We start from the raw sequence: 144,179 nt of genomic DNA, 5'->3' as shown, positions 1-144,179 counted from the left end.
CTGCCGTGCAGCAGGACCCAGGACGGAGCCCGGGGTGGGGAGGCCGCCCTCGAGGGCCCCGGCCGGAGCTCCTGAACCCAGGGAGGCTCCCCGGCCACAACGGAACCCCGTCCTGGGCCTTTGGCAGTGCCGTAGGCCGGGGGACGGGGGACGGGGCCCAGGGCCGGAGCCCATGACCCGGGGCCTGGAGGGGGGACTGGACCCAGCAGGGGGCTCCCAGGCCCATAGGCACAGGGGGAACCTCCCGGGCCCGCCGGACCCCGTCCCGGGCACCCTGCCATGCGGCAGGACCCAGGACGGAGCCCGGGGTGGGAAGGCTGCCCTCCCCGGGGCCCTCAGGGGCCCGGCCGGAGCTCCTGAACCCAGCCAAGCAAGGGGACCCCGTCCCGGGCCTTTGGCAGTGCCGCAGGCCGGAGGACGGGGCCATGTGGCATGACCCAGGACGGAGCCTGCGGGAACTCGTTTGGGCACCCTGCCATGCGGCAGGGTCCGAGGACGGAGCCTGGGGTGGGGAGGCCACCCTCCCAGGGGCCCCTGGACCCAGCCCAGCAAGGGGAGGCCTGCCGGATCTCAACCAGGGCAGCCTGTCACACGGCAGGCCCCGGGACAGACCCAGGGCTGGGGCTGCATCCTGGCCTGTCCAGCTGCCGGCTGAGGACTGCTAGGCCGAGAGGGTTCCCAGAGTACCCTAGTAATCCAGAGGAAGGCTACCCCCCTTTCTGGTAACCCGCGCGCTCCCACTGATGGAGGGGACCCTAGGCGCAGAGGACTGCCTGGGACCCATGGAGCCCATCCCGGGCACTTTGCCATGCCGCTGGCCGCAGGAGGGAGCCCCGGACGCCTGGGAGGATGTTGCCCGGGCATAGCCCATCTGGTCCCCGGCAAAGAACCGCCAGCCCCAGAGGAGGTGTTCTGGCATACCCTGCCCCTACTAATCCAGAGGAAGGCTACCCCCTTTCTTGTAACCCGCACGCACCGCGAGGCTCAGGGGACCCTAGACGCGAACATGCCCGACCTCCTGGAGCCCTGGCTGGGATCCGGGAGGCAAATGAGCCCTCATCGGGACTTCCAGGCCGGCCCGGCCATCTGGTCACCCCATTGGAAAGCATTGCGTGTGACCAGATGGCCGAGGGGAGAGGTGCAACCAGATGGCTGGGACCGAAAGGACTCCCATCTGTCCAACCCCGAGCTTTCGCGCTAGGGTTTCCGCCTGCCCATGCCGGGCTCAGGGGCTCCGCTTCCCGGGGGCTCGGGGACCCCGGCTGGGACTCAAGCCCGGAGAAGGAACACCGGAGCTCTCGGGCCCGGACGTCCGAGGGATGACTGCCCGGGAACTATGAAGCCCTTCCCGGGTACTTTGCCACGCCGTGGGCCGGAGGAGGGAGCCCCGGACGCCTAGGGAGGTGTTGCCCGGGCATAGCCTGAGAACGGCCATCCCCGGGAGGTGCGTCCCGGCATACCCTGCCCCTACTAATCCGGAGAAAGGCTACCCCCCTGTCTTGTAACCCACGCGCACCGCGAGGCTCAGGGGTCCCTAGACGCGAATGTGTCCGATCTCCTGGAGCCCTGGCTGGGATCCGGGAGGCAAATGAGCCCTCATCGGGAATTCCAGGCCGGCCCGGCCATCTGGTCGCCCCATTGGAAAGCATTGCATGCGACCAGATGGCCGAGGGGAGAGGTGCGACCGGATGGCCGGGACCGAAAGGACTCCCATTTGTCCAACCCCGAGCCTTTGCGCTAGGGTTCCCACCTGCCCACGCAGGGCTCGGGAGCTCCGCTTCCCAGGGGCTCGGGGACCCCGGCTGGGACTCAAGCCCGGGGAAGGACCATCGGAACTCTCGGGGCCCAGACGCCCGGAAGATGACTGCCCGGGAACCATGGAGCCCTTCCCGGGTACTTTACCACGCCGCGGGCCGGAAGAGGGAGCCCCGAACTCCTAGGGAGGTGTTGCCCGGGCACAGCCCATCTGGTCCCCGCTTGAGAACGGCCATCCCCGGGAGGGGCTTCCCGGCATAGCCTGCCCCTAGTAATCAGGAGGAAGGCCACCCCCCTTTCTTGTAACCCGCGCCCACCGCGAGGCTCAGGGGACCCTAGGCGCGAACGTGCTCGACCTCCTGGAGCCCTGGGTGGGATCCGGGAGGCAAATGAGCCCTCATCGGGACTTCCAGGCCGGCCATCTGGTCGCCCTCATCCAGATGAACCCCTGCTTGCATTTCACCTCTCAAAACGGTGTTTGGCTTTTTCTTTCGAGATTGAAATGGTTTAAGGGCAAGTGTCTGCACCAACAAGACGCCTTCCTCTGGAACCTTCTACCACTGCATATTTGTGACGAAGCCAACATCAGATTCTCCCACGAACAACTGTATGCTCGAGTCTTCTACTAAGCATTTACGTCTTATTAACCTTAATTGGGCATTCGTTCCTACCCTCCCTCAGCTTGCCATTCTTGCACAATGTAGCTGTCTCACATGATCGCCTTACAATAAAAGCAAACTGAATAAATGCAACTGTTAGTCCATATATACGGGATCACAAGTCCTCTACCTTGCACTTGGCTGCCTTCTTGTCACAACCGGAATTAAATTTAACATTTTGGGGCAGATTTACAAGCCCCTTGTGCCTCATTTACGCCGCCGTTGCGTCACTTTTGTGACGCAGCGGCGGCGCAAATCCTGCGCCATGGTGCGGGGTACTTACAACGTGACGCATCTGGGAGATGCGTCACGTTGTAAAGCCCTGCACCACATGTAGGCGTTCCTCCTAAAAGTGGCTGAGTGAAATCTACAAGAATTCACTCAGTCACTTTTAGGCCCATGCTGCGTCAAAATCCTGCGCCTGCCTGAAGCAGGCGTAAGGATTGACGCAGCATTAGCAAGATAGGGCCCCCCAGAGCATTGCTGGAGCTGCGTCGCGCTTGCGACGCAACTCCAGCAATGCGCCACTTTTACGGCACAGATGCGTCACGCATCTGTGCCGTTTTTGCCCCATGGTCCGCCGCATTGTAAATGCGGCGCATCCCTGGTGGCGGAGCTGTGGCGCACAAAAACTGGCGCATCCCTGCTGATATGCAGGGATGCGCCAGGTATTGTAAATATGCCCCATTGTGTCGAGGACTCATAGCTCTCAAAGTTCTGCACATCCACCCCTGCATCTCTTCTTTGGGAATGTACTCATGTTTTCATTATGGAATGAAGATACTGATTAATGTCTTTTTATTAGAGTGGCCCAGCCCACAATGTATGTTACATCCCGTAATTTCATAGCAGCGACCTCTAAAATCTGGTGAAGAAGCAGCTTTTAAAAAAGGAGTCTATCAGGGTGTGGCACTTATCAGCACAATCAGGTGGTGGAGTCCATACAATCATTTTAAAATGATTAGACTCACTTAGACTATCGAGTAGAGACCTGAGTGTACCAGTAGTCACTTTTTCTCTGGGCAAGGAGGCCATTGGATCATTCACTTTCTTCCTGAAAACTGGATGCTGGCTTGACTGCTGTACTCTCTCTAAATCATGGTCCAAGGCAGATTCTGTGCTTCTCCAGGACCCTGCCACTCAATGCAGTGTCAACCAATAATACCCTCATCTGAATTCAAGAGACTCCCCTTCCCTTTAGACTAAGGGGCAGATTTACAAACCCCTTGTGCTTCTTTTACGCCGCCGTTGCGTCACTATTGTAACGCACCGCCGGCGCAAAACCAGCGCCATGCTGCGGGGTATTTACAACGTGACGCATCTGGGAGATGCGTCACGTTGTTAAGCCCTGCGTCAGAAGTAGGCGTTCCTGTGCAGGGGGGGAGTTCCATTGCTCCAGCGCTGAATGCCACAAATCCCCTTGCTACAGACCAGACCACATTTCATTCACTCGTTCACTGGTGGGGCCCATAACACCAATCATTCATTCTACTTTCAGATCAATGGTCCTCAAGAGAGGGGAGTCCTTTCTTTATTCCATGCGCTGGAAATGGGAGGAGGATTTTACCAATCACCTGATGAGTAATAACAAGTTTGCCTATACCTCCCTACCTCACCAGGATCTCAATATATTATAACCTAGCAGTTCCTCCCATACTATTGGCCATGGATCAGCCAGTTGCTGGGAATAGCAGCACTTATTTCTTCTAAACAATATACATTGAAATACTTCAAATAATAACCCGACACAGTTCTTTAAATGCAATAATATGTTTATCTAATTAAAGCATAAGAAAATCATATAGCATTCAATATTTTAGTTCGCATATTTACCTAATCTGGCTAAATAGCATCCTCAATGTCAAATTCAGATCTTTCGTCTCTATGCCCATAAATCAAAGAATCAGTTCGTAAGTTAATTGGGCATCAGATCAGTCCATCAGAGTCTCTGGTAAGCAGCTGTCCAGAAGTGTCACCGTCCCTCCGTCAGCATAACGTCGGGCAATCTGGTAAAGTGATCATGACATCCTTCTCCACCGTGTCGGACAGGCAGGCATCAAGGGACCCGCCTGGGAATGGATCAAGTCCTTCCTCTCGGGCCGAGCTCAAACAGTCCATCTAGGCCCCTTTACCGCCACCCAGGTCCCCACCACCTGTGGAGTCCCCCAGGGCTCCTCTCTGTCTCCATTATTGTTTAATTTATATCTGCGCCCACTTATCCATTCACTGAGCTCTTGGAATTGCACTGTCCTCAATTATGCTGACGACATGCAAATCATTTTTCCATTAGATTCCCAGGATGCTGCATCTAACTTTCAGGGAGCAATGCTGCATATCCAACAATGGATGATCTCCAATCAGCTCAAATTAAACCCTGAGAAGACGGAACTCCTCCTGCCTGGTACCAGCCCTCTATACTGGGGCCCTCACTTCTGGCCTAAGGAGCTTGGCATTCCACCTAAACCTTTGAATTCGGTAAAAAGCTTGGGCGTTACCATCGACACTGATCTCTCTCTTAAAACTCATGTTGGTACCACCATTTCTGCCAGCATGTTTCAGCTACGCAAAATTCGCAAGATTTCCCACTTATTCTCCCACGAATCCCTGGTGCAAATTGTCATCTCCCTCGTCCTCTCCCGCCTGGATTTTTCTAATTCAATCTACTGGGGGCTACCCAAGTCCCTCCTCCATCGTCTCCAGCTGGTGCAGAACCAGGCAGCTAGACTTATCTGCAAAACTCCCAAATGGCAATCCGCCAGGCCTCTCCTGGCCAAGCTGCAGTGGTTGCCTATCGAACAGCGAGCTGCTTTTAAAATTGGCTGCCTGGTATACAAGGCCCGGCAGTCCAAGGGCCCTGCCTTTTTAGAATCCCTTCTGAACCCTCATTGTCCGGTTCGTAACCTCCGCTCTGCCCATCTTCATCTTCTCACCACGCCGACGGCCAAACTAAAAAAACTGGGCGGCTGTAGATTCAGCTACTTGGCACCCAAATTATGGAACTCCCTCCCTCTTCACATTAAAACTTCTGGTACCCTACTAAGCTTCCGAAAGAGCCTAAAAACATGGCTCTTCTCAAAACTCATGTAAACTATGACTCCCACCTCCAATCTCAATCATAGCGCCAGGAAACCTTTGGTGTCAGTGCGCTCTATAAATATAGCATAAAGGATGGAAGCGGTAGCGGTAATGTCCTACTCTCTCTAGTCTACTTTTATAATAAAATGTTATCAACAAATGTTTCAATACATGTTTTAGAACAATTTTGATTGGTTGAACCAGGATCATTCTTCCTGATTCCCATGCATTAAATGTTGCATTAGATGCAGCTTCTCAATTTATGAATAAATTAGCAACAGTTTCTAGTCCATTCAGGGCATGTTGATTCCCATGCGGGGTTATGTCCTTAGTGTCATCAATTATAACAGTTCATAGTTTAAGAAAGTCCTTTGTTTGATGCTTGGCACTCCTCCCAGGATATCCTTCACGGGTACAGTCTGCCTAGGGTCAGGACGAGGTTATTGTTGCTCATCTTTTAGCGCAGGCGCACTTCACTCAGTGACTTCTATGTCTTGTCGGGGCGTCAAAATAGGGATGGCAGCCATTTTGTGGCCGCTCCAGAAAGGTCAACTTAAGCAAGGAAACATAAAACGTAATTAATACATGGAAATGACTATCAAAATGTTATTCCCTCACTAAACCCTTTATGTGTGTGTATTTATCTAGCAAATGCAACACGCATTGCAGTTTATACTCACAATTTAAAGCACGATTCACAAATCACATCACAAAAGCAACATATAACATGCAAATTCTAAATATCTGACATTAGTATGCATACGAAATTAGTTTACGTATCAATCAAGCCATGCAAATGCGATTCCCACGTGTATTTTATAATTAGTAATGTTGATTAATCAAACCCACAGCAAACAATTAATACTATTAATGTTAATCAATTATTCATGTTAATTCAAAATGATGAAATGGAGGAGGTATACAATTCTTAGGGAAAATCTCGCTCCAGCAATCCCCCCTTTGGTGATTTTATCACCACAAAACACCCAAATTTAGTACCCTTTTACGGAAACTTGAAATGACTTCTTACTCATAGCTCAAAATTCAGTTTCTTCATATTCATCTCTTTTTACCTTCTTATACATTTTGTCTTTCCACTCATCTAAGGCTATTTCTTTAAAATCATTTTCTGGATCTTTTCCTTTTCTCTTAAGTGTATCTCTTTTTATTTTATTATTTGTTTTCTTTTTCCTGCAACACATACACCCTAATCTTATCACTAATACTGCAACTATCACACATGTTAATGGAAACAGAATTATACCTATAACAGTACTACCTATTTTAGCTAAGAAATTTTTAATAGCAGCCATTTTCTTTCCCATTCTTGTCTATACATCTTCAACCTCCAGTGGTACAAGTTCATCGTGCAATTCAGTAATATTTTTAATGTAAACTTTTAGATCTTTACTTTCATCTGGAATGTAAGTGCAACAATGTTGAACTTTCAGCATTCCACAGACTCCACCCTCTTTTGCCAAAAGAATGTCAAGGGCAAGTCGATTTTGCATCACCATAGCACGCATGGCAACCATTTCAGTATTAACCAATAAGAATCCATGAGCAGTGCTTGTTGACAAGCGATCCACTACTGTAGATAATCTCCTAATTTTATTTGCATTCAAAGTTATTCCCACTGCCGGTATCAATGCACAAAAGATGTCACCCACAATTTCTGCCCAAGATTCTCTCTTTCTTCGCACTAAATGACTATTTAAACAATTTACACCCCTTTCCCTGTCCATGTGAAAGATTTTTGGAAATACCAGGCCTACATAACATGTGCCATACCAATGGTCTGGCAAACGATAATATGCCCTGTTCCCACAGATAAAAAATATTCCAGGAAATACTGGATCTCTTCCACCTTTGAATCCCCATCCACCCATGATTCGGTATGTATCATGGCACTCACTGTTACCTACAAACAAGTTATCATATGCAGTTTGATTACTTCTTATACAAAGTTTTCCTTTCTGAGGCCTATCTAAAGCTATTGTTGGTGTTGACTCTCCTTTTGTCAGGTGTTTCTCCATTTCTATGTCCCAAGCTGTTTTCTCAACCTTTCCTTCTGATGCCTTTTTATGCATCTTATGCCTTCTTTCCTCAACCATATTCAAAAATTTATTTTCTTCTTTCTGCAAACTGCATGTCAAATTATATTTAAACACAGCTTCTAATGTTAGTTCACTAGTCTCTAAGAAAAATTCACCTAAAACCTTTGCAGGTCTTACCTTATTCAACTTATTATTAGCAGGCACTAATGCAAAAATGTTATCTACATCAGAAAAATAATACTCTAATTTCCCAATCTCATAAAACAAACTAGCTATTACACTACATGTTATTCCATAAGTAGCTGGAAGGTGATGATAAGTCACTCCCTCTGCCACAGAAGCAGGTAACTGCATGCAGACGTAGCAGTCCCTTACATCCATAGTCTTTACATATTCATACAATAATTTTGAAAATACATTATTAGAGAAATCGTTAATAGACCTATCTTTATGCAAGTGAATGTTTGTTGCTACAGTCGGTACTCCCTTTGAAATTTTACCTATGTTAGTTTTGTTTTGACCATTTCCTTCTATTGTATCAATTGTGACTTTAAATGATATTACAAGAGCTAGGATGCTCCATAAAAGCATTAATAATCCTGTACAACAGCAACATGTTTTACACCATCTTTTCATGAATGTACATCTACTTTTACTACCATCTGTGTTAGCCATTTTACTAAATAGACCGTATCTTTTGACTTAGCCTCTTCTACTTTGTGACCAGTTTCTACCCTAAAGCTTCTAAGCTTCTACTTGGTTCTACTATTTTTCTACTTTTTCTCTTTTATTATCGTTCTCCACATCAATAGCTTCTTTGATTATTCAGTTTGGCATCTCATCATCCTTTGCCTCCTTCTCCCAATCAGGATACAGAATCTCCTGAATCTCCGCTTCTTCTTCTCCAATGTCGGACAAGAGAACTCTCAGGATTTCTGATTCTTCTTCTTCTTTAACCACTTTCAGTAAAGCCTCCTCTGGATTTCCTTGACTATCTGCCTCTTGGGATTCTTCAGGCAGGGCCACATACGTCCATTCCGGCGACTAATACTTCTGGTTAGGTTTTCTTGTTCTTCCGGATTCGTTTGTTACAACTGTTTCTATTTCCTTTGATTTTTCCTGACTCGTGACTTCATTCACCTGTTCAGCTCTTGGTGATTTTGCTCGAGACAGTCGATATCTTAGGATTTTTACTTTGTTCGGCCAAACTTCTGGTTTTACAGTTTTTCTCAATTTACTTTCTTTGACATTCTTTTCTTCTCTCCAAGCTCTCTTTCTCCGAACTCGACCTTCAGTTATTTCGTTCTCACTCTCTTCTGATTCTGTCCCAACTTGCTTTTCCTTTTCACCAGTTTCTTTATCCACCACTTGTTCTGGTTTCCCTACTTCTTTCCCTCCGAGGATCTCCGGCACGCAATCTTCCTGCTGACTACTTGTCCCTTCACCTAACTGAATGTTGCAATTCCCTACACCTCCTCGGGGGTCTTCCGCAATCTGTCCCTCTCTCTCTGTAACTGTCCCTTCTTCATTCAAATCTATTAGTTCAGGTGGAATTTCTCTTAAAATTTCATCTGGGATCTGTTCCCTTTGACTTTCTTTTACTGCGCCTTCTTTCTTTTTAGGTTCTTTACTGGGACCTTTCTTTCTCTGCTCGTCTTCAGAATCTGAGCTGTCAGAAATATGCAATCTTATTCTCAGAGAGACACTTCTGGGGACCAGAATCTGCTTTGGTTTGTTTTCCCCCCTTTCAGGATCTTCACCTGTTTTTGGTTCTTCGTGATCTGATTCAGTACTTGACTCTGATTCATCATAGTACTCTTTCTCCTTGAAATCCACCGGATTTGGTATTCCAAGGTATGGCTGGCATGGATCCAGTTTTTCAGTCCAGCACACTTCACAGCTGTCGTCGTGGTCAGAATAACTTGTCTTGGTTTTTCCCACCCTGGGAACCAAACAGTTTCTTCTCCTGTGGACCTTTATCCTCACCCAATCTCCTGGGCTTAGATCATGGGCTTGCTTATTTTCAAGGGTGGTGGCATCCGCTCCAACCTGATGAAACACAGAATGAACTGCGTCAGCAAGGCCTTTACAGTACTCCAACACCATGTCATCAGAAATCGTCATCAGTTTGTTGACTGGTATGTAAGCATGCCTCATCGCACGTTCCATGATTATTTCATGAGGACTTAGCCCTGTACTTCTATCTGGGGTTGCACGTATGGTCATCAAAACTAGAGGCAAGACATCAGGCCATTTCATTCCTGTGGCTAAACACATATTCCCAATTCTGTTCTTGATTGTACCATTCATTTGCTCAACCACACCAGAAGCCTCTGGTCGGTAGGCACAGTGCAGTTTCTGTTGTACATTTAATGCTTCACTGACCAATTTCACAATCTCATTATAGAAATGCCCTCCTCTGTCTGATTCAAGGGTCACTGGGAACCCGAACCTGGGGATGAATTCCCTCAAAAGCAGCTTTGCTACTGTCAAGCCATCATTTCTCCGTGTCGGGTATGCTTCTACCCACCTGGAGAATAGGCAGACTATGACCAGAACGTACCTCAATCTGTTACATGTTGGCATCTCAATGAAATCTATTTGCATTCTGGTAAAAGGCCCTCCTTCTTGGCCTATAGTTCCCAGGCTCACCACTGTCTTTCTCCCAGGATTGTACTGCTGACAAATTAAACATCTCTGACATAGGCTCTCTGATATGATTCTGAATTTTGGGTTGTACCAGGTCTGCTTAAATGACCTGATCATAGCATCTCTCCCTATGTGTCCCTGGCCATGATACATCCGTGCCATGGTAGACAACATGCTATCAGGCATAACTGGTCTTCCATCTCGATAGACCCACACATGATCCTTTTCCCTTGGTGCACATCCTGCTTTTACCCACTGCCTTGTTTCCTCATCTCCTGCTTCCTCCTGCATTTGTCTCACTTCTTCCCATGTCCCTACAACGTTAGTAAACATTAAGGAATAGGAAGTCATTTCTTTCTCCTTTGCCCGATTGACTGAATAATGATTTCTGGCACAGTACTGTACCATGTCATTGGCATAACGATTGCCGACAGTAACATAATCCTCCCCTTGGTTATGGGCAGCACATTTCACCACAGCCAATTGTTTAGGCAGCTGTATCGCCTCAATCAACTTTCCAACCACTTCAGCATTCTTTATAGGAGTTCCACTTGAGGTCAGGAAACCTCTTTGCAGCCATAACTGGCCAAAATCGTGGACAACTCTAAAGCCATACTGGCTGTCAGTTATCACAGTCACTTTCACACCTTTCCCAATTTTGCATGCTCGAGTCAGAGCCACTAACTCTGCTACTTGGGCAGATTTTACTCCTTTCAGATAGGATGCTTCCATCACTGTTGAAACCGTACACACTGCATATGCTGCACTCAACACTCTTCTTCTGTTCTCAAACATGACCCATCAACAAACATTACATAATCATTTTCTGCTAAAGGTACACCTTTTATGTCTGGTCGTGGTTTCGTACAATACTCAAGCACATCCAAACAATCATGATCTGCTTCATCTCTCACTTCCACATTCTCACCATCAGGTAACAACGTTGCTGGATTCACATTCACACATCTTGCAAGGCTCACATTCGTTGCACCTAATATGACTTTCTCATACTTAGTCAGCCGACTATGTGTCATATACTGAGTACGATTCCTTGTTAAAAGAATCGCCACATCATGAGGTACAAACACTTTCAAAGGATATCCCATCACGATTCCTTCACTCTGTTCCAAACTTCGACATGTTGCAGCCACTGCTTTCAGACATCCAGGTAAGCCTACAGCTACTGGGTCAAGCATCGATGAGTAATATGCAATCGGTCTCCTCAATCTTCCATGCTTCTGGATTAACACAGAAAGTGCACATCCATTTCTTTCACTGCAATATAACTCAAATTCTTTTTTTTAATCAGGCATACCCAATGCTGGGGCTTCACACAATCCATCTTTCAATCGTTTGAATGCTGCCAATTCTTCCTTGTTCAATTCAAGGGGATCTTTTACATCACTCGTTGTTAGCCGTACCAGAGGTTTTGAAATCAGTGAAAAGTTGCTGATCCACTGGCGGCAGTACCCTACCATTCCCAGAAACATTCTTACTTCTCTTTGAGTCATGGGGGCTCTCATTCCTTTTATGATTCTGATTCTGTCTATTGTTATTTTCCTCAATCCTTTTTCAATGTTATGTCCCAAATACTGTACCTCTTTCTTACAATACTGCAGTTTGGCTGGGGACACTTTTAGTCCTCCATCTGCCATGTGATTTAATAAGGCTATAGTGTCTACTTCACAAGCTTCACGAGTTTTCGACGCCACAAGGTGGTCGTCGATGTACTGCACTAGTAATGAAATCTCGGGCATTTGCAGACTCTCCAATGACTTTTTCAACAATTGATTAAATATTGAGGGGCTTTCTGTATACCCCTGTGGGATTTGGCAACATGCCAAAATACGGTCTCCAAACCGAAATGCAAAAATTTGCTGACTGTCGTGATGCAATGGAATGGAAAAGAACGCATGGCACAAATCAATTACTGTGTACCATTCTGCATCATGGGGAATCTGATACAAAATCACTGATGGATTTGGCACAATGGGACAGCATGGTACAACGATTTTGTTTACCTTTCTCAGGTCTTGCACCATTCTGAATTTCCCATTTGGCTTTTTCAGGCCCATTATGGGTGAATTACATGGACTGCTCAATATTTCTTTCAGAATTCCTTGCTTGATCATTTTTTCAATTATTGGAGTTACTCCTTCAATTATTGTAGGTGTCAATCTATACTGAGGAATGTTTGGATAACTAACTCCATCTTTGACAGTAATTTTTACTGGGTCCACGTTTCTCATTAGCCCTACATCTTCTCCGGTAAAATCCCAAACCTCTGCTTTTACAGACAGTTTCAATTCTCTGGGCAGTTCATCTGGATTAAATATTGCATATGTTACAATAGTTTCACATTCTCTGTTAGCTATGGTCATTTTGTACAATACAGCCTTATCTGGTGTTTCAAAAGCTATTCCATCTGGAGTACAAAATATAGTGCAGTTCATCTTGCACAGCAGGTCCCTACCTAGCAAGTTCACAGGACTGGTGTCACACACCACAAATCGGTGCATGTCAGAAAATTTCCCTATACTAACCTTTACGGGTTCTGTAAGGTACGTTTTTAACTGTTGGTTGGATACACCAACTACTTGGATTGTTTCATCCGAAAGAGGAAGATTCTTAACATCTGCTGATCTAACGGCAGATCGAGTAGCGCCAGTGTCCACTAGGAAAATAATGTTATCATCATTAATCTTCCCATCTACAAATGGTCCTGTCTGGTCTACTTCTAGAGTTGCACCAAGTACGCACTCTTCTTCCTCCCTTCGGCACCGTCAATAATCCATTTCTGAATCACTCTCATCATGTTGCAGCCAGTACTGCGAAACAGTGCGAGCGCGTGATGGTTTATTTACCTGTTCTTCATTGTAGAATCCCGATTCTTTACTATACTTCTGTGAGTTTCTGTTCTGTGGAAAAGGTGGTTTTGGCACCTGGTTCTGGGAAGTAACCACCTGCTGCTGTTGCTGCAGTTGACCACCCACCTCTTTCCGCACCTGTGGATTTAACGATCAATTTTCAATATTAGTATTTGGAGGGTTCTTACACTCGGATTTCCAATGCCCTAACTTACCGCAATTGTGACATGGGAATTTCTTTTTGGCTTCCTCTATATTACCTTTCCCTTTCCCTGTACCAAATCGGGGTCTTACTCCTGGACTGTTCGCTTGTTCTACCAATTGAGCTTCCTGTCGTTCGGCTACCTTTACCTGTGCCCACATTGGCTTTTCTTTCAGCTTTCGTTGTTTTGCCTCAATCTCATCACTGAAATATTTTGCATGTCTCAAAACTTCATCTATTTTCTTATTTTGCCAATCAACTGTATGCTGCTTTATCATATCACCAATGTCTGGGCATAAACCATATACAAACCTGTATACGAAATGGCTCAAGTCTTTATCACTCAGGTTCTCATCTCCACTGAACTGTTTAAAAGCCTGAATTAGTCTCTCATAATATGCATGTACTGACTCCTTGCTTTCTTGTTGGGTCCTGTCATTTTTTACCCAATCAGTCTCTTTAGGGGTTACCTTATTTTTCAGAAATGCCATAACCTGCTCATATTTCTTCATTACCTCTGGATCGGGAGCTCCTGTCTTAGGATCCCTGGGATACTCTTGAGTGGGCCAATTTATCATCAGCTTGCACCCCGTCCACAAATCTGCTGGTACTATTATATCAAATAGACTATTCAAATCTATCCATAATACCTTTGCCAATTTTACAAACCTGTCTACCTGCCGGTACCACTCGACGGGCTTTTCACGTAGTCGAGGGAAATCATTTGTGAAAGACAAAATGTCCTGTCTTGTCCATGGTGTGAGAAGTTGGCCTGATATGTAGTGCTCACTATTCTAGTGATCACTGTGTATCATTCCAAACGACCCTTATTGATGATTGGTTGTAAGTCAACCTTATAGACCAGCTATCCTAGTAGCGTGGACAAGAGCAGTCTTCAGGCTAAACTCTAGAGGGCGTGTTAAGCCAGCTGTTTACCATCACATATACCCCTTGAACGCCAAGTGAAAGGACACCACACAAGTTGTTATGAAAATAAAGGATATTTATTTATAACAAGACTACCCTTGCTCTTTATGAGTCAGGGAGCTAAGCACAATACAAAACTCTTAGGAAAATACTTCTGGTTGCACAATTTACACAAATGCCCGAAGGGCACGAAACCATTTACACTGCAAGTGGAATGGGAGAGGTTAGAAAGTTTAAAGTTACTGATTCAGGAGGAATCCGATCAGTGGGACTAAACGAAAAAGGAACTGGACACTTGTAGAGTGAACCTACGAAGGAGCACCGAGATGCTCGAGTTACCTAGCCCAGAGGCTGCGGCTGCGTGGGGTTCAGCAAGATGTCGGAAGTCCTCGTTGTAGTCTCAGGAGCCTGAAAGAAGAAGTTGCTGGCAGGCGACCAGTGTCGATGTTCAGCGAGATCCAAGCCTGGATCGGTGATGAAGGAAACCTGAAAGCAGAGGGGACTCAGTTCTCAACCGCTAGCCAGCGATCGTGTGGGTACCAGGAAGGTACCGGATGAAGTCACCTCGACCAGGTGAGTGGATGACGTCGGACTCGGCTGTTCCTCGGACCAGGAGGCGCGGCGGCGACCAGGATGGAGGGCGAGCTGTCCCACGAAGGTGTCTGCTGTCGATGATGCTGGGCCCAGGAGTGGGGCAGCAGGTCTTGGCAGTGGCAAACCCACGCGGTGGAGTCAAGATGGCGTCTGGAGTGGACCAGGAGGGTCCGAGGTACTCCTCTGTTGAAGGGGAGCAAGAGCCAGTCTGGAGCAACCAGACCAGTGATGAAAGACTGTCGTGGTGCGTCGTGAAGAGGGCCACAAGCCGGTCGGCGAGTGGTCAGACAACGCGGTGAGCAGCAAGGAGCAGAAGGGCCCCCGCGCAGATCTCGAAGATGCTGGGGAGGCAGACTTCGGTGCTGGAGCCGCTCAGGGTTAGAGCAGTCTTCAGGCTAAACTCTAGAGGGCGTGTTAAGCCAGCTGTTTACCATCACATATACCCCTTGAACGCCAAGTGAAAGGACACCACACAAGTTGTTATGAAAATAAAGGATATTTATTTATAACAAGACTACCCTGGCTCTTTATGAGTCAGGGAGCTAAGCACAATATAAAACTCTTAGGAAAATACTTCTGGTTGCACAATTTACACAAATGCCTGAAGGGCACGAAACCATTTACACTGCAAGTGGAATGGGAGAGGTTAGAAAGTTTAAAGTTACTGATTCCGGAGGAATCCGATCAGTGGGACTAAACGAAAAAGGAACTGGACACTTGTAGAGTGAACCTACGATGGAGCACCGAGATGCTCGAGTTACCTAGCCCAGAGGCTGCGGCTGCGTGGGGTTCAGCAAGATGTCGGGAGTCCTCGTTGTAGTCTCAGGAGCCTGAAAGAAGAAGTTGCTGGCAGGCGACCAGTGTCGATGTTCAGCGAGATCCAAGCCTGGATCGGTGATGAAGGAAACCTGAAAGCAGAGGGGACTCAGTTCTCAACCGCTAGCCAGCGATCGTGTGGGTACCAGGAAGGTACCGGATGAAGTCACCTCGACCAGGTGAGTGGATGACGTCGGACTCGGCTGTTCCTCGGACCAGGAGGCGCGGCGGCGACCAGGATGGAGGGCGAGCTGTCCCACGAAGGTGTCTGCTGTCGATGATGCTGGGCCCAGGAGTGGGGCAGCAGGTCTTGGCAGTGGCAAACCCACGCGGTGGAGTCAAGATGGCGTCTGGAGTGGACCAGGAGGGTCCGAGGTACTCCTCTGTTGAAGGGGAGCAAGAGCCAGTCTGGAGCAACCAGACCAGTGATGAAAGACTGTCGTGGTGCGTCGTGAAGAGGGCCACAAGCCGGTCGGCGAGTGGTCAGACAACGCGGTGAGCAGCAAGGAGCAGAAGGGCCCCCACGCAGATCTCGTGGATGCTGGGGAGGCAGACTTCGGTGCTGGAGCCGCTCAGGGTTAGGGCTTCTCAAACCCTAGGTGCACTCACTCGAGGGTCCCTCGGTGGGCGTGCTAGATAAGCGTCGTGCAGGTTCTGAAGATGGCCGGTCCCGCAGGTCTCGTCACACCTACGAATCTCAGCTGGGCTGACGATGTAGGTAGAGGTCAGAGATGGCAGGGAACCCGGGTCTCGTCGAGCTGGGCAGTCTTGATCCATGGGAGAGACGTACAGCAAACCGCAAGCGCTTAGGTGGTGCCTGCTGGTGCAGGGTGGCTACTCCTTAGCCACAAGGGAGAGTCTTCAGAAATAGTCAAGAGTTCCTTTCGTGGAAAGTAGTTCAAGATTCAGAATTATCCAATTTGGGAAGGGGACTCGCTCCTACCTTTATTCTAGGAAAAGGGGCTGGCCCGTGACTAGGTCCTACCTATGGGTGGGGCCAGGAGGGGGGTGGTTACACCCCTATCCTTTGTCCGGCTTCGCCCCAGCTCAGGGGCAGGGTTGCCCCCGAAACTGGTTTGAGCCGGGCTATGCACAGTGAGCACCGGGGTGCCACTTGCAATCACCTTCCTTTCAGCCCTGCCTACCTGAGATACACAAACCCTGTCTGGGATGGTGCTAACACCACCCTCGACAGGAAACCCTTTGTCCAAGCTCCCCTCGCTGGAAGGTCTCCCAGCAGCAGGAGGTCAGACTTGTGTCTGGTGGCAGCATCCATTTTGTGATGCTGAGGCTTGAGTCAACTTTAACCGGGGTTCAAGGTTACTTCCATGTCGTGCCCCTCTAAAAGGGGGGAATGCTAACCCCGTCGCCAGAATTGGCGAGGGGTTCGTATTCCAATTCGTATGACACCTTACTCGACATGTGTGGGTGAAGCGATGCCAGAGTTAGCAAGTAACTGCGAGGATTATAATGCATTTTAAGGTAGTTGGCACGCGTCACCATGGAACGGCTATTAGGACTTGGTTCCGCAAGCCGTCGACGGGCTCAGCTCGCGCCAGAGCACCATCCCACATGATTCCCCACACTCTGCCTTCAGGATTGATAAGGCCTGCCATAGGAGTGACTGATAGGAATCCATGTGTCCATTTTAGGGTTAGGTATAGGAATACTACACCTACAGCAACGGGTGATTACACCACCTTGCCCCAGCTGTCGTGCAGCCAGTTGTGTCAGATTTGGGCGGCCATCCAGGGGTGGCATAATACATGCTGCAGCCCCTGGTAGGCCCTGGGTACACCGATGCCCTGGATACCTGTGGTATGCTGATACAGGGACTGATAAGGCGGCTCAGTTCCAATTAGTGGATGCACCTAATGTACATGTGTGTTAATTTCGAGAGAGAACAGCTAGGCTGTGGGTCTGATTGGCAGGCCCACAGCCAGGGAAAGTCGTAAACCAATGAAGCAAAAAGCAAAAAATCTGGGTGATCATAGGATTGCAGACCCTACTCTCCTACATGACCCCCCCCCCAAACTTTGGGACAATAAGCTAACCTTGACCAGGTGAGTCTTCTTGCTCTAAGTGGAAATTCCTGGAGAGCCCATCTGCATTGCCATGATCAGTGCCAGGTCTATGCTCCACTGTGAAGTCCATCCCCTGTAGGGAAATGGACCACCTAAGTAGTTTGGGGTTTTCACCCTTCATTTGATTTAGCCACAAGAGGGGCTTATGGTCGGTCTGAATCTTGAAGTGAGTGCCAAACAAGTATGGCCTCAACTTCTTCAGGGCCCAAACCACAGCAAAGGCCTCCCTCTCAATAGCTGACCAATTCTTCTCTCTGGGGGTCAGCCTCCTGCTAATAAAAGCTATGGGCTGGTCATGACCATCAAAATTCAGCTGAGATAGAACAGCTCCCACACCCAACTCCGAAGCGTCTGTTTGGACAATGAATGTTTTGGAGTATTCTGGACTCTTTAGGATAGGCGCTGTGCACATGGCCTGCTTTAGGTCATCGAATGCCTTTTGACAGCTTGCTGTCCACTGAACTTTTTTTGGCATCTTTTTACTTGTCAGATCGTTTAGCGGGGTCACAATGGATCCATAATTTCTGACAAATTTCCGGTAATAACCAGTCAGGCCCAAGAAAGCTCGAACCTGAGTCTGGGTGGTTGGAGGAGCCCAGTCCTGGATGGCCTGTATTTTGCTCTCCAATGGCTGAACCTGGCCTCCACCTACAAGGTGGCCCAGGTATACAACCTGTGTCTGCCCTATCTGGCACTTAGTGGCCTTGATAGTGAGGCCTGCCTTTTGCAGGGCCTCTAACACTTTCCTCAGGTGGACCAGGTGATCCTCCCAGGTGGAGCTAAAGACAGCGATATCGTCCAGATACGCCGCACAGAAGTCGTCCAACCCAGTGAGAACTCGATTCACCAGCCTTTGGAAGGTGGCAGGTGCATTTTTCAAACCAAAGGGCATTACCACGAACTGATAATGCCCACCCGGGGTAGAAAATGCTGTTTTGGGCTTGGCCTCCTCAGCTAACCTGATTTGCCAATACCCAGCTGTCAGGTCAAATGTACTTAAGTAGTTGGCCGAAGCCAACCGGTCTATAAGTTCATCTGCTCTTGGTATCGGGTGGGCGTCAGTCTTAGTGACTGCATTGAGGCCTCTGTAGTCCACGCAAAACCTCATCTCTTTCTTACTGCCCTGGGTGTGAGGTTTTGGCACGAGAACTACTGGACTAGCCCAGGGGCTGTCCGAGGGCTCAATGACTCCCAGCTCCAACATTTTCTGCACCTCTGTCTTGATGCAGTCTCTGACATGATCAGGCTGTCGATAGATTTTACTCTTTACGGGCAGACTGTCCCCAGTGTCGACCTCATGGGTACACCAATTGGTCTGACTGGGTGTCAGAGAGAACATATGTCGAAAGGATTGAAGAACCTGTTTACAATCCTGTTGTTGATGTCCAGAGAGGCTGCCACAAAAGACAACACCATCTACTGACCCATCGTCAGGGTTCTGAGAGAGCAGGTCCGGGAGAGGGTCACTCTCCTCCTCCTGTCCCTCATCTGTGGCCATGAGCAAGCCCATGCCCTCCCTGTCGACATATGCCTTGAGCCTGTTTACATGGAGCACCCGGTGGGGGCTCTGGGGAGTTCCCAGGTCTACCAAGTAGGTGACCTCTCCCTTTTGCTCAATGATTGTGTGGGGCCCAGACCATTTGTCTTTGAGTGCTGCTGGGGCCACTGGCTCCAGCACCCACACCTTCTGTCCAGGCTGATACATAGTCAGGACAGCCTTTTGGTCGTGCCAAGCTTTTTGTAATTCCTGGCTCGCCTCAAGGTTTTTAGATGCCTTTTCCATGTACTCAGCCATCCGCGAGCGGAGACCGAGCACATAGTCCACAATGTTTGATGCCGGCTTTTTGAGAGGTCTCTCCCATCCTTCCTTTACCAAACAAAGGGGTCCCCTTACAGGATGTCCGAACAGAAGTTCAAAAGGGCTGTAGCCAACCCCCTTCTGCGGGACCTCTCTGTAGGCGAACAAGAGGCAGGGTATCAGGACATCCCATCTCCGCCGAAGCTTTTCAGGTAGTCCATGAATCATCCCTTTTAGGGTCCTGTTGAATCTCTCAACAAGCCCATTGCATTGTGGGTGATAGGGTGTGGTGAATTTGTAGTTGACACCACACTCCTTCCACATAGCAGTCAGATATCCCGACATGAAGTTTGCACCTCTGTCAGAGACAACCTCCTTAGGGAAGCCCACTCTGGAGAACACTCCAACTAGGGCTCGTGCCACAACAGGTGCTGTAGTGGTCCTAAGGGGAATAGCTTCAGGATACCTGGTGGCGTGGTCCACCACCACCAGTATAAACTTGTGCCCTGATGCTGTCTGGGGTTCCATTGGTCCGACAATGTCGATCCCCACCCGTTCAAAGGGTACCCCCACCACCGGCAGTGGTATGAGGGGGGCCTTTGTCGTGCCACCTGACTTACCACTGGCTTGGCAAGTGACACAGGAGCGACAAAACTCCTTCGTATCTTCGGACATGTGGGGCCAGTGAAAGTGTGGAACAATTCTGTCCCAAGTCTTATTCTGGCCTAAGTGACCTGCAAGGGGAATCTCGTGGGCCAAGGTAAGAAGGAAACCTCTCAGAGACAAGGGGACGACCAGCCTCCTGGTCGCGCCAGGCTTGGGGTCTCTTGCCTCGGAGTACAGGAGTCCATCGTCCCAGTACACTTTGTGGGTACCTGTGGCATTCCCTGCAGCCTCAGCAGCAGCCTGCTGTCTGAGGGGTTCAAGTCAGGGGCAGTCGAACTGTGCCTTTCCCATGTCTTCCCTAGAGGGTCCCCCTGAGCCCAGAAACTCAACCTGACCAGGTTCAAGCTCTTTTGGCTCAGTTTCCCTTAGTTCTTTAAGGTCAGCCTCCTCAGAGACTTGATCCACGACCTTGGGCAAGGGGGAAGGCGAGGCATTACCCTTACTGCTCCTTTTCTTGGATGGTGTCTGGTCCGTTCTTCCAGGATCCAGCACCTGTTCAGTGGGGCATCTTTTGGCCTGTGACCTGGTCACAGCAAGGACATGTGCTGGCAAGCCTAACATTTCCATGTGAGTCCTCTGCTCCACTTCTGACCATTGTGACGTTTCCAAATCATTGCCCAACAGACATTCTACGGGGAGGTCTGAACTAACCACAACTTTCTTCGGGCCACTTACCCCTCCCCAGGAGAAATCAACAACTGCCATACTGTGATTGGTAGTGACATTGCTGGCATTGGTCACTAGGTAATCGGTACCTAGCATGATCTGTCCAGGGTCCACAAAGTTAGGCGTCACCATGGTGACACTGGCACAAGTGTCCCTGTAGGCCTGAGCCACTTTTCCATTGATCAAAGGCGTCTGCCTGTATTTGCCCAAAGTATTGGGACTGGCATCAGGGGACATATCCATATCCCCTGTACAGACAAGGACGGCCTGAGTGAGCGTGCCAACTAAGTCGTCACTCCCCTCAGTTCTCAAGGTTAACCCAACTAATGCCTTGGGAGGTGCACTACCACTGCTGACTGTACTAGGGGGTGCAGGTGCCTTAGGGGCTGCAGTGGCAGGAGTTTGCCCTCCTTTCTTGGTGCACTCACTAAACCAGTGAGTCTTACTTTTACAGTATTGGCACCACCTTTTTGACTGGCCTTCTGGAGTCTTCTTTTTCTGCTGTGAAGCCTGACCCCCACCCTCTTTGGTTTGTTGGGGGCCTGTCGAAGACTTCTGGTCATTTTGTTCGTTCTTGTTACTACCCTTTTGGTCTGCTTTCTTCTGACCACCCTGGTTCTGAGTCTGGTTCTGCTTGACCCTTGTTCTGACCCATCTGTCTGCCTTCTTTCCCAATTCTTGGGGAGAGGTCAGCTCCGAGTCGACAAGGTGCTGATGCAACAATTGGTTCTGACAGTTGTTTAAAATCTGTTCTCTCATGATAAGATTGTACAATCCTGTGTAATCAGTAACCTTGCTACCCAGCAACCAGCCCTCCAAAGCCTTAGTGGCACAATCGACAAAGTCAGTCCAATCCTGAGACTGAATTTTCTGGGTGTCCCTGAACAGCACCCGGTACTGCTCGGTGGTTAAGCCGAACCCATCAATCAGTGTATTCTTCAGGACTTGGCAGTTGTTAGCATCCTCAGCTCTCATAGTGAGGAGCTTGTCTCGTCCTTTACCTTCAAAGGAGAGCCACAGTATAGCTGCCCACTGACTTGGGGGGACGCACTGGACAGTGCAAGCCCTCTCCAAAGCAGTTATCCACTTGTGGATGTCGTCCCCTTGTTTAAAGGGGGCACTATTTTACTCAGGTGTCTAGTATCTATACCCCTGTCTTTCTCTCTAATGAGAATGCTGCCACCAGTGGGATCTAACCCACTCAATTTCTGCTCTCGGGCCAAGGCAAGTCTTTCTTTGGCGAGGGCAAGTTCTTCCCGCTCGATCCTCAGATTGACTTCCCTCATCTTCGCTTCGTGCTCCCTTCTCTGAGGGGACGTCATTCCTCTCTGAGAAGATGCCTGAGAAACATGTGTTCGAACAGATCTGTTAGAGCTTCTCGAGAGAGACCTAGCTCGTCCGTTCCCAAGGTTACGCCTGCTTGAGCGTGGGCCCGGGGCTCCCCCAGTTCCATTCTCATGCCTGCTTAAGTTGGTCCTTGTGAGCCTACTGACTACTACGGGACCTCCGTCTGCCTCGTCTCCTGCTAACTCTTCTTCCTCTTCCTCCTCACCATGGAGGTCGAGGTCAGGGTCACCAAGGGTTCCCTCTAAGGGAGGCTTGTTCCCATCAGCATTAGGGGGGCCTGTGTTAGAGGACCTCCTAGCATCGTAAGTCTCTAAGAGACCTATCAGAAATGTGATGGTAGGGTTAGAACCCTGGTTTAGCTTCCTGGAGGCACACAGCTGTCTCATCTCCGTGAAGCTAAGAGCTGCATATCGTGACATGACCTGTGGAGGGTCAATGACCACTAAGGGAGTCTCTGCAGACTCTCCGTGGACCGACATGCTTTCTAGTGAGGTGTAAGTGATGCACCTACCTACACTATGTGTTTACCTACTGATCCCTTGCTAAGAGTTGTAGTCAGGGTGTGCTAAGCCCTGTTACACTACAACAGCTGGTTCAGTAGAACTCAGAGTATTCTAAGTTAAGTTATATGTACCTGGGTACTTATGTGATCTTTCAACTTGATGTTCTTAGGATACGTGTGTGGTAAAACAACAGCAAGCTCAAATCCCAACCACTGCTCACCAATGTGAGAAGTTGGCCTGATATGTAGTGCTCACTATTCTAGTGATCACTGTGTATCATTCCAAACGACCCTTATTGATGATTGGTTGTAAGTCAACCTTATAGACCAGCTATCCTAGTAGCGTGGACAAGAGCAGTCTTCAGGCTAAACTCTAGAGGGCGTGTTAAGCCAGCTGTTTACCATCACATATACCCCTTGAACGCCAAGTGAAAGGACACCACACAAGTTGTTATGAAAATAAAGGATATTTATTTATAACAAGACTACCCTTGCTCTTTATGAGTCAGGGAGCTAAGCACAATACAAAACTCTTAGGAAAATACTTCTGGTTGCACAATTTACACAAATGCCCGAAGGGCACGAAACCATTTACACTGCAAGTGGAATGGGAGAGGTTAGAAAGTTTAAAGTTACTGATTCAGGAGGAATCCGATCAGTGGGACTAAACGAAAAAGGAACTGGACACTTGTAGAGTGAACCTACGAAGGAGCACCGAGATGCTCGAGTTACCTAGCCCAGAGGCTGCGGCTGCGTGGGGTTCAGCAAGATGTCGGAAGTCCTCGTTGTAGTCTCAGGAGCCTGAAAGAAGAAGTTGCTGGCAGGCGACCAGTGTCGATGTTCAGCGAGATCCAAGCCTGGATCGGTGATGAAGGAAACCTGAAAGCAGAGGGGACTCAGTTCTCAACCGCTAGCCAGCGATCGTGTGGGTACCAGGAAGGTACCGGATGAAGTCACCTCGACCAGGTGAGTGGATGACGTCGGACTCGGCTGTTCCTCGGACCAGGAGGCGCGGCGGCGACCAGGATGGAGGGCGAGCTGTCCCACGAAGGTGTCTGCTGTCGATGATGCTGGGCCCAGGAGTGGGGCAGCAGGTCTTGGCAGTGGCAAACCCACGCGGTGGAGTCAAGATGGCGTCTGGAGTGGACCAGGAGGGTCCGAGGTACTCCTCTGTTGAAGGGGAGCAAGAGCCAGTCTGGAGCAACCAGACCAGTGATGAAAGACTGTCGTGGTGCGTCGTGAAGAGGGCCACAAGCCGGTCGGCGAGTGGTCAGACAACGCGGTGAGCAGCAAGGAGCAGAAGGGCCCCCGCGCAGATCTCGTGGATGCTGGGGAGGCAGACTTCGGTGCTGGAGCCGCTCAGGGTTAGGGCTTCTCAAACCCTAGGTGCACTCACTCGAGGGTCCCTCGGTGGGCGTGCTAGATAAGCGTCGTGCAGGTTCTGAAGATGGCCGGTCCCGCAGGTCTCGTCACACCTACGAATCTCAGCTGGGCTGACGATGTAGGTAGAGGTCAGAGATGGCAGGGAACCCGGGTCTCGTCGAGCTGGGCAGTCTTGATCCGTGGGAGAGACGTACAGCAAACCGCAAGCGCTTAGGTGGTGCCTGCTGGTGCAGGGTGGCTACTCCTTAGCCACAAGGGAGAGTCTTCAGAAATAGTCAAGAGTTCCTTTCGTGGAAAGTAGTTAAAGATTCAGAATTATCCAATTTGGGAAGGGGACTCGCTCCTACCTTTATTCTAGGAAAAGGGGCTGGCCCGTGACTAGGTCCTACCTATGGGTGGGGCCAGGAGGGGGGTGGTTACACCCCTATTCTTTGTCCGGCTTCGCCCCAGATCTGGGGCAGGGTTGCCCCCGAAACTGGTTTGAGCCGGGCTATGCACAGTGAGCACCGGGGTGCCACTTGCAATCACCTTCCTTTCAGCCCTGCCTACCTGAGATACACAAACCCTGTCTGGGATGGTGCTAACACCACCCTCGACAGGAAACCCTTTGTCCAAGCTCCCCTCGCTGGAAGGTCTCCCAGCAGCAGGAGGTCAGACTTGTGTCTGGTGGCAGCATCCATTTTGTGATGCTGAGGCTTGAGTCAACTTTAACCGGGGTTCAAGGTTACTTCCATGTCGTGCCCCTCTAAAAGGGGGGAATGCTAACCCCGTCGCCAGAATTGGCGAGGGGTTCGTATTCCAATTCATATGACACCTTACTCGACATGTGTGGGTGATGCGATGCTAGAGTTAGCAAGTAACCGCGAGGATTATAATGCATTTTAAGGTAGTTGGCACGCGTCACCATGGAACGGCTATTAGGACTTGGTTCCGCAAGCCGTCGACGGGCTCAGCTCGCGCCAAAGCACCATCCCACATGATTCCCCGCACTCTGCCTTCAGGATTGATAAGGCCTGCCATAGGAGTGACTGATAGGAATCCATGTGTCCATTTTAGGGTTAGGTATAGGAATACTACACCTACAGCAACGGGTGATTACACCACCTTGCCCCAGCTGTCGTGCAGCCAGTTGTGTCAGATTTGGGCGGCCATCCAGGGGTGGCATAATACATGCTGCAGCCCCTGGTAGGCCCTGGGTACACCGATGCCCTGGATACCTGTGGTATGCTGATACAGGGACTGATAAGGCGGCCCAGTTCCAATTAGTGGATGCACCTAATGTACATGTGTGTTCATTTCGAGAGGGAACAGCTAGGCTGTGGGTCTGATTGGCAGGCCCACAGCCAGGGAAAGTCGTAAACCAATGAAGCAAAAAGCAAAAAAATCTGGGTGATCATAGGATTGCAGACCCTACTCTCCTACACATGGAACATGGACATAACCTCCCCCTGGAATCTCTCTCATGGGGTATTCTGTCGTTACCTTTTCTTTCTCTCTAATAGGAAATGCTAAAACTGTCCTTTCTGTGATATTATCACGTCTTTTTCACCACTTGCTTCTCCATCTGTCAACATCTCCCCATTTTCTCAACAAACCAATTATGTCCTTAATTTGACTTATCCTACCTGTGGTATTCATGTTCTCTATATCCTTCTCAGTGAAATCAACTCGATAGGATTTTTGCAGTGCTTTTACTTTGTCAAAATCTATTCCCATCTCATTTGCAATTTCCTCTAATCTTTCATGCAGGTTTTTCGCTCTCCAGGTTGCACTTTTCCTCATCCTGGTAATTTTTCAATTTTTCAGTAGGGATGGTTCCTACTATTAATTCTTCCAATACCATTCGTAAATTTGCCACATCTATTGACTGGGATTCTTGATCCTTTTTCTGTAACGCTCTGATCCATTCGTTTAACTCATCTACGGAAGGTCCCACTGGATTGTTTACATTATTTTGTTCTGGGGCATTTTGTGGTTCTAATAATGTTTCCATTGTCATTCTGCTCTTTTCAGCGTAAATCTGATTTACAAATGGATTAGCTGAAACATTCGGTTCAAACATATTCATTGTCGGTCCCCACGGATTGTCAATTTGACTCCGTTCATTATTCTCAATTGTATTTTGGCTTCTGTATGGCACTGTCAAACAATGTTCAGTATCTTTTTGTTTCTCAAATATGGGCATTACTGGACCTATCGTTACTGGAACGGTTACAGCTTCTAGATTCTTGGTCAATTCTCTTATTTTCTCAGTTAATTCTAGGGTAGTTTTGGCCAGTTCTACTGAATTCTCATCATTTACCCTACTTCCTGTCTGTTTTTCTATCTCTCTTGCAGAGTTACTTTTCCCTAGTTCTGGTGACATGGTCTCTGTTATAATTATTCGTAATGTTTCTCTCATTGGGGCACTTGGTGTCAATGCCTCTGGTTCTGATCGATACGGTGGTGGGTTTTTGTAAAACACTTCATCAAGAACATCATCTTCTGATTTATTCATTTCATACCCACTCGAATCCGTATTCCGCCTTTTCTCAGTGCATTTTCTCCCTTCATTCTCTCCTATCATTCTCACGGGATACATACCATCAGTCATACTTGCATTCCGCCACCTTTTCATCCTGTCGTCATGTGTCTCATGTCCGTATGATCTACCAAACATATATCGATATCCCCTACCACTTCTCTGTTTTTCTCGTTCATGCATTTCGTCTTCCCATTCCGTCAATGCCTCAAACTGCGTCGGTCTAGGTCTTGGTTCTAAGTTCATCATCTTGTCTCGGAGGTTTCTCAAGACAGCCAAATTAAAGGAACCATGTTCTGGAAACGCCAGGACTCCATCGTCCTTGGTGTATTTTACCCAATTATCTAACCAAATACAAGTATGATACCCATATTTCGCAATCATTGTAGATGCGGGGTTTTTCGGTGGAGGAAGTAACTGTCCTTCCCTAGTCTCAACTACTTTATCTTTCTTGAACCATCTTTTAATTTTCCCAAACCACGATTTCTTCTTTTCCGGTGGTTGGTAAAACATTTTCTCGTTTTCCGTGTCCTGTTTAGTCCTCTTACAATGGTACCGCTATTCTGTCCACTCACAGCAAGACTCTTACTTACGCACCTATCAGAGGTGTCTACGTCACTATCACAATCCTCCAGTCTCAGCGCGACTCACACTAACATACCAATCAGGGAGCGTTTACGTCACTCTGTATTCTTCCACTCCTAGCGCGGCTTTACACTAATGCACCAATCCGGAGCGTTTTACACGTCTAACCTCGCTCTGCTCTGCTCTCGTCTACCCCTCCTTTACAAGACCGCTCCGTGAACTCTTATTGTAACTTTTTACGATTCGATTAATAACAACACTAAAACATCTCCATTGTCTGCTTCGCTAACCAAAGAACAGCAAAAAAAACTTTTCTCACAAGAATTCCGTCTGTCCCGAGAGCAGCGCTTACCTCTGCCCTACTACGGAATCGTTACTTCCGTTGATAAAGTAGCACATCCCTCTACTTCACCCTTCTAGCAAGCATTAGCTAATTGTTTCTCTGGTATTTTAGAAATAACCTAGAGTTTCGCAATCAACCCGAATGCTCATTCATACATGAAAATGTAGTACATACGCACAGAATCCTGTCTTTCCCGAGAACAGCGAACAGTCTGTCCTACTACAGAATTATGACACTCGTTAACAAAGCAGCGCTTCCCTCTACTTTGTCCTTCTAACAAGCTCAGAGAACACCTACTACCTTTTCAGTGATAAGCGTTATCGTTATGCCAATTGGTTTCCTGATACTTAAAGACCAAAATTTCAAAGGTAACCTTCGCTATCATACACACTTCTCTCACACAGAAAATGTCTCTATTGGCAAAGCACGACGATGTCACCGAATCGAACCCAGACAATGCGCCGTGCAACTTCACTTGTCACACGTTTTCCCGGTGTGCCTACAGGGCTATAACGATCCCGTCTTTCCCAAGAGCAGCATCCCTCTGCTCTACTACGGAACTGTTAAACTTCCGACTTCCTACATCCCAGAAGCCGTGCAAACAACATATAACTCAACGCGACTCAACATAGAGTGTTAGTACATAAATCAATACCAATCAATAATCAATAAGCTATTTACAAGCAATCGTCGCTAAACCCAAAACAATAGCTGACCATCATTCTGCTACCAAGAAAACTGCTCCAGCGCTGAATGCCACAAATCCCCTCGCTACAGACCAGACCACATTTCATTCACTCGTTCACTGGTGGGGCCCATAACACCAATCATTCATTCTACTTTCAGATCAATGGTCCTTGAGAGAGGGGAGTCCTTTCTTTATTCCATGCGCTGGAAATGGGAGGAGGATTTTACCAATCACCTGATGAGTAATAACAAGTTTGCCTATACCTCCCTACCTCACCAGGATCTCAATACATTATAACCTAGTAGTTCCTCCCATACTATTGGCCATGGATCAGCCAGTTGCTGGGAATAGCAACACTTATTTCTTCTAGACAATATCCATTGAAATACTTCAAATAATAACCCGACACAGTTCTTTAAATGCAATAATATGTTTATCTAATTAAAGCATAAGGAAATCATATAGCATTCAATATTTTAATTCGCATATTTACCTAATCTGGCTAAATGGCGTCCTCAATGTCAAATTCAGATCTTTCGTCTCTATGCCCATAAATCAAAGAATCAGTTCGTAAGTTAATTGGGCATCAGATCAGTCCATCAGAGTCTCTGGTAAGCAGCTGTCCAGAAGTGTCACCGTCCTCTCCGTCAGCATAACGTCGGGCAATCTGGTAAAGTGATGGTGTGCAAAGGATGGGAGCGGTAGTGGTAATGTCCTACTCTCTCTAGTCTACTTTTATAATAAAATTTTATCAACAAATGTTTCAATACGTGTTTTAGAACAATTTTGATTGGTTGAACCAGGATCATTCTTCCTGATTCCCATGCATTAAATGTTGCATTAGGTGCAGCTTCTCAATTTATGAATAAATTAGCAACAGTTTCTAGTCCATTCAGGGCATGTTGATTCCCATGCGGGGTTGTGTCCTTAGTGTTATCAATTATAACAGTTCATAGTTTAAGAAAGTCCTTTGTTTGATGCTTGGCACTCCTCCCAGGATGTCCTTCACGAGTACAGTCTGCCTAGGGTCAGGACGAGGTTATTGTTGCTCATCTTTTAGCGCAGGCGCACTTCACTCAGTGACTTCTATGTCTTGTCGGGGCGTCAAAATAGGGATGGCAGCCATTTTGTGGCCGCTCCAGAAAGGTCAACTTAAGCAAGGAAACATAAAACGTAATTAATACATGGAAATGACTATCAAAATGTTATTCCCTCACTAAACCCTTTATGTGTGTGTATTTATCTAGCAAATGCAACACGCATTGCAGTTTATACTCACAATTTAAAGCACGATTCACAAATCACATCACAAAAGCAACATATAACATGCAAATTCTAAATATCTGACATCAGTATGCGTACGAAATTAGTTTACGTATCAATCAAGCCATGCAAATGCGATTCCCACGTGTATTTTATAATTAGTAATGTTGATTAATCAAACCCACAGCAAACAATTAATACTATTAATGTTAATCAATTATTCATGTTAATTCAAAATGATGAAATGGAGGAGGTATACAATTCTTAGGGAAAACCTCGCTCCAGCACCGTCGCAGGAACGCCTCTTAAAAGTGGCTGAGTGAAATCTACAAGATTTCACTCAGTCACTTTTGAGCCCAAGCTGCGTCAAAACCCTGCGCCTGCTTGAAGCAGGTGTAAGGATTGACGCAGCATTGTGGAGATAGGGCACCCCAGAGCCTTGCTGGAGCTGCGTCGCGCTTGCGACGCAACTCCAGCAATGCGCTGCCTTTACGGCACAGATGCATCACGCATCTGTCTGTTTTTTGCCCCATGGTGCGCTGCATTGTAAATGCGGTGCATCCATGGTGGCGGAGCCGTGACGCACAATTACTGGCGCATCCCTGCTGATATGCAGGGATGCGTCAGTTATTGTAAATCTGCCCCTGTGTGGATAGAGCCACCTAAGGTAATGATTCTTCTACACATCCTCCAAGCTGCGCCTGTCCAATAAGGTGCCTGTATGGACATGATGGACGGCTGTGGCCGAGTCACCCTGCACAAAGGACACACCAGCGAACACAAGATATTTACAAAACATATCAAAAGTTTTATTAAATAGTAACTTAATACATTTATATCCTCTTAAATAAAACATTATTTAAAATACAGCACATTATCTTTGTAAAACTATTTGTAATTTAATATATAAAAACAAACCGACAAAAATAAGTTTCCTTTTCAAGGGTTGGCACAAAATGAATTTCCCATCAAGAGAACTTTTTACTCTATATATAAAAGGCCAAATGTTAAAAAAATTATTTAAGGGCACAAGACCAGCTTGTGCATATACAATACTAAGTGAGTCATGCGTGTGCAAAAAATGCCTGGGGAGGGGACAGGTCAGGAGAACTGGGTGGGGCGGAACATATACGGAGAATGATTGTGGGTGAAATGGTTGGGTAACCCAGAGGGTGAGTGATATGATGAACGGATGGTGGAAAGAAAGTGGGAGACTGGGTGGGTCGGTGGTCGGATATGAGGAGGAATGGGATAATGCATGAATGGTTGGATGGCTCCGGGTGGATAAATAGATGAATGGACAAAATAAATGTGGGGCTAGATGACAGAAGAGTTTGTTGATGGGCTCAGTGAAGACCTCTTGAGTGGAAGGCCCAGTGGATGAACATCTGGGTGGATTGTGATAGACGACACGAAGAGCGAGTAAATTAAAGGTTGGCTGGATGAAAGGGGTGAGGAATGGGTTGTTAGGTGGCGATGCATGGAAGATGGTATTTGAGGGAAGTAACAGAATACCAATAATGGTGAAACTGTTGTGTTGAGTGTGGTGTGAAGCTGGCTGGAGACTCAGGCATGGGTTAGTCAAGTGCTGGAGAGATTAAGTTAAAGGTTAGTCATTCTTGGAAGCACGAAACATTCCTCTACAACAAGGGGACCTCCTTGGGCATTCTTATGAAATATTCTGATAAAACTTGGCACTCCAATATATCTGCAAGTCGTGATGCAGCATTCACATCGCTCTCCCACTAATGCAGAGAAAGAAGGGACCATTAGAGTTAATGGGGCGACTCTGTGTCCCTCAGAACCTGGGTATCAGTGATATAGAAAACAGTTGGGACGTCTCACCTTTGAACTGAAGCAAATTTACTAATAGCATTGACAGTCCTCAGCAACATGATGAACTCTTCCTACAGTGCTAAGAGGAACTAACACTTATTTTCCTGCAGCAAGTGCTTTAAAGACTGGACTAGTTTTGAGATTCCTAAGGTTAGCACTCGTCCTATGCTGAAAAACCAGAAACACTAAAATGTGATATAAATAATACTGTAGCACAGAGTTATTCTTGCAGATCATACGGTAGTATGAATTCTTGTAAAAAGTACAGCAAATTCAAGTTATTCTTGCACAACGTTGTGTATAGGCAGCTCCTCCTGGAGCTGCAGTTTGAACATTAGTGGTCCCAGGACGGCTCGTACATATTTTCCTTTAGAAGGCGGCGTCATGAAGGGGCTTCACGTGAACACCACTAAAACACACGATACCACTGATCCAGGTGAGATGGGGGAACCACTGTGGTTCTGTCCCTTCTGAAGGGGAAGAAGGCACAGAAACCATGAACTCATATTGGGAGGAAACCATGATAGTACCAACACATCTTGGAAGCTAGGCCATGGCAGCACTGACATTTCTGTGGAGGAACCCACAGTACCATTGACTGTTTTGCAAGAGGGGCCCACAGTGCCACTGACCATTCTGATAGAGAGGACCCACGGTACGACTGACTTTATGATAGACAGGACCCACGGTACCACTGATACTTCTGAGATGACCAATGATACCACTGCCCCTTCTGATGGATAGTACACACGGTAACACCAACCCTTATGACAGAGAGGATCTACTGTACCACTGGCCCATCTGAAGGAGAAGATCCATGGTACTGATGGCAATTACAGCACATCTGTAAAAACGTTTTTTGTCAATAGGTGGACACTGAGGTTTGTGGGGGCCCGAGTCATCTTCTCCATCTGAAAAGAGAGTGTTGGTGGAGAGAATATTCAGCAAAATAGGGCTCTGCCTGTGTGTGTGTCACATCTCAACTAGACCAGTGCTAAGGGGAGTGGTGTAAGGAAACTTGAGGGGGCCTGCATGCAAAATACATGGAGGGGGCCCCATGAACCGGACCCAGTCAGGAGCTATCAGGCCAGGAGCCTTCCTCTCATGCACAGTGCCGGAGGAGCCCCCTGGAGCTCTGGGCCCCCACACTTCGGGGGCTGCGGGGGGTAATGTTACACCACTGGTTAGGGGTGATCAGGGATTGGGAGGGGTCTCTCTTACCGGGCACCCTCCCCCGGCGAAACATTGTATTTTACAGCGCCCTCTTCAAAGACAAGACCATGAAAGTGTATTCTACAGCCCTAGAATGAAGTCTTGATTTCAGGAAGATCCTGGTGGAGAAGGGTCATTACTGCCAGTGTGACTTTCTCAAGGTCAAGGGGACTTCCTTTGTCTGCTCTGCTTGGCAAGAAGAGCAGCCATTAGTTGATGGTACCCCTGGTCCCGTGCTGTAAGCTCCTACCTCCTCCCCTTCCCTGAAATCATTTTTGCTTTTTTCATTTCATTTTTTAGTCATGCAATTGTGTTTTCCCGAATTTTCCATTTCCTGCACTAGCCGCCATCCTATGTGACTAAAACAGCCTGCCCAGTAAGATCTTTCTAGCTCTGCTTTCTTTTTTTGCACATTCCTTGCTGTAGTTTCCACTCTGTGCGTACATCTCAAAAAAGTGCAATATATTTCACCCACTATCTTCGGCCCCCATGCATCCAGTCACCAATCCTCTGAAAATCAATGTCAACAGGATAACCCACCAGGGGCGTGTACACACAGTGAAGCCTGTGGGCCTCGACTTCTGTGGGACATTTTCAACCAATGATCCTAAGTACCCCAAAACCGTACAACGTACGCAGTCAATGTACTGGAAATCATGTCCCAGGATGTTCAGACACGTGCAGCCACCCTGTGGTCAGTGATCGCCCAGTACAGTCCCTGAGTTCTCCATATCAGTTCAACAGATACAGCTGTGTGGCCCGTGATTTCCCAGAATAGTGCAACATACGCAGCCTGTCTGCAGCTGTCGATTAAGGAGGACGGTTGGTCACGCACACGTTTTACCAGAGTGCTCCACTGCGGGCACGCGCCATGTAGTGGGCCCGCGCCTTGTAGTGTGACAGGCAGATGGCTAAAACAGGACCGACTTGGCAGCTACAGCAAGCTCTGGAATTCTAGGGCATCCTGGGCAAGTCTCTCCTCGCTGAAACACCAGGGTGACATTTTTTCACCGGTTGAGGAGATATAAATAGCAAACAGTTCAGATGGCGCTGCACTGCGCCTGGGGAACAGGAAGACCTTGGGCCCAGAAGCCCACAGTCCTAGGGAGCAGATCAGTGGCCAGACAGTCATTTGAAGGGATGCTTCTGAAGAGGACCAGTCAGGCCTGGGACTGGGGCAGAGTGGTCTCTCCCATGGAAACGAGGCGAGGCTCCTGCCCTCGATCTGGCTGTCAGCTCCCACTTGTGGTGGTTCGCCCAAAGACACACATTCCGTTTCTGCCCGTTGGCACTTCCCAAAATGTGTATGGGGTTGGGAGGGTGTCAACGCCATGGCAGGTTGGTCTCAAAGGGTCCTTCCCACTCAGTTTCCTCAAGGTGCCGGTTCTCATCTGGAAGGAGTGGTTGCCATTGCGACCCTCATTCTTCTAAACACGAGCCTTAGTTGGCAGCTACAAGAAAGGGATGATACAGCAGGTTAGAGCACTTTCTACATGACTAGGCACTTCGTATATCAACACAAACACCACAACACACACATGTATAGTGTGTGTACACAAACATGTGAAGCAAAGAAGCGGAAAGTCCTTGCAATCAAGGTCTGTGGCTGCGGTCAGCCCTAACAACTCTTTGCTCTGTTTCCAACTCATTCTATTATGTTCTTCGTGTTTGCTCTAGGTTCTGACACTGAACTGTGCTCTAGCTCATTATGCTGGTTCTGGCCTTTTGTGCTGCCCTGCTGAAATGGGTTTTAGGTTGTTGTGCTGCGGGAGAGGGGCAAAGCGAGTCCTAAGATAGAAATGGGTAGAGATGCTGGAGGGCTCTGATATCCAGGGGACAGACACAGAAGCTGAAGACGTCCTCTGATGTCCAGGGATGGATACAGGAGGCAGTGGTGTTCTCTGGTGTCCAGGGGGTGAGGGCCGGACGGGAGGAGTTGGAGGCCTCCAATACCCTTCTGGACCAGACTCAGGAGGTAATGGAAGGATTGCATAACTGGGGCAGACGCTGGATCTTTAGTGGCTTGGGTGTTGCCACTGGATTCATTCTCAATCACAGACTCGCTCGTTCCCTCCCCCTCCACTACCACTAATAGACTGGCTCATTCAGAAGCTCACAACTTACCTCCTTACTCCTCCATCCCCAGCCGGAACATCTCTGGCATGTTCAAAGGCCTAAGGGGAGGAAAGGAATACAGGCATTCAGTCCGCAGTTTACCCCAAGCAGAGAAGATGCACTGAATCAAAAGGTCCCTGCCCGACAGTGATTCGCGCCCAGGAGCTCATGAAAGTGGCGCAACTCCAACATAGATCTGCCCCTTAGTTTCCACCTCGACTCCCATGCTCATATTTCATTTTGACTCCGTGTCTCTGTCTCCTCCTGATCAGCTTCTCTTTCCCTTCCGCTTTCCCCTCTCTTTTCCAGACTGCTTCTTCACTCCTGGTCCTTTATTTGACCTTCTAGTCCTCTTTCTTGATTTCGCCTTGCTGCATACATGTCCCCCTCCACACCTCTGTCTCCAGCCAGCCTGTACTTCCATTTACCCTCCTTGCTTCACTTTCCTTCCAGTTTCATCATTGCCTCCTGGCCTCCTTCTCCCCCGCCATACCTCTGTTTCTTTTTCTCTTCTCTCCTCCTCTGTCTCCACCGTCCCGATCTCTCCATTCCTCCACCCACCTCTCGCTCTCATGCTCCCCCGTGGCTGCCATGGTCTGTTCCCCTTTCTGACTTTGTGCCTGTTTGCCTCTATCTGCCTCTGTAATTATCTCCCCCTCAAGGTCTCGGCCGCAACCTCCAGCTCTCCACTCAATCTGCTGCTGTCCCATTTTCATTCCTCTCCCTTTCCACCTCTCATCTTTCATCCTTCCCTTGGTGTCTAGCACTTCAGATCGCTGTTGCTCAACTAACTCCACAGCCCCTCGGGGTCCACTTCTATAGTTTTCCTTGCTAGCTCCATCTTCTCTTTCATCTGCCTCCTTCTAATCCTCAACTTCCACCCAGCCTTCATCGTCCCCCCCTGTCTGCACTACTCTTCATCTCTGTCTTCATCTCGTCTTTTCTGTCCTCCATTAGCTCCATTCCCACGCGTGTTGCCTACATCTCTGTCTATTCCACCTAGTTATCTCCAGGTACCAGCTCCCTACGCAATCTCGCAAACATAAACACTATATATAAGTAAATGTTCTCACCTCTCCTCCTGATGCTCTGTTCTGAAGGTCGTTCTCTGTAGCTCTCGCCTTAAAATCTGTTTGGGAAAGAACAAAATATTATATTTTGTGCCACTCAAGTCTTAAAAGTCCCCAGCAGATGCTGCACCCCCACAAGAAGTGCAGTATTTATGACAATATACATTAATGCAGAAAATCAGGAACAGATCCATAGACCTACTACACAAAAAGCAATAAAAAAACAAATGCTTCTAAAAACTAGCAATCCACGGTGGCTAGTCACAGAAATCTTAACATTATATGGAAAACCAACTGGTGCAATTTTACATTAATGGGGAAACGGTAAAGCTGAAGTCAGTACTGAAGGATAGAACCCAGACACACGGAAATACGAAACAAGCATTTACAATGCAATAAGTCTCGCAATGACATTATTTTGATCTACTGACACTGTAAATGGCAATGCCTTCAAAAAAATTAAAAGGCATTGATATTTACAATACCAAAAGCAACACCTATTGCATTGCATAGTGCGTTGTCCGTGAAGACGGCGCAGAGCTTATTAAAGTAAAAAAAAAAAAAGAGTGTGTTGGGGGCAGAGAGAGAAGAAGACTTAAAGCACAAGTTACTGCTTGTGTAACGATATATCTGTAAGAGACATTAGGTAGTGATAGATTCCTAACCTTAGAATATCCCCAGGCGTCAGACTGGATCCGGAAAGTTTTTTTGTTAGCAGTACCCCTGCGCGTTAGTAGGTGGCGTTGTGCGGCTCCGCGTCCGTAGCTGGCGTCGTATGCGCCGAGATGACGTCACGGAGACTACTTAAGCGCCACCCATGCACGCTGACGTCAGTTCTGTACACGACTTTCTGCGCCAGGAATGCAGAGCCATGCAAGAAACTGACCACTGGTGCCGTGAAACTAGGGCCCTGAAAGGGGATGACCTTAACCCTAGAAATCTGTTCACAGAACGGGCAGGTTGGGTGGGGCGGTAAGGAATCTATCCCTAACTAATGTCCCTTACAGATATATCGTTACACAAGTAGTAACTTGTGCATCTGAAAGAGACACATTAGTGATAGATTCCTTACCTTAGAATAGATACCCCAGCAATACCAACCTCGGTAGTGGGTCTGCGAATAGATTACACCATAAAGTCACGGAGAACAGAACGGCCAACAAAGCCGTCTCTCCGGACTTGACTGTCAAGGCAGTAATGCTTAGTAAACGTGTGCAGCGAGGCCCACGTAGCTGCCTGACAAATATCCTGCAAGGGAACGCCGCATCCCAAGGCAGTAGTGGCTGCCGTTGCCCTAGTAGAATGGGCACGCAGCCCCACAGGATCCTCCTTCTTAGCCAACGAGTAACATGCTTTGATGCACAGAATGACCCACCGAGAGATGGTTTGTTTGTGAACAGCCCGACCTTTTTCGGCGCCCACGTAGCCAACAAAGAGCTGGCCATCCACCCGGAACTGCTGTGTGCGCTTCAGATAGAACAAGAGCGCACGTTTCGGGTCCAGACGGTAGAGCCTCTCTTCCTCTTTTGAAGGATGAGGAGGCGGAAAGAAGGTGGGCAAGGTAATGGTCTGCTCGATATGGAAGAAGTGACAACCTTTGGCAAAAAAGAAGGACCAGTTCGTAAAACCACCTTGTCCGGATGAACAGAAAGGAAAGGAGGTTTAGAAGAATGAGCCTGGAGCTCACTCACTCTTCTGGCAGAGGTGATAGCTACCAGGAAAGCTGTCTTGAGAGTGAGAAGACGTAAAGGACAGTTATGAAGGGGCTCAAAGGGAGCATACATCAGATAGGTCAAGACAAGATTTAAGTTCCATTGAGGCATTACGAAAGGCACGGGGGGAATGTGTGCGTAATGCCTTTCAGGAAACTGTTAACAACCGGGGACTTAAAGAGAGAAGGCTGATCTGGAAGCCTCAGAAAGGCAGAGATGGCTGAAAGATAACCTTTGACAGTGCCCAGAGCAGAGCACTGCCGGGCCAAGGATAGTAGGAACCGAAGGACCTCAGAAAGAGGGGCAGAAAGGGGATCCACAGACTTTGTTGTGCACCACGCCAAAAACGTGTTCCACCGGCAGGCGTACACCGTCTTAGTGGATGGATGCCTGGCTGCCAGAATGACATCACAGACTTCGGGAGGAAGATCGAAAGCTGTCAACTGTCGCCGCTCAATCTCCACGCATGGAGGTGGAGGCTGGACAGGTTCGGGTGGAGGACCGTCCCCTGCTGCTGCGACAGAAGATCCACTCGAAGAGGCAGATGTATCGGGGGATCGTTTGTCATGCTGAGTAGCTCGGGATACCAGTATCTTCGTGCCCAATCCGGAGCCACAAGGATGACTTGGGCCCGGTCGCGCCGAATCTTCTTCAGCACTCTGGGCAGAAGTGGTATAGGCGGGATGGCGTACAACACACGGCAACTCCACTCGCGACGAAAGGTGTCGCCGAGCGAGTGCCGCCTTGGAAATTTCATCGCGCAAAACTGAGGACATTGCATGTTCTCTTCGGTGGCGAATAGATCTAACCAAGGCTCTCCCCACTGTAGAAAGAGACCTTGCGCCACGTCCGAGTGCAGACGCCATTCGTGATCCATCAAGCACCGGCGGCTGAGTTTGTCTGCCCTGGCGTTCAGAAAACCAGCCAGGTGTTGAACCACCAAGGTAATGCCTTGATGATCCAGCCATGTCCAGAGGCGCAGAGCCTCCTGACATAGCGTCCACGACCCCACCCCGCCCTGTTTGTTGTAATACCACATGGCGGTGGTGTTGTCGTGAAAACCTGCACCACACTTCCCTGGACAGAGGGAAGGAATGCCTTCAGTGCAAGTTGGATCACCCGCAGCTTCAAAAGGTTGATCTCCGCCTCTCCCAAGTGGCCTCCCCATCCTAGGAGGGATGCATCCGTCACCACTGTGTGCTCGGGTTGGGGAAGGGAGAGGGATCTGCCATTGTCCCAATCGCGATTCATGAGCCACCACTGCAATTGTTGTGCAGTGCCCTCCGAGATCTGGACATGATCGAACAGGTTGCCCTGTTGCTGCGCTCACTGGAACTTCAGGTCCCACTGCAGAGCCCGCATATACCATCTGGCATGTTGCACCAGCAGGATGCAAGAGGCCATCAGGCCCAGGAGCTGGATGGTCATCCTGACTGAAACCCGGGATAGAGGCTGAAAGATCGGAATCATAGCCTGAATATCCCGGACTCGCTGCTCGGGAGGATAAACCAGAAACCGCATCGAATCCAGAACCGCTCCTATGAAGGGGAGCTGCTGAGAGGGACTCAGGTGCGACTTCGGCATGGTGATGGAGAACCCCAGCAAATGCAGGAGGTCGGCCGTAGTCGGAAGGCGGGAGACGAGTGCCTAGGGCGAGCCCGCCTTTAACAACCAGTCGTCGAGGTAGGGGAAGACTGACACCCCTGACCTGCGCAGATGAGCTGCGACCACCGCCATCACTTTCGTGAACACCTGAGGGGCGCTGGTAAGGCCGAAGGGGAGCACAGCAAATTGAAAATGCTCGTGGCCTACTGTGAACCGCAGGTAACGCCGGTGGCCCGGCAGGATGGGGATGTAAAAATATGCGTCCTGCAAGTCCAATGATACCATCCAGCCTCCAGGGTCGAGGGCAGCCAAGACCTGAGCCAGAGTTAGCATTTTGAACTTCTCCTTCCGGAGGAAGCGGTTGACGTTCCGGAGGTCCAAGATGGGATGCAGACCCCCTTTGTCCTTCTTGGGGACCAGAAAGTAGTGGGAATAACAACCACTCGCTACTTCCGGCCCCGGAATGCACTCGATGGCCCCCTTGGCCAAGAGGGTCGTAACTTCCTGCTGGAGAGTCGCCAAGTGCTCCCCCGACATGCAGTGGTACTGAGGTGGCATGGCTGGAGGGGTGGACTGAAAGGGAAGGGAGTAACCCTTGCGGATGATCTGCAGCACCCACGTGTCTGATGTGATAGCGTGCTAGTGTGGGAGGTGATGGCGGATCCTGCCACCCACTGGTGTGGGGTGCTCCACAAAGCTCAGAATAGGAAGGTTTGGAGGCAGAAGCAGCAGGGGGTGGAGGTGGACTGACCCCCACGCTGATTCCCAGACCTGCCCCTGCGGAAGCCGCGGCCGCGCTGTGGTTGACTCTGCACAGGCTTCCTGAAGGAACGTACCTGGGCGCCCCTGCCGTTGCCACGAAAGGAACGAAAACCAGGAGTGGCTGGGCTTTTCGTTGAAAGACCTAAGGACTTTGCCGTAGCCCTCGAGTCCTTAAAACGCTCCAGCGCACGGTCTGCCTTAGCGCCAAACAGGCGGGTGCCTTCAAGGGGCATGTCTATGGGCGAGCTTTGTACATCTGGTGAGAAACCGGTAGACCTCAACCAGGCATGGCGACGAAGCGCCACAGTCGTAGAAATGGCTCTACCTAGGGAGTCCGCGGTGTCCAAACCACACCGAATGGCGAACCTAGCCACATCCTTACTCTCGGCAACAGCTTGAGACAGCACAGCCTGGGCCTCCTCAGGACACTGAGGCAACACCTGTGCAACGGCATCCCACACCGCGTAGGAACAAACGGCGCCGGGAACGGTGCTGGACGGGGCCGAACCGGCGCCGTGTCCCAGGTAGGGACAAAAGTGTTTGAGAACCGGGGCAGGGGTGAGACAAATGGTACCCACTGCGGCACCGGAGACAAAGCCGAGGGCGGCGCTGGGGCCGGAGCCGGCAGCATGGGACCTTGTGGCGCCATGGCCGGAGCCAGTGGCGCAGACGGCCTGACAGGATCCTGACACGGACCGCGGGGCCCGAGGGCACGCCGGCGGAAGCCCGAGGCCTAAACAGGCGGTCCAAGGTGGCAAGAAAATCTTGCACCTGAGCGGGAGTCGCCGACGGACCCGGGTAAGGTGGGTAGGCCGCGGGACTCCCGGGCTCCAAAGGAGCTGCAGGGGCAGAACCCCTGTCCCCCTCGTCCGCATCCGGAGATCAATGGGGGGACATCGGAGAGTGACAACGCTTCTTCGACTTCTTTTTGTGTCGTCTCTTACCCGAATCCGAGGGTGAAGACTTGGAGCCCGAGAAGCGTTGATGGTGGCCCCGCTAGCGTTTCCTGGAAAGGCCCCTGGACCATGAACGGCGCGGAGGGGAGTGCCGGACTTCAAACAGCTTCCAGCGCCGCTCCCGCAAGGCCTTCGTGGCCATGGCCAAACAGTCCATGCAGGCCCGGGAGTCGTGGTCGGTCTCCAGGCAGTAGAGACAGACGTCATGGAGGTCCGCCACTGACATATTGCGACTGCAGGCCTCACAAGACTTAAAACCAAGAATCCCTACGTGCACCAGTGTAGACAACTGACAGGAGACAAAAGTCTCAAAAAGATAGTCAAAAAGTGACTGAGGTACATGATCTGCGCTTACTAGCGCGGAAAAAGGAAGAACTAACATCAGCACGCATGGGTGGCGCCTAAGTAGTCTCCGTGACGTCATCTCGGCACATACGACGCCAGCGACGGACGCGGAGCCGCACGACACCACCTACTGACGCGCAGGGGTACTGCTAACGAAAAAACTTTCCGGATCCAGTCTGAAGCCTGGGGATATTCTAAGGTAAGGAATCTATCATTAACGTGTCTCTTTCAGATAAGAGTGCCACAAATCGGCATACACAGAGGTTAGTTTATACTATGTAAGAATAACCCCAGCCATGTCTATATACAAACATCGAGATGAGCTGTGCCGCCGCACGTTCACAGACATAGAAAGGAATAAAGCTCACTAACAACCCTACTTTAGGATGAGCAGCGCTATAAGATAAATAAATGTGAGAGAGGGGCTAAGTCGAGATGCGGGCACATCTGGTGGGTGGTAGTGAGAGAATCCAAGAAGAAGATCGGGGGGGGGCAACAAAGCCTGTTGCGCTGCCCCCCATGGAAGTTGCTACACAATCTGTAGCTCAAAGGGTGGCGGGATGGCACCCCTGCCGTGCCACTGGTGTTACCGCTTCACATCCATAAACCTAAAAGGCTATGCACAAGCCTTATCTAACATTTCCGAGCGATCACGTGTTGCGATGACGAGAGCATATGAACATTGGAAATGTAAAGAATGTAGGTCAATCCGATCCCCAGGAGAATGTGGGGAATCAGCATTTCTTAACCCCCTCCATCGGCGCTCACTCTCTGCCTCCCCGGGCCATGATATGATGATCTTTAAAAGAGAGATTTAATTTCACGTTATTCGCTTATTAGAAAGACATTACCGCGTTCGCGGGCTGTCCCGTGGTGGTGATGTCACTATAACGCATGGGGCACACCACGCAATGCAACTTAGCGGGGGTTCATGGCAGGATTCAGGAGCTCTTGACTGACTAGGGACAGTAGCCTGTTACTCTGGGGACTGCGGGAGGAAACACGGTCCTGTTTCTAGCCACCTCGACCGATAGATAACACGTACAGCCTCCATCCCAACAGAGGTGCAGAGATGTTTGAGCTGTACCCTCGCCCCGGCTGCCTTCAGACCCGGTGCAGGGTCCGGCCCCATGCCGTCCCGGCCTGCTGTGGCCGGTGGTGAGGGAAAGCTGGCACAGACATCGGCCCTGTTGCAAGCGTGGGAAGGGTCTCAGCCTTGAAGTGCGTGGGTGGATTGTTAGTGTAGCAAGAACACTTTCAGAAGTAAACAAACACACATGGAAGTGTTCAGAGGCACAGGACAACAGAGTCTTGCTGTGAACCCCCTGCCTCTCCTCTATAGCTGTCACAATTGGGAGGAACTAAAAAACAAAGTTACCGCCACACAAGAAAGTCGGAAAACTACAATAGAACTAGAATTAGTGTTTCTTTTTGTAAATCTGCAGTAATCGGTGTTTGGATGCGCACCTGTCATACTCATATACAGCTCCACATATATACAATGCGAGAGGTCTGCGATGATATGAGGTACAGTGCCCACGAGAGTCGCTGGAGAGCCCCCTAGGCGTCCGTGCCTGCTCATCTCACTGCGAGACCCAGAACTCTGGTAAAAACTGCAGCACTCACCAGCCACAGAAAGGACCCTACAGCGAAGATACTGCATGCCCTGGTTTACCAGAACTCTCCTGTCATACAATCGAAATTACCAGTGCCTATCTTACCAGCCACCTCAACTTTCTGGGTATAGAATCATATCCTCAAGCTATCTCTGCAGCAAATCAAATGTTCCCAGTAAAGCGCTTTGTAGCTCCTCGAAGTTACGTCAGCGCTACATCAAAATGAGAAGAGTGCCCAAACTCGCAAAATATCTATGTGATAGCAATGGCTAGCTGTCTATTTGGTGCCAAGTCTTGAAGGTCATTCGTCCGTGAGTATTATTACTTTGCATGCTGGGATTTGTAGTGCTGCGTTTCCCGGCATAACTGAGTGCCCGCAGTTTATCAACCACTGCATGCAACATGTTGGTGGCTAAAATGCCAAGTCCAGTGGCAGGTGTTGTACATGGGGGCGGGTGGGGGGCGCAGGCACACCGCTGTCACCCCACAGGCCCGGTCCCGGTGTATAGTAAGTGCTAAAATTGTACAATGTGTATTTGACTGAAACGGTTTGTTGTTCAGGAAGGCCCTTCTGATTCCTCATGGCTGCAGTCCGTAAGCGCTGATGACTTCAAGTCGCCCCGTCCTAAGTGACACAGCTTCAGTATCTCTTGGAGCGGATCTCCGCGCTTCGAGGCGCTCAGCGGCAGTTTCGATCTGCGGCAGCAGAGCAAGCGTCTGACTCTCGTTGCCTGTGCACACTGCTCGTCTCGTACCGCAACCTGCATTCCCTGGGTGCCGGGAGTACGGGACCCCCGTCGGATAGGAGCAGTTTGTGGTTTCTAAGCAGTCATCGGCTCGGATCGTTTTGAAGGCAGAATTCCGGCTCGATCTGGTGCACGGGCAGTTGCAGTGAGTGTGAGTGTAACAGTGGGAGGAGGGAGGTTTTAGTGGAGGAGCTCTGCGCCCTGGGCTGAGAGGATTAGGGCCCTGCTGGGGAGAGAGGGTTCTGATTGTGTGCATAGTGCTTCCATAGGCTGAGTTCGGCCAGTTTTAAGATCTAGCACGCAGCAGGGCCACCCCTGCAGCTGAATAAAGATGCGAAGGGGGAAGTTATCAGGCACAACAGAAAGCAGCGTTGGCTTGTTTTAAAAATACTGTGCGCTTTTTCTTAATATTATTTTCATAACGCAATAGCCATTTGCATTATTAATTTTATACTCCACGAGATCACTTAAACACCGGTTCTAAATTTCCAATTTATTGTTTTATTCGTTTTAAACGCATAAATCAATTAAATGGATCAATCCATAAATAGCAAGATAAAAAAAAAAGTTATAACACAATAAAAATAAGCATAATTTTAATCAGAAAGACTGGTAATCAAGTCCATAGAAAACGTGCATTGAAGAATTTCAGTACACAAGCACTTTACATCTTCTTTAATTTCAGTCCAATCTGCCAGGCACAATTAAAGAACTTCAGGGCTGCAAAGGAACGGTAAGGTATTCCAGTACCATCATAACACAAGCGCTCGCCATTGCAGGAAGGCAGCCACTTGTTTATATTTGCATTGCGCTTTTACTCTCACTTTAAGTTAAAGCGCGATGCAAAAATAAACACGGGACTGAGTGAAAACAGATGGCCCCCATAAAGATAAGAAATTGCTTCGTGACAGCCGCAAAGCAGACGATCCTGTCTGGATGGGCCGGACGAAAAGGGGAAAGGGCGTCAACAAAAAATCCTCATTTTCAATGGCAGGCCACCGTTTAGCATAAACGGTGACGCCAGCCAATGAAAAAGAGGGGCGGGGCTTCAAGTTCCCTTCAGAAATCTACTCTCTCACTATAGGTCTCGCCGAGCAAGCAGCGCATGCGCTGCAACGCTAGGCAAGACCTAATAAACAACTGGGCAATGAACTGAGATCTGCAAATATAGCAATCATGGAGAAACAGGATGCAGCCTTTGGTACCCGGGCACATAGATCTGCACTGCACTGTTCTGTAGAGGGTTCTGGATAGACAATGAAAAGCCCAGTATTGGCAGGAGCACATTTAGGGGCATATTAACAAGCCAGGCGATACAATTATCGCCGCTTTAGCGGCAGAAAACTGCCACTAAAACGGCGATAATGGGCTTGATAATATGCTCTATGGAATTCCAATTGAAACCCATGTTAAATGTGAAGGACATCTAACATGGGCTTCAATTGGAATTGAAGCCCATTATCGCTTTAGCGGCAGTTTTCTGCCGCTAAAGTGGCGATAATTTTATCGCCTGGCTTGTTAATATGCCCCTTAGTCGGGGTGGCTTTGGACCTCTGAGTGGAAAATCAAAACATTCTATGACTCTAATGGCCACATCCGGCGTCTGCACGCACTGGCTCATCTACTTCCAGGTTGTGACGTAGCAGTGGTCAAGAGCACCTGGGAGGCACCTGGGTTAACACTCATGCCAGGAGCAGTGTGCACCTTTGTTCAGATCCTCAGTTTGCTACCAGTGAACCAGGCTCACTAACTTGTCCTCTCCCACCCACCCAGACCATTTATGTAAATTCCTTTGTGAGTTTTGATTCAGTTCATCATTTTGAGTTCCTGATGGAGGTTTTACATGGGCTAGAGGTGGTGTTGTGATATCTCCTTTTGTGTTATTTGTTGGTAGTATTGCTCCCTCAGAAGCTATTTATGAAGAAGAACAATGATCTATTCCTAATTTTCCATTGATGTTGGTGGGGTGTTTGTCACAGGGCAAGTGACTCTAAACTGTTGTGTCAGGTGTTTGTCACTGGGCAGGTGACTGATGTGGTCCTTGGAGTAGGAGCGGTTAGTCAGCATCAGTGTGTTCTGTTTTAGTGGTGGGTCATGGGGGCCACTGAAAGGATGATTTAGGGTGGTTTTGGGCAGTTGACACAATTTTGTACACCGGGATGGTGCAATCCAGTGTGATGTTTAGTTGTTGTGTTATGCTGCTATCACTACTGTTGCCAGAAATGGGTTTCTCCAACTCATGGTTTCTGTGTTTTCTGTGTGGAAAGTAAAAATGAAACTCAGAACTACCCTATAAAATTGAAGCAGTGTGGTCTTTGAGTTTGGCGGGGACAAGGAACTCTGCAAATAGGCATGCCTTTAACCACTAAAGTTTCAGCCTACAGGGCCAGGACACAATGACTCCAATAACCTGTGGGGAGGAGACACACACAGTCTATCAATCATGTGGAAACCAGGCGCATCAAGAGCCATCAGTAAAATAAGCCCAGGCCCACCACACCTTCCAACAGCCTGTAAATTAGCAGATAGAAACGAGATTCACTTGAAGCCATTGGTATAATGAATATTACAATGTGAAATCTAGCATGCGTGGGGAAATGGCATACTCCAGAGCCAGCACCATCAAGTTGCCAAGCATCCATATCCCAACAGGTTTTGAAAGCCAATGTGTGCCATTTAGAAGTGGTAACTGGGTAACTCCCAATCCAGCACTATATGATGCATAGATACACAGAACCTAACGACCTGTAAAGAACCCGCAAACACTGTCTTAACATGCATGTGGAATCCAGATACACATTAGCTAGCACATCAGAAGCCAAGAAACAGATCCCAGCGACCTGCAAATACCAGACATAGATCATTTGAAATGCAGGTAAAAATCAGGGTGGGACTGGAAACCAAAACCGGCCCTGGCAAAGTGCTCAGCTGGCCTCCCCGGGGGATGGGGGTGTTGCCGAGCTCTTTGCCAGGGCCGGTTTTCGGCCGATTTTATTACAGGGCTAATCTTGCAGCTATGCTGCAAAAAATGGCCCTATAACAAAAACGGCCCCCAGGGGCCCAAAAGCGGCCCCCACCCATGCGGCCCACCTGGGGATTTCCCGGTGCCCGCTACGGCCAGTCCGGCCCTGGTAAAAATCGGATACTTCCAAAGCGAACACAACCTGCAAGAAGCAGATATGTATAGCAGACCAATCACTGGCAAAGCCTTTGAAGCCACTAAAACAGGGGGCTGAGAAGCACACCAAAACTCTGCAGAGAAAAGCGATGAGTGTTATATTTGACAATCCACGAGTGTAAGGATCATTGCGAGTTGAGATCTTCCAGCTCGCAGTGTGGGGGCACAGTGGTTTTTCCCAGTCACTAGGGTGGGGATTTTCACTTTCACAGCCGCAGCCACTTGGGCGAGGCTTATTTTGGTGTATCAGATTTGCAACCCTAGAGGTAATGGTTGCTGGGGTGTATCAAAGCCACTGGGTTGTGGTTGGTTATACTGTTTCACTTGTCCAAGAGAGAACATGCTGCTAAATTATTTCCCGGCTTTTGCTTTCCTGCCAAAAGTTTCTGCAGTGGTAGTATATAACTTTTCAAATTAGAAACATCTTAATATGAAAAACCTGCATTAACAGGAGAGGCCCTTCTTAAACTCCTCCCAAGACATCCTTCTCTTCATAAAAGACATGTTTCACATCTGAAGTGGACAAGCCTCAGCTCACAGGAGCACATGTTATTGTTAATTGTTATTGTTAATTGGAATTTCTAAAGCACATAATCACCTACTGGTCTCTAAGCTCTATGAGAGAGAGCCCAACGTCGGCACATCAGCATGAGTGTGCATCCAATTTGGCCTAGTACGTGCCCCAGGCTTCAGTAAAAAGGAGTGTTTTTAGTTTCTTCCTGAATGGGAGGAGGACTGGTTCTTTCCGAAGGTCTGGCGGCAGCTTGTTCCAAAGTTGAGGAATGGTTGTAGAGAAGGCTCTGCCCCCTTTGGAGGTGAGGTTGAAGCGGGGGCAGATCAGCAGACCCGCATCCGAAGACCAAAGGGAGCGCCCTGGTATGTAGTTTATCAGGCGTTCCTTAATATATGCTCGGGCCAGACCGTGGATGGCTTTGTGGGCAATATATAGGCCCTTGAACCTGGTTCTCTGTTTGATCGGGAGCCAGTGGAGATTGGCCGTCATCCAATTGACTGTGTACTTCAGAATATTCTGCATCCGTACATGGGCCATGGGAGAGTTGTCGATATGGATGATGATTTGAGTGTCGTCCGCATAGTTAAAGACTTGACACTCCATATCGGTTAAGGCGGCCACCAGGGGCTGGAGATAGGCATTGAAAAGAAGGGGGGACAGCGCCGAACCTTGAGGGACGCCGCACGTTATTTCACCCAGATCTGACACCTGGTCGGCCAGTTGGATCCTTTGAGATCGGCCTGATAGAAAGGACGCAAGCCATTGGAATGCTAGCCCCTGGATACCTAGCCCCCTAATCCGCGACAGGAGTTGGTCATGGCTGACCGTGTCGAATGCTGCGGACAGGTTTAGCAGGACCAGGGCGCATGACTTTTTGTTATTGGTCATCAGTCTGAGTTCATCCAGCACTGTCAACATTACCAGTTCAGTGCTGTGGTGAGCCCTGAATCCTGCCTGTTTCGTTTGGAAAAGCTGGTTTCTCTCTATGTGATGAGATAGGGTTTTCAGCACATGTTGTTCCAGTACCTTTGCCAAGAAAGGGAGCTGGGAAATTGGCCTAAAGTTTTTAAGATTCGTTATGGTTTTTTCAACAGGGGTATGACTCTAGCTTCTTTGAAGTTGGTTGGGACATGGCCGATTTCCAGAGATCGATTTAGCAGGTTGAGGATCTCACTCTCCACCCAAGGGAGTACAATTCGGAACACCCTAGGGGGACAGGGATCCACAGGTGACCCTGATTTGATGCGGCCCATTAGGAGGCTCAGGGATTCCTGGTTTAGCTTAGGGAAGGTGGAGAGGGGTTTATCGTAGGCAGGCAGTGTGGGGATGGTCACTGGAGTAAGGTGGACGGCTGGGGTGTGGTGGATGACCGACAGGAGGTCATTAACTTTGTGCAGAAAGTAGGATTGGAACTTGTTGCAGTCATCGAGGCAACCCGGGGGTTTCTGTGCATGTGACTGTCTCAGCTCCATTAGGATCCGGAAGGTTTCCTTTTGTTTGTTGTCGGCGGCCAGGATCCTAGATTCGTAATATTCCACCTTCCTGGTTAGAACGACTTTTTTGTAGGTTGCAAACATGGCTTTGTATTCATGTTTCAACTCACATCAAAAGGCGCTTTACCTCATGTGAATATGCCTTGCCTAGTCACTCGCCAGATGACATGGTGCCACATACCTAACAAGAGGACGTGCCTTGACTCACAAATTTCCCATTAATTTCAAGCTCATCACCCGACTACCAATCCTGACTAATCTGTATGAAGACATAGCCCAGTAACAACCAGCAGATAAGGTTCTGTTGGAGAGCAGCCAGCCAAAGACATCCTGAGACTCCTGCGGGTAGGTGACTGGAGCATATGGAGGTCTGACTTAGTCAGCAGGCTTTAACGAGGTGGACCACAGGAAACTCCTGGAGAAAAGGGACGGATAACTTGACTTCCAAGGGCCAGGTCAAACTTGGCTTGCATCTTTTTTGGAAGGGCATACACAACAAAAATGTCTGGAATCTGGTTTTAATCCCAACTCCTGAAACGCGGGGTACCACAAGGTTGGGCAGTGTTGATTATGCTCTACAATGATAAATGAGATCAGTGGCATTGGGCATCTGTTGGTGTTATTTGCTCCAGCTCCCATTCCCTGTCCAAGTGTACAAAGACTGGCTCTCAGATGAATGGAGATTGCATAGAGCTATAGAGAGCAGGCGGGCACCCTTAGTGGTGCATGACTGCCTTCTGGACATTATATAAAGGGCGAAAGTAGTCTTCGGCTGAATTGGGATAAGCGATAGATCCTGCATCTGGGCGTAGATGTCCCAGCAGCAGCACCGATCACATGTCCAGCCTTTTTAGAGTAAACTTCATGGGCAGCACCAGCACTGAAACATCCATGGGTATTTTAGGCTAGCCAAAATATCTTGCCATTCTTGGATGCCAAACACAAGGAAATTCTCCCACAAGAGATCATACCGTCCAGATTGTACTACACCAAGTCCATATACATAGGCTTACTGTTAGAACCGGCGGTCTCTAGTTGGCAGAGGTATACACTTCTGACAAATAGGGACCTACCAACTCTAGTCAGGGCAAGGGGATTACACACTCAGATAACCCCTGCTACCCCCTTGGTAGCTTGGCAGAGCAGACAGGCTTATCTCAGAGGCAATGTGTTAAGCATTTATGACCACATACAGTGATAAAGTGAATACACTACGAATGGACACAACACAGGAGTTATTATAAAAATAGTATTTTTATATAAGGCTTAGCACAAGACCAAATAACGACAAAAATATACCACAATCTTAATAAATACTCTTTGGAAGGAAAAATAATAGTTCAGGTAAAGTTTCTTCTTAGGAAATAGTTCTTTAGCAACAAAAGTAAGTATTCTTCTGAAACACAGTTCTTGGCAACAATGTGACCCCCACAGGAGTCACACGACGTCGAGTTTACGATATTCCCAAGGTTCGGCGTCGACCGCGAGGAGCGCTACGTCGAGCCTGGAGTTGCAACAGAACCCCCAAACACAGTACCTTTGGAAATGAAGAAAACGATGATCCACGGCGTCGAGATGTCGGCATCGGTCGTGCCTCGGATTCGGGTCGATCCGCAGCGGCGTCGAGGGATGTCGGGCCGGAGCAGCGCTCACGGCGTCGAGAAGGGCGTCGAGTCGATGCGATCAGCAGCGGCGTCGAGACGGGGTCGCTTAGAGCTGGAGCCGATACTCACTACTCAGCGGCGTCGATACCGGCGTCAAGACGGGGTCACTTGGAACTGGAGCCGATACTCACTACTCCTGGCGTTGCTGCTGGTGTCGATCGGGCCCGGCGGCCGGCGTCGAAGGCTCGGAACACTGGAGCCGTTACTCACGATGTCGAGCTGGATTCGGCGGCGTCGGCGGCGTCGAGACTGCAGATTTTCCCCTGTGTAATGGAAATAACACTTTCCAGCAACCAGCAATTCAGTAGAGGGTGAAGTCCTTTGGCCCTGGGACTCACCAAGTTCCTCTCTCCTTGTTCCTTGGCAAAAATAAAGAAGCAGCTTCAGGTTCCCCCCAGCAAACAGCACACTGGCAGAAGGGGGAGGCAAGTCCTAAGATCAGCAGGCTTCTTGTCCTTGGTAGAGGTTTCCTTGTCAGAAGTGATCTGAGTTCTTGGTTCAGGGGTCCTTCTCTTATACCCCTTTTCTGCTTTGTTCCCTTTGTCCAAGCAGGGATATTCCCCCCATCCTGGGCTTGTTGTGGGTGTTGCCAGGCAGAGGCACCTGGCCTATTCACTGAGCAGGGCAGAGTCCTCAGCCGCCCAGCAGGAGGCGGAGCCGGTATTGTCACTGGCAGGAGCAGGGCTATCAGTCGCCCGGCAGGAGGTGGAGCCAGCATTGTGTCAGGCAGGGCAGGCTACTCTTCCCTCACTCTAAGTGTAAATGCCTCATTCACCCCACACTGACTCATTCAGACCTCTGGAGCCACCCAGCCCCTGACACACACACCAAACCAGCAGAGACCGGTGGATAGTTGGACAAGAAAATAGCCACTTTCTAAAAGGGCTATTTTCAAACACAGAATTTAAAAACCATCCATCCTAAAGGGTGTGTTATTAAATTCTGAGTTCAGGGATACTAAACTCGATCTGCTACCATGCTCCCTGAGTCAGTTAGATTATAATGGAGTTAATAATCAGTCTGCCCAGTCTGGCCTATTGGAGGCAGGTAGCCCTTCAATAGTAAAAAACGAAAATGGCTGTAATTCACTATTAGGTCATGCCACACACATCAGGGCATGACCTACCTTTTACCCACAATGCACCCAGCCCTAGGGCCTACCATAGAGGTGTCTGAAATGTGGCAAAGTGAAGGTTTTAGAGACTGGCAAGTAGGTTTCCTTGCCAAGTCGACATGGCAGTCAGGGACTGCACACAGGCTCTGCGATGGCAGGCCTGAGACACATTTTACACGCTGCTTCTGTGGGTGGCACAACCAGTGCTGCAAGCCCACCAGTAGCAGTTAACTTACACGCCCTTGGCACACGCAGTGCACTAGACTAGGGTCTGAACAGTAAGTCAACCAAGCCAATCATGGTAACACCAATCAATGTAACAATTTAACATAGGGAGCACTTGCACTGTGGCACTGATCAGCAGTGGCACAGTGCCCAAAGCAATAATCCAGCAAAAACATCGTAAACAGAGGAGGCAAACAGAAAAGAAATGGAGGAGAGACTCATGCCAATGATGCCAGGTCTAACACGTGTCCCCTCCAGCTGAAATGTGGGGAGAACTACCCTTCACTCAGGGAGTCCTCATCACTAAGGCGGAAAAATCTGGACAGACCATCAGCATTGGCGTGATCTGTACCAGGGCGGTGTTCCACCGTAAAGTCCATCCCCTGTAGGGAAATGGACCACCTCAACAGCTTTGGGTTCTCACCCCTCATCTGCATTAACCATCTGAGGGGCCTGTGGTCTGTCTGAACCCGGAAGTGAGTTCCAAACAGGTAGGGTCTTAGCTTCTTCAGCGCCCAGACCACAGCAAATGCCTCACGCTCTATCGCACTCCACCTTTGTTCCCTGGGAAGTAACCTCCGGCTGATGAAGGCTACAGGTAAGTCTCAGCCCTCCTCATTCATCTGTGCTAGAACAGCCCCCACACCATGCTCTGAAGCGTCTGTCTGGACAATGAACTCTTTTGAAAAGTCGGGTGCCTGGAGGACCGGTGCTGTACACATTGCAGTTTTCAGGGTGTCAAAGGCTTTCTGACAGGCGTCAGTCCAGATCACAAGTCTTGGCTGCTTCCTGGAAGTCAGCGAGGTCAAGGGGTGCACAATGTTGCCATACCCCTTGACAAACCTCCTGTAGTAACCCGTGAGACCCAAGAAGGCTCTCACCTGAGTCTGGGTTTTGGGCGGTTCCCAAGCCAGGATGGTATCTATCTTGGGTTGCAGGGGGGCCACCTTGCCGCTCCCTACCTGGTGCCCCAAGTACACCACTGAACCCTGCCCAATCTGGCACTTACTGGCCTTGATTGTGAGGCCTGCTCTGCGCAGGGCCAACAACACTTCCTGGAGGTGGCGCAAGTGTTCCTCCCAGCTGGCGCTGAACACTGCTATATCGTCCAGGTAGGCGGCGCTGAAATCTTCCAGCCCGGCCAATACCTGGTTAACCAACCTCTGGAATGTGGCAGGGGCATTCTTCATTCCAAAGGGCATCACCCGGAACTGGTAGTGCCCATCTGGTGTGGAGAATTCAGACCTCTCTTTTGCCCCATCAGTCAAGGCGATCTGCCAGTACCCAGACGTTAGATCAAACGTACTAAGGTACCGGGCAGCCCCCAACCGATCGATGAGCTCATCAGCTCTGGGGATGGGGTGCGCGTCAGTCTTGGTGACCGAATTGAGTCCTCGGTAATCCACACAGAACCGAAGTTCCGGTGAAGCACCAGGCGCTGCAGCCTTTGGGACCAAGACCACTGGGCTGGCCCAAGGACTGCTAGAGGACTCAACCACCCCTAAGGCAAACATCTTGGAGACCTCCTCCTTGATATATGCTCTGACCTTTTCAGTCACCCTGTAGGCCTTGTGCCTCACAGGAGTGCTGTCCCCAGTGTCCACATCATGGACACACCACTGAGTGACACCAGGGATTAAGGAAAACAGATCAGGGAATTGTACCAACAGATGGCGACAATCTTGCTGCTGCTCAGGGGTCAGTGTGTCAGAGAGGACAACACCATCCACCGACCCATCTTTCTCTTTGGCACACAGGAGGTCAGGAAGAGGCTCACTCTCCTCCTCCATCCCAGCATCTGTGGCCAGGAGCATGCCCACTTCGGACCTTTCTAAGTGGGGCTTTAACCGGTTGACATGCAGGACCCTTAAGGGGTTCCTGGGAGACTTCAAGTCCACCAAGTAGGTGACATCGCTCTTTTTCTCCACAACCTCAAATGGTCCAGTCCACCTGTCCTTGAGCGCACAAGGTTCCACAGGGGCCATGACCCAAACTTTCTGACCAGGTTGAAGCTCAACCAGAGTGGCATTCTGATCGTACCACCGCTTCATCTCTTCCTGGCTGGCCTCCAGATTTGCCTGAGCAAGATCTCTGAAGCGCCGAGTCTGGTTCCTAAAGGCCAGCATGTAACTGTATACATCCTGGGGAGGTTTCCTGGGAGATTGCTCCCAGCCATCTTTGACCAGACTCAAAGGTCCTCTTACCGGGTGTCCATACAAAAGCTCAAAGGGACTGAACCCCAGAGACTTTTGTGGCACCTCACGGTAAGCAAACAGCAGGCATGGTAAGAGGACGTCCCATTTACGCCTCATTGGTTCTTCAAGACCCATAATCATGCCTTTTAGGGTCCGGTTGAATCTCTCAACCAGCCCATTACCTTGAGGGTGGTAAGGAGTGGTAAACTTGTAGGTTACCCCACACTCCTTCCACAGAGACTTCATATAATTCGAAATGAAGTTGGTGCCCCGGTCTGACACCACCTCTCTGGGGAACCCCATGCGGGAGAAAACACCCATCAGTGCCCGTCCCACCACGGGGGCCGTCACTGTGCGGAGAGGGATGGCTTCCGGGTACCGGGTGGCATGGTCCACCAAGACCAGGATAAACCTGTTGCCCATGGCTGTCTTGGGGTCCAGTGGCCCCCCAATGTCAATCCCCACTCGCTCAAAGGGGGTACTGATGACGGGAAAAGGTTGGAGGGGAGCCTTCTGCTTCCGCCCACTTTTCCCACTTGCCTGGCAAGTTTGACAGGTCCTACAATGGATATCTGAATCCTTTCTCATCTGGGGCCAATAAAAATGGGTGACAAGCCTGTCATAGGTCTTGTCCTGCCCCAGATGTCCAGCTAACGGAACGTCATGAGCCAACCCCAGTAGGAAGGCTCTGAAGCGCTGGGGTACCACCAGCACACGGGCTGACCCAGGCTCAGCAGCCTTAGGCTCGCTATACAGGAGGTCGTTCTCCCAGAAGATCCAATGTGATCCTGACTGATCACCTGTCGTTTGGGCTGAGGCCAGCTGCCTCATACCCACAAGAGAAGGGCACACTTTCTGTTCAGCACAAAATTCCTCCCTGGAGGGACCACCATCCTGCTGCCAATGGGTCAGCTCGGGCAGGTCTCCCAGTTCGGCCACTTGTTCTCCTGTCGGTTCCAGGGTATCCCCCTCAGGGTCTGCTCCCTCCTGGACCGCGGGAACGGTGGGGGACGGTTTTCCACGCCCCCTGCCTCTTCTCTTCACGGTTGGGACCTGGGCCATACTTTCAGGCTCCAGGGCCCCATCAACACCCTTACTGACTGACATGGACCGGGTGGTCGCACACACCCACTCAGGCAGACCCAACATTTCCAGATGCGATTTTCTCTCCACCTTAGCCCAAGGGGAGTCCTCCAAATCATTGCCCAGGAGACAATCAACAGGCATGGCGGGCCTCACAGCAACCTGAAGAGTACCTGAGACCCCCCCCACTCAAAAGGAACTTGAGCTACCTCACACTTACTCTGTGAGTTGTCAGCAGCTACAACGGGGTAGAATGCATGAGGGACCACCTGCTCTCTGGACACCAAGTGACACTTGACAGCTGTCACACTTGCTCCGGTGTCTCTGAGAGCTTCCACCCTATGGCCATTAATGGTCACCCACTGCCTATATTTTTTAGTGTTATTAGGCAGAGGGGTTGGAGGGACCATTTCCACGTCTCCTAAAGAGACCAGGGACATTTCTGCGGGACCCCACCCACCGGGGGCACCCATCTCATTCCCTCCCAGGGCTACATTCGTCACCTGACGAGGGGGTGCACGTGGTGGTGCATTGGAATCCTTCATGGGACACTGGAGATCATAATAACGGTGTCCCACCTGCTTACAAACATAGCAGGTCATGGGGCCCCTTGGAACAGGTTTACCTGTCGGGGCCTCTGGCTTCTTTACAGGGGGAGGCTGGGAACCCTTCCCTTGGTTCCCTTGGGGATTACTTTGGGGCCCTTTCTGAAACACCCTCTGTTTACCACTGTCTCCCCCACTCTTCTGCTGGGGACCCTGCCCACCTTTGGCTGAGTCTCCCACTGGACCCTTGTGGACCCTGGTACTGACCCAGCGGTCCGCCTCCTCAGCAAGTTTTCTAGGGTTAGATATCTTGCTATCAACAAGGTGCTGGCGTAGCTCTGGAAAACAGTTATTAGACAAGTGCTCCCACGCAAACAAATCATAAAGAGCATCATAACTATCAACCTTGCTACCCTTTACCCAACCATCCATGGCTCTGCAAAAAAAAGACACATATTCAACCCACGTAGTACCAGGCAACTTCTTACATTCTCTAAAGGTTTGTCGGTACTTTTCTGGAGTTAAGCCATATCTCAGCATTAAAGCATCTTTCATATGAGTATAACACATCCTATCCTCAGCAGGCATGCTCAACAAGGTATCTCTCCCTTCATTTGTAAAGCGGCTCCACAACCCCGTTCCCCAATCTTTCTCAGGAACCCGGTGGGCCAACAATGCTAACTCATATGCTTTAAACCATTGGCTAATATCCTCATTTTTACTGTAATCTTTGATCACATCTTTGGGAAAATAAAACCTACTTTCTGCAGGCACAGATGGAGCGCTGCCACCAGAGGGATTCAACTCTAAACTCTTTGTTTTAAGCTCCATCTCCCTCAACATTTTCTCACGTTCAAACGCTAACTTCTCTCTCTCAAAATCTAACCTTTTGCTCTCCATTTCAGCTTCTCTCAGGCTTTTCGCTTTTTCTAATTCCAACTGCCCTCCTAATTTAAATTTTGCCATTTCTAACTTGTGCCCCCTCTCCCTCTCCCTGTCTTCTAACTCTTCAGGGGAAAGGCTCCTAGAGGAAGCACTACTGCCGGGAGATGACACTGGCCCATCTGTGGGCTATTCCGCTTCCTCTTCCTCCTCCTCTTCCTCTTCCGGTACCACCACCGAATCAGAGGGATTTCTGGCCTCTAACCAGGCCTTCAGCGCTTTGATGAAGTCGCCTCTCACTTTGAGACCTGTGGTAGGAACTTTAAACTGCTTGCAAAATCCTTTTAGATCCTTTAGCTTGTAAGAATCTATCTTCTCCTTATCAAATTCCCCCACAACAATCTTAGCAGGTGTAGCAGCTCCGGCATCCTCCATGGTCAAAACTGGCAGTGTTTAAGAAAATATAAGCTCCAGGAAAGCGGAGAACAAAAATAGAATATCCTACCAAAACAGATTGTGGCTGCGTTATGGTCTGCTTTCACTATGTAGCGCACACTAATCACTGCACATGAGTCATAAATGCAAAGTTCAATCCTCACCGCTGACCACCAATGTTAGAACCGGCGGTCTCTAGTTGGCAGAGGTATACACTTCTGACAAATAGGGACCTACCAACTCTAGTCAGGGCAAGGGGATTACACACTCAGATAACCCCTGCTACCCCCTTGGTAGCTTGGCAGAGCAGACAGGCTTATCTCAGAGGCAGTGTGTTAAGCATTTATGACCACATACAGTAATAAAGTGAATACACTACGAATGGACACAACACAGGAGTTATTATAAAAATAGTATTTTTATATAAGGCTTAGCACAAGACCAAATAACGACAAAAATATACCACAATCTTAATAAATACTCTTTGGAAGGAAAAATAATAGTTCAGGTAAAGTTTCTTCTTAGGAAATAGTTCTTTAGCAACAAAAGTAAGTATTCTTCTGAAACACAGCTCTTGGCAACAATGTGGCCCCCACAGGAGTCACACGACGTCGAGTTTACGATATTCCCAAGGTTCGGTTTAGACCGCGAGGAGCGCTACGTCGAGCCTGGAGTTGCAACAGAACCCCCAAACACAGTACCTTTGGAAATGAAGAAAACGATGATCCACGGCGTCGAGATGTCGGCGTCGAGGTCGGCGTCGGTCGTGCCTCGGATTCGGGTCGATCCGCAGCAGCGTCGAGGGATGTCGGGCCGGAGCAGCGCTCACGGTGTCGAGAAGGGCGTCGAGTCGATGCGATCAGCAGCGGCGTCGAGACGGGGTCGCTTAGAGCTGGAACCGATACTCACTACTCAGCGGCGTCGATACCAGCGTCAAGACGCGGTCACTTGGAGCTGGAGCCGATACTCACTACTCCTGGCGTTGCTACTGGCGTCGATCGGGCCCGGCGGCAGGCGTCGAAGGCTCGGAACACTGGAGCCGTTACTCACGATGTCGAGCTGGATTCGGCGGCATCGGCGGCGTCGAGACTGCAGATTTTCCCCTGTGTACTGGAAATAACACTTTCCAGCAACCAGCAATTCAGTAGAGGGTGAAGTCCTTTGGCCCTGGGACTTCAACAGGAGGCTGGCACTCTTCCAGCCCTTGGAGATTTTCTAGCAAGCTTTTGAGAGTACACACCAAGTTCCTCTCTCCTTGTTCCTTGGCAAAAATAAAGAAGCAGCTTCAGGTTCCCCCCAGCAAACAGCACACTGGCAGAAGGGGGAGGCAAGTCCTAAGATCAGCAGGCTTCTTGTCCTTGGTAGAGGTTTCCTTGTCAGAAGTGATCTGAGTTCTTGGTTCAGGGGTCCTTCTCTTATACCCCTTTTCTGCTTTGTTCCCTTTGTCCAAGCAGGGATATTCCCCCCATCCTGGGCTTGTTGTGGGTGTTGCCAGGCAGAGGCACCTGGCCTATTCACTGAGCAGGGCAGGGTCCTCAGCCGCCCAGCAGGAGGCGGAGCCGGTATTGTCACTGGCAGGAGCAGGGCTATCAGTCGCCCGGCAGGAGGTGGAGCCAGCATTGTGTCAGGCAGGGCAGGCTACTCTTCCCTCACTCTAAGTGTAAATGCCTCCTTCACCCCACACTGACTCATTCAGACCTCTGGAGCCACCCAACCCCTGACACACACACCAAACCAGCAGAGACCGGTGGATAGTTGGACAAGAAAATAGCCACTTTCTAAAAGGGCTATTTTCAAACACAGAATTTAAAAACCATCCATCCTAAAGGGTGTGTTATTAAATTCTGAGTTCGATCTGCTACCATGCTCCCTGAGTCAGTTAGATTATAATGGAGTTAATAATCAGTCTGCCCAGTCTGGCCTATTGGAGGCAGGTAGCCCTTCAATAGTGAAAAACGAAAATGGCTGTAATTCACTATTAGGTCATGCCACACACATCAGGGCATGACCTACCTTTTACCCACAATGCACCCAGCCCTAGGGCCTACCATAGAGGTGTCTGAAATGTGGCAAAGTGAAGGTTTTAGAGACTGGCAAGTAGGTTTCCTTGCCAAGTCGACATGGCAGTCAGGGACTGCACACAGGCTCTGCGATGGCAGGCCTGAGACACATTTTACACGCTTCTTCTGTGGGTGGCACAACCAGTGCTGCAAGCCCACCATCAGCAGTTAACTTACACGCCCTTGGCACACGCAGTGCACTAGACTAGGGTCTGAACAGTAAGTCAACCAAGCCAATCATGGTAACACCAATCAATGTAACAATTTAACATAGGGAGCACTTGCACTGTGGCACTGATCAGCAGTGGCACAGTGCCCAAAGCAATAATCCAGCAAAAACATCGTAAACAGAGGAGGCAAACAGAAAAAAAATGGAGGAGAGACTCATGCCAATGATGCCAGGTCTAACACTTACTGTATATAAAAGATCAAAAAAATACAGCTGCTACTTTGATTATTGGCTTTTAGAGATGTACCCTTGTCAAGTCAATGTTGATTAAATTACATTTGTCAAAAGTCACAATTAGTAGAAGAGAAAAACTTTTGGTAGTGCCAACTTTGGAATGCCTTGCCAACGATAGTTTATCAAAAACAAGATCACTTTCTGTCTCGAAATGAGTTAGAAACAGTATCATTTATAAAGGCCTAATAACTTTGGAAATGATCTGCAACTGTACACCTCTCTTTGCAATGAAGAAGTACCTGTGCCTTAAAGCAGCTATTTGGATCCACTATACCAAGCTTAATTGACAGCAGAGGACAGACCTGAACTGATGCCACACCCTAGGACTTGCCTCCCCCCACCAGGGGCAGCTTCTCTCACTAATCAGATAATGGCAACAGTGTCTCTCAACAATTACACAGTGGAGACAGCCACTTTCAGCACCACAACAGTTAACAACTACTCACGTGAGTCAGGCAGACGAGGCAGCATTAACATAGTAGCATACTTGGTTTTGGTGACTGTAGTAGAAAAGTCCACTCAGTGCCAGAAGGAGTCCCACAATGCATGGCACCACCAGGTACACATGGGCGCGCCTGATAGACTCTTTATCTCCTGGAATCGGAGGCTTGTCTGGGCCTGGGCCATAGAGAGGGAGTAGGTTAGAGTCATGGTGTGGGCCAGTAGAACTTTCCCCTCTTTCATCAGACTGCTGGCTCCCTTCCCCTCTACCCTGAAACACACCAGGCGCTGCAGGCCTCAGCGGAGCATGCTGAATAGCCACAACAGTCTCTGGCCTCGGCGTTCCCTTGATGGGCTCTGACGTGAGAAGCACGGTCCTGAACCTGCTAGACTTGGGAGTGTCCGACACTTCCCTACCCTGCTTGTCAGTTACAGACATGAAGATCTGCGTACTTCCCATGGTACTTTTCGTGAAGGATGGCCTGAGAGAGACAGAATTTTCACTCACAAACGTGCTTGCCTTTGTACTACCAAAGGTCCTTTCCTTGGAAGGTAATTGATTAGAGGAAGTTTCTTCAGTTACAGGTGTTAGGATCACTATGTTGTCAATGACGTTGTCCTCAGTTGACGGTCGCTGAGGTGCAGACACTATATTTACAGACACAGAGTCCTCCATGGCAACAGTGGCCGTGTATTCAGTGGATAACGGGTGAAGTGAAGTCCATTCACTCGTATACATGGGGGACTCTGAGCTGCCAATGGTCTTGTCATCAGTGGATTGTTGCTGGAGGGCAGCCTCTTCAGTGTATCTTGCATGAGCCTCTGTGCTGACAGTGGCCCTGTCCTCAGTAGATGGTTGATGAAAAAGAACCTCTTCACTCACTGACACAGGAGCCTCCAAGCTGAAAATAGTCCTGTCCACTGTAGATGGCTGGTGAGGTGCTGCCTCCTCACTTACTGACACAGGCACCTCTGTGCTTTCGGAGCTCCAGTCCTCTGTTGACGCCTGCTCAGTGATAACGTCTTCAGTAACAGCACTTCTGGGCCTCGCACTAGACTCAAAGAGGGTGGTGGGGGACCCAGATATGAAGTCTCCCGGCTGGGCATGAAACAGACGATCATGTCCGGCACCAAGAGCTGAAGAGGAGTCCTCAGCGGCTTGGGATCCATGGTCCTCTTGTACCTTCTTGTTTGACCCGGATGCTGACTGGTGATCTGCGGCAAGGGTAGAACCTGTGTAAATCTCTGTGCTCAGGAGCCCAGGCCTTTGGGCTTTCAATATGGATACATGTTCAGGCTCCGCACTGGATGCAGACATAACGACTGTGGGCGTCCTAAGAGTCTCAAGGACATCAGGGGCCTTCAGGCTCTCGGGGGTCCCAGGGATGTTCTGCGTAGTTAGGGCTACCCTGATCCCTCCCTCTTTGCTGACTGTAGGCAAGTGAAGGGTGGGTATCTTCTCCTTCATACCTGTAGGGTCCCTGGTATGCTCCTGTGGTGAGCCGGGTTTCACAGGCATGAGGAGAGAGCCAGTGGGTCCAGGTGAGGGGCAGGTGCACTGAGCAGGACCTGAAACAATTAGATAGAAAGCCATAGAGTCACTTGCCTCATAGCGCAGAAGAAGGAACAGACATGCAGTATTATCATGAAGGGAAAACAGGAAGCCAACAGAACATGTAACATACCATGGCTAATGGCTTACACTGCTAAGGGAAGGTAACACATTTTGGACATATCTACAAGGACAGTGAGAAATAGACGCTAAGCGCGCTTAGCGCTTATCTATTTATCGCCGTCTATCGCTTGATTATATCGCCCTGTAAGCATGTTATTTACAATGGGTTTCCCCAGGGTGATATAATTACCAGTGATAGCGGGGAGATCGCCATTTTGCAGGGAACATCGCTGGTTTTCCAGCGATGTTCCCAGAAAAACTGTGATAACTTTGCTGATACGACCCTGTGGGTCGTATCAGCACAATCCGCCTCCATTATAGGTATGCCTAAGTCTGTATTTTAGCACACGTTAGTTTTTGGAGAAAACTAACGTGTGCTAAAATGCTGGGGCAGCCTTGTAAATATCGCGATATGGACATCAGCGATATTTACAAGGTTGTCCTGCCCAGTGACACCCACTTTGCATCTCATTAGAGATGCAAAGGGAGGCGTCGGGTAAAAGGGTGCTAGCATGCGCTAATGCATGTTAGCACCCTCTTGTTAATAGGGCGATATTTTTATCTCCGCTTTTCTGGCTTTAAAAGCCAAAAAAGCGGAGATAAAGGCCTTGCAAATATTCCCCTTTGTTATTAGGAATGGAGACGAGGTTCAGCTGGCGAAGAGAGAAAGATAGAGAAAGAGGCAGAGGGACAATAAAAGTGACAGGGTGAGGGAGAGGAAAGAGGGGATTAAAAGAGAAAGGGAGCTATTATAGAGACAGAAGAAGACATGCATGCTGCTACTGTCTAAGCACCAGCATAGTATAATTAAACATTATCACCCCGACCTCAGAAGAACTTGACTGGGTTATTTTTTCCAGCATGCATACCATCAAAACCATGATTCACGATATACAGGGACACCATTCGATGGATAGCAAAACCCTACATTTCTGGGGGCAGCCATGCAACCCAAGGATCTACTAGCACAAAGAAGCAGGCCTCATAGACTCCAATAACGTGCTACATTCTGGGAGGAAGTCAGGACTTTATGCCGGCTAGAGAGAGCCTACTGGGCACGGAAGCCAGATTTATGTCTTTCTAATGAGAGAACCTGCCCTCTTAAGTATCTGAATGTGTCACTCACAGAGGAACCCCAATACATTTGAAAGTAATTCCAAATAGTTTTCAGAGCCCATGGTGAGTGGGATCCTCGATAGATGAGGATTCTCGAGACTTGTAGAGGTGCTCATCAGTATGTGATCAGGAACATAGACATATGACCCCACACCTATTGAGGTGCCGACGAACATGTGAAGGTGCCTTCAGACATGTGAAGGTGCCCCTGGACAAGTGATCAGGATCCTGGATTTGTGCTAGTGATGCCACACCAATGAAGGTGCCCACAACCATGTGAGGGTGCATCTGAACCTGTGCCAAGGACTAGGTAGGAACGGCCCAGAATTAACACTCTTGCCCAAATGAGACTGGATGTGTTCGTGCTTGCTTTAGACTTAGCACAGAAGAGCAGCATTTAGAGAGAGAGAAATAGCTCTCACCTGTGGTGGTGATAGCTTCAGGCTCCTCTTCATCATCGAGGTCCTCGAATGTGTTGTACGAGTCAGCACATCCCACAGGCTTTTTGCCCAAGAGCTCCTTAGTGATAATGAAGACATCCTTCACGATCATTAGCATGTCCCTGGGAGACATTGAGTACGTTCGGGAACATCTCTGGAGAGAGGAAAGGAAAATAGTCACCAAAGAGAATTTCCAGAATAGGTAAGAGAGCACAAAATCTTGTAGAAGCACAACAAAGCAGATATCAGGTGTGCATACTGCCTCGCACAAGAACAGACAAGCAGAGAGATTCACAAACCATTACGCAAGTACAATGGAGCGGGGTTTGAAAAAAATAGCACAAAAATGTTTCATTGGCTATGAATATTTTGCGATCAGGTTAGTGTGTGGGAACGACATTGGGACTACCACTTTGAGAAAGTCCGTCAATGATTTCTTTATTGTTAGCATAAATAAACCACAGCACATCAAACTACATAATACAATATTAAATACAGAATCATTAAAAGATCCTCGAAAACAAATGGCGGCGCTCGGCACAATTCGAGTACTCGCTCTCTCCTTTCTCACCCAGAATTTCGGGTGCTCACCTTTGCGTCTATTGTGGAGCGTTCATCTCTTCGAAGGCATTGCTCTAAAAGAAGACTGTCGTATAATTTTTTCAGCTCGATGGAGTGGTTAAAGTTGGTGGAGATCAAACTATAGCTGTTCGTCTGTCTCTTCAAAATCCTCCCCACCCAGGGAATGGCACGAAGAACATAACATGCCTTCTGCTGGTCATCTGTGTGCTGAGGAAAAAAAGAGCAATCAACTGCATGCTCTTCCTTTCTCAACAAGACAAGTCTATCCTGAACGACTTGAAGCCTCACTAAGACACCAAAACACTCTTAAGTGCAAGATCAGACCACTTTTAGGAAGACGAGATCACCCTGAAACTGACAAGTATGCAGTCAACAATATGTCTGCCATTCATCAGCACAAAAGCACACTCAATACGAAGAAACCAACCTCTAAATGACAAGACCACCCTCAATATAAAAAATGCTGATCTTGTAAGCACTGTCCCACACTCAACAAGAGAAGACCAACTGCAACAACACAATACCCCCCTCAACATTCCTCAAAAAGATATGAGCACTCTCAAAAACAAAAGCTTCCCCCATAACACCAGACCACAATCAACAACAGGACTAGACCACTCTTAAGATGACGAGAACAGCCATTTTCTGGAGAGTCTGCACTCAGCAAAACAAGTCTGCCTTCAACAACAGGAGACCAAACTCAACAAGAGCTGACAAACATCAAAAAACTAGACTACCCTCAATAACACAACTCTTCTCTCGTCATCAGCAACAGATCGCACGTAACCAGATGACACCACCTTCAACAGCAAAATACTTTTCTAAATAAAACAGCACATAAGCAGCTTAAAATAACCTTAACAGTAACAGAACATAGGCAACAACTCAAAGATACCCTCAAAACAAAACCAGGCCACTTTTAAGAACAAACCACTCTAAAAATGATAGTGTGAAGATCACCCTCCACAACAAAGACCAGTCTCAGCCATATAAATCCCACCACCTCCACAGGAAGAGGCAAGGCATCACATGATGAATCCACTCCTACTTACATAAGACATGACCATCCCTAAACATCACAAAAACGCTCAACAAATGGGGGAACACCTCACACTCAAGGCGAGGTAGACCCACATTACTCACAGCTGTGCAAGCCTGGCCTGTTCACAGAACTGAGGAATACACACAGGCGCACTGTACCAGGGGTGGGTATAACGTGAAACAATCTGGTGGTCTCATAGGACTCCATAGTGCACTACGCCAGGCAATCCCTCCATGTCACTACCAGACCCATCCTCTTAATTAATCTAAGACCCAGCGTCCAATCAGAAACCTAGAAGTCACTTACTACGTTTGGCAAATCCACAAAATTGAAGGTGATGTTGCAGGAGGTCTGCAACTGGTTGCCAATCTAGAAGGGAAGCAAAGAGACATGTTACTCTCATCCTGCACAGCGAAATGTGATCACTCGGGTAGGTGATGGGGAGGAAAAAAGCAGGGGGCTTGGTCAAACAAGATGAAAATGTAGCTATCTCTGAGTTCGTCAGCAGCACAGATCAAACTTAAAACTCGAATGTGTAATTAAATATAATGGTATGGTTAAATCAGTTACTTTTTAAAGTGATATTAAAAATAACTGTGAAAAAGGTCATAAAAAATTGTAGCGCTGTTTAACAGTAGATTGCAGAGTACCATTCAGCTCCTACTCTCTTTGAATGCAGCTGTGCCCAGTACCCCTCCTCTTCTTCAGCAGACAGCACCACCCCAGCCTCTGTAGATAACCCGGTGACTCCTTGTCCCCCTGGATACAGCCCGGAACCCTGGTGCATCTTACCCTGCGCTGTGCACACCCCCTGACTCCTCAAGTGGCCTCCGCTTTCCTGATGCATGGCCCACGACGCCTCTGGTCACCTCAGCTCACCAGGTGCATTGTTTGTGGGTGGCTCCTCGGGTGACCTCATGTCTGCATGCGGACAGAGTCGAGGCCACAAGCCGCCTGCCAGGTACCAAGTACCTGCACTTCTTTCATTTGAGAGGTTGAGTACCAGCACTTCTCGACAGGGCAGGGAAATTATTATTATTATTGTTATTATTTAGCTTGTAGAGCGCCTGGTTATTTTAACGGAGTGTCCCCGCGCTAGAACACCATCCGTACCACAGCAACTGACCTCAAGTATCGCCCTCTATCTACCTCCAGCCCCAACGGTACAAGAAATAAGGCCTACTTCCGGCCACCCAGAGGTTGTCGGAAGAGCCAGGTTTTTAGTTTCTTCCTGAACAGAGTCTCAGATGCACACACCCTTAAATCCATAGGCAAGTCATTCCATGCCTTTGCCGCAAGAAAGCTAAAGGAACACCCTCCTGCTCGTACCTTCTGCACCTTAGGCACAGTCATTTTAGCTGTGCCCAGAGATCTCAGGTTCCGCGCAGGCCTATAAGCAGTGAGAAGGGGATGCAAGAATCTTGGCCCCTTCTCATTGAGGATCCTGCGGCCAACACACAAAGCCTTAAAGTTAACCCTAGCCTGTATAGGGCACCAGTGTAACTTCCTCAGGACCTCCCCCACCGAGGCCCGCCTAGGGATGTTCAAAATTAGCCGAGCTGCGGCATTCTGGACCATCTACAAGATATTAAGATTTCTTGTAGTCGCCCCTGTGAGAAGTTGGCCTGGTATATGATGTTCACTAATTAAAGTGACCACCTTGAACCATGCCAAGCAACCCTTATGGTGTGGATGTAAGTCAACCTTTTCGGACCAGCTGCCCTAGTGGTAGCGTAGGCTAAGCAGTCTTTCAGGCTAAACTCGTTTAGGCATGCTAAGCAAGCTGTTTTACCATATGTAACCCCCCTTTATACCAATGAAGGGACACCATACAGATATATATTCGAAATATATATGTATTTATTACTCAAAGTATCCCCTAGACTCTTTATGAGCACAGGAGCACAAATCGTTAAACAAGAAAGTATCACAATATACAAAAGTTGCACTTTATATGGATAGGCCCTGGTGGCAGCTCAAACCATATACTAAAATAGTGGTATAAGTACCACGAACAGGAAAGGGAGAAGGCCTAGGGCCTCTAGAATCACTGGGCCTACAAGGAGCTAACTTCAGTTAGTGACCAGGAGGTCCACGGGTCGCGTGTGCAGTGAGGAAAGTTACACGCGGGCGCCAATAAGTTTTCAATCGGTGCGTAATTGTTCAAAAGTTACTGCTAGAAGGGTCTTCTGGTTGGACTACGAATTCAAGACTTCAAACCTAGACATTAGAGATGTTACTCTACACTTGTGCACCTGAGTGCCAGCTTTACCTCACCCACAGGAAGAGGGTGCATAGGGCTCGAAGTGCGTCGGGTTTCGTCTATCTGTTCAATGGAGCCTGACGACAAAGATGCTGCAGGCGGTCGGTCCAGAAGAGATGCGGTGGATCCAAGGATGGATCGGAAGTGTAGAAGACCTGTAAGCAGAGGGGACAGTGTTCACAGTCACTAGCCAGTGACCGGCGTGGCACCAGATAGGTACCAGGCGATGTCGGGTGCAAACAGGTGAGGAGGTGTAGCTTGTCTCTGCAGCCACGTGGTCCCTGAAGGTCGACGACGTCCAGGAGTTGGTTCACGAGCTGTCTCATGCAGGCTCTCGCTGTCGGCGGTGTCGGCGACTCAGAAGAAGCAAACAAGCCGTGGCAAAAGCAGGAGTCGCAGGAAGTGAAGAAAGCTTTTAGCTCTGACCAGCAAAGTCAGAGGGGCTGCTCCTTTGGAGGGAAACAGGGGCCAGTCTGGAGCAACCAGACCAGCATCGTAGGTTTTCAAGATGGTCGCCAAGATGGCCACTAGTCAAAGGACCAGTAACCGGTTAGGCGCCTCAAGTCACGAAGTGCAGAGGGGCCCCACGCAGATTGTGGAGATGCTGGACGGCTCACCTTTGGTGCAGATGCTGCTCGGATGTTGGGCTTCTCAGGACCCAAAGCACAACTTGGAGGGAGCCTCTGTTGTCGCGCTTTCAGCTAGTCGAGTGTCTTACAAGATGGCTGGCTCCACGGGTCTCGGTGCCTCCACGGGTTCCTTCTTTTCAGGGACTGTGGATCGGGCGGTGAGAGGTCTGGAGGTCCAGTCCTTGTCGGTCTCTGGGCTCGGGCTCTGGCGGGAGGCGGCGGCAAAGCAGACGTCGATTCGCTGGATGGTGCTTGCGTTAGCAAGATGGTCACTCCCTGACCATAGGGGAGATTTCCTTCAGTCTTCTGTGCAGCAGAACGTCGAAGTTCCCGTCTTCTTCTTAGTTTCAAGTTGATTCCAGGATGTCTAAAGTCTTTGGACACAGCTCCTACCTTTAAGCGGATTCTAGGGGCCGGACTACCTGCTAGGTCCCTCCCTAAGGGTGGGACCAGGAAGGGGGGTGGTTACACCCCCAATCCTTTGTCCAGCTCGCCCCAGGTCTGGGGCTGGTGTGCCCCTGGACCGGATTGAACTGGCATATGCACCGAGGCTCCTTGTGAGCCTCAGGCATGTCTGTTTCCTTTCAAGCCCTACCTGACCAATACACAAAATCCTGTCTGGGGTGGTGCTCGCACCTCCCCTGGCAGGAAACCCTTTGTCCACGTCTCCCAAGCTGGAAGGACTCCCAGCAGCAGGAGGGCAGACTTGTGTCTGTGGTGGCAGTGTCCATTTTGTGGAGCTGAGGCTATGTCTGGTTTTACCCGGGTTTCAGGTTCTGTACATGTCGTGTCCCCCTAGAAGGGTGGAATGCTAACCCCGTCGCCAGAATTGGCGAGGGGTTAGTATTCCAATTCGTATGACACCTTACTCGACATGTTTTGATAAAGCCAAACCAAAGATAGCATTTAACCGCGAGGTTCATAATGCACTTAAGAGTATATGGTATGGCGATATCTGGAAACGGTAGAAGGAAGTTGTTCCGACTACTGCAGACAGGCTCAGCTCATGCCAGAGCACCATCTCTCATGAAACCAAGCACTCTGCCTTCAGGATTGTTAAGGCCTGCCATAGGAGTGACTTATAGGTTAACATGTGTCCCATTTAAGGTTAGGTATAGGTATACTACACCTAAGTAAGAGGTGGATACACCAACTTACCCCAGCTGAGTGATCAGCCAGTTGTGTCAAATTGCTAGGCCAGGCCAGGGGTGGCACAATACATGCTTCAGCCCCTGGTAGGCCTCAGATACACCAATGCCCTGAGTACCTAGGGTACACTAGTACAGGGGCTCACAGGGTGATCCAGTTCCAATGGGTCATGCACCTAAAGTGCATAATGTCAATATAGCAGAGAGAACAGCAGGCTGGGGGTCTGATTAGCAGGCCCACAGCCTCAATACGTCAAAAACCAGTGAAGCAAAAAGCAAAAATTTGGGGTGACCATAGGATAGCAGACCCTACTCTCCTACAGCCCCTAGGTACAGGATGTTACAATAGTCTAGGCGGGATGTAACAGGGGCCTGTAAAATGGTTCTTTTGGCATTATGTGGGAGTAGGTCCAAGATGTTTCGCACCATTTTGAGAATGCCGAAGCAGGCACTTGCCACAGCCGATATCTGTGCTGAATAGGATATTGTGTTATCAAACCAAACTCCCAAATTCTTGACCTTGGCTTTCGGGGTCGGAGTAGGTCCCAGCTCCTCCGGCCACCATAGCTGTGACCATAAAGAGGGCTGCTTTCTATCTACCATCACCTCCATCTTTCCCACATTCAGCTGCAAGCAACTGTGCTTCATCCAGTCAGCAAGCTCACCCACGCAGACCTTGAAGTCAGATGCCATTCCAGACTCCTGTTGCTTCAGGGTAACAATCAGCTGAGTGTCATCAGCATATGACACCAGTTTTACCCCACGTATCTGCACAATATCTGCCAAGGGGCACATGTAAATATTAAACAGGGTAGGGCTAAGGGCCGAACCCTGTGGCACCCCTTGAGACAGAGGGCAGACTCTTGATTTAAAAGGGTGTTGTAGGACCTGGAAGGATCTATTCTGCAGGAAGTTTTTAACCCACTCCAATGCACTGCCACCCACCCCGGCCTCCCTCAGCCTTTCCAACAGAAGGCCGTGGGAGACCGTGTTGAACGCAGCACTCAGATCCAAAAGGATCAGTGCCGAAGTACTTCCTTCGTCTGCAACAAATTTCAGGACCGACTCAGTGCTATGAAGTGGCCTGAAGCCAGACTGGGTATCATGTAGAACCCGTCTTTCTTCCAAGAACATACACAGTTGGCTGTTCAAATGTTTCTCCGCAATTTTTTAAATGTAGGGGAGCAGAGATATCGGTCTCAAGTTTTCTGGGAGAGCGGGGTCTAAGGAAGGTTTCTTTAGTAGTGGTACCACCATAGCATGTTTCCAATTGCGAGGAACCTGCCCTGAGCTAAAGGACAGGTTCAATAATTTGGTGATAACCGGCGCAATTACTTCTTTTCCCCTCAATAGAAATTTTGGGGGAATCGGATCCAAAGGCAACCCCGATTTGACAGCTTCCATGAGTTTCAAAATATAATTTTCTACAGGAGAGCGGAAGACAAACCTATCCTCAGCCTCGGGATCTCCCACGACTGGAGCATAGATAAAGTTCCTGCTGCTTTCTAGAAAGGTAGCGTAGATTCTTTCTATTTTACCTATAAAAAAATCTGAAACCTTATTACAGTGATCAGTAGAAGAGGGTAGTGCAGCTGTCACACGTTCCAAAGAAGACAGTTGTTTCACTGCATTAAAAATATTCTTTGTAGAATTTTTTGCTAACTCAATTTGCTCCGTATAAAATTCCCTGTGTACCCTCCTAATCTGTTGATGGTAGAACCTCAGTGTTGCTAGGTATTTCAGCCTATTTCCATGCAGGTAATTTCCCCTCCAATGGCGTTCAAGGCGTTTACAATCAGTTTTCAATTGCGCCAGTGCTTCAGAGAACCATTTAGCAGACGTGGACATACGAGTGCTTTTACAGCGTTTCAGAGGTATTATAGAGTCCACAGCCTCCTTGATCCATAGAGAAACTTTGTTCTCTGCTATCTGGGCTTCGATCCCCAAATCAGGAATACTTCAGGCAAGTTTATCCACAAAGATGTCCTGGGTTAATGCGGTCCATTTCCGAACCAATATGGGCTCAGAGCACTTTTCCTGCTTTCAGGGGAGTGTACTATGGTTCACAATCCTGAAAGGGAGAATATCATGGTCAGACCAAACTCCAGGCACCGGTAACAGTGCTTCTACCTGAGCACTGTTAGTGAAAATGTCGTCCAGAGTATGGCCCTTATTGTGCGTAGGAGTGTGGACCAATTGATTTAGACCCATCGCCTGTAGTCCTAGGGTCAGCTCCGCAGTTTCTTTACTTTCTCTCACTTCCAAATCAAGATTCAAATCACCCAAAAGAATAAAATTAGGGTAGCGAATAGTATAGGGGGGCAGTGTCTCCGCTAGGTCATCAATAAAGGCTCTTGCTGGACCAAGGGGTCTATAAATAAGAAGCCCTGCAATTGACATTACACTATTGATGGAGCAAGATTTTGTGTAAGATGAAACTTGCTCGTATGCAATTCTCTCAAATAACATGTAACATTATAATCAACATGTTTGTGAGTACTCATTTTGCATTACACTTTACATATTGTATCTAGGAGAAGCTTTTCTATGTATTCTACTAACCAGTAACCTGAGTGTCCCTAAAATGGCTTCCAAAAACGCGAGAACTCTTCTACGCATGTGTTTACTGCATCTACATGTAATGACGTCTCCTGTCGCTTGGTGGGAAATCTTTGCAGCTGCGCAATAGCTTTTAACATGGCTGCTCGAAACCCTCGCATTAACGCACATGCCGTGCTGAAACTAACCTATGCAAGTTTTACTAAGCCATTAATGCATAGAATATATTAAGTAAATGGAGTTAGAGTAGAAGTAAGAGGCATACAGTGAATTCATTTAATTTCGTATTCTAACATGATTTTCTCTGACTTTATTAATAGCTCACATTTGGGCCTTGGAGGGTGACCGATGTCCCTATCCTTTGCGACAACTACGCATGCATCCTACATCCTTGTCCTGAGACCAATGAAGTCATTGAATGACTGCCAACCCATGTGCCCAGCAAGGACATGGGAAAATCAACTTCTGACCCTATGAGAGGAAGAAGCCGAAACATTGTATTACAGATTTATCGATCCACATATGAAATGCTTGTGGGAATAAAGCTTGTGGGTATTACAATTAAGGGGCGGGAAATTATACAATAGAACTAAAGAAAGTTATTGCACTTAGTATGGTGTGATGTCCTCACCCCACTGCCTGGCCCAATCAAATTGAGGGGTGTACATAGAATTGAAACATTTGGTGGTGGATCATACATTTGAATTGGTATAACAGAGGTAAGTTCTAGTTTAACACACTTGACCCACTTGATGCAGATGCCATGCTGAGATGCTGCCCGAATTTGCTTCAATCTGATTGAAGAATCCAATACTAGGGAAAAATCGCGGAACAACCGAAAAGGCACATCTAGGAAGGGGTCCGGACGAGCCTGAGCAGGAGAGAGTAGCACCAGAGAGGGGTGTAACGCTGGTGTTACACTAGAAGAGATCACCTTCCCGGTCCTGAACCTGTCCTGAATCCTTGATATTCCGATGTCTAGGTCCTCACACTATTCTAGGTAAATATAGCTCTGTGGGGTTGTGCTTCGTATTTGCTCTCTGTTCTTTTCTCTCCTCAGGTACTGTCATCATAAAGATTCTAGCTAATAATGATCTTAAGCTAACTGTATATTCTTGCCTGTTGGAGAATTTGGTGTATCTACTTGTATTCTGACTTGACTCACAAAAATTATTAATTCAGATAAACCTTTAAAACTCCTACTGAGTCTGTGCTTCTTTGAATAAAGGTTAAATGTATTATTATTTCCTCCCTATTCTAAACTACTACTAGATCTTTCGACAAACTACATTTACTTAGGAGACAGGGATGGTAAGAATACTGGTGTAAAGGTTCTCTGAGGTAAATCAAAATTGAGGACCAGCGGATATTTGCTAACTCATTGAATGTATGAATGTATATGGGACCAAATGAGTGTTGTGTGTATGTATAGAGCTGGAAAACTCCGCAGCATCAGTTTTTCTTGGTAGCAGATGCATGGTTAGTATTATTAGTTAGGTGAGGATCGTATTTGAAATTTTGAATTATTGATTTATGTTTTAACCAAAACCCGTTATGTATTGTTTTATGTTGTCTGGAAATTCCCGGGAATATTGAATAGCGGGTGGTAAATGGAAGCCACACTGCAGTAAGGTTATTGGTCTGGATCGAGAAAGTACTGAGAGTTACGCAGGACTACAAGCACTACGTTAGGGATTAATTTCTTGTATGTTTGAGAGAATAATTGGTAGCAAAGAATTCGCTGGTGAAAAGTTGGCATTATAGCACCTAGAATGGGTAATATTGAAGGAGTAGCAGGTACTCTGATGCTTGTGTGAAGAGTAAGCAAAAAGGTTTTACTCGTAGTGCGTGAAGAGTAAGTGGAAGGGTTTTACTCGCAATGAAAGAAATCTTACTATTCTTTGAATTAGTGGGTCAGGCACAATAGCGAATGTTTATACGTTGTTAATTAATGAAAATTGTGTGAAATTTTCTGAAAAAATAAGTTTTCGCATTACCTTGTAAGTAAAAGAGGGGTCAGTTGCGGGTGCTGCACTGACGTCACAGAGAGACGCGCTGGGATTGGTTGGAACAGCGGGCGTGTAGTTGATGCGAAATTGTAAAGGAGGGGTCAGTAGTAAGGAGTGATACTGACGTCATAGAAAAGCTGCACAAGCATTGGCTGAGCGAGCGAACAGAGAAGAAGTTGATTGGTCTTCAGACTAGAAAAGGCGTTGGTATTGGAGAATTATTAGAATTTAAGCGAGCGTCTGATTGGTCATCAAAATAGAAATCCCAAGAATAATAGATAGTGGAGTTTGCATGTACGATCTAACATTAACAGGGACTCGTCCAGATAGAAGATTTATAGGGTTTGCTTACGAACAGTACCTTAATAAGCACAAGCACACAATGTACGGAGAAAAGAGAAAAATGTCATTTATGCAAAAGGTTAAGAATTATTTTAAAAAGGACAAACCCATTAAGAGTAGAGAAGGGATTCGTATTCCTCCTCCAAATACGCCTACCTCATACATGATGGTGGAGAGAGGCTATCATACCTGGGTATGGTTAGAAAATTGGGTAGAATACACAAAAGATGATGGAATATTAGCATTTCCTGAGTACGGAAGCTTTAATGGAAGAATATTGTACAATTTAAGAACACGGATGAATGAATTAGAACCCAGACCTATATTTATCCAGTATTAGGCTTTAGAAGACCACGAAGTATGAGGACCCTAAGCAAATATTATCAGAAATTTCCCTGAGAGACTAGAGATAGTCAAGTGAAGCAATGGAGGCAGGCCATGGTGGCAGAAGGTTTATATCCTGTGTTGACATCAGAAGAGCAGACGGGAGGTAAATGTACAGAGAAAACCAAGCACTTAACCATGATAGATAGCGGAGAAACATAAGAAGGGTATTTAGAAGACATATTGATGAAAAGTCCTCCACCTTATAATGATGGATTCAATAGAATGACCCCTAGTGCCCCGATGATAGGAACACCTTTGGTTCCCCAGATAGTACATGACACAGCAGACAGGGTACTTCAAGAAAAGGAAGCAATAAATAAGAATAAAAATGAACTGATCCAGAAAATAACTCAGATGAATATACATCCTGATGCATTGACCATACCAGTAACCATAGGTCTAGTAGTCCCATTGTATGGTGAAAAGTCAAACTGTTCCAAAGTCCCTGTGATACCTACCCCAAGTATAGAACCTAGAAAGGAAAGGGTAATAACAGATGATCAAGCAAGTGAATGTGAATCAGTAATATAATTAATGGATTTAGCCATAAGAGAACCAATAATGGAAACTCCAAAGAGAAATGTGCCCAGTTGATAAAAGGAAGTTAGACTGGAAACCTCAACAGGAACTAGAAGTGCCACAATAGTAACCCCAGAAGATATAGAGAGATGGTCTCAAGAAATAGAGAAGCCAAAACCACTGCCCAAATTATTAGATATTTTCAAATTGAGAGTGGAATTGGAAGAAATGGTTGCTGGAAATGTGGGTCTAGACAGATTAAACACAAACAGTGAGGAAGAGTGTAGGAGAGTAGGATCTGCTTCACATGGGTACCCCCACTTTTTGCTGGTGTTTCACTGTTTTTCGACCTTAGTCTGGCTGTGCCCCTGCTAATCAGGACCCCAGCCTAGCTGCTTCCTCTCTAAAATGGTTTCCATGTACATTAGGTACATTTCTAATTGGATTCTGGAGTGCCTTATAAGCCCCTAGTATATAGTATACTACGTACCTAGGGCATAGGTACCTCAGAGGCCTACCAGGGGCTGAAGCACGTATTATGCCACCCCTGGGAAGCACTCCAAAATGACACCACAGGTCTGCTACTGCAGCCTGGGTAAGGTGGTGCTTGCACCCCTTACAGTGGTATAGGCTACCTATATCACTACCATTGCACACACATATAAAACCTATAAGTCACTCCTATGGCAGGCCTTAACAATCCTGAAGGCAGAGTGCTTGGTTTTTATGTGAGAGGGTGCCCCTGCATGAGCAGAGCCCCTCTGCAGCATTCGGAGTACCTCCTCCGATGCTGTTTGTGGTGCAGCCTGACCATATACTCTTAAGTGCATTATAACCTCGCGGTAAATGCTAACTTTGGGATGGCTGCACGGAAACATGTTGTGTTTGGTGTCAAACGCTTTGGAATACTACCTCCCCACCAGTTCTGGTGGCGGGGGTAGCATTCCACCCTTCTAGAGGGAGAGACATGTTCACACTGGTCTAACCCGGTAGGACTTTCTACAAGCCCTGGCATCACAAAATGGATGCCTCTGCCACAGACACGGGTCTGTCCTCTTGCTGCTGACAAAAACTCCGGCAGGGGAGGCCTGGACAATAGGTTTCCTGTCCCAGGGAGGTGTCACCACCTCCTCAGACAGGCAGATGTGTATTGGGGCTGGGCGGGAGCACTCTCTGGTGCTTTGAAGTCCAGCACTGGGGGCACACTTGGTGTCCCTGTGCATAGTCCAGTTCAAATCGGTTGCCGAGGCTACCTGCCCCTGCTCTGGTGCGAAACTGGACAAAGGAAATGGGTGTAACCACCCCTCTTTCCAAACCCTCCCATAGGTGGGTCCCTAGAGTATGTCCAACCCCCAAACTTTTAATAAGTATGGGAACCCAGTCCATGCGACTTTAGATCACCCTGGACGAAACTCTGCAATATATATCCTGGACCTTCGACGTTCTACTTCAACTAGAAGACGGAAGAAATCTCCCTTGGGGTCAAGGAGTGACTCCCCTGCTTGGCAGGCACCAAAGAAGCAACTGTCCGGTCTGCAATTCTGAAGCTCCCGCCGGACGCTGAAGTCTCTGCATCCCCAGAGGTGGATTTCCAGACTTCCCCGAGGCTACCCTGAGTCCACAGCAAAGCTGAGGCCCGTGGCTATCGTGGGTGACGTGGAACCGTGACCCCTGGACACCGTGAACTTTTGCAGCACCATCATCTTCCTGGTCTCCCTCGAAGTTGTGCTTTGGGCTCCGAGTAGCCCCAGCCTTGAGCATCTCCAGCACCGAAGATTTCTGGCCTCCACTCCACGAGTGACCCGTGGGCCAGTTTCCAGTGCGACCGCTCGAGGCTCCTTCGCGATCGCTAGCCCGTTGGCTACGTCCCCAAGAAGGCAACTCCTCTTCTGCTTGGGCTTTCCTGGTTGCTCCAGATGTGCCCTGACTTACCCTCGCTGGGTGAGTCCCCCAGACCTTGCTGGTCTGCACCGCCGTCCTTTCTCTGACTCCCAGTGACTTGCCGTTGCCACGGATTATTGGGTCCAGTCTGGTCGCCGACACTGCAGCACTCGACAGACTTCGTGGGATAGCTCGAATCCAGCTCCTGGTCGTCATCGGAGCCTCCTGGACCTCGTGGCTGAAGAGTCAAGACAACCGTCAACTCACCTGAAGCACCCGACATCTGTGGGCATTGGTCTATCGTGCCCTTGGTCACTGGTAAGTAACCCAGACTCTGTCCCTTCTGCTTTCAGGTTCCTTCCATCCTAGATCCAGGCTTGGATCGCTTCGGACACTTCTCCTCTTCACGGCAGCAGCACTTCTTCGCCAGCTTCCATTGAAATCGACGATGCGACCCGACACCAAAAGACACCTATGCACCCGGCTTCCCTGGGTGAGGTAACACGAGTACTCCGGTGCTCCCGTGGGTGCTAGCCCTAGAACTTCCTAAGTCCAAAAGGGTTTGGTCCTGACTAGTTTCTAAGTGTCCCTAATCTTTAATTTTTGAACTGCGACATTGCCCATAGAAGCTAACGGGAACCCGCGGCTGTGTTCACACATTGCACACGGCCCCCGTGGGTCCCCTGTGTCACTACCTTGGGTGGTTCCTTGGGGCCCCAGCGATTCTACAGGCTCTAAGCCTTGTGTCTAGTTCAGTCGTGGTTCTTATACCACTTTATTTGTATATGGTTTGGTACCCCCCTAGGGCCCAAACGTGTATCTGTGCTATTACTGTTGATTGCTAACTTGTAAATTAAGTACTTCGAACTCCAGTCTCATAAAGAGACCAGAGGGGTGTGTTTTATCTTAAATACATATATTTTAAATATATACCTGGTGTGGTTGTCCTTTCATTTGGTCATTCAAGAGATTATAGACTGGTAAAACAAGCTGCTTTACATTCCTTCAAGACTTAGCCTGAAGGCTGCTCTCCATAGCTACCACTAGGATAGCTTTCAATAAAGGTTTCGTTAACCTATGCACCATAAGGGGTTGTTTGGACTGATACAAGGTCGCCCACTATAATTAGTGGACAGCATATATCAGGCCAACTTCTCACAAAGAGTTATTGTTTATTTGCAGAAGCATCACACGAAACACAAAAACATTTCATGAAAAACTGACCAATCTAGCATCTGAGATGGGAATTGACATAGGGAAGTCAAAGGTGTTGCAGAAACCATATAGAGCAGAATTTTCTGATAAGGATTTGGAAAACATGAATGTGTCTGGAAGAAAATTGCAGATCAGGGAGTTGTTATTTCTGTTACAAAAATGGGGGGATCTTCAAAGATGGAAAGTTAGGTGGGCAAAGAAAAAGGAAGAAGCACAGGTAAATCGAACGACATCTGAATATGCCATGAGGGAAACAGAAAAGGCTGAGAGGTTGTATCCGATGAGGGAAGTACCCGGAGGGGGGTACGTACATGTAACATGGACTAGACAGGATATTTTGTCATTTACGAATGATTTACCAAAATTGAGAGAGAAACCAGTGAAGTGGTACAGACAAGTTGAGAGGTTTGTGAAAGTTTCAAAGGTTTTGTTAAAAGATTTGGATGGTCTGTTTGACATAGTAGTACCTGCGGATTTGTGGACAGAGTGTAAAATTACTATTGATTGGCCTAGTGAGGAATATCCAAGAGATTCAAAAACAGGAGCCCCGTCAGAAGATGTAATGAAAAAATATCATCAAGTGATCACTTTCCTGAAGAATAAAATTCCCCCGAAAGAAACGGATTGGGTAAAAATAAACAGGACAACCCAAGAAACAAGCATTGGCATAGCCAATAGGTCTCGCTTTTGGGACCTTCTAAGTATTTAGTTATGCAGCACAATATCCTTGGTGCAACCACATCAACTGTTGCGTGGCTAAACACTTATAAGGTCCCTAAGGTGAGACCTATTGGCTATGCCAATGCTTGGTGTGGTTGTGTGTGTGGTTGTGTGTGTGTGTGTGGTTGTGTGTGTGTGTGTGGTTGTGTGTGTGTGGTTGCGTGTGTGTGTGGTTGTGTGTGTGGTTGTGTGTGTAGTTGTGTGTGTGTGTGGTTGTGTGTGGTTGGGTGTGTGTGGTTGGGTGTGTGGTTGGGTGTGTGGTTGTGTGTGTGGTTGGGTACTGCCTGGGAAGCTGACTCAGCCTGGGCTGACACACACAACAGGGGGGGCTGATGCCCTTTGAGCCCTATGGGCATTGCGCGCCTGACTACCCTCATGTCAATGCTCAGCAACGAGCCCACATGTGGGCCGCACCAGTGCTTACTTTGTTAAAATGTAAGTGCCAGGGCCCGAGGTCTTCACACCAGCTGGCACTACCCACAGTTCCTGCTACCACTGCTGAGGAATGCCAGTGCCAACTTTACTTATCATCACACCAAACCAGTAGGAAATTTTGAACAATTTCAGGTCAGCGGGAAGACCTGGAAGAGCTAGTTCTGTATCCCTGTGGTGTACTCTTGTAAGTGCTGGTATTGAAAAATAAGTGCAGGCGATTGAGCTTGCTAGAGCCAAGACTCAAAGGGAAGGAAAAACAGTAAACTTGGAAAATACATTCTTAAAGCATGTTTCATATGTAAGAAAAGGGGGAACGCTCAGGGGCACATCAGATTTGGAGTGCACCACCTGTGCCTTTTTAAAAATCCAGCACGAATTTGGAAACTAACGCCTCCTGCGCGGGGACCACAGGCAAAATAAGTGTTTGACTTAGGCTGAAAGAACGTATTGTGGCCTCACCTGTGGGAAGGTGCCACGTCGTATAAAGAAACTCTTATGGAAATATTCAATACAATGCTTACATCCCAGATACGTCTCTCCCGTTCTGCGCCGTATAGTTGACAACTAACTTTAGATGTTCAGGAGCTTTGACCTTCATGCAGTGAGTGAGCAGTGAGCTGGCCCTTGGAAGCCCTTCTACTGGCTACTCCTGGCATGGACGGTTTATTAGAGCTCTCAAGCGCTTAGATGCCACTCTTTCTTGAAGCACGCAATATCAGGGTAACTTTTGAAAGGGCAGTAGGTATGTTACTGCTCATGCCTAATGGAAAGCTATTTACTGGCCCAAGTAAACAGTCACTTCCAATAGTAGTGAAACGTCACTCCTACCCTGCAATATGGTGCAGCTCTGTCACTGATACATAACTTTCATAGTTAGCTTCATTCTATTAAATGTGTAGGGCGCCTTCTCCAGTGTCACATCAAATTATACAATGCATAAAACTGTGAAGCAACAGCATTGACCTTTAAGATGGAAAGAAAGAAGAGGGATTGGTCCTTTAGGAGGGAACAGAGTGAGTAAAGAGACTGAGGGCTGGTGCCTTCATGAGGAGAAGTAAAGCAGCAGCTTTAGTGCCCCCCCCCCCCTAGTGCCGGCACCAAGTCACAGGAAATGGACATGAAAATGATTTTACGTTGGTGAATGGGGAGCGCTCCAGCTGGAAAATTCTAATTTGCCTGGAGCTCTGAAATTACTCCTACCATTCCTGCTTGGGGGCAAGCACAGAAAAAGAAGAAAGTGAGACTTGCCAATAGGTGGACAGCGCGAGACAGGAGAGGCAAGGTGGCGCTGGCACATGGAATGGAGATTACGGCCAAGAGTAAAGGCCGCCAAAACTGAAGACAAGTCAAAGCCCAAGAGCACCGGTGCATTTAAATGTGGTGCAGAGGATCCAACAGAGAAGCAAGAGTGGGCGAGGGGGCCAGCGACAAGGAGAAGGAGAAAGGAGTAGCAGGAGGTAAACAGATAAGAATGTCAACAAACTGATAGAACTAGACCTAAGTGTGGCTAGAGAATGAGCAGTGAGTATAAGAATGAAGTGACTGTGATATATATGCATTTAATGTCGATCCTTACCCAGACACTCTTTGAATCCTCATAACAAGCGGCAACGTAGATGGTCTCATGGAGGAGCCGGGGCTTTAGGTCTGTTGGTGGGGAGGGTGTGGAGAAACATACACAAGGGTGACAAAGCAAGATTAAGCAACAACGGGGCGGGTGGGGGATTGAGATAATGCCAGTGCCCGGGTTAAAGTGAAAGCAGGCGTCCATGTGCTGCCTGCAGTAAGAACAAGCATTGGCCGCGCGAGAACAAGCATCACGGCACCGGCGCTTTACTTTGAACATTAAAGTAAAGTGGGTGCCGCGATTATAGCAAAAGTAAAGAAATAGATATTTTTTTCTATTTCTTTACTTTTGCGAAAGTGAAAGTCATCACGGCTCTAATGACCCGTGAAAGACTGCTGGCGGCCGGCTGCGCGCGTGCATGTTCACGTGAACGCAAGCGCTAGGCCAGCCAGCAGCACTTTGAAAACTCATCAATAAAATGTCTCTCCGAGCAGCGCATGCGCGCTGACTCAGCGAGACCTAAAAATAGGTCTATACATGCCTACTACGAACGTCTTTTACAGGTGTTCAAACAGTATAGAGGGTTTAAAAGTTTAGAAAACAAGGACATGACATGACTCATTTTGTGTATCGATTTGTGACAGGGTTAAGATTGGACATATCACAAATGATTAAGCAGCACATGTTGTGTTGGCAGTCAAAGCCCATTGATGAAATTTTAAAATATGCCAAATATTGTGGGGATGAAATTGATAACAAACGAAAAGCCTTAGAAGAAAAAGTAATATGGGCTCAAGTAGAGTTAGCTGAACAGCAAGAGCTTCAATTAAACAAACAGTCAGAAAATCAAGGAAGAGTGCAAGGTCAAGGTGACAATAATGGGGGTAAGCCACGGGGAAGATTGAACAGGGAGGAAGCAAAGAAAAGGTTTCCCTGTCACGGGTGCGGGAAGTTGGGGCATTGAAAGAACGAGTGTAAATTTGTACAAGTTAATAATGGCCCGAATCAAAATTCAAATCCACAGACGCAGAATGAGGTGTTAATGAGTCATCCGCAACTGGGTATAGATCTTCAGTCAATTGCCACCTGCCCCTAAGTCAAATTTTGTGAGTCAAGCCAAGTACAGTATGGACACCGGATTTCCAGAAGGAAGTGGTAAGAAACATTTTGTAATATCGCAGTTTCTTTTGCAGGACCCACTAATTGATTACGAGCAGGAATGACGGTGCCTGAGGGGGGAGGAAGGGGAGTGCGTACTTGGCGCATCCCTACCGGTAGATCAGTCAGGTCCATATGTAGAACGTAGAGTGGAAGGAAATGATATCACTTTCTTGTTGGATACTGGTACTACCAGGTCTACTGTGAGAACAGCAGACATTCCTAACCTGCCTCTCTCGGGTGAAGCCATCCAAGTAGTAGGTGTTTCGAACAAACAGATTAGAACCCAGATCACAGAACCAATGGAGGTGTGAATTTTCGAAATTTTAAAGAAATGCATACATTCGTGGTCTGTGACTCAAGTCCTGTAAATTTGCTTGGAAGAGACTTGTTGTGCAAAATGAATTGCACCATATTTTGCACACCGGATGGTGTTGCAATACAAACCCCAGATGAAGATCCAGTTTACAAGTTCATGTTAGCTAAACAGGGAACAGAAGTAAATAAATTATATTCAATGATACCCAAAAATTAATAGGATTGATGGCAAATGTAGATCCCGTAAAAGTGACAGTGAAAGAAGGTGCTGTCTATCCGAATACTCGACAATACAAAATGAGTCCAGAAGTAAAAGCAGGTGTTGCAGCAGAGATTGAGCGATTAATCGAACAAGGCATTCTGAAAGAAATAATGAGGAGCTCTTGCAACTCACCTATAATTGGCATTAAGAAACCTTTCGGGAAGTATAGAGTGGTTAAAGATCTTAGGACAATTAATAAGATAGTTGTATCATGCTGTCCAGTAGTGCCCAACCTAGCTGTGATTCTTTATCAGATACCATGGATAAAGTGGGTTGGTTCACAGTAATCGATCTATGTCATGTATTCTTTTCTATTTCATTGCATCCAGATAGCCAGTTTTTATTTCCATTTAAATTCGAAGAGCATGTTTACGTGTGGAATCATGTGCCTCAAGGGTACACTGAAAGTCCTTCAATCTTTAATCAGATTCTCAAAAGAAGCCTTGAATCTCTTGTGTTGCCCAGAGAGTCAGTCCTGGTGCAGTATATCGACGACCTGTTGGTAGTGTCGAACACTCGAGATGACTGTGTCACTGATTCAATTGCATTGCTAAATCACTTGGCAAAAGGTGGACACAAAGTGTCCCCCGAGAAACTTACGTTTTGTAAGAACTCAGTCAAATACTTATGACATCAAATAGAACGAGGAATTAGGAGAGTAACCTCTGAAAGAATCAGAATAATAAGACAAATGCAGTTGCCTCAAACCCAAAAAGAAATAAGAATGTTTCTTGGGGTTGTAGGATATTGTAGGCAGTGGATTGTAGTATTTGCTTTACTAGCTAAACCCTTGATACAGATGACCAGAAAGAGATCGAAGGACCCCATAGAATGGGGTGATGAAAGCATGGAATCATTCAGACAGTTACGAGATTGTTTGTGTGAAGCACCTGCTTTAGGAATGCTAGACTATTCAAAAGAATTTGCATTATTCTGCTATGAGCGGGGTATAATTGTGCACTTTCAGTTCTGACACAAAAACATGGATTATTGCGAAGACCGGTGGCATATTTTTCTGCTACCCAGGATCTTGTGACATGTGCATTACCAGGTTGCCTGAAAGCTGTAGCCGCAACCTGTGTGAGCATAGAACAGAGTGAGTCAATTGTGATGGGACACCCTGTCAAGGTGTATGTTCCCCATTCAGTTGTGATTTTGCTGACCAAAACCCGAACGCAGTAACTTACTCCCAGTAGGTTAAAAAAATCCGAGAGAATAATACTGGGGGCTGAAAACGTGACTATAGTGAGGTGTACTGTTCTTAATTCAGCCACATTACTACCTGATCCATACCAAGAAGAGGTGAAAGATGAGGCCGAACATGAATGTCTTGACGTGACTGAACTTAGCACCAAACCGCATACTGACATACAAGAGGAACCCCTGAAAAATGCAGATCATGAGCTATTTGTAGATGGCTCATGTATGCGACACAAGGAGGGAGGATTGAGTGCTGCTTACGCTGTGTGTACATTAACTGGAATAGTCAAAGCATCCAATTTACCAGAAGCCAGATCTGCACAAGTAGCCAAATTAATTGCTTTAATTAAAGCATGTAAAATTGGGAAACATTGGAGAATAACCATATTTACTGACAGCCAATATGGTTATGGGGTTGTGCATGGTTTTGGCCAGCTATGGATGCAGAGGGATTTCCTGACTTCCTCAGGAACTGCTATTAAAAATGGAAATTTTGTGAGAGAATTAATTGAGGCAATTCAATTACCAAAATAGGTGGCCGTGGTTAGGTGTGCTGCTCACCAATCAGGAGATGACTATGTGACAGCTGGTAACTGATATGCTGACCAGGTTGCCCAACACTGTGCGAGACATAAAATTGCCCTAAACAAGAAAATCAAAACATGTGGAATCAGTTGCCAACTTATGCTACTTGCAGGAGTGGGAACTTGGGAGGAGGTAAAAGATCTGCAGGATGCAGAAGAATTAAGAGAAAAGGAAGAGTGGGTAAAAATAGGATGTCAAAGAAGGGCAGAAGATGGTGAGTGGGTTTGTTATGATGGCAGACCAGTAATGCCAGACAGTATGCTTGCACCTATGGCTAGAATGTATCATGGAGACACACATGTGGGCAGAGATGCTATGATTTGACTTTTCAGACAAGATTGGTTTAACGCAAAGTTCAGGAATGTAGCAGAGAGTCTTTGCCAAATATGTTTAACATATCAACAAGTGAATCCTGGCAGGAAAACCGTGGTTAGTATGGGAAAGATTGGAAAGGCAGAAGGTCCCTTTGTAAGACTTCAATTGGACTTTATTCAACTGCCTGCTTGTCGAGGGTTGAAATATGTACTTGTCATAGTTTGTTTATGTTCAAAGTGGGTGGAAGCATACCCGGCCTGAAGAAATGACAGCTTGACAGTGGCCAAACTCTTATTAAGAGAACTCATCCCTAGATTTGGTTTTCCAGTAACGATTGAATCAGATAGAGAGTCTCATTTTAATAATGAAATAATTTGACTAATTTGTGAAGCATTCAAAGTCGAACAAAAATTGCACTGTGCTTACCGTCCAGAGGCTTCTGGGGTGGTAGAACAATTGAATGGCACAATCAAGTCAAGACTCGGAAAGGTGTGTGTGTCCACCCCACTGTAATGGCCTGATGCTTTATCTCTTGTTCTGATGGGACTCAGAAGTATTCCAGACAAAAATACTGGATTGAGTCCCCATGAAATACTCATGGGAAGAGCAATGAGACAAGCATGTGTACCAGGACACAAGCTGTTGAATATAACTGATGACTTGGTTTTGGAGTATTGCAAAGAGTTGGCTGACAGAGTGCGTTCTATCTCTCATCAGGTTGGGGAAGAAGCAGTCAACAGACAGCTGAACCAAGCGCATGATCTGAATCCCGGTGACTGGGTAGTTGTGAAGAATCACACTCGAGAATTGTGCCTAGCACCAAGGTGGGACAAACCACATCAAGTTATACTTACTACTTCAACAGCTGTAAAGTGTGCAGGATTACCTAATTGGATTCATGCAAGTCATACCAAAAGTGTACCATCTCCTGAAGAAGAGGAGTTTCAATTGAAACGAGAAATTGAAGTTGCTGAAGGTTGTGCAGCTGATGAACTTCCTATAGAAGATCCTGCTGTAGCTGCCCAAGAACAACCAAACACTTATCAGGACGACTGGATCCCAGTGGTGGACATACCTGAAGAATTTATAAGAACTAGAAGCCAAACACAGTTAGACAGACATGAAAAGAGTGAAGACCAGTCAGATGTAGAAGAACTCGCTCAGGAGAGTAGGGAAACGACTATTAGGGAACCTGAGCAGGAACAATATACTCAGACAGAAGAAAACCAAAGCCCCATTCCTCAGTCTGAGGAGGGACAGATAGGGTTTAGAGAAAACGTTCAGGCAGAAGAAGGTAAAGAGGTAAACAGACCTGAACAGGACCAGAAAGGCATAGAAACACAAGTTCAGGAAACAGAAAACAGAAGAAAAAACAGACATTACCCATCCTGAAGAAGGTCAGATTGAAGTAGACGAACATATCCAGGTAGAACAGGCCAGAACAATAAGCCGTGGACAAGGTCAGATAGAGAGGAAATCTGAAGACGAAGATGATCAAATTGTGCCGGAAATAAAGGAAAATAAAAGACGCATTGAAGAAACAGGCAGTGCAGTGAAATTTAAGAAAAATCGAAAAGGTGATAATTGGCCGAGAATTATCAAAAGACTAAAATACCGCCTTAAGACAATCAATGACGAAGCTGATCAAGTAAACGAAGTATCCAGTCAATCTGGTTGAGGACATTGAATAACAAGTTCAAAGTACTCCATTTCAGCATTTGACTCTTAGGATTGCAAGACAGGGCAGTCCAAGGCTTACTCAAAGAGGTGAGGTGTGGTTAGACATTCAGAATACAGTGCACACTGTACTGCCAGCTGATAAACTCACTGTCCAGTCAGTGCTTTACTTTTTATAAGAGCAAGTACTTTGCTACATCCAAGAGAATATTACACTTACAGTTAGGACAAATAGTGAAAATCAGATGTCTCTACAACCCTCTGGGTCAGAGTTCTGACCCCAGACAGTATTATAGTGCCTGGATGCTAAGCACTATAAAAACACAGTTAACATGAAAACCTACAATTAGCATTGCAATTTTACAGACCATATTGCACAGGGTTGCTCTCATTTGACATATTCTTATTATGAAAGTTATTTAAAATTGAACGAAGAAAATTCAGATAAAGTGTTATTGTAAAAGGTTTTTTTTAATGTAGGGGAGACAGAAATTAATGGGAAATATGAGGGAGAGGAGGAGGACAATGGAACAGGGGCTGGTCAACCTTCATTGGATCCGGCGCAGCAACGTAGTGGAGGATTAGGCCAAAATGAGTGTGCCTTTAGCTTACAGGAAGGGTCATTGGAAGGATGAATGCCCTAATTTACAGGGCCAAACAACGTTGTCGAGAGGAAGGGGTAATTCATTCACAAGGAGTACAAGCAGAAGTGGTGCAAGCACACTTCTCAGACTAAGACTTAGATGCAGAAATGGAGGAAGTAGTATAGAGAACGGATGCAGAAGAGGAGAGGGCAGATTTTGATGAAAGAGCAGAACAGATTCAGACAAAGCTGAATAGGGGAAGGTAGATTTAGCTGGGACGAGGACAGATTAGATGTAGGTTATGTGTTACATTTTGACTTTTTATTGAAAACGCCAAGCTTTATGTATTGACAAAATGCATTTGCCAAGGTAAAAATGACCACCCCAGCCAAGAGTGTCAGCAGTGATCACATTGGTCAGGATTTTCAGCAGTAATGAAAAGAAACAAAGCTTTCACAGTTTGAACTGAAATATTATGTGGGTACTACATACAAACTAAAGCTGCCAAGGTATAAATATGAGTAATTAATATCAACTCAAATAATAGCTTTAAATACATTTTCAAAATGTCACCTATTTTTCTGTAAACATCAGCTTATGAGTCGTGAAAATACAAATAAAGTTGTCGTGAATACACACGTTTTAATTTTGGAATACAGGTTGGATCACACACAGGAGAGCTACTCGCAGGTACCTAGTGATCTACTGGTAGCTCACAAGCTACTCATTGGAGACATAGCAATACAGCAGAAGGTTGCAAACAGGCTACAGTGAAATTATTGCATCACTTAGTATCCTTGAGACATAAAGTATCTCTTTTCAAATTACAATATTGTCAACAGAAGGTTACCTATTTAGGTCTCCTCCTGTCGAAGGGGGGTATGACACTACACCAACATAGGATATAATTGGTACAGAACTTGTAGAAACCATTGGCTCAATCTGATATCTGTGTGTTTATTACCCAATTTTTCACTAATTGCAAAACCCCTGCTTGCTTTAACATTAAAGGACATATGCATGCCACTTCCTTGGACTAATCGGTGTGAAGCTGTCTTTTTGCAATTGAAAAATGCTTTCCGTAATGCTCCTGCTTTAGGTAAAACCTTATTATAACAAATTTGTGCATGAAAAAGATGGTTGCAGCTTGGCATAGTCCCATGGGGTAAGGAATAGGTCATGTGCATATTTCTCCTCCATATTGGACAGCGCTGCGATAAAGCAATCTGAAATTTATATTTAAGGTCACAATTTATCAGTTATGGTACCACATTTAGTGGATATCTTTAAAAAAAAAAAAAGAACTCAGACCTAGCACCTGACCAGTGCGATATTAACAGGGTGCGAGTTGACATTTTTTTCTCCAAACATTACTCTGAAATGCTGTAACATTTTGAATCCAACCACTGTACTACCCCTCTCTGAGTCCCAACAAGATGAAAAGCATGATTGCATATTTATTACTGAGAAGGAGACTAAGGGACGGGTAGACTTGACAGATACCCCTATATCTGACCCCCAAGGGGAACTGTTTGTGGATGGTTCATGTTACAAACTAGCTGATGGCTCTAGTACAGCGGCCTATGCAGTTACTACCTTGAAAACTGTGTTTGAGTTATGTAAAATACAACAAATGTCAGCCCAATCTGTGGAGCTGACAACTCTGACTAGAGCCTGTGAATTAAGTAAAGATTTGACTGTAAATATCAATATATGCCTTTGGAGTTGCCCACTCATTCGGACGCCTCTGGAAAAAAAAGGAGACTTTTTGACTTTGCATGGTGATAAGATACAGCATGGGGAATGAATAGTAAAGTTACTGGATACCTTGATGTTACCAAAAAGAGTTGCTATTGTTAAATGTTTTGCCCACAAGAAAATTGTAGATGAGATAATACAGGGAAATGTTTTTGCCAATGAAACAGCTAAACAAACAGCCTAATCAGAGTATAGTTTAATGTATATTGTAGGGACAGCTAGATGGACATCAGAAGTGCCTATGTTTAATTAGACTCTGGATTGCATAAGGAAAATACAGGAAGAAGGAACAGTGAAAAAGATATGGGTTTCAGGATGTGACAGAATGTTGGATAGATCTTTCAGGAAAGCAAAGCTGAATGCTTCCACATTGTTATGTGAATGCTATTGTTACCATGACCCACAGTTCAGCCCACATCAGTGCTAAAGGAATAGTGGCCACGTCAGATCATGTATGGTTCAATAATTTGATTCCCAGGGTGGCAGAGTTCTATGTCAAGAGATGCATGATATGCACTACTTACAACACAGAAAAGGGTACCCCATTTCAAAAGGTCATTTTGCACCCCCAGATCTGCCCTTCGAGGTCTTGCAACCATTTGAGGTGGTTCTGGAGAGGCCAGCAAATGTATAGGGTGTACCAAGATAAATGGACTTCTTGACATTGAATATACTTTTCTTGTTGATTACTGTGACCAATTGACTAAAGATTTGCATTTGATCCATTCGCAGGTGAACGCCAGTCTCCCTCCTAGTCTTGAAGGTCTAGGTCAAAAGCTGAGGCCAAGAGACTGTGTCTTTACCCAACAGTTTCAGAGGAAGTCCAGCCTTGAGCCACACTAGAAGGGTCCTGTGCAAGTTTTCTTCGCCACCCAGACTGCTGTTAAGTGCACAGGGCATAGACACCGGATCCATGCCAGTGATGTGGAGAAACCAAGCGCCACTCCCTTTGGCCATATGATTTGAAACATGGTGAGGTGGCACCATTTGAACAATAACTTGCTGCCATCATGCCTGACCCAGATGAACAGATTCTGTTTGAACATCCTGACATTGTTTAGCCCTCATACAAAATGCGGCCAAGGGCCAAAAGTACTATAGACTTTGATTGAAGAAACTATCTCTGGAGAGGTAGCAACCCATGCCGGTGGTCAAAACCGCCAACGTCTGTACCGGTACATAAGCTTGCAAGTGAGGCTTTGAAGCAAAAGACACTTGGGACTTAATGCTCTTTGTTAGTGTAGTGAGGGAATTTTTGGAGAATTGAGATTACATTGCTTTGTTCCTGGCTGATTGTTACGCTACTCTGTTACCTTGGCACTTAAACAACAAATACTATAGGAAGAGGAAAGAAAGGAAAGAAACAGCACAGGTTGAATATAAAGATCAGTATAGGGAATAGTGTTAGATGTTTTTCTGAAATAGGTATTTGTATATAGATTAAGTTGAAATGGTTAGAGTTGTGGATCTGCCATTAAGGCCCTTTGGGAAGGTGTTTTCTGACCTATTAGGAGAAATAGAAGTACTTGCCCCGAATGCCCCTGCTAAAAGCTGACAGTTTGGGACAAAAAGGAGGAAAATAGGGATACTTGTAAGTTCTCTATTGCTAGTATTTAGATTTTTGGGTCTATTTTGGAGGCTTGAAACATATTACCCTGTTCATAGCCTAGTGCATCATCCTACTCCTACTGCACCTGAAAATTATCACTTCACCTTATCCTCTTTTAAGGATTCGCACTGCCAAAATATATAAGCATTATACTTTTGTTCAATCTTTACATAAAACGCCCTAATGTTAATTGAGGCACAAAAGCTTCACCACTTAATTGCTGAAATACACTAGGACAATGAAGTTGGACTTAATCAGGATAGTTGTGGGGCCTAGTAACCACTTGGGGCTGGAAACTGTTCACTATAGTGCCACTGGTGAGAGGAGATATAGTAGGGTTATGTTTATGCATAAAATTGCCTCCTAAAGTGTTTGACCATCTTTTATTCACATGATGCAACAAATATCTGACTTAATGACTATTGAGATTATATGAATGAACTTTGAGTTCAAGGGCCGTCTGTAAAATATTGGTTTTAGGACATGGATTATAGAGTGTTAGACCTGTCAGCCCTAGGGTGGTCTACCCCATTTTTTTGCCCTTGCTGCCTCATTTTTTCCGCCATCTTTTTGTTGGCCCTAGGTCTCTGGGCACCCTACCACTGCTAAACAGTGCTGAGATGCTGGTGCTCTCTCTCAACAACATGGCTGCCACAGGCCCCTGCTACTGCGGAGTGGCCATTGCATACACATACTAGTAGTCAGGAGCAGGCTGGGACATTTTGATACAGTATCTTTTTCCATCCCGCCTTTTTGTCCCATAGACTATTATGTGGAAGTTCCTGGAACCTTCCAGCCCTGGGAGGGATTATGCTTTGCCGCCTTTGCAGGAGGGTCACCTGACCTGGGGGTATAAGAGGAAAGGAGGGAAACCAGACTAGTCAGTTGGGGCACCACTGGACCTGGGGGAACCTCTGCCGAAGCGTAGGCGGTTGGGCCTAGGGGAGAAACCTACACTACTGGGGACTGACTGAGTCTAGGCCCTGATGTACCCAAGTTAGATGAGGGACTCTGCCTGCCTACTGATCTTGCCTGGTAAGGGGGCAACCCAGGGGACAACCTCCAGTATGCTGCAGGGACCCACCCTGCCTCTGATGCCTGCCAACTCAACCCCCTTCTCACCCTTCTAAGTCTACCAGGGAGACCTGCCATCATCTTCCATCCCCTCCTAAGAGAAGTGCCGCCCTGGAGACGTGGACTGTCTGTTATGAGCCCTACGGAAGCCACAGGTAAAGCGCTGTGCACACCTAGCGTTACCCTGCCAGGACTGTGCTCCTCAGAAGATTAATCTGCCCATACTGTTCCTAAGCGCTGTGGAGCTTCTGAGCGCTACTGGCCCTAGCATCACTGAGCTGCTGCCGTGCGGGCGCGCTCAACCAGGCCTGGACTCGGCCCGGTATGGGGTGGAGAGAGACGCCGGAGAGTCGGGACCGGCTCCGACACCCCTCTGCCTCGCCCCATCGTGAGTGAGGGCCGCGGGGAGCTCGCTTTAACTGCACGGGCTCCCACTGTCCCTGGAACACCCTACCAAGGGCAGAAGCCCCAGCACGAGGTAAAACCCCGGGAGGAGGAGGGCAGAGAGTGTGTCGGAACAGCGAGGGCTGCCCCGGAGTCACCCCCGTTCAGCAAGGCAGCCCCGCTTCCGCCCCTCCTTCTGGAGATTGGCCCAGGACCCCCGATTAACTGCTTGTTGCCCCGGGTACAGTTCAAAGCCGGGGGACTGAGTGAGAAAGGGGACTGCTGTCCCATGCTGACTGCTGGTATGCACTACGCCCCCCCAGAGTTAGGCTAATAAAGTACCCGCGTGCCCCGGGGGTGTCTGACACTTTGATGTTCCCCTATCCAAGAGTTGTGTGACTGACCTGTTCACACCCTGAGGCCCCTAACTGGATCTGTGCCTGGGTTGGGGCTAGAGGGAGTTACTTGTCGCCAGGAGGTTATTGGTGTTATTCTCTTGAGGGGAATTTACCCCTGTCCTGATCTGGATGAGTTAAATATTGCCCTGTGAGTATCTGTTGTAACTATTCGAAGGAACTAATACCTGTTTTATGCCGCACTGAATTAATTGTTGCTCTGACATGCACTGATTGATTTACTGCAATGAATTAATGGTTACCCTGTCCTGCATTGCTTAATTTAACTGAATGGACTGATTGTTGTTGTTGCCTTGAAATTAACTGCGCTCATCCAGAAATGAATTAATTCACCACGACTTGAAAGTAGATAAAGAATCTGGTTTTTACAAAACAACCTGTTGTGGAGTCCTTCATTGTGTGCGCATGGCTGAATCCGTGTGAGTGAGTGCTGCACCAGTGCTTTACACATTGCCTTCGGGTGCCTTCCTACCTCGCGCCAAGCTACCACGTCGGAATTGGTGACCCCAGTTCTAACATTGGTGTTCAGCGGTGGGATTGGGACTTGCGCTTGTGCAGCACCCTACAGGGATTCAGTGTGCGCCGCAATTGGACACCTATCCTAACGCAAGCAAATTGCCCTTCACTGTCTGCTTGAGTGTATAGGCTCCTGTTTTTGACCTGTTGCCTACGTCCTTTTGTTTTCCCTTGAATTGTCTGGGGCCCCACCTGTCAGGATGGAGTTCGAGCTGGCCAAACTAGAAGTGTACACGGTGGCGCAGATGAAGGAGTTCTGTCAGGGGATGGGGGTGTCCGTCAGGCGAGGCGCCAAGAGAGAGGAGCTTCAGAAAACCTTGAGGGCATGGGTATTGGCCCACCCGGGAGGGAGAGGGGATGAGGGACAGGGGGAGCTGGGCGCTCCGGGGGAGCCGTGCGCTCGAGGGGAACCGGGCACTCCAGGAGAGTTGGACCTACTGCAGGTTGACGTTAGTGACAATGTGTTGCCAGGAAGACGTTCCAGGGCAGGCAGTAGTGTGTCAGCAGGGAGTGTGTCGGTGGAGGAGTATGAGGACAGGAGGGAGGAGAGGCAATTGAGGTTGGAGCTTGCTAGGATGGAGAAGGAGAGAGAGGAGAAGAGGCCAGCCATGGAAGAAAGGAAGCTCGCGCATGAGCTTAGCCTAAAAGAGGTGGAGTTGAAAGCATTGCATCTAGGGGTGCAAGGCAACAGGAATGGTGGCAGCGTACCCGCCGAGGCTCCACGAGAGCCTAAGTCCCATCTACCGAGGGAGCTGGTGGCCAGTTTTAGTGTCAGGGATGACGTAGATAAGTGGTTGGCGGCGTATGAGGTGTCCTTGGTAGCTCATGGGGTGCCCGAGAGTTACTGGGGGAGTGGCCTGTACCGGTACATGCCTCCCGTGGCAAGGGACACACTCTTGGCCTTAGACAGAGAGGATCGAACCAATTACCCTGTCATGAAGGAGGCCCTGCTTAGGAAGTGTGGTCTCACCCCAGAGAGATATCGTCAAAGGTTCCGCAACAGCCATAAGCTTCCCACACAGAACTGGGTGGATTTTTGTGATAAAGCATGTAAGGCCTTAGAGGGTTGGGTGCGTGGCAGCGAAGTGCGCGACTATGAGGGGCTGTACAATCTGTTTTTAAGAGAGCACCTCCTCGATAAATGTTTTCCAGAGCTACGTCAACACCTGGTGGACCGCAAGCTGACCGACCCTCGGAAGCTTGCGGAAGAGGCAGATACCTGGGTTAGCACCCGGTTGTCCGGCAAGGGACCCGGGGGAGACACCCAGAAGGGTAGACAGGGCGCACCCCAGAAGAGAGAGGGGGGGGATAAAAGGAAGGAGTTTTTCAAAGGCCCCCAAAATAGACCTCAAGGAAAGGGGGTAGGTTCCCCACCCCAATCTGGATCACCGAAACCCACTTACCCTGACAAGAGTCAGCAGCCCAGAACTGTCCGGTGTTACGAATGTGGGGAGGTTGGGCACTACAAGGGGGATCCCCAGTGCCGCAAATGGTCCCCAGCCCCCACAGGAGGTAAGAGCCCCGGGGTGGCTAGTGTAGCGCTGGGGGAGGAGTTGTCCCTAGATGAGGGGGGTGAGTGGACAGGCTTGACCCTGATTTCACTGGGGGATAGAGAGATGGTCCCAGTGACACAGTAGCCCTCGAACACTGCCAAGTACCGGCAGAGGGTACGGGTTAACGGGGAGGAGGTGGAGGCTCTGAGGGACACGGGAGCCAGCATGACGATGGTAAGGCGTCAGCTGGTGTCCCCAGAGCAGGTGATTCCTGAAGTATTCCACCCGGTGGTAATGGCTGATAACAGCCTGAGTCATTACCCCGTGGCCCAAGTTCCTTTTGAGTGGGGAGGAGTCTCAGGTCAGTTGAGAGTCGCCGTCAGCCCTGCCATGCCAGTGGATTGTCTGTTCGGAAACGATTTGGAACATACCGCCTGGAAGGAGGTGGAGTTCAACGCTCATGCTGAGATGCTGGGGTTACCAGGATGGACTTGCGTAGTCACGAGGTCCATGGCTGCCCGGCAAGGAACTCAACCCGGGTTGGAGCCTGCAACAATGGCCCAGCCTAATGCTGGTCAGGAGGACGTTGTGGGAGATGCACCCTGTGAGATGGATGGGGAGCCCTCGGAGGTGAACCCGGAGTCCGCAGAGGTGGATGTTGTTCCCGCGGGGGACTTGCCGACCCCTGCAGAGTGGCAGGTGGAAGGAGGGCCTACCCAGGAGGAATTTTGTCGGGCACAGAGGGAGTGCCCCACGCTTGAAGGTATGCGGCGACAGGCCAAAGCCCAAGCGACGAACCAAGAGACCGGCAATTACCATATTTACTGGGAGGATGGTCTCCTCTACAGTGAGCCTAAGGCTCCGGTGCATGGGCCATCTAGGGCCTTAGTGGTCCCCCAATGCTACCGGGCCTTTCTGCTAGAATTGGCACATGAGATACCACTAGCAGGACACCTGGGCCAGGACAAAACCTTTGCTAGGTTGGTCCCACATTTTTACTGGCCCAGAATGCGCGTTGCCTCTGACACCTTTTGCAAGACCTGTAAGACTTGTCAAGCGAGTGGCAAGACTGGGGCCAAGTTGAAGGTCCCTCTGGAACCGCTCCCAATTGTCGGTACTCCTTTTGAGCGAGTAGGCATTGATTTTGTCGGGCCGATGGACCCGCCGACTTCTTCGGGACACCGGTTCATCTTGGTGTTAGTGGACCATGCCACCCGGTACCCGGAGGCGATCCCTCTGAGGACCATCACTGCACCTGCGGTGGCGCGGGCCTTGATGGGGATTTCTACCCATGTGGGATTCCCCAAGGTCGTGGTGTCAGATAGGGGCACTAATTTCATGTTGGCCTATGCCATGTGGAAGGAGTGTGGGGTGACCTACAGGTTCTCCACGCCTTACCACCCCCAGACTAATGGGCTAGTAGAGCGCTTCAATAAGACTCTGAAGGGGATGATCCAAAGTCTGCCAGAGGACTTGAGCCCCTTTGAGCTGCTCTATGGCCATCCCGTGAGGGGGCCCCTAAGTCTTGTGAAGGAGGGGTGGGAGAAGACTTCTACGAAGCTTCCCTGTGACGTGGTCAGCTATATGCTGGCATTCCGCAGCCAGATTGCCAAGCTGTGGAGGGAAGCCTCAGACAACCTGGAGGCTAGTCAAGTCGTCATGAAGGAGTGGTATGACCGCAACGCTCGGACGGTGGAGTTGGATGTTGGACAGAAGGTGTGGGTCATGGAGCCCGGAGAGGTTAGCGCCCTCCAGGACCGGTGGACTGGACCGTACAACATCGTGGAGAAGAGAGGCCAGACCACTTACGTCGTTGACCTCAAGACCCCCCATACAGCCCCACAGGGTGTTCCACATCAACCGCCTGAAGCCGCACCATGAGAGATCGGAGCTTGCTCTCCTTATGGTGACGGATGTGAGCGAAGAGGAAGAGAGCGAGCCTCTTCCAGACCTTCTGGCGACTCAAGAGAAGGATGGATCGGTGGAGGGAGTGGTCCTCTCTCCATCCTTGACCCCCGAGCAACAGAGGGACTGCTGCCAGGTCTTGGAGAAGTACGCCTCGTTCTCCCTCACTCCTGGATTCACGCATCTGTGTACCCATGACATGGACACAGGGGACAGCCCGCCCATGAAAACCAAATCTTACCGGCTGTCCGACACGGTCAAGTTCAGCATCCAGAGTGAGGTGGCCAAGATGTTGGAGCTGGGAGTGATTGAGCCTTCCAGCAGCCCTTGGGCTAGTCCGGTGGTGTTGGTGCCGAAAGCGGCCCCACCGGGCACCACACCAGAACTTCGGTTCTGTGTGGATTACCGAGGCTTGAACTCCGTGACTAAGACGGATGCTCACCCGATCCCTAGGGCGGATGAGCTGATTGACCGGCTGGGAGCAGCTCGGTATCTAATACCATCAATCTGACGTCAGGATACTGGCAGATTGCCATGGCCGATGGAGCAAAGGAGAAGACTGCGTTCTCCACCCCCGAGGGCCACTTTCAATTTCGGGTGATGCCCTTCGGGCTCAAGAATGCTCCGGCCACTTTCCAGCGGTTGGTTAACCAGGTGCTTTCTGGTCTACAGGCCTTCTCAGGTGCCTACCTGGACGACTTAGCTGTCTTCAGCAGCAGTTGGGAGGACCATCTGGAGCACCTCCAGGAGGTGCTACAGGCTCTACAACAGGCTGGCCTAACCATCAAGGCTAGCAAGTGCCAGATCGGACAGGCATCTGTCGTCTACCTGGGACCCCTTGTGGGCGGGGGTAAGGTGCAACCCCTCCAGGCCAAAATTTAGACCATCTTGGCCTGGAAGCCCCCCAAACGAAGGTCCGGCCTTTTCTCGGCCTCACGGGTTACTACCACCAGTTTGTTAAGGGGTACGGAACTATCATGGCCCCTCTGACTGAGTTGACATCTAAATAGCAACCCCGTAGAGTCATTTGGACGGCTGCCTGCCAAGAGGCCTTTGAAACCCTGAAACACGCGTTGTGCAGCGCGCCGGTGCTTCGGACTCCAGATTTTAATAAGGAATTCATCATGCAGACAGAAGCCTCTGAGCATGGCATTGGAGCTGTGCTCTCTCAACTGAATGAGGAAGGCCAAGACCAGCCGGTGGCTTTTATTTCCCGAAGACTACTCCCCAGGGAACAGCGGTGGAGAACCATAGAACGCGAAGCGTTCGCCGTGGTCTGGGCCCTGAAGAAGCTACGGCCATATTGTTTTGGCTCTCACTTCCTCATTCAGACCGACCACCGACCCCTTCGCTGGCTCATGGAAATGAGAGACGAAAACACCAAATTGTTGAGGTGGGCCATCTCCCTCCAGGGGATGGACTTTAGGGTGGAACATCGACCCGGAGTAGACCACGCCAATGCTGACGGTCTCTCCCGGTTCTTCCGCCTTAGTGAAGAGAACTCCCTAGAGGCTGGGTAGCTCTCCCCACTTTTGGCTAGAGGGGACGCATGTTAGACCTGTCAGCCCTAGGGTGGTCTACCCCGTTTTTTTGCCCTTGCTGCCTCATTTTTTCCGCCATCTTTTTGTTAGCCCTAGGTCTCTGGGCGCCTTATCACTGCCAAACAGTGCTGAGGTGCAGGTGCTCTCTCCCAACAACATGGCTGCGGAGTGGCCATTGCATACACATACTAGTAGTCAGGAGCAGGCTGGGACATTTTGATACAGTGTCTTTTTCCATCACGCCTTTTTGTCCCATAGACTAATATGTGGAAGCTCCTGGAACCTTCCAGCCCTGGGAGGGATTATGCTTTACCGCCTTTGCAGGAGGGTCAACTGACCTGGGGGTATAAGAAGAAAGGAGGGAAACCTGAAAAGTCAGTTGGGGCACCACTGGACCTGGGGGAACCTCTGCCGGAGCGTAGGCAGTTGGGCTTAGGGGAGAAACCTACACTACTGGGGACTGACTGAGTCTAGGCCCTGCTGTACCCAAGTTAGATGAGGGACTCTGCCTGCCTACTGATCTTGCCTGGTGAGGGGGCAACCCAGGGGACCACCTCCAGTGTGCTGCAGGGACCCACCCTGCCTCTGATGCCTGCCAACTCAACCCCCTTCTCACCCTTCTAAGTCTACCAGGGAGACCTGCCATCATCTTCCATCCCCTCCTAAGAGAAGTGCCGCCCTGGAAACGTGGACTGTCTGTTATGAGCCCTACGGGAGTGACAGGTAAAGCGCTGTGCACACCTAGCGCTACCCTGCCGGGACTGTGCTCCTCAGGAGATGAATCTGCCCATACTGTTCCTAAGCGCTGTGGAGCTTCTGAGCGCTACTGGCCCTAGCATCACTGAGCTGCTGCCGTACCTCTCTTTCCCCCTGCCGTGTCTCCCCAGCGTTAAGGTCCCCAGCGCTGCAAGCCATCACCGCCGCAGCCCTGGATTTCGCGGAGCTACCGCTGTGCGTCATTCAGGTTGTGTATCCCCAGCGTAAAGCCTGCCAAGCGCTGCATGCCCCCCAAATCACCGCTGCAGCCCGGTACCTGCGACCCCACACTGAGACCGGGGAGCGCTTGCCTGCCGAGAATCACCGCTGCGGCCCGGGCGCTGGGAAGAAGGGAGCGCTGTCGGTGGCGCCGACGAGTGCGCTGGAGGCCGGAAATCACTGCTGCGGCCCGTCGCCTGCTGCCTCCAGGATCGCAGAATGTCGACATCTCCGCCGCGGCCCCGGAAGCTGGGAGAGGGCCGCTGCGGTACTGGGAAGGGCCGCCGCGGTACTGGGAAGGCGAAGCCAGCGTGTCCTGGGTCAGGTGACGGGGGCGCCGGTCGCGTCACCAGCCACGCCCCCGCTATCGCGGAGCAGCCATTGGACGAGGCTGCTGCGCCCCCAGCGAGCCGCGTAAGGATTGGCCGCTGCGGGCGCGCTCACCCAGGCCTGGACTCAGCCCGGTACGGGGCGGAGAGAGACGCTGGAGAGTCGGGACCGGCTCCGACACCCCTCTGCCTCGCCCCATCATGAGTGAGGGCCGCGGGGAGCCCGCTTTGCCTGCACGGGCTCCCGCTGTCCCTGATACACCCTACCAAGGGCAGAAGCCCTAGCACGAGGTAAAACCCCGGGAGGAGAAGGGCAGAGAGTGTCACGAAACAGCGAGGGCTACCCCGGAGTCACGCCTGTTCAGCAAGGCAGTCCCGCTACCGCCCCTCCTTGCGGAGATTGGCCCAGGACCCCCGATTAACTGCTTGTTGCCCCGGGTACAGTTCAGAGCTGGGGGACAGAGTGAGAAAGGGGACTGCTGTCCCATGCTGACTGCTGGTATGCACTACGCCCCCCCAGAGTTAGGCTAATAAAGTACCTGCGTGCCCCGGGGGTGTCTGACACCTTGATGTTCCCCTATCCAAGAGTTGTGTGACTGACCTGTTCACACCCTGAGGCCCCTAACTGGATCTGTGCCTGGGTTGGGGCTAGAGGGAGTTTCTTGTCGCCAGGAGGTTATTGGTGTTATTCTCTTGAGGGGAATTTACCCCTGTCCTGATCTGGATGAGTTAAATATTGCCCTGTGAGTGTCTGTTGTAACTATTCGAATGAACTAATACCCGTTGTATGCCGCACTGAATTAATTGTTGCTGTGACATGCCCTGATCGATTTACTGCAATGAATTAATGGTTACCCTGTCCTGCATTGCTTAATTTAACTGAATGGACTGATTGTTGTTTTTGCCTTGAAATTAACTGCGCTCATCCTGAAATGAATTAATTCACCACGACTTGAAAGTAGATAAAGAATCTGTTTTTTACAAAACAACCTGTTGTGGAGTCCTTCATTGTGTGCGCATGGCTGTATCCGTGTGAGTGAGTGCTGCACCAGTGCTTTACACATTGCCTTCGGGTGCCTTCCTACCTCGCGCCAAGCTACCACGTCGGAATTGGTGACCCCAGTTCTAACATAGAGTGAACTAAAAGCACATTAATTTTATATAAAAGGCCTACAAATGTCGTTCAACTCAAATACAGCTCCCCTTCAGAAGAAAATCTTCTTTGCTCCTAAGTTTTAGTCTGCTACAAACTTTGTTCATTTTATGCAACTCTTTTTGGTACACGCAGGAAGATGAACCTTGTTCCCTAATTTGCTCATCTGTTAATGACATGTAGCTGATAGACCACAGAATTAGAAGGTCTTTCCACTGATACACAATTCTTATCTGCTGAGATGCAACTTTGGAACTGACGTCAAGCTGATATGAGGAATTTCTACTGCTAAGCAATTTTGTAGGAAGTCATGTAAACTCTGCTTTGAGTTGTGTATAAATATGGCAGAGCAAACATTGATCCGGGTGTATTTGTACGCTTGCACTGAGGAGTGCGAGTTGTATATTGTTCCCGCTAGCGTAATAAATGGCTTAAAAAGTCTGCCTCCAACTCCTTGCACTTTAATTTGTTACTAAAAGCGTAAAAATTTGCTTTCCTCACAAGGGTCCTGAGAGGACATATGTCATTCTTGAAGATTTTGAAAATTTCGACTTAAATGAAGAAAGTGATGAAGAGCTGAATGTCGAACGAATCGATGAAGAAGTGAGACCGACTTGAAAGAGAGAGAAGACGCTTAAGGTGTCATCTCATACCAAGTTCTGAATTAAAGAAGAGACAAATCTTCTTGTCCAAAATGTCTGATGATAAAGTTATTGGAAAACCAAAACAAAGCTGTATAAAGAAGTTTTGTGTGATCTGTATATGTGGCTTGATATTAGTCCTCATAATATGAGTACTATTAGCAATAGCTATTCCTTATTTGATGATTACAAACAAACAGAATAGTACTAATACACATACAGAGGTAGCAAACATTAAAGGAAATAGAGTAGACTTAGAAATGCCAGATGAGTTAGATTTACACCGTACTGTGGATAAAAACGAAACTGATTTAGATGTATTTGAAAACCTATTAGTACATTATGTAGAAACAATGGAAGTTAGTGATTGTTATGTTTGCATGAAATTGCCAAACTCAGTAGCTGAAGGGGTAACTTATCATCACTTACCTTTACCATATGGTATTTAGTGTAGTGTATTGGCTAGTTTATTTTATAGAACTGGAAAACTGCAGTATTATTATTCAAATGTAGATGTAATATTTTCAGAAGTTCCCATGCGAAGAGCATGAACCCTGTCCTTAGTACTAGAGACTCACAATTCATGGGTGAATATTTCCTAACAATGAAGGCAATAGATATAGCTGATGCACACAAGCGCAACCTAACATGTAAGTTACATGAAGAAGAAAAGATATTTTTGAACTTAGTAGAACAAAGGAGACAGGATTTCCAAAGAAGGGCCTCAGAACCGAAACCTCAGATACCTAAATGGGCTGAAAGGGAAGACCTTTTGGTAACTGGCAGGACTCATTTTGCTATGTCTCTGGATTTTGAAAAGAAAGGGAAAATCTGTCTCCATAGACTAAGAACAGAATATAACAATGCATTTATTGGTTCCAGTGAATGTGAACATAACTTCTTAGTAATTGGGGATTGGGGACTAAAAGGAGGAACTGATCCCGTATTCCCTGGAATTTACTATATTTGTGGAAACAAAGCCTATTTTAGGTTGTCTGATCATTGGTACGGGAGTTGCTATATTGGAATAGTATTCCCTAAAGTTTATCATGTTAAAAGAATCACTGGAAGCAATAATGCCAGTAATGGACTAACCCGATATAAAAGAGCTTGTTTTTCTGAAATAGTAGGTGATATATTTGGTGCATTGATACCTTCAGTGGGGGTTCTGCTGAATTCTTGAAAAATCTGTCAATTGTCAACAGTAGTTGATCGGTTATCTACTGACACTGCTGGAGGATTTTTATTGATCAATACAGAATTAGTTGCTGTTAGATCAATGGTTTTGCAAAATCAACTTGCCCTTGATATCTTATTAACAAAAGAGGTTGGAGTCTGTAAAATGTTGAAAGCGCAACATTGCTGCACGTATATACCTGACAAAAGTGTAGAAATTGGAAGATATATTAAAAATATTACACATTTGGAAGAAGAACTATAACCACTGGAGGTTGACAGTGTATGGAAGAAGATAACCAATAGTTTTTCCACTATTAGTAGTTGGTTTTGTAACATAGGTAAGAGTATCTTAGGTCAAATATTATTGCCGATCATGGGCATAACTTTATTAGTTCTGATGATAATGTGTTGCCACAAATGCAGTGGAAAAAGAAAAAGGTACGAAGTGAATGAGAAGTGTAGGAAAAGAAAATTAGACGAAATACAACTTGAAGAACTGAAGGGAAATATCTACAAAAGAATAAAAGGATCACAATTTAAGAAGGATACAGGAAGGAATAAGAGATTTGAAGAAATCGAAATGGTAGAATGCTAAAGGTGGCATCTGATTTAATAGAAGCTAGTGATGGCATAAAATGCCATCAGAGAGGGGATTGATGGAGCAATGTTTAGTGTAAGAAGAAACTTGCTCGTATACAATTCTCTTGAATAACCTGTAATATTATAATCAACATGTTTGTGAGTACTATTTTTGCATTACACTTTACATATTGTATCTAGGGGAAGCTTTTCTATGTATTCTACTAACCAGTAACCCGAGTGTCCTTATAATGGCTGCCAAAAACGCGGGAATTCTTCTGCACCTGCGTATACTGCATCTACGTAGAATGACGTCTCCTGTCGCTTGGTGGGAAATCTTTGCAGCTGCGCAATAGCTTTTAACATGGCTACTCGAAACCCTCGCATTAACGCACATGCCTTTGCTGAAACTCACCTATGCAAGTTTTACTAAGCCATTAATGCAAAGAATATATTAAGTAAATGGGGTTAGAGTAGAAGTAAGTGGTATACAGTGAATTCATCCTACATCCTTGTCCTGAGAGCAATGAAGTAATTGAATGGCTGCCAACCCATGTGCCCAGCAAGAACATGGGAAGATCAACTTCTGACCCTATGAGAGGAAGAAGCCGAAACATTGTATTACAGATTTATCGATCAACATATGAAATGCTTGTGGGAATAAAGCTTGTGGGTATTACAATTAAGGGGCGGGGAATTAGACAATAGAACTAAAGAAAGTTATTGCACTTAGTATGGTGTGATGTCCTCACCCCACTGCCTAGCCCAATCAAATTGAGGGGTGTACATAGAATTGAAACATTTGGGGGTGGATCATACATTTGAATTGGTATACCAGAGGTAAGTTCTAGTTAGTTAGACAAACTTGACCCACTTGATGCTGATGCTATGCTGAGATGCTGCCCGAATATGCTGCAATCTGATTGAAGCATCCAACACTAGAGAAAAATCACGGAACAACCAAGGAGGCACATCTAGGAAGGGGTCCGGACGAGCCCGAGCCGGAGAGAGTAGCACCAGAGAGGGGTGTAACGCTGGCGTTACACTAGAAGAGATCACCTTCCCGGTCCTGAACCTGCCCTGAATCCTTGCTATTCCGATGTCTAGGTCCTCACACTATTCTAGGTAAATATAGCTCTGTGGGGTTGTGCTTCGTATTTGCTCTCTGTTCTTTTCTCTCCTCAGCTACTGTCATCATAAAGATTCTAGCTAATAACGATCTTAAGCTAACTGTATATTCTTGCCTGTTGGAGAATTTGTTGTATCAACTTGTATTCTGACTTGACTCACAAAAATTATTAATTCAGATAAACCTTTAAAACTCCTACTGAGTCTGTGGTTCTTTGACTAAAGGTTAAATGTATTATTATTTCCTCCCTATTCTAAACTACTACTAGATCTTTCGACAAAGTACATTTACTTAGGAGACAGGGATGGTAAGAATACTGGTGTAAAGGTTCTCTGGGTGTGAGAAGTTGGCCTGGCATGTGCTGGTCACTAGCTAAAGTGGCCACCTTGCACCAGTCCAATTGACTCTTGTGGTAGATAGGTTTAAGACAACCTTTTAAAGAAATCTATCCTAGTGGTAGCTGTGGAGAACAGCCTTCAGGCTAAGTCTCTGAGGAATGTAAAGCAGCTTGTTTTACCTTATAATCTCTTGAATTACTAAATGAAAGGACACCACACAGGTATATATATAAAATATATATGTATTTATTTCTAGACACACTCTACTAATCTCTTTATGAGATTAGAAGTCAGGAACATATGCACAAATCAATGTTTCACAACAAATTAAGTACTTATATGGCTGGGGCCCTAGGGGCGTACCAGACCATATACTAAAAAAAGAGGTATAAGAAGAACGACTTGAGAAGGGAGAAAGCCTAAGGTCTTCAGAAGGGCTGGGGCCTCACTAATCCACCCAAGGCAGGTAAGTAAAGGACCCACGGGAGACGCATGCAGTGTGAGAACACAGCCACGGATCCCAATAAACTTCAATGGAGCAAGTCGCGGTTGGAATTTTAAAGTTTTAGGGTACCTTAGGAAAGTCTACAAGCAAGTCACTTACAGGGTAAGTAGTTTGAGGGCCAACACACACAGGAGCACCAGAGCGCACGAGTTACCTCACCCAGGGAAACCGGGTGCATAGGTGTCTTTTGGTGTCGGATCGCGGTGTCGTTTTCAATGGGAGCCAAAGAAGACTTGCTGCTTGTGAAGACAGGAGAAGTGTCCGGTGGAATCCAAGGCTTGATTCTGAAGAAAGAAGACCTGAAAGCAGTGGAGACAGTGTTCAAAGTCACTTGCCAGTGACCCGGGGCCAGGAAGCTGGATGCCCACAGAAGTCGGGTGTTTTCAGGTGATCACGGGTGTCTTGACTCATCAGCCATGAGGTCCAGGAGGTGTTGACGACAACCAGGAGCTGGATTCGGAGTGTCCCACGAAGTCTGCAGCTTACTGAGGTGTCGGCAACCGGATTGGAGCTAACAAGCCTTGGCAACAGCAAGTCTCGTGGAATGTGAAGAAAGTCAGCGGTGGAGACCAGCAAGGTCTGAGGGACTCACCCAGCAAGGGTAAGTCAGGGCAGGCCTATAGCAACCAGGGGAGCTCTTTGGTTTGATGAAAAAGTCTTCGGGGGACCTACAAGCCAACCGGCAAGGGATCGCGAAGACGCCTCGGGAGGATTCACTTCACAGGAGCCCACGGTCACTCGGGACGAGGTAGGCCTCTGTTTTTTGGTGGAAATCCTGCTGGAGGATTGGACCACACATGGTCCAATGCACAAGTCCATAGAATGTCGTGAAGAGGTTGCACTCGACAACAGTGCACGGTACCCGGGTATTGCTGTTCCTCATCACTCGTGGGGTCCACTCGCCTCAGTTTTGCTGGGGACTCACAATGGCCGTCGAGAAGTCAGGAAATCTACTTCTGGGGCTGCAAGGACTTCAGACTCCGGCAGGAGCGGGAAAGTTTGCGACCGTTGATGCAAAGTGTTGGTGCCTGCCAAGCAGGGGAGTCACTCCTTGACTCCAAGGGAGATTCTTCAGTCTTCCAAAGGTAGTGGAACGTCGAAGGTCCAGGATTATTCTTGTAGAGCCTCGTCCAGGGATATCTAGTTTGCAATGGCAAGGTTTCCCTATCTTATACTAAAGGAAAGGGAGGGACTAGCTCTATGACCACTCCTATGGGAGGGTCAGGGGAGTGGGTGGTTACACCCACTTCCCTTTGTCCAGTTTCGCGCCAGAGCAGGGGCTGGTAGCCCCTGAACCGGTTTGAGCAGGCATATGCACAGAGGAGCCTACTGCTCCCCCAGTGCAGGACTTCAAAGCACTCTAGGAGTGCACACACCCAGCCCCAATAAACTAAATCCTGTCTGGAAGGTGGTTACACCTCCCTGTGACAGGATGCCTATTGTTGGGCCTCCTCCACTGCGAGTTTCGGTCAGCAGCAGGAGGGCAGCCCAGTGTCTGTGCTGGTGGACTCCATTTTGTGATGCCAGGGCTCTTCAGGATTCTACCGTGTTTCCACAGTAGGTACATGTCTATCCCTCTAGAAGGGTGGGATCATACTCCCACACCAGTTACTGGTGTGGGGGTATAATTCCAAGGCGTTTGCCACCAAACACGACATGTTTTGATGCAGCCATCCCAAAGTTAGCATTTACCGCTAGGTTATAATGCACTTAAGAGTATATGCTTTAACCACATCCACAAACAGCTACAGAGAATAGACTCTGAGAGCTGCAGAGTGGCCCTGCTCAAGCAGAGGCACCCCCTCACATGGAAACCAAGCACCCTGCCCTCAGGATTGATAGGGCCTGCCTTAGGGGTGACTGATAGGTTTATATGTGTGTGTAAGGTGAGATAAAGGGAACCTATACCTCAGTGAGGAGTGCTAACACTACCTCACCCAGGCTGCAGTAGTAGGCCTGTGGTGTCAGATTTAGTCTGCTTCCCAGGGGTGGCATAACACATGCTTCAGCCCCTGGTAGGCCTGTGAAGTACCTATGCCCTTGGTACCTAAGGTACTGTTGGACTTGGCCCTTCTGGCAGGTTCACCCCTAAACTTTTTGCCTTTTAATTTGACCTAATATTAGTTGTTTTTGGCCTCTGCGCACTTTAGCACTGTGGCCCAGTGTAAAGTGTGTGCGCACTCTGAGTGCGTGTGGTGAGATTGGCCTACCCTCCCATAGGAATGCATGGGGGATATGTATGTCCATGGTAATTCCTGATGTGAGAGGAGTGCAGGGTCAAGTTTAGTATGTGCGAACTCGTAAGAATAAATGCTGCACAATGATGTGCGCGGATTTATTATAACTATAGGAGAAGTGCCACTTCTAGAAGTTGGCATTTCTGTGTGCTATATGTCTGCCTGCCTGACGTGGAGTGCATGTCTGGCTTGTGATTGACAGGTGCTAGATGGTGTGGGGAATTCCAGAAGCCAGGGTGAGTCAGCCCAGTGGTGAATAGGGAGATCAGCAGCTAGATGGGAGGGAGGAGTTGCAACAGGGACCTGAATAGGGCTGTGCCTTCCCTCCACAATGCTGGCTCTGCCCCCTGTGGTGCGTCTGATGTCCCTAGCCTGTCCTGTGAATAGGGAGAGGGGCTGAGCAAAACAAAGTGCGCCAGAACCAGTTGCATCTGGTTTTCCCCTTGCCCTGCACCTTGGTGACAAAGGAAACCTGTGGATAAAAAGAGGCTGTGACCACATGTAAAGTGTTCTCTCTCTGTGTTCCTAACTTGAGGGGGGTCTGCTGCTGCTGGGCGCCAGGAGATACCGCCACTGGGGACTGCCTACCTGCTGGAGGGCCCTGTGAGCTGGCCCCTGGGCCCAGCCTTTGCCCCCCCTGCATCCTGAAGACTTTCCCAGAACTTTGCCTTCTTATTTGGAGAAGCTCTCCCCTTGTTGATCCTGGACTTTTGCCTCTAGCGCCCTGGGAGCGCTTTTGCATTTATTTTTACAGAGCGCTTGTCTCTTTGCCAGCTGAGAAGAAGCGCTCTATTGTCCAGAGGAGCATTTTTGTGCGTTGCTCAAGAAGCGCTTTATTGGTTCTAAGGAGCGTGTGGGCTCGGCGTTCATCAGGAGGGAATCCCTGGCATAGGGATTCCCCCGCAATTAGACCTCTTGCGGGTGCCTACCCCGCTTATTTAATTATTTCTACTGCGGGTGCCCACCCCGCCTCTTGCCGCTTTTATGGTGGTTTCGGCGGGTGCCCACCCCGCCGTTGCGCTCGTGTCGCGGGTGCCCACTGTAGGAGAGTAGGGTCTGCTTTCTATGTTCACCCCCACTTTTTGCTTTTGCTTTACTGGTTTTCGACTTAGATGTGGCTGTGGGCCTGCTAATCAGACCCACAGCCCTGCTGTTCTCTCTCTAAATTAATACTATGCACTTTAGGTGCATAACCCATTTGGATAGGATCACCTTATTGGCCCCTGTACAGTGTACCTTAGGTACCCAGGGCATAGGTGTACCCTAGGCCTACCAGGGGCTGCAGCATGTATTGTGCCACCCCTGGCCTGGCCTTCCAATATGTCACAACTGGCTGATCACTCAGCTGGGGCAAGGTCGTGTAATCACTCCTTGCTTAGGTGTAGTATTCCTATACCTACCTTATATATAGACACATGTGTACCTATCAGCCACTCCTATGGCAGGCCTTAACAATCCTGGAGGCAGAGTGCTTGGTAACATGTGGGATGGTGCTCTAGCATGAGCTGAGCCTGTCTGCAGCTTTCGGAGCCATGTCCTTATAGCTGTTCTATGATATAGCCTACCATATACTCTTAAAGTGCCTTATAATCTTAAACGGTTATGGTAACTATGGTTTGGCTTTATCAAAACATGTCGTGTAAGGTGTCTAACACTTTGGAATAATACCCCCATCCCATTTCTGGTGATGAGGATATTATCCCTCCCTTCTAGAGGGAGAAGACATGTTGAAACCTACTTACCCGGTTAAAGTTAACCAGAGCTCCAGCATCACAAAATGGATGCTGCTGCCAGGACACAAGTCTGACCTCCTGCTGCTGGGAGTGATCCCGGCACGGGAGGCTTGGACACTAGGTTTCCTGCCTTGGGAGGTGCGAGCACCACCCCAGACAGGCCTTAGTGTATTGGGGCAGGGAGGGATGAAAGAAACGAGGCACTGCCTGGGGCACACAAGGTGTCCCATGCATAGTCGAGTTCAAACCGGTGCTGGGGCACTCCAGCCCCAGTCCTGGCGCGAAACTGGACAAAGGGAAGGGGGTGTAACCACCCCCCTCCCAGGTCCCACCCATAAGGTGTGACCTAGCAGGCAACCCAGCCCCCAGATTAGTATAAGAGTGGTAGCTGGGCCCCATGAGATTAGATTATCCTGAACCTGCAACTTGAACAGAAACTCTGGACCTTCGACATTCGACGAAAGAAGAAGACTGAAGAATCTCCCTTGTGGCCAAGGAGTGGCTACCCTGTGCAAACAGGCACCATCAGGAGACTTACCCTTTGCTTTGCTGAAGTTCTACGAGGGACCGACTGCAGAGCCCGACCAGAGCCTTGACTTCCAGACTTCTCCGACCCTGCTCCACATCCACAGCCGAGCTGAGATCCGTGGAGGCGACGAGAGATGTGGGACCGGCTACCTGGGAAAAGTGGCGAGTATCTTCCAGCGCAGCTTCTGAGGCACCCTCGAAGTAGTGCACCGGGGATTGAGAAGCCCCAACCCCAAGCACCATCTGCACCGAAGATCAGCCCCCCACACTCCACGAGTATTGCGTGGGGCCCTTCTGCATTTTCCTGCTTGCCGCGTCTGTCCGGTTGCTTGCCCGTTGGCTAGCGGCCTTTGCGACGACACACCTTTGAACTTCCACTGCTGGTTTGGCTCCTCCAGACTGGCTCCTGCTCCTCTGCAAAAGAGAAGCACCCCAGACCTTCCTGGTCTGCACCAGAAGCAAGTCCTCCATTCTTCGTGGGTTCCGCTTGCCAAGGCTTGGTGAGTCCTAGTTCGACTTCGATGCCGCCGACAGCCAGAGCCTTCGTGGGACAGCTCGCCCCCTGGTCCTGGTCATCCTCGACGTCTCCTGGTACCCGTGGCTGCTGCGACAAGCTTCACCTCTTCACCTGCAATCTCCCGACATCGCCTGGTTCCTTCCTGGTTCCACGTGGTCACTGGCTAGTGACCCTGACTCTGTCCCTTCTGCTTGCAGGTATCCTTCCTTCTTGATCCCGGCCTTGGGATCCACCGGACACTCTTCACTGACCGCCTGTCAGCAACTTTCCTTCAGGCATCCATAGAAGTCCACGACGAAACCCGACGCAAGTTCACACCTATGCACCCGCAGCCCGTGGGCTAGGTAACTTGGGTACTTCGGTGCTCACAAGGGTATTGACTATCCTAGGGTCTAGTTTCCGAGTCTCGACTTTCTAGCTATACCAGAAGTGTCCTAAAACTGCTTATTGCAGAACTGTACTATTTCTATCGATTATACGCATTACGCGTGAGTGTTTCCACTCTGCACCTGAATCCCGTGGGCCTCCCACTTCCTAACCTTGGGTAGTGTAGTGTAGCCCCAGCGATTCCCTAGGCCTAGGCCTATCCTATTTCCATGACAGTGGTCCTTATACCACTTCTTTAGTATATGGTTTGCGTGGCCTCTAGGGCCTAACTGTATTACTTACCTGTGTGACTTAATGTATGCTTGAATAAGACTGTGTTGTACTTACCTCGAATCTCATAAAGAGTGCTGAGGGTTTGACTAGAATAAATAAACTTTATTTTATATATATATCTGTTGTGGTGTCCTTTCATTTGGTATTCAAGGGATTATATATGGTATAACAGCTGGCTTCACATGCCATTCAGAGATTAGCCTAAGACTGCTCTTGTCCATGCTACCACTAGGATAGCTGGTCTATAAGGTTGACTTTACAATCAATCACCATAAGGGTTGTTTGGACTGATATAAGGTGTACACTAGAACTAGTGACATCATACATCAGGCCAACTTCTCATACCCACCCCGCCATTATATTTAATTTAAATGAAGGCGGGAGCCCACCCCGCGCTTCGGTAAAGGAAGGAGAAAGAAGCACCTCCACAACCCGGGGAGACGGAGCACCGCAGTGGTGCCAAGACCGGAAGTCAGGCCGCGTGTTGCCTGACGTGGGGCGGGGCTTCCGCTGTCCCGAGGGAAGCCCCACGCCCACGGAATCCCGAGAGAACAACCCGGAAGCCGACGGGAGCCCACCCCGCGCTCCGGTGCACCGAGGAGAAGTGAGCCGGAAGAAGAGTCCAGGCGGGAGCCCACCCCGCACTGGACGGTGGCCGACGGAGTGGAGGAGTTCAGCAGTGACCGGCGGGGTTCCCATGCCGTGAGGGAGATCCCCACGCCTACACCGGAGGAGGCATCCCCCGCATTGAGGAGAGTCCACGTGGCAACGCCTGGAGACCAGAGGAGCGTCCCCTGACAGCCGATGAGTGGGACTCGTTGGCAACAGGGTTGGGGGGGTGTTGGGGCACATTGCCGATGCCCGCCCCCCTCCTGCCAGTACTTACTTCTTTGGGGGCACAGCTGCTGAGCAGACTCGCAGGAGGGCGAGCCGCTCCACCGTGGGGCGTGAGTCGTGGTCAAGGAGCCCCAGAGGGGGGGCCCCACCTACCTGTGCCCATTCTTTCAGTTCTTGGGGGCATATTTGTTTTAGAGCCTGTGTGCTCCAATGTGAGGGCATCGAGGTGCCCAGGCCCCCGTTCCTCCCAGCTGCCCCGTTTGCAGAGGGCAGCTGCACCAAGAGGGCAAAGGTTATTGTTCAGGAGCCCCAGAGCAGGGCTCAGGCCATCTTCCCCGCTGCCCCACCTGATAGAGGGCAGCGGCCACGGTTGGCGCAGATTGATTTTGGAGTCCCTGAGAGGGACAGAGTTGACACAGGGATTGCCAGTGGCCACATTTTGGCCTTCACAGCTGCCCAGCAATTAGTGGGCAGCTGCCACATTTAGGTTGTGATATTGCGCACCCTTACTTCGCTGCCTGTGCAGCCAGCCCTGACTTTTGCTGGACATAGGGTGTTGGAGCCCTGTGAGAGGCCAGTTGGCCTGGGGCCAGATTCAGTGCGTTGTGCCCCCAATTGGGGCACACTGTTTTTTTATGTCAATTTATTTTCAAAGGTGCTTATACTTGTGATGCCTACTGTAATGCCTATTGCGTAATGTGTGATGCTAGTGAGGTTTGGGCCTAAGATAGTTTATACCTAAGGAGGTTCATGCGTAAAATGATTTATACATCCACTATTTTGCATTGCAGGATCTCATGCTAAGTTCCTAACGTTACCAGTAGTTACTGGTTGTGCACTACATTTACTATATGTTCTACATTTATAATTGGTGATTTGTGATGATTCTGACGGTGGTCCATTGGCCCTGTCTTGTGTAAATCGTCCCCTGTGAATATTGCCTAGTGCCAGTTGGCACAGTGTATAATATGTGATTATGTTTCTAATGTATTTATGATAATACAAAGGCTATTTTTTTATATATATACCTTGTGTGTAGTCCCTTTTGTGGTGCACCTAGGGTGTTGTTGCTGTGTGCGTGCACAAGCGCTTTACACATTGCCTCCGGGATGAGCCTGACTGCTAGTGCCAAGCTACCAAGGGGTTGAGCAGGGGTTATCTTTGGCGTGTAACTCCCTTACCCTGACTAGAGTGGTGGTTTCTGCCTGGCTTTGGCACAAGCCTTAGCCAACCATAAATCCCATTTCTAACAGGTACCATATACTAGGGGCTCATAAGGTACCACAGTATCCAATCACTAGTGCATCTAATATGCACGCCAAGTTGTTTAGAGAGAACAGAGAGGCTGGCGCCCTGATTAGCAGGGACCCAGCCAGACTATAGCCAGAAACCAGTGTATACATCAGAAAAAAAATGGTGGCAACATAAGTGCAGATCCTACTCTCCTACACTGAGGTAAATCAAAATTGATGACCAGCAGATATTTGCTAGCTCACTGAATGTATGAATGTATATGGGCCCAAATGAGTGTTGTGTGCATGTATGTATAGAGCTGGTAAACTCCGCTGCATCACTATTAATCGTCAGATTGAAGAAGGCTGCTTCGCAGCTAGGCATCAGCACTTTGGACATTCTTAACTGAAATTCCTAAATATCACGGCCAGGCCTCCCCACTCTGTCCGGATCTGTCCTCCCTAAGGATAGCATATCCTTCAGGCAGCGCTTCCAGAATATGCAGTGCAGGTTGCTCATTAAGCCAGGTTTCGACTAGGAATAACCCAGACGGTTTTTGGTCCACAAGTAGGTTGTGGATTTCTGGACTATGTTTGCTTAAGGATCTACAATTTAGGGATAGACAAAGTAAGTGGTAATTTCCTGATTTTAATGCCTCCCCTCTTTCCCTTTCTTCTGCGACCGGTGTCAGCAGGAAACTGCAGTTCACGCATCCCCTTACTCCACTATCAACCGCCATTGAGTGATGACACTCAACGCCGACTGCACCTCTAAGGGCCGCCAGTTCATCTGCAGAGTAAGCACCTGCAAATTTAGTAGTAGATCCAGGGGTCCTGGCCTCTGGCGCCGTACAGGCACTGACTGGTGCAGACGGGCTTGCCTTTGGCGCACCAGTGGCCGCCCGCTGGGTGCCCGCTTGAGCATGCTCTAAATAGTGTGTGTCCTGGAAGCAGCAGCATCACACACCCTTCGCTGGAAGTATAGGGGCCGGAAATAGGACCAATATGCAGAGGGTACCTCGCAGCGCCCTCTGCACAAACGGCACCAGCTGCGGCGGAACAGGGCGAGAGTACCCTCGGCCGATTCCGGAACTGTAGAACACCTTGCGGTAGGCAGCCCCCCTTCTAACCTGCGTTTAGGCAGTATCAACTGTTGACAGTTTAAAATGTAAAGATTAAAAGAATACAGATAAAACTGCGAATCACACACTTAGTTACTTTAAAGGGTGAGTGCCTGCACTTCTGAGAAGCAGTGAGGTACTCAGGGAGAGAGTACTCGCACGTTGTTTCTGTTTTATGCAGGGACCTAATAAAGTCATGTGACACCAGACAGCACTCACCAGATCCTCCATGAAGGCCAGGTGCTTGGGGGTGATAATGTTACCACAGTTACTTCCAGATGCGGAGAGCACAAAGTTCAGAATACACGTGATACGGAGGAGTGCGCGAAGCCCCATCTGCACCTGTGGAGAAAAAGCACACATAACCCTCAGTCTGCTGGTTGGAATATGAGACTGGCGTCACTTCCTGCACCCAGTGTCTGCATCCCTGCTCACTTGTCACTCCCTGCACCTAGTCCCCTTCTGCCCACACTAAACACCGACTTTCTTCTGCACAGCAGGTCAGACTGCTAGGAACACCCACGTTCCGGCACACCAGTCCTCAGGTTCTTGTCCTCCCCCTCACCCAAAGCCCCCATAACACACACACCCACACACACACTTCTCCCTTCCCTGCAGCCCGCCCTGGAATCACAGAACATTCTAAGCGGCTCCCAGCCCGGGCGCGCCACGTGACCGCCTGAGTGGCATGAGCCCAGTCCTGGCTTGTAGGTAACATAAGTATTTGTACACTGAGGAGCGTGGGGAAGGCTGCCTCTCCCCTCGGGCCTGGCTGAGGCTTCCTGACACTTAACTCTCAAGCGCACTGAATCTCAGCATCTCACCCCGGGCGAGGCATGGACGGATCACAGTCCCTAGCGAGACAGGCATATACACACACCCTGGTAGAGTGCCAGCAGGCCTGTCACTGTATGCCGGCAGAATGCCAGACACACATCACTGTGCCTTGGCACGGCGCGTCGCTGCATACTGGCACGGGGCCTCTCAGCTCCACGGGGCGCATACTGCTATAAGACAGGACAGTACACCACTAAACCATGGCACAGTACCAGCCTGGTATAGTGCCAGCCTGTGCTTCAGGGAAACTTGCAACAAAATCATCCAGCAAATATTTGCACAATACCAACACATCAGTGTACACGGACACATCCTCTGTACATCTGACGGAAAAACATCTAATAATCCCTGGCACACTGCCATCTAAAAACCATAAAGCGGTGTAAGCGTGTGTCATCTGTGTCGCTCTTTGATTTTGCTTGAGTCCGTTGACACTGCAAAAGTGATGCCAAAATGGTGATATGATTACTGATTGATGAAAGCGCTGAGGCCATGGCCCACTTAGGCTTGGATTGTACTACATCAATCTCCTATCATAAAACAAATATGGAAGAATGTAGCAGGTTCCATGAGATGCTGCGTCAGTAATGCCGCAATCCATCACATTGAAAAGCAGCATTGGATATTTGATGGAGAGGTCGCTGACGGGTAGGTGGCTTCACCCAGCAGACTGTAGAGGGTGCTAGAGGAGCAGGGGCTGAGTCAGCCCTTGAGCTTTCATTGATGAAGAAAGATGAGCTTGGAGGGAGCAGACTATTCTTAGTCTCACCTTGATGGTTTGACAAAAACAAGGACTAGATTTACTAAATGAACACTGCTGTCACTGCAGGAAAACACTGGGGGATGTGTGCAACTGAGAAAGTGTGTTGAAGCAAACAGGAGCGCAGTATAATATACTGCCCTCAGATTGCAAAGAAAGAACAATCTTGAAAGCTAGGACAGTTCTCACAAACAATGAAATAACAATCATACAACAGGAAAGTAAAGATATCGAAGGAAATAAATTGGGGGAAGACGGGGGAGGGGGGCTAGAATGCAATATTCACAAGTGCCAGAGCTTAGGTTAGTCTTGGGGTGTCCCTGACTTGGTGAATGTGGAGTTACTGTGCCACCGAAAGTCCACACAGTTTTAGACTTTCCCTGTCGCCTTCTTTCTCTGCCCTAGTTTCCCTCAATGCGCCCTCGCATTCTTATATTCCTGCTCTCAGCTCTGGTCTCATTGTCTTTACCTATCATGGCCGCCATGCTGGTTTAACCGGTTTCTTGTCTTCCGCAATGAGGTTAGACTATTTATTTTTCTTCCTTCCAGTTCTGTGTTTGTAGACTCTTTCCTAGGTTCCCAGTGTTAATTCTTTCTCTTTTTTGCTGCACACACGTTGGCCGAGCCCAGTCGTCCTACAACCACTCAGTAGGTCTATCTCCCTTGACTTCCTTCAGACACAATCCCCTCTATTGGTTCATATCTTTATCTCTAGACTAAGGCAGCCAAATCAAATCTTCAGGAATTCTACCTCATGAGACATTTCCCTCAGTTATGTCTAATTTGCAAAAAATGTCTTTCTTGAAGCAGATCCTTTGGTTAAAATGTGATATACACAGGACCAAGGTGTTGTCTTTCAACAGGATGATTAGATGAAATCTGGGCATCCCCACCTAACCATTCTGAATACTACACCAGGATGTCTGCCGGCTGATGGGCTGAGGGTGCGCGCCATTGTGTGTGCTGCTGTCGGTGTATTACCAAGAGGCAGCCAGGTTCGGTGTGTGCTCTATGAACACTGATTGAGACTCCCTCAGTTACTCCCTCAGTTACTCAAACTCCCTCGTTCACAGCACATGACTCCCGCTTAATCTCTGACTTTACCCTTGGGGCCTCCACATTTTCCTGCTCTCTGGAGTCTCAACTTTTTGACTTTTTTTTTCACACTCCCTCTTTCCATTTATGCTGCACCGATGCACTTTCGGAATTGGTGCCCAATTCATACCATGAAGGGGCGGTTCATGGACCAGTGTCTCGTGGTCTACTATGGTTGTATTTGATGAGGGCAGCACAATCTGGCCACTGTGTTGTTTAGTAAAAGTACCTGTGTTTGTTAACGAGAAGAATGGCGTATATGTTTGTGTTTTTTGCAGATTTGTAAAGTGTGAACTCGACCCAAAGGTATTGGAGTGCTTTACATGCGCACCAGTTAGGTTTCACAAGGACACATTCGTTTTTGGTAGGCACTGGGAGATTAAGTGATTTCCCCAGAATCACAGGATGTTGAGTCGATGCAGAGGCTCAAACCTGGTTCCCCAGCTCCAAAGTCTGCTCTGACCGTTAGGCCACATCCTCTGTTACGTTTATTCTCAGTGATGTACTCCGTTCCTTACACGCTAGAGGCTTCCTTTGCACAATTCTCATTGCCAGGCACGGATATAGGCCTCCTAGACAGGCCACGCGCTGGCCTCGGGCTCGGGAACAAGTGGAGGCAGAGCACTTGTGCACTTAGTGTGACTCTGCAGGTCAGATTGTTTTTAGCTCTTTACTTGCTGCTATTCAGATTGCCTTTTAAACTGTGATTTTACTTTTTTAAACTTACTTACCTGTTGGGTGGGGCAGAGCTGCGTTTAATGCTCTCGGGGTGAAGGGGCTCACCTACTTCTGCTTTCTACACGCCGAATGCCGGGTCAGCAGTCTAGTTGCTGTTCTCGGCGCAGTATCACTCAGATAAAGGCGCGTGATGACGCGACCGCTCTTGGGCTGACACGAGACCGGAGGCAGAGCACTCGTGCACTTAGAGTGACTCTGCAGGTCAGATTGTTTTTAGCTCTTTACTTGCTGCTATTCAGATTGCCTTTTAAACTGTGATTTTACTTTTTTAAACTTACTTACGTGTTGGGTGGGGACAAAGCTGTGTTCAGTGCTCTGGGGGTGAAGGGGCTCACCTACTTCCACTTACTTCCACTTTCTACACGCCGGGTCAGCAGTCTAGTTGGTGTTCCCAGCGCAGTATCACTCAGATAAAGGCGCGTGATGATGCGACTGCGCAGCGGACGCACGCAGGCGTGCCTAAGGCAAGCCCGTCTGTGCCCGTCCGCGCCCAGCCAGGCCCAGGGGCCAGAACCCCTGCATCTTTTCCTCCAACTCAGTACTATTACTCCAGTACTCAGCTCAAACAATTAAATGGCTACTTGGGGACTACCTGTGCCCACTCTATCTCGCCGGAAAAGTTTCCTGAAAGATCCCCACACTGCAGGTGTAATTTTTCCTTTAATGGTTCAGTACCCACCTCATCTAAGGACCAGTTTAAAATCTTTTTATTGAACTGCAGATCCCTTCCCAAACATAAAGCAGAGACCTGGATGCTCCTTAAAGACTTTGATCCGGATGTGCTGTTTCTTATGGAAACCTGGCTCAACTCCAGTTCTGAGCCAGACATTGTGCAAGCACTCCCACATGGTTTTGTGATGCAGAGGGTAGACAGAACAACAGGTAAAGGCGGTGGGATTGCTATTATCCATAGGGAACAATTCACTTGTCGCCTGCTTGGGAACCCTCTTTCAGATTGTGAGAACGCCCACTTTACCATAGAATTCACGCCACTCCTTTCTTTCACAGGCATTCTCATCTATCGCCCCCCTGGAGCGATAGGAAAATTCAATAAATCACTGCTGAAGGCAGCGGTTAACCCGGCCAGCTCGGCGGCTAATCTCACTCTCCTTGGAGATTTCAATCTTCATTTTGACAACCCACGAGCTGTAAATGCAGTCAAGTTGGCCAGAGGCCTTACGGCTTTCCAACTGCCCCAAAATATTCTGCATGCTACTCATGTTAAAGGACACCTTTGACCCGGTGTTCACTAGTCTAGAGGACCTTAAAGGGAAAGATTCCACCCCTCTTCCGTGGACTGACCACTACCTTGTCTCCCTTTCCTGGTCTCCACAGGTCACCGAACCTCTTACTCAATCTATATTTAAAAGCATTTAAAAGGATTGAGCCTTCTAAATTTGCAAAGGCCCTGACCGCCTGTAGGCCGTTACTTCAACTGGATTTGGATGGGAGCCTCCTGGCTTTTACTAACTGGGTTTTGTCTACTATGACTACCATTGCTATTCCCACCTCGACTAGGCGCACCAGGGAGACTCCTTGTAAACCGTGGTATACCGCTGAGCTGACCTCATTAAAACAAGACTGTAAAAAACTGGAACGCTCTTGGCGTTTCAGCGAGTATTGTCCGGTGGCAAAGGGTATTCTAAGACGGAGACAGAAAGTTTATTACGCTGCTATCTCTCAAGCTAAAAAGGACTATTATGCTGTCCGTATTGATCAGGCACAAAACAACTCAAAGGAAATCTTTGAAATTGTTCAGAGCTTCATGTCACCCACAGCACAATCAAGCTCTCTTTCAGCCACAGATGCCTGGTGGGACGCGCTGTCTAATTTTTTTATGGACAAAATCCGAGTAATTCAAGCAAGCTTTATACTGTGTCCACCTAATTCTCTGTCGTCCGCCTCTGTTCCCACCTTCCCGAGGCATTCTCTGGGTAACTTTTCCCCAGTTGATTCGCCTAGTACCTTGAAAATTCTGAAGGGATTAAAATCCGGCTCGCCTGCTGACCCCTGCCCTGCCAGATTAATGGAGGCAGTAGCGGAGGTTATTAATCCTGAGGTGAACAACATTATAAATTACTCTCTGCGCGAAGCCCGAGTCCCAGACGTCTGGAAGCAGGCTAAAAGTCTCCCTTTATTAAAAAAGCCTGCCCTCAATCCCTCGATTCCTGGGAATTATAAGCCCATTTCTCTTCTACCCAGTCTCGCTAAAGTCTGTGAGAAGGTAGTGAATAGACAGCTGACTGTGTTTGTGGAGAGGGCGGACATCTTGCACCCAGCTCAGTCGGGCTTTCGGTCCTCTTACAGTACCGAATTGGCTTTGGTGGAAGTGTCTGAGGCTATTCGAGAGTGCCTTGATGCCGGCGGGAGAGCAGCCTTAGTGCTGCTCGATCTGTCGGCTGCATTTGACACGGTTCTACATTCTTTGTTGCTTGACCGACTCGCGGAGATTGGTGTATCAAGGTAGGCCTGGGGCTGGATTAGGTCCTTTCTGGAGGGTCGGGTGCAACAAGTCTGGTTACCATCGGCAGCGTCTGCCCCTCTGGCAGTTACGACTGGGGTCCCACAGGGGTCGTCCCTTAGCCCCCTCTTGTTCAATATCTATCTTACTCCTTTAGTCGTACTGGCTGAGGCTCTGGGGGCTAAGGTGATCGCCTATGCTGACGATACCCAGTTACTTTTCACCTGGAAAAAGGATGAGGAATCTGTGGCGTCCGTTCAATTCTGCCTGTCTTCGGTATTTAAGTGGCTTGCGGGTGCTCAATTAAAATGTAATGAAGACAAGTCAGAGATACTCTTGTATGGTAATTTACCCCCTGGTTTTAGAGATCTAATCTGGCCGTCTGAGTTCTTGCCACTGTCTTCTAGCAGTAGCACTGCTAAGAATCTGGGAGTTTGGTTTGAGGATAATTTATCTTTTGCCACCCAAGTCAAGAGACTTTCAGGGTGCTGCTTTGGCCTCCTCAAAATCTTGAGAAGATTTCTTCCACTTCTCCCACGGGCGGCGAAAGAGACAGTAGTCCGTGCGCTCATTGTTTCCCGTCTGGATTATGCTAATGCTCTTTATGTGGGGATTCCGGCTTACTCCCTTAATAAACTCCAAGTAGTGCAAAATGCGGCGGCTCGCCACTTGTTAGAGATCACCTTAAGAAGTAGTGTGCGAGGTTATCTTCGATCTCTTCACTGGTTTCCCATGGCGGCCCGGGTGAAATTTAAATCCATTACCATCGCCCATCGTGCTCTGCATGGCCTTGGGCCAACTTATTTGCAGAAAAGTTTCTCTTTTTAAGTTCCAGGGAGACTGCTCCGCTCCTCCGCTCTTCTGCTGGTAAAGGTTCCCCGTTTTTATCGGCACAGGCTTGGTGGCTGTTCCCTCACCGTTATGGTGGCGCAGGCCTGGAACGCTCTTCCGTTTGCGCTTCGCATCATTGAAGATCCTGTGGTTGTTTTAATTGTTTAGTATGGACAAGCAGCTCAGTCCCTCTGTGCTCGTGCCGGGACACTCCTTGGAGTAGCTGCGCACCTTATAAAACTAAATAACATAACATAACATAACATATGGACTCAAGGTCGCTCCTGGGGCAAGCTCCCCCTGGAGAAATGGACCCAGGAACTGGAAAGGACCAGACCCATACCTAACCCATGTCCAGTCAAAGCCAATGAGGACTTTTCTAGCTGGATAGAGGAGTCACTTGATGCGGTCCTTCCGAAGACTAAGATAAAAAAGACTGGGGGGCCTCATAATTTCCCCTGGTTCTCCTCCGAACTGCGCACCTTAAAACAGCGTTGTAAGGTTAAGGAAAGACACTGGAGGAAAGATTTTCTACCCATCAAAAAGTTGGAATACAGGGCAGCTATTTGTGTCTATAAAGCAGAAATAAAAAAATCCCAGGCCTCCTATTACGAGGGTAAAATTTTATCAGCCGCCAACTCTCATAGAGAAACCTTCATTATCATTAAAAAACTACTTAAAGCCCCCATCCCACTAATAGCACCGGACACCTCTGGTCTACGTTGCAATAAACTGGCAGAATATTTCACCACAAAGGTTCAGAATATTCTTGAATCCCTGCTGTATAAGGATGACAATGACGAGACCCCATACAAGCAGATGGATCCCGACCCACGTCCTTCTAAACACACACTAGAGGTCTCCCCCCCCTTTCGCAGGAATCACTCCTCACCTTGCTGTCCTCAGTAAAGAGCGGATCACCCAAGGATCCTGCACCGCTCGACATTCTGAAGCAGGCAGCTTCGATAATAGCCCCTAACATGACAGACCTGATTTACGTCTCACTGTCCCCAGGACAAGTTCCTAACAACTGGAAATGGGCCATGGTGAAAGCCCTACTTAAGAAACCTAATCTGGATCCGGCGGATATAGGCAACTACCGCCCTATCTCCCTTCTGCCAGGAATAGGTAAGATGCAGAGAAATATGTTAATCAAACCCTCTCCAGCTTCCTTGTAACCTACAACCTGCTTCACTCCTCTCAAACAGGATTCCGACTGCGTCAGAGCACCGTAACAGCCCTGTTAGCAGTGGTGGAGGAAAGTAGAAAAATCTTAGACTCAGGAGGTTCATCTGCCATCATACTCCTTGACCTGAGCGCAGCGTTCGACGCGGTGAACCATAGGATCCTGGCTCATCGTCTCAGGAATATAGGAGTAGCAGGCATGGTGCTCCAATGGCTGTGTTCCTTTCTGGAGGGAAGATGCTTTCAGGTATTTGAGGAGAACATCGCATCTAAACCTACCCCTTTACCGAGCGGAGTCCCTCAGGACTCATTCCTTAGCCCTACCCTTTTTAATGTGTATATGGCTCCTCTGGCAGCCATTGTACCCCCTCTGGAATCCGCATGGTGAACTATGCCAATGATACGCAATTGGTGGTAGCGTTAAACCAAGCAGATCAAAAAACCAATGGCCTCTACTCTTGTCTAGAGGACGTTTCGAACTGGATGGATGCATCTCACCTCAAGCTTAATGGCGGGAAAACTGAGCTCATGATATTGGGCAACCCCCTTAGTTTTAAGTCCAGTTCAATGTGGCCAGCCTGTATGGGTCCTCCCCTGGTCCCTAAGTCAGAATTCAAGAGCCTGGGCATCTGGTTGGACCAAGATCTGAACTTTAGGGTGCAGGGTAGGAAGACAGCAGCCATCTGCTATGGCCTGCTTAGATTGGCCCGTAAAGTCCTCCCGATCCTCCCCTTTCAAGCTAAAAAAGTACTGGTCCAATCACTTATACTTTACAGACTAGATTATGGTAACGCACTATATCTGGGTGCCCCCACAAAGTAGTTTCCATACTACAGTCTGTTCAAAACAGAGCCGCCAGACTTCTGACTGGAGCTACCAACAGACAATCGGTGAAACCTGCACTCCTCTCCCTTCATTGGCACCCAGTGCAGGAACGTATTAGATTCAAGGCCCTGTTCCTAGTACAGAAATCCATGCAGGGGAACGGGCCTCCTATCAACTCAGCCATGATCCGTCCTTACCAAGCTAATAGGAAACTTCGGTCAGATGAATTGCATCTGGCCGTGGTCCCTAGGATCAAAAAGGCCAGAAGTGGTGGACGGCTCTTCTCTTATTACTCCGCTAAACTCTGGAACTCTCTGCCACTACATCTTCGCATAGTTTCCAATCATCTGGCTTTCCATAAACAACTGAAGACCTTTCTGTTTCCTTAGTTCTTTCTGCCTCCCCCATGTCAGTCCTAGCGCTGGGATGCTCCCGGGTACTGTGGTGACCTGGGGGCAGGCCACGTGTGCAGGACACCTATCTAACAGACCACCAGGATACAGAGGTATTGTGCTCAACCGGAAACACCCCGAGCGGTCTTCCGTAACTTTATTTATACCCCGAGGCGAACCCGCCTCGAGGGGTGGGGGATGCGTGTACAGTGTATGTACATTGTATAGTAGTGGCCGAGTGGCTCTCTACATCCCTCCAACATTTTAGATCGTGCCAACGTTACAGTTCTCCACTCAAGGCGAGGGGCACATAAAGTCTCTGAGTCTCTGGCTCGGAGCAGGGTTCCCTCGCAAACGGGAACCAGCTCCTCTGTTGGAGCCACCTCTATCTTCCAGGCTCCGGGAGCCGGCCTCTTCTCGCTGAGCTCGGTTTTCCTGGGAACTGCTTTTGCTTTGCTCTGGTTCGCCCTATTGTATGCCTTCCCTTCCCCTCAGAGATCCCCTCTCCGGGGCGGGCGACCAGTCTAGGAAATCGTCACCCTCCGTTCCTATTTCTTCGCTCTCCTGTTCTCCTGCTAGTTCCCCCTCGACCTTCTTGAAATACGAGGCATTCCTCGTCACTCTCACATCGCCTCTTCCTGCCGTGACCATCGTTCCTTTTGTCGCCAGCACTGTCCACACCTCTGGTTCGAAGGGTGTCCGGAATTTCCAGCCGGGGTGCCGGTCTTTTACTACCACCCTGTCCCCAGTTACTAGTTGGTGTTCTCGAGCTCTCCGATAGTCACTGGCCTTGTTGTTCGTCTTCTCCCTTCGCTCTTGCACCGCCTCATTGTCAAGAGCTGGCGGACTCCAGGATGGATCGGTCGGTATCCCGTCTCGCGGAGCTTCTTTGAAGAGGAGGTGGGCAGGTGCACACTTCGTCGTGCAGTGAGGCGTGTGCCTATATGCATCCATAAACTTGGTTAGAGCTGCTTCAGCATCCTGTCGCTGTTTTACGGCAATACGCAGGGCCATGTTCAGCGTGCGCATCAGCCTCTCAACGTCCCCATTCGCCTGCGGCCACAGGGGAGTTATCCGCCTGTGTTTGATCGCTCGTTTTCCCAGGTATTCCTTGAATTCTTGGCCTTGGAAGGGCGGCCCATTATCAGATCGGATTTCCTTGGGGTTCCCTAGCAGGGCGAATGCCTTTTCCAGAGCCATCCGTATGTGTTGGAACGATGTGGACTCCACTATCTCTACCACAGGGAACTTCGTGTAAGCATCCACAAGCACTAGCATTTGTCTCCCATCCGGGAAGCTGCCGAAGTCCACGCTCACATTGGACCACGGGAGATGACACGGTTCCTCCGTAATGACCGGCGCTGATGGTGGGCCACCTCCGGTGATCGTGCTCGGCATCGCCGCACTAGCTCTTCTACTTTTGCGTCCATGGCTGGGAACCAGACCTTGTTCCTGAGTCGTGCCTTGGTTTTCGTCATGCCCTGATGGCCTTCGTGTGCCAGTTGCAGGAAACGGCCTTGCAGTGTCCTTGGGACTACCAGGGGATGCGCCACACTCCCCTACGCTTAGCTCATGACGAACTTGCCACAGCTGCTGCTGTGCATGCTTTTCTTCTTCCGTGAGCACTCCGTTCCCTTCTAAAATCCTCTTCCAGTCGTGAGCTGCTAAGGCCCTTTTGACTTTGATCAGGGTCTCGTCATTGTCCGTGGCTTGGCCAACTTCTTCCAGGGTCACCGCATCTGAGCAAGCGTCACGGACAATCATCTGAACATAGGCGTCGGAGTATCTGACGTCCATGGGAGCGCATGCCGGGGGAAGGTCCTATGGGTGCCGGGAGAGGTAGTCCGCAGGGTTGTGTGCCCCTGGGCGGAAGAGTACTGTGAACCGGTACTGCTGCAGCTGTACTGCCCATCGTTCAATGCGGGGAGGAGCCAGCCGTGTGGAGCCTCCGAACAGTGGGACCAAGGGTTTGTGGTCGGTGATCACGGTGAAGTCTTGCCCAAACAGGTACAGATGAAAGTGTTGGCACGCCCACTTTATTGCCAAAGCTTCTCTCTCTATTTGCGCGTATCTTGTTTCCGTGTCAGACAGCGCACGACTGGCATAGGCAACCGGCTTCCATGTCCCTCCTTCGTGTTCTTGTAGAAGTACTGCTCCAAGACCCACCGGGCTTGCGTCTACCACAAGTTCAGTCACCCTTCCGGGGCGGAAGTATGCCATGACTGTTTTGTCTTGCAGGGCCGCCTTGATCTTTGCGAACGCTGCGTTGGCTTCCACCGTCCATGTCCAGGGCTGGTCGCTTCGTGTGAGGACGCGAAGGGATTCGGACAGGGCAGCTAGGTTCGGGATGAACCTCCCACAGTACGTTGCCATCCCGAGGAAACTCCTCACTTCGGTGGGTGACTTGGGGATGCTTGCCGACCGCAGGGCAAGTGCCTTCTTCGGATCCACTTTGAGGCCTTCTCGCGTGAACGTGTAGCCGAAGAAGTCAATAGATTCTTGATAGAACACGCACTTTTCCTTGTGTAGTGTTAGGCCATGGTCTCTGAGCCGCTGGAGTGTTGCCCTCAGCTGTGCATGATGGTCTTCAAGTGTACACGAGAACACCAGGATGTCATCGCTTAGGTTGATTACTCCGGTCAGGCCTGACAGGGTTTCTCTAATGGCGTTCTGGAATACCTCCGCCGCTGAAGATACTCCAAAGCTGAGGCGCTTATATCGTCTGAGGCCCACATGAGTAGCGAAGGTCGTTATGTATCTGCTGTTTGGTTCTAGCTCCAGCTGGTGGTACCCCGCATTGAGGTCTAATTTTGAAAACCATTTAGTGCCGTTTAGGTCCGCTACGATGTCATCCATGGTGGGTGTTACATGGCGCTCTCTCTTGACAGCAACGTTGGGTAGCCTCATATCGACGCACAGCCGGATCGCTCCCGGTTAATTTGGCTTCGGAGCGACCACTAGCGGAGACACCCAGGGTGTGGGACCTATGACCTTCTCAATGACGTCCAACGCTTCGAGTTTTGCCAACTCCGCTTCGACCTGGGGGCTCAGGTTGTACGGTACCCTCCGGTGCCGCAGGGCTACCGGTTTAACTGTGGGGTCTATATGGAGCTGAAATTGCTTTCCCTTCAGCTTCCCTAGCCCTGTAAAAAGTTCAGGAAACTCCCTCATGATGTCCTCAGCATGTGCTTCATGCACTTCGTTCGTGAAAAACAAAAGCCCCAAGTCCTCCGCTGTGTGGCAACTCAGGGGGTGCCCTTCCTTCCCTCCGTCACGTGGAACCTGGCCGTGGTGGAGAGAGGACCGCTGGTGACCGTCGCCTCAAAGGTGCCTCGTAGGGGAAGGGGGTCGACCCCTCTGTATGCGTATATTCTCGCTTTGGTTGGTAGCAGAGGGGGTCGGTGCTCCATTGCTTCGAACTGTTGAGAGTCCATGACGTTCATCATCGCCCCGGTGTCTATGAGTGCCTGGAGGTCGGTGCCCAATATCCTGACCGAGCACATAGGCGGCGGCCTGCGCCGGCGTCCTGGCTGTCCTACGAAGGAGACGTAGTATACCTCGTCGTCTTCGTCCTCCAGATCAAGGTTCTGTTGGTGCGGTGCATCCTTTTTCGATTCATCCGGGTCAGCTATCGACAGTTGTCTGACTCTTTGTGTGAACCCTCTCAGTCTTCTTGGGGCAAACCGTGACTGCCCACTGCGGCATACTTTGGCGTAGTGATTCAGTTTCCCACAGCGGGAACACTCTCGCCCCTTCGCTCCGCACGTGGCCGTGGGAGGATGATCTTCTCCGCAATTTCCGCAGGGTCCTCCAGGTGGCGGTCTTGTCCTGACTGGTGCGGGCGGTGGTCACCTTCTGATCACGTCGACGCGTTCTTCTTTGACCTAAGGACAGAGACGTTTTAATGCATGGGCAAAGTGGGCTCTGGCCCAGGGCCCCAGCCTTTCAGGGGGCCCCCTGACAGTCAGCTCCATTCTCCAGAGTTTTGCCCTAATGACCTTGAATATTTCCTAAACAGTTTGTTTTAAATTCTGTTTTCCTTTCATTTATTTCTTATGTACCTGACGTGTGAGAGTCTAGTACAGCCATTTTGCAGAGAAATTTTGTGTTTATTTTTCATGCAATATACATAAAAAACGTTTATTTTAGATCAAAACAAGACCTAACATATAAGAAATGGGAGGGCGTCACAGAGATTATTTGCAGTAATATTGGTGAGCTGCTGCTGTGTTACAATATTGAAAACACACAACTATCCCTGAATATTAGATGTAAACACATTCAGGGCCTTATTTATGAGAAGTGATGCATCGCTGTGTGAAAACAGGGATGCGTCACTTCCTAGTGCGCCCTCGTTGCGACATGATGGATGTGTCATATTTACTGTATGACGCATCATGTCGCAAGGAGTTACAGATATGTCAGTATTTCTGACGAATCTGTATGCGCAAAAGTGATGCATTGCTGGGGTGTGTCTGAAAATAGACACAACTCCAGCAATGTGTCCTTTCACATGGGGCAAGCCCCATGTGAAAGGGCCTGCAGCAGTCTTATGCCTGCTGTGTGGCAGGTGTAAGATATTGATGCAATGGCGTCCTTGAAGTGGCGCACTGAGTTCTCATAGATTTCAATGCACCACTTCTACAAAGCATTTTGCGGGGCAACACCCACCCTGCATACATTATGCCTGGCGCAGGTATAATGCGGTGCAGGGGTTTACAAAGTGAAGCATCTGCCTAGATGCGTCACTTTGTAAATAGGGCGTAACATTGCACATATTTTATGCTGCCGGTACGTCACAAAAAGTGACGCACCAGCGGCATAAAAGTGAAGAAAAGCCTCATAAATATGGCGCTTAGAATTTGGACGAGTGTCCCTTTGCACTGTCAGGGACCTAATGAAATGAAATTGTGTATTTAATAAAGCGCGCAGCTACTCAGACTAGAGTGACCTGGCGCATGACAGTGGGAGGAAAACATGCGTAAAAGACCCATCAGTTATCAAAAAGCCAGGTTTTTAAGTTCTTTCATGAAAGAGAGTAGGTCTGTGGTCAGTCTCAGAGACTCAGGGAGGCTATTCCACAATTTTGGGCCTAGAAAGCCGTGGGATCTGCCTCCAATGCGGGCACTGCATATTTTAGGCATGATGGCCAGGTTGGCATTGGAAGAATTTAGGGGTCTAGCTGTTGTGTAGCGAATAACGCGCTTATTTATGTAGCCGGCTCCTAAGCCATGGAAAGCTTTAAAGAAGATGGTCATCGCTTTGAAGCCGATCCGTTCTTTTATGCGGAGAGACTTAAGAATAGGGGTCAAACTAGATCTGGGTTTAGGTCTCAGGATGGCTCTGGCCGCGGCGTATTGTACCACTTGTAGGCGCTGGATAAGGGATTTGGGAAGACAGAGGTACAAGCTGTTGACATAGTCAAGCTTTGATGTCACCAGAGTCTGCACCACAATCTTTCTGCTCTCAAGCGGTAACAGTGGCAGGAGTTTTTTTTAGCATCCAGAGTATGCCAAAGCAAGTGCCATTTAGATTTTGAATTTGAAAGCACATGGAGAGTGTCTTGTCTAAGACAATTCCTACGTTTTTGACTTTCTCCTTTTCAGCGGGCGGGGGCGGCAGATCTTTTGGCCACCAAGCGCTCCAGTCAGGCGCTTATGGATTACCAAAGAAAACAACTTCAGTTTTGTTAGGATTGCACTCCAGCTGATTGATCTTAAGCCAGTTAAAAAACTTTGTGAGGCAAGACCTAATCATTGCCCCGTCAAAGTCGGTTCCTTTTTCACACGTAAAAATCAGCTGAGTGTCATCAGCACAGGAAACAATTTTGGCGCCCTCTTCCTCTACCAGAAATGCAAGGGGGATAGATATGTATTAAAAAGGGTAAGACTGAGAATGGAGCCCTGAGGGACACCTACATTCATGGCCGGAACTGGGCAGAGCGGACTCCATACTGTAGTTAGCCCTAAAACCGGATTGGGACTCATGAAGAAGCTTCCCATCTTCAATGTGTTTTTGGAGGGCCTTCTTTACATGCTTCTCTAGTACTCTGGAGAGGGTCGGAAAAAGGGAGATTGGCCTGTAGTTGGCAGGGTCCGTCGGTTTGGCGTTAGCATTTTTTATCAGTTGAAGAATCTTAGCATTCTTCCATAATTTCTGCATGTTGCCTGAGGAGAGAGAAGCATTAAAGAGCTGGTTTACTGTGTGGTTATGGTGGGAGCTAATAGGTTCAAGATATTCCCTGGACATGGGTCAGTAGGAGAGCCAGACTTAATGCTTTGGAGAGGGGTCAGTGACTCTTCAAGCTGACACTCAGGGAAAGCTAGTAAAGATGGGGGATCCAAGAGGTTAAATTTGCTATTAGAACTAAGGTAGAAGGTCAGTTCTTCCTCTGAGATGTTAGTGAAGGCTTGTTGGATCATGGAGATCTTTTTGTGGAAGAATTCAACTATTTACTTAGACCATTCTTCAGTTCATGGCCCTTCCTTTGTGCTGGCTCTCAGGGCAGTAAAGGATTTAACTATGCTAAAGATTTCCTTGCTCTTATTTTGGGCATTTTCTATCTTGGTTTGAAAGAGGTTTTTCTTGGATGCCTTCACGAGAATGTAATGAGCTTTTAAGGTGTCTTTATACACCTTCCTGTCCTCAGGTAGATAGGATTAACGCCATTTCCGTTCAATTGCTCCACAATTTCTGTTGCAAGATCTAAGGGAATCGTTAAACCATGGAGCTGGTGGGGATAACCTCTTTGAGGAGCAGCAAACAACCAGTACCACTGCATCAATGTTGGTTCGGAGCTATGAATCTATTGAGAGGGCGTCCGAGTCGGGGCAGCCAGACAGCTCTGGTGAGGAATGACCGAGGGCGTCTGCTAACATCGGGATGGATATTTTATGGAACGTCCTGTAATTAGAGACCCTCTGCCCTGTGTTAGCTCAAGGGGCTGTGGCAGAGTTGGGAATGACGAATTTTAATAGGAGGTGGTCAGACCAGGTAATGGGAAGAGGTAGGTTTACTGATATGTCAAAGTTGTGAACGATTTGGTCTAGGGTATGGCCCTTCTCATGGGTGGCCAAAGAAACAGATGGAAACATGTTGCAGCCCTGCAGCGCCTCCAACAAGGAAATTGTTTGAGGGTCTTTTCCATTGTCCATATGTATATTGAAATATCCCAGAATGAGGCAGTTGTTGTATTTTAAGGCCATGTAGGTGGTGGCTGTATTAAGCGTAGTAATAACATTTCCAATAGCACTGGGAGGTCTGTAAATCAGAAATCCAGCTATGCTATGATGGGGGGATAAGGTACAGCAGAAGCCTAAGCAGTCTAGTTTTTTATTGTAAATTATGGCAACACCTCCCTCCTTCCCATTCGATCGGTCCCTCCTAAGAATGTTATAACCCGTAGGGATGGCCGAGGTGATAGTAGGATTGGAGGCTTCAGACAGCCAGGTCTCAGTGAGAAATAAAAGATCAGACTGTTAGTCTAAAAGTAGGCCATAAATGTATGGTTCATGCTTTTGTATAGAGCGACAATTTAAAAGGGTGGCCTTTAAGTCCTCTGTTTTCTTATTGTTTTTACACTTATTGTTGCTTGGGAGGATATTGGGTGAGAGTTTCCTGGGTTGGAGGAGAGTCCAGTTGCACTTATTGCATCGAAAGTCTACCTCCAACCTCGGATCAGCGGCTGTACAGTGACATAATGGTAGCCGCCTAAGGCTAAGCAGTTTTTCCCTATTGCAATATAGTGGAAGAAACTCACCGGAGGGGAACTGGGCAGCTTGGCCGGCGACAAAGGCCTCCGGGAATATATAGGCTAATGCCTATGATGCAAACTGGATCACCAACGCAGCTGAGGAAGCGGAAACTGCATAGGCATAAGTGAGGAGCCCGATAGTAGCCCCAGCCCTCCGCACAATCGGCGTATCAGCCGCGGCGGACCAGGACTGGAGGAAAAGCGAGATGCGAATCGAAGCAGCTAAGGAGGTGTAGGCAAGCAGAATCAAGTAAAGTGCAAGTGCGCATAGGGAGGAGGAATTGTTAAAAAGCACAGAGTAATTCAGCCAGACATATACAATTTAAAAAGTATTAAAAACGTAGTAGCAGGGCAGGAAACACTAAATCCTACAGCTATCAGCTTCGCGCATCCGTTTGCATCGGGAATAAATAGGCCGATGCCTATGATACAAACTGGATCGCTAGCACTGCTGAGGAAGTGGAAACTGCGTGGGCAGAAGTGAGTAGCCCAATAGTAGCCCCAGCTGTCCACACAATCGGCATATCAGCAGCAGCGGACCAGGACTGGAAGAAAACCGAAATGCAAATCGGAGCAGCTAAGGAGGTGTTGGCAAGCAGAATCAAGTAAAGTGCAAGGGCGCATAGGTAGGAGAAATTGTTAAAAAGCACAGAGTAATTCAGCCACACATATACAATTTAAAAAGTATTAAAAACGTAGTAGCAGGGCAGGAAACCCTGAATCCTACACCTGTAAGCTGCACATGTCCATTTACATCGGGAATATATAGGCTAATGCCTATGATGCAAACTGGATCGCTAGCGCAGCTGAGGAAGCGGAAACTGCGTGGGAAACAGGGGCTCAAATTAGATCATTAATTCAAAGGTGTCCTGAACAGGGGCCCCCAAAATATGTTTGGCCCAGGGCCCCCCATATCCTTAAGATGTCCCTGCCTGAGGAGGCCGGGTGCCGATTTGCGCCGGGGGTGGCTTGTGGAGAGCTGCGACCATCTCTTCCGCCCCGACGTCCGAGAGCTCGTGGGACCTGGCTAGCACTAGGATCTGGTCCAGCGTGATGCCGGCTGATGCAGTATCAGCTTTCTGAGCAGGATTGATTTGCAGCCCAGTATGATCTGGCTTCTTATTTCCTCCCTCTGGTCGGCGAATCCGCAGGTGGCCGCTAACTTCCTCAGACGCGCATGAAACATGTCGACCGACTCATCCTCTAATTGAAAGGAGCGTCAAAATTTGAATTTCTCGAAGTCCAGGTTAAGTTGTGGATCAAAGTGTTGATTGAGAGCCGCCACCGCTGCGTTGTAATCATCCGCGTTGCCTGTGTTTGGGAGGGTCTTGAATAAATCGTAAATCTCTGGTACCCCGTAGAAGATTAGCAGGGAGTGTTTCACCGTGCCGTCCGTTTCACGGGTCCCTGTGAAATAGTTGTTGAGCTGGCCTACCCACGCTCTCCATCGGGGGACCGCAGTGGCCGGGTCCGCCATTTCGCTGAACGGCGGGAGAGGGTTGACTTGTGCGTGATGGTGTCGCGGTTCATTCGCCCTTCCCCCTTCTCCTTGGGCCGCAGCTGGGCCGGCAGGGCGTTGTTGCCCGCCTGTTGCTGAACGCTCATGCCTGTGGGTGGGGCACTCCGGCGCGCCCGGCGCTGCACCCTGGAGGGCGGCTGGGCTGGGAGAGGTGGGTGCCTCACGAGCGCGTGGGCAGCGGCAGATAGCTTGGCGCGTGCAGGGCGGTGTACTCACTCCGACGTGGGACTTCCTGGACCCTTGAGGCAGCTGGCACCTGGCAGCAGGCAGGACGGATATGGCACAGTCACTCCACACCTGAAGGAGGACAGCGACCCAGATGGGCCCCGCAGTAGTGGATGGGGATCCTGCTGGAGCTCTTGATTTTGCCAGTGCTTGATGTGCAAAGAGCCCCTCATGCGCGTTAGAGCGCCATGGAAACCGGCCAGGCGTGACCTTTCTCCGTGCGCTGAGCGCGACTCCTCCACTCTGCTGCCCTCAGGGCGTAGCGCTTCAGCAACCACGTGGAGATGGGCGGATTCCTGCCTGCGAGGTCACAGGGCGCTACAGCGGCAGCCGCGCTGCCGATCAGCGCGCACAGCGCTCCCCCTGGACCTCGACGATGACGCGCCAATTCGCTGGAGCGAGCCGCCGGTGAAGAGGGAGACACCCGGGCGGGCTCAGGGAGGCAGGACAGCCGGTGCGCCACAGCCTAGACGCGCAGCCGGCCACAGGATGACCGCCGATGACGGTGGAGCGTCACGGGTGGGCTCCGCTGACGCCGCGGCAACAGCTCCAGGCTGCTGAAAGCACGCAGCGGGACTTCCGGCCTCGTCGCCAGTGTGGTGACCTGGGGGCAGGCCACGTGTGCAGGACACCTATCTAACAGACCACTAGGATACAGAGGTATTGTGCTCAACCGGAAAGACCCAGAGCGGTCTTCTGTAACTTTAGTTATACCCCAAGGCGAGCCCGCCTCGAGGGGTGGGGGATGCGTGTACAGTGTATGTACATTGTATAGTAGAGGCCGAGTGGCTCTCTACAGGTACCCATACTCTTTATAAATGTTTTTTTCATTTAATGTGAAAGCGAGACCGAGCCGATCCGTAACCCCCCCTGACCATGTGTCTCTGGAAATATGTCACCCGATCTCCTACCCTCTGGTAAAATGCTCCGGGTGCTCGAGTCCCCTCTGGCCATGTTTGCGTGTAGAAAACTGAAAAAATAATAAATAAAATAATAAACTATGAGTCCAACCTCATATGACCCAGAAACACTCGGGCAGCCTCGGGGGTTTAAGGTGACGCCTCCCTCCACGCGTCTCAATGCTTGTGTGCCTCGCGGCCGCTTTCACTTTTAGTGCTGTCCAGAGGGGGGCGCTGCTGGCTTGGGATGTTCACTGTGCTCTGGGGCGACGCTAGCATGCCACGAGGGTGGGATATTTCAGTCCATTTGATGCTAAAAGAGGTAGCACTTGAGGTGAGTGTAATGTTGGGCCCTAGGCCCTCATGCTAGGGGAAATGACTGACGCTGACGCATAGTTGGGGTAGTGGGTTAATGGCCACGAGCACGTGCGCTCGGCCCTTTTATTACCAGCGTCACCTGACCCAGTGACGTCTGTGGTGGGTGGGTGTATAGTGTGGTACACACATGTCAGAACACTAGAACGTGTCCATGCTAGGACACTACATCCCTCCCAATTTTTAATGACGAAAACCCAAAGTCAAAGTTCAACCTGTGGGAAAAGAAAACCCATACATATGTAAGACAGTGACCAAAACTTCTGTAGAGTCTCTTACGCCTCCGCTGCTTGGGGTCCAAGACGATGTTCTTCTTGTCGCGGAGACCACCAGTTTACTGTGGCACCAGCCATGGGTGCTCGATGGATCTAGTCCGTTGACGACTCTGCCTTGAAGTTGTACTCACAGTCTTTTCTTCACTTTACTTCCATGGCGACAAACGCAGTTGAAGTTCTTGTGGTTCACCGCTAGCTGTTGCCGTTCATCTTTCCGTCCTGTCCTCTTTTCATCTGTGGCGTGTATTCTGTTTTGGCAAAAGACGGATTGGTTGCAAGACACCCCTCTCACCATGATGCCTCTCTCGCAGGTGTTCCCCTGCCATGGGATATCCCTGAGGCCCTCTTCATCAGATCTGTCCTGGGTTGAGTGTCCTGTATCGTGTTACTCCCATGCCGATAAGTGCGGGTGCAGAGGAGACGACAAGTCTCACCTCAGATTCCGCAGTCAGACCTGGAGGGTAGCTGTTGGCTCCTGTCTTTGCGCGCGATGCCTTCATCCTCCTGGGACCTTCGCTGAAGGGCGGCTGATGACCATCTCTCGTCACGGGGATGCTCTCTCTCACTGGCATCCCTGAGGTCTTTGCCCCTGAGTCACCACGGCTGGCGTTGTCCAGTGTGCGCGTGACCCCAAAGGTGGATGTTCCGAACGGTCCGGCCTGCTAACCTTTGCGGATCCCAGGTGTGCTGAGAGCATCGTCAAGCAGATGGTGTTCTCTCCGTGCCATGGGTGTTCTCAGGACTTGCTCTCCATGTTCTGGCACTGGTCGCCTTCCTTATCTTCGGGGTGTGAGTAGTCTTGCCACACTCCTCTCTCTTTCCTTGATTCTTTTCTCCGTGAGGGTGTCGAGTCACTCTGACTTCTTCTCCTTCTTGCAGTGACAACCGTGCCACTTCAGATCTCTTTCTTTCCCCTTTTCCTTTTAGTGGCAGACGTGCTACTCCGATGTCATCTTCCTTCTTTTTCTTGTAGTGGCAGACGTGCCACTCCGATATCTTCTTTCCTTCGCTTCACGACCTACTCTGTACCGTTTCTGTTCTCCACTTGGTCTGGCCAGGCTTCTCCATGCAGCGCGCGCACTCTGCACGTGTTCCCCCTGGTCTTGTCCTCGTCCGAGGAAACTCTCTCCATCTTCCTCAGCATTCCGAGTTAGGGTCGTGACCTTCTCTTCGTCTTTTCCTTTTCACCAGTTACTTTGGTTGTTGAAGTTCGTGGGGCCATACTCTTGGTCCTCTTCGTTCTTCTCCTTTTCACCAGTTACTTTGGTTGTTGAAGTTCGTGGGGCCATACTCTTGGTCCTCTTCGTTCTTCTTGAGCTTCTTGGACCACTGGACGGTCCGCACTGCCGATCACTGGCAGGATACCTTCGGTCTTCCGTCAGACCTTTGTTTCGTAGATTCACTGACCCGTGCGTCGGTCACCTCCTTGTGCAACCCTGGCGGGTTGGCTTTGCAGTGCGACCATTTGGCTGGTCGTAGATTCGCTGACCCGTGCGTCGGTCACCTCCTTGTGCAACCCCTGGCTGGTTGGCTTTGTGGTGCGACCATGTGGCTGGTCGGCTTGGCCTTTGTGGTGCGACCATTTGGCTGGTCGGCTTCACGAGGTGCGTCACGTCGTGTGACTACCTGTGTTCACGAGGTGCGCCATGTCGTGTGACTACCTGTGTTCGCTGCCTTGTCAGGCGCTGGTGCATGCTCATCTTCGTACCGTCATGGTACATCTTCAGTGTAGCGTTGCTCCTTGTACCGTGTGATTTCTTGTTGTGGTGGCTTCTTGTCGCCACTGGGTGTCCCACTGCATCCTTGCCCGCCATGTCGGATACTTGCTGCGCCCATCCTCTTCAGTGGGTTCCTCTCCTGTAGGCGCTGCAGTGTACCTTCCGCGTCTGGGGTACATCTGCGATGAGTCCTTCGGCTCTCTCGAGGGGTCACTCCAATTGTTGCGGCGACAGCGCAGTCCTTGCTGGGGTGGATGTGGCTTGACCCTTTTCTTCTTTCTTGTTCTGCGGGTTCCTGTCGCTGTATCCCGTTACCTGCGGGTTACTTGCTTCCTGCGCTTCAGTCGCGTTCCTGCGCTTCCGTCGCGTTCCCGTGCGCTCACCATTGCGCATCAGTCTGACCTTGCGGTACATGCCTTGCTGCCTCTTCTCTAGCCTTTCTATTCATATCTCCTGCAGCTGGTGCAATTCTGCTCTCAGGCCACTAGATGGCAGTGTAGGGTATGCTTTTCCCTTCATGCAGCAGCAACCATCTCTGCTGCTACAACTCTATGCCATGTTTTCTTTTGTTTCCAGGCTTCACTCGTGAGTAGGAGAGCTGGAGCCACAGCAGGAGCAGAACACTGGGAGCAGGATACGGGCCAGACAGCAGGTGAGTCCTTTACATTTATTCCTTTAGAGGCAGGGGGGTGCAGGCATTGATAGTTAGCTGCAGGGAGGACGAGGAATCACTCGTGAACTGGGGGGAAATGCTTCTTTCAGACACTTACGTGGGGGACACTTGCTCATGTGCCTGGCGGCTCTTCTCGCCTACTTCATTAATGCCACCGCCTATGTCCACTTAGCTCTCCCCGCCCGCAGCAGCTCCTTGCTCACGCTGCTCGGGGCGGGGTGAATTGGTGCAGAATACCGGCACTGGTTCTCGGGCAGCGCGCTCAGTGTGGGCTTCTGCTCCTCCAGCCGCATGTACTCCTGGGGCACCTCGCGCGTCGTTCACATTCCCGCTCCGATGCGCCACCAGCCGTCCGCTGCCCGCACGTTGCTCTCCCCGCCCGCGGCTGCTCCTTCATTCCTCGCTGGCCGGGGCGGGGGAAAGAGGTGATGCCGCTATCCTTGGCAGTGTATTTGGACAGGGACGGGGTCGCTGTTCCATGCCGCGGGTGGGCTCCGCCTTTACTTTCGGTTCTTCCACCCCGCGGCAGGTCCCTTAGCTTCACGGACCGCGCGGGGGGGGATTTGCCGGTGCCGCTCACTTCTTCTCACCGGGGGCAGAATGGGGTGGGCTCCCGCTGTCTTCCGATCCCGCCGGGACACCTCATTTAGTTCCCCCTCGCAGGGCTCACCTTTGGCCGGCGTGCCTCCTCCTTTCCGCGGGTGGGCACCGCGTGGTTCGCGCCTCATGTGGGGGTCGCAGCCGATGCGGGTGGGCTCCGCTCGGCGTTTCTGCTTTTTCCGCCCTCTCCGTGGGCTCTTCACACGCCCTCCAGCCACTCGGGCATACAGCGCTTCTTGTGGACGGCGTGGCCTCACCACGGGTCGACCGCTGATGCGGGGTGGCACCCGCTGGCTTCACTCTTCTTTCGCCGCGCAGCTCCTCACCTTCCTCCACGCGGGTGGGCTCCGTGTGGTCGCCGCCACTTGCCTGGTCACGGCCGATGCGGGTGGGCTCCGCACGGCTCGCTCATCATCTCTGGGCACAACTGCAGGCTCGACGGGGTCGGGGTGGGCACCCGACTTCGTCGCTTACACTTTGGAGCACAGCGACCGCCCGCAGGTCAACGCGGCGGTGCGGGGTGGGCTCCCGGTCACCGCTCGCGCCCAGGGCTCTTCGCACGCCCGGCGGGCGATCAGGCGCTGTCCTCGCCTGCTGGGGGAAAGTCTCCACGGCATCTCCTCTCCCCCTTTCAGATTGCTGGGCTGCTGCACGCCAGGGCACAGCCCCCTCGTTGCCAGTGTAATGTTGGGCCCTAGGCCCTCATGCTAGGGGAAATGACTGACGCTGACGCATAGTTGGGGTAGTGGGTTAATGGCCACGAGCACGTGCGCTCGGCCCTTTTATTACCAGTGTCACCTGACCCAGTGACGTCTGTGGTGGGTGGGTGTATATTGTGGTACACACGTCAGAACACTAGAACGTGTCCATGCTAGGACACTACAGTGAGGAGGTAACCACCGGCATCGTGTATCTAAGTTAGCCAGGCCTTGACATCCGCCCTCGGTTTTATATTTTCCCTGCAGCTCCCCACTATCATAGGATGTTAAAAGCATACATCAATGATAATAACTCTTTTTACAACTTTCTATCGGGTTCTTTTTAAGGCCCAGCTCATTACTACACCGCCATGGTTAATTCAACTCTTTGTATTACGCACGGCCATGCATCTTGCTGCTCTATTACAGCACAGCCAACCTTGCCTACTACGATACATCCATGTGGTCTTCATTTCTGTATATTACAGCCCAGCCTTAAATGCAGAGTGCAGCTCTGTAGTATATACCACAGCAATACTTACAGCAGCTCTGTATATTACACAGATACACGCATAATGCGGTGTTCTGTATTACAACATAACCACCTTTCCGTATTACAGCAAAGACCATTATGCATGACACAAGGCTTCATGTTACAGCACAGCCACCTATGTATACTGCCTTTGTGTATATTACACAGATACATCCATAATGCAGCTCTCTATATTACAACATTACCACCCTTTGGTATTACAGCAAATGCCGACATGCATGATGCTAATCGTTCGTTTTTTAACACAACCACCCATGCATACTGCATCTCTGTATATTAAACAGATACACGCATAATGCAGTTCTGTATATTACAACAAAACCACCCTTCGGTATTACAGCAAAGTCCATTATGCATGACACAGGTCTTTGTGTTATAGCACAGCCACCCATGTATACTGCAGCTCTGTAAATTGTAGCTCAGTGATGCAGAAAAAGGCGTTGTGCCCTGCAACCACTCGGGTATTCTTCATTTCTTTACCTTACAGCACAGCCTTTCATGCGTATTTACAGCTTTTGGCATCACTATGCAGTCATCCACACTACAGATCTGTACATAAAAGCACAGAACTGTGTATGACAAAAACCGAGTGGTATATTACATCATGAGATGTTATATCCCACCAAAAAATAGGAAATAAACTAAAGAGTAAAACACCAAAGCATGAAGCAATAAAGATAGTACAGAAGAAAGCTTCATATTACAGTGGGGCTTCATGTACAAATCACTGCATTGCAGCACAGACGAAGGGCACGTATTAATGCCCTGCCCCACGCAGCCCCTCCGGACTCACCTTTGGGGGGCTCCTCCGCGGGTCCCGGGTGCTTTGGTCCATGATGAGAGTGTGCGGAGGGCCCTGGTTTCCGAGGGTCCGAGTAGTAGGTTTGATTGTGGCTCCGGGGTGTTGGGGCTGCGGCACAGTCCTTCCTTATGTTGGGGTTTCTGGTGTGGGGCGCTCAGGTCGGTTCCTGCAGAGCTCAGGGGTTAGCAGTGGGTCCCGGGTGCTGGCGGGTCCGAAGAGTCCTGCTTGTTGGAAAGTTCCGAAGGGTCGTACTGTCGTGGGCTTTAAGTATCCTTTTTTCCTTGGGTGGGCTCAGGTGAGTTCTGGGGATCGGACTGCAGTGGCTCGCACTGAGATCGGAGCTCCGTGCTCCTCCTTATAAACTCTCAGCTCAGGCATGTGCTTTCCGGAAAACAGGATGCAGCCCGCCCCTCGGTCTTTCTCGCGCCTCCTTTCTCATCTTCGCTAAGTTTCACCCTCCTTCTGTGCGCCTCTCCTTCCCCCTTCCATTCTCCCCCATCCTTCGAACCCTCCTATGTCGCCCTTTGAGCTCTTCCAATCCCCCTCTTTCAAGTCCCCCTCTCCCCATGACACTCTCACCTCCCCGTCCCCCACGAGTACTTGATTGGCATGAAGCGTCAGGCAGGTAGCGCGAGATGGAGGGCTCATTTTTTTTTGGTTGCATATGTATATAGCGCGAACTCGACCCGAAGGTATTGGAGCGCTTTACATAGCACCGTATTTACATTACACATTCAGGCACGGGGAGATTAAGTGATTTTCCCAGAATCACAGGATGTGGACGCGACCTAGAGGCTCGAACCCTGGTTTCCAGCACCGAAGCCGGCAGTTTAAGCCGACGGACCACAGTGGCTCGAGCGGCAGACACCACCAGTGGTGCCAGCGGGCTGCGTCTCTCAGGGGCGGGCACAGACACATGTTGCAAAGCCAGATCTTTCCACCGTCTCCTGTTTCCCATAGTTTTCCTACTATAATGCAATTGTTCTGACCAACAGTTATTCCTTTTGTTTGCAGACTGTGGGGACCTGAGGACAGGAATATTGTCTTTGTGTACACTTTAGCGCTGGTGGCGCTCAGTGCGACAATCTTTTTTGCCCCTCCCCCATGACCTCCTCCGATTCCCTCACTATCACCAAGCAAAAATGCCCATCATCTCTCCATAGCCCCTCTAACATACATTTCATATTTTTTAAGGCACTGGTAAAGGTCGACTTCGCTGGTCCCCTCAGCTATCCACAGAACATAGATCTGTTCTTTGCAGCAGGCATATTAACCCTCTGTGTAGGCCTGGGCTAAAAATCCGTTCCGCTCGCGGAAATTGTGATAATTTGACATTTTTGCGTTCCGCGGAGAGCGCGAAAATGTCAAAATTTCCGCAATCCGCATTTTACCGGAAATTTTTTGCTTGCTCGCGGTGTAAATTAATACATTCTCGCGTGCGCGCGATCGCCTTACCTGAATCCCCGCGTTCGCCGACAAGTTTTCCCGATCCGGTCGTGTTCCCCACGAGATGTTGGATTGTTGGTAGCCATTTGCACTGTCTCGCGACAGTTCGCGCCCGCAGTAACGTCATGCGTCGCGCAATCACATCTTTCTTCTCGCGATCATGCACCGCGAGACAAGTGAAAACAAGATGGCCGCACCCGCGAGCAACCGCATGGGTAAGTTGGCAAGCCGCGACCACGCAGAAAATACCGCGAACGGGCGGGAAAAAAACTTCCGCATCTTCGCGATATTTCCGCGTGTTTGCGGAGATTTTTAACATTTTTGTGATAATTTGCAAAAGTGAATTTCGCAAATTCCGCCCACCCCTACCTCTGTGCTACTTTGTGGTGAGTCAAAACTGCCACTAGACAAAACTCCCATCTCTCTCTCTAGCCAGAACATTAATCGCAAGAGTTATCTAGACAATTTTATTGCTGCCTAAAAGATGGACCCACAAAGAACTCTGCAGCAGGTGTTTCTAAATCTTAAGTTATTGCTAATCACAGCGCCACACCCTAAGGTCAGCGCCCCCTCCCGAGGTCAGCGCCCGGTGCAGCCTCACCGGTCTAAAGCCGGCCCTGTGAACACACAGTCATGTAGGGTAAACCTGTGAGTTTCATCACTCCCAGGCCACAGTTATTGTATGTTATGTTTAGTTGTATATAGGTGCTATTTCCCTGTGAGGGTATCCAGGGCTCGAGCAGGTGGTAGGTGAGTGTCCTCTCAGAGTAATGTGAAGAGCCAGGTCTTCAGCTTCTTGTGGAAGTGAAGAGGAGGCTCTGATGTGTTGTGGGAGGCTCTTCTATGTTTTTGGTGCGCTGTATGAGAACCAATGACCTCCGCTACTGCTCTTGTGAATGCAGAGGGTATGATAATACCTACTGTCTGCCATAAGTAGTGTAGCAGAGGGCAGCGTTATAATAATAATAATAATAATAAACAAGTTTGTAAAGCGCATGGTTACACTAGCTAGTGTGTCCTCGCGCTGCGGGTAGACCTCATCCAGGGCGGCAAAGTGACATGGCTATAAAAGAGCCTTTGGGCAGAAGAGCCATGTCTTCAACTTTTTCCGAAAAATCATATCAGAAGGTTCCTTCCTTAGTGCGAGAGGGAGATTGTTCCAGTGTTTCGCGGCTAGGTAGCGTAAGGAACGGCCCCCCATTCTTGCTCTTTTGATAGCCGGGATTATGACCTGTACACAGTGCTTAATTTGTAAAATATGAAGTCCAGGTGCTCAAATATTTGTTGAAGCCCACACCTACTTTTCCCTGGCTCCACCCACTCCTTCCACTGGCTCCACCCACTTACTCTCTTGGTTCCACCCACATCCTCAACAGGCACTGCTAAAAGTCATATGTAATAGCCCACGCCTACTCATAACGGTAAGGTAAGTTAGAGGTAAAACTATTGATTTGTTTGGCTAGCATTGCATGGATTCTCAGCCATATGAATTGGAAAATCTGCAACAACCTATCCTTCTCCCTCCTCCTTCATCACTTTGGATCTGTATCTGCTGGTCCATGCCCTGGTCACAGTCACTGTAATCTTTTACGAAAGCATGGTCATCAGAAGGCTCAGCCATTTCTCCACCTTCGTGGCATAAGAAGTGTCAGTAATTTTTCACATTCAGTTTCCTGCCTAATTATGCCTACAACTTACCAGATTGTGTCAGTGGGTGATTTCCAAAGAGACCCACTTCATGTGGATTAAATAATAATTAAAACATGAAAAAACAAATATCTGAAAGTGGGAGCTTGAGCCTTAAACAAAATGCTAAGTTATCTATTTACCATGTCAGCAAACTAGTTACTACCACAGTACTGCCACACTCTGCTAACTCTGCACAAGCTGTAAACGTGATCAAATATCGTCTCGAGTTACGTGTGTATGAAGTGAACTTTAGACACTTCAAACACAAGAAACCAGTTGCTGCACTGTGCGCTTAGCGGGGGCAACTCATCATGATAGACCCCAGTGATCTTAGAAACTGCCAACTCACAGTTTCAAGGTGTATTTCACCACATCATTCGATGAATTGGGCCATCACCCCCCACTCCTAAGTTTTGAGAATCCACATCTGACTAAATTGTTTGATTTACAGAATGCACAGCTTGTTAGAAATACAAATTATTCTGAGTGAATAAGCAACGTTTTTAGCTATTTAACGTTTTTAGTTATTTATAAATACCTCATTGAGCAACGTGAAATATTTTCAAGGCATCAATTTTCACTGGGCGGCCTCCTAACAGGAATGAAATGTGGGTAATGTCCATGCAGGATATAATATGCAGATTCCTGTGGTTGCCTGTGCCCGCAGCTAACAATGTTGTGAATTTGCATAACGCAGTGGGATGTGACACATAGTACATGTAGAGGTCCAGAGTTGTAGGGCCTCTGACGTGGGTTGATGTAGTGTCTTGCACTTGTCATGGTGTCAGACAGTACCTTGGAGCTGCAGTGACTTGCACCAGTGGATGTAACACAGAGTATAAACATGTAGAGGACTAGGCTTGTAGGGCCTTTGATGTGGGTCGAGGTAGTAGTGCCTTACACTTGTCATGGTGTCAGGCTGTGCACGTGTGAGGTTCAGTGACATGCACCAGTGAGATATAAGACGGAGCACACACAGAGGACAAGGGTGAAGGGTACCCTGGATTTGAGGTTTGATGGAGTACCTCAGGCTGCCTTTCTTAGGGCTAAAAAGAGAGATCCTTCAGAGCAACCCCTTAACGAAAACATGGGAGCGCAAGGTAATCAAATTCAAACCGGAAAAGTGAAATCTCCTGCAATAAGCATTCGTGCTACATCCTCTAAGAGATGCTTCTTTTGATTATCTCCGAGTAGCAGAGAAATGAGAAGCAGCTTCCACCAGGCTGTGACTTCCTGGACAAGAGACAGCCTGGCCCCGCTGGGAAGAGGTAAGTGAGTGTGGAGAGAGTGCTGGAAGGCCAGACACACCTACTTCTGGTAAGGCAGGGAAGGCAGAGCGCTGCAAACCCTTTCACTTTTCTTAGGTGCTAGGAATGGTAAGCTTCCTATTGGGTTGTCAGTCGAGAGCGGGCACCTATCCGGTCTGCGTGTGCATGCTGAGTTTCTAAAGAGAGCTGTGGTGGGGAGGGGGGGGGGGGGGGATCAGGAGGGGGCTCTTCAGTGCAGGCCTGAGCTCTGCTTGTGTACACCGGGCTTCGAAAGAGGGCTGTTTCACGAGAGTGGGCAGTGTTGGCTCTCGGGAGGGGGTTCTGCGCCCAGCTACAGTGGTGTGGAATTCTGGGAGGCAGCGGGTGTCTCCCTTTTCCTTGCCTAATTTGGGGTCCTGTCTGAGAGAGGGGGTATCTCTTCCGTCTGGTAGTGTGGATTAATAGGGGGTGGGGGTCTCCATTTCCCTTGGCTAGTGTTCAATCCTGGAAGGAGCCAGCTCTCCCGGCTCCTTGCTAGGGTGGGTTCCTGCTGGAAGGGCTGGCTCCCTTTCTCTTGGCTAGTGCAGGGTGGGGAGAGAGTGCAGGGTCTGCAGTCCAGAGCCCCCTTTAAAACTGCCACAAGCATTTCTCTTGAACTCTCAGCAGGGATTTTTGGACCCGAATAATGTCCTGTCAACGTCCCCCCCTCCAACCCACCCCCCAGGCGTGGTGAGCGTCAGGGTGGCGGATCCCTCAGGGACACACCACACAGAGGTGAGCTGAGTCGGACACGAGAGGGAGAACCACGGATTCCTACACACAGAGTGCGACTGACAGAACCATGAGTGAGGGTCCAAACACGAGACATATGTGAACGTGGAGTGAGCCTGGAGGAAGGGGAGCCTCGATGCGCTACTCTTCACACTGCTGGCTGCTGGAGGGGACGCTGCCGGGGCTGGGGGGCTGGAGCAGATGACTGCAGAGATGTAAAGCCTGGTCTTCAATAAATAACAGGGCGACACCTCTTTTTTGCATACCTGCGTTTTCTTAATTTAGTAATAAAACTCTTATTAAGGGGACTATTTGTCAATGTCACAAGGCTGCTACGTAAACGTAGCCACAGCTCTCTGTGTGTGTGTGTGGGGAGGGGTATAGTGCCATGTGTAGTTGGTGAAAGTTCCACATGTCGTGGTGGATCCACACGACCACGATTAGCAGCAAGAAGTTTAAAGGCAGGGGCTAACCTTCCTCTGGCATTACTCCACTGTCAACAAAATGAAGTCAAGGTTGAGCACTTCGAGGATGTGCAGGTGCGAACAGTGCGCTATCTGAATGTCATGGCGTTTATTGTACTTGTTTGCAGCCTTGAACACGGTGCCCAGCGCCGGAGGAGGCATGATTGCTCAGCCTCATGGCAGGCCTGAGGCCTCGGACTGTTCCCTCGGTCGGTCCATTCACTCATAAAGCTGTTATTATAGCCAACCACAGTGACCCACCGTCACAACGGCACGCTTAAGGAGAAAGCAGCGTTGGTTTGGGCTACTTACAGTTACTGGTGGGCGGTGGTGGGTGCCAGACGCACTGCCTTGATTAATAGGCCTGCCGCTGCCTGCCCTAAACTCGACCAAGTCCAACTGCTGGTGATAACTCGTGGGTTATGGGTGTGCCGGGGCGTGGCATTTTGAAAACGAATCTACGTAGTACGGACGTTGCCGCAGGATAGCCCCTACACTGACAGAACCAAATCCAGCCTAATCAGTGAACCGTCGACCATCAACACTGAACTAAGGGCCGAAGCTGCCTAAGGCAAGTTTGGATATATGGTTAGATTCTGTAATGAATTACTTATCTT

General features: G+C 49.0%; 1 protein-coding gene across 2 annotated transcripts; it reads right to left on the bottom strand.

Moving 5' to 3' along the window:
- Window positions 1-28,598: 28,598 nt before the first annotated feature.
- On the bottom strand, window positions 28,599-138,271 carry LOC146871739 (macrophage colony-stimulating factor 1-like). 2 transcript variants are annotated; one of them, XM_085651284.1, is made up of 9 exons: window positions 137,937-138,271; window positions 112,951-113,073; window positions 64,876-64,938; window positions 63,537-63,734; window positions 62,928-63,099; window positions 61,185-61,283; window positions 35,684-35,739; window positions 34,620-34,669; window positions 28,599-29,335 (listed from the first exon to the last, which is right to left on the bottom strand). In XM_085651284.1, exons 1-9 carry the CDS (start codon window positions 137,976-137,978, stop codon window positions 29,332-29,334), a joined length of 807 nt encoding a protein of 268 aa, XP_085507410.1. In that variant the 5' UTR covers window positions 137,979-138,271; the 3' UTR covers window positions 28,599-29,331. The 2 variants fall into 2 exon arrangements, with proteins under 2 accessions (XP_085507410.1, XP_085507409.1); XM_085651283.1 differs by having other exon boundaries at window positions 28,608-33,946.
- Window positions 138,272-144,179: the final 5,908 nt, after the last annotated feature.

Source organism: Triturus cristatus, chromosome 1_1, assembly GCF_964204655.1.
Source record: "Triturus cristatus chromosome 1_1, aTriCri1.1, whole genome shotgun sequence".
Taxonomy (NCBI): Eukaryota; Metazoa; Chordata; class Amphibia; order Caudata; family Salamandridae; genus Triturus; species Triturus cristatus.
This window is presented reverse-complemented; position numbering and strand designations above follow the sequence as displayed.

Coding starts and splice junctions, on each gene's coding strand:
- LOC146871739 (XM_085651283.1), bottom strand. CDS start 137,978: ATGGACCAAAGCACCCGGGACCCGCGGAGGAGCCCCCCAAAG. Junction 63,735..64,875: donor TTGTGGATTTGCCAAACGTA/GTAAGTGACTTC, acceptor TTTTTTCCTCAG/CACACAGATGACCAGCAGAA. Junction 34,670..35,683: donor ACAGAGCATCAGGAGGAGAG/GTGAGAACATTT, acceptor TCCTCCCCTTAG/GCCTTTGAACATGCCAGAGA.